The sequence below is a fragment of the Phalacrocorax aristotelis genome, chromosome 10 (assembly GCF_949628215.1).
Source record: "Phalacrocorax aristotelis chromosome 10, bGulAri2.1, whole genome shotgun sequence".
In the NCBI taxonomy this organism is placed as follows: domain Eukaryota; kingdom Metazoa; phylum Chordata; class Aves; order Suliformes; family Phalacrocoracidae; genus Phalacrocorax; species Phalacrocorax aristotelis.
Window position 1 is genome coordinate 25689268 of NC_134285.1, and position 140265 is coordinate 25829532.

Consider the following 140265-nt stretch of genomic DNA (forward strand, 5'->3'; position numbering starts at 1 on the left):
GGTTTGCTATCTCATGGCTTCAAGAGCTATGGCTACTCTGTCCGGTGTTTCTGCAGAGTTTTGTGGTCAGAGCTCCGGTTCCTTTAGGATACCTGAAGCCACCAAGTGTTAGTGGAGAAGATGTCATACCATTCTTACTTGATGCATCAACATGAAAACTGCTGTTGATTATGTCTGTAGGGGCAAACTCAGGACACCAAGAGTCTCTAAGAAGTTTGCTATGAAACTGCTGACAGGATCAGTCAGTGTCTGTTGCGGGTAGGAGCTGAGAGGTGGTCAGGAGCTGTGTTGGCTGGCCCAGGGACACTGGTTTCTGTGGGTGTCTCTGGGGATGGGACAATGAATGCACAGGAGTCCAGCTCTGCTGCCAGGCAGCCATGTGCAGTCTGGGCTGCACCAAAAACCCCTTGCGCATTTCAGCGACTGCTCCACTTACTGCAGTCGCTATCTGCGTGGCTGTGGCACCTGGGATGCCCATCAGAAATGTGTGACCGTAAAGAGGAGGGTGTTCCTTCCTGCTGGTCCTTGAGCTCAGCCATGTGATGCTCGAGCACCCAGGCAGAGCTGCATGCTGGGCTCCTCTGCTTGGAGAGATCAGAGTCTTCCTCTGCAGAGCGAGTGGAAGGTGGATGCACTGACTCCAACAGGACCAAAAGCCAGGGACTCAGCCCCCCAGAATGTGGCAGTGGTGGGTTTGTGTCCACTCAAGAGAGGTGCAGATGTGGGGTTTCATATCCCTGGTGACTGTTGTGCCATCCCTGGGGTGGGGGGAGCATGGCCTCCTCAAACCACAGCAGCCATGGTTTAATGTGGTGCTGACAGAATCGTAGAATCACAGAATGCTTTGAGTTGGAAGGGGCATTTAGAGGTCATCTAGTCCAACCCCCTTGCAGTGAGCAGGGACATCTTCAACTAGATCAGGTTGCTTAGAGCCCCATCCAACCTTACCTTGAATGCTTCCAGGGATGGGGCATCTACCACGTATCTGGGCAAACCATTCCAGTGCTTTATCACCCTCATTGTAAAAAATGTTTTCCTTATATCCAGTCTAAATCTACCCTCCTTTAGTTTAAAACCATTACCCCTTATCCTGTCACAACAGGCTCTGCTAAAAAGCTTGTCCCTGACCCCACCTTTCTTATAAGCCCCCTTTAAGTACTGAAAGGCCACAATAAGGTCTCCCCGCAGCCTTCTCTTCCCCAGGCTGAACAACCCCAACTCTCTCAGCCTGTCCTTACAGGAGAGGTGCTCCAGCCCTTGGATCATTTTTGTGGCCTCCCCTGGACCTGCTCCAACAGTTCCATGTCCTTCTTGTGCTGGAGTCACCAGAGCTGGATGCAGCACTCCAGGTGGGGTCCCACCAGAGTGGAGTAGAGGGGCAGAATCCCCTCCCTCGACCTGCTGGCCACGCTGCTGGTGATGCATCCCAGGATGTGATGGGCTTTCTGGGCTGCAAGTGCACTCTGCTGGGTCATGTCCAGCTTTTCATGCCCCAGTACCCCCAAGTTCTTTTCCACAGAACTGCTCTCAATCCCTTCATCCCCCAGCCTGTGCTGATGCTGGGTGTTGCCCTGACCCAGGCGCAGGACCTTACACTTGGCGTTGTAGAACTCCACGAGGTTCTTGCAGGCCCACCTTTCCAGCCTGTCTAGGTCAAGTATCTGTACCAGTGGGTCTTTGAAAATGCTTGATGATGGCTCTTAGTCTTCCCTCCCTGCTCCCTGAATAACACATTTAACGCAGGCTCTGCAAAGGTGAGGCTGGATGTTGCCTGAGGTAGACTGCTGGTACCTCAGGGTATGCCGGTACCCTCTGGAGCAGCCATCCCACCGGCAGGCCCTGCCACCCCGCAGAGCCAAGGGGAGGCCGGGCGACCGGCGGGGCCGCTCGCTTTCGCCGCCCCGGCTGGTAAGAGGGTGCCCGGGGCCCGGCCTGCCGCCACGGCCCTTTCACTTTCCGCAGGAGTTTGGCCCGGCCGCTGCGCCGTAGGGTGGGGTTGCCGTGGCGACGAGCGGCGCGGCCTAGTGCGGCGGCGGCGGCAGCAGCAGCAGCAGCAGGCGGAGGCCCGCGGGCTACTCTGGGCTTCCCCGGCGATGTCGTTCCGCGACCTCAGGAGTGAGCAGCGTCCATGAGGGCAGCGGGATCGGGACGGGACGGGACGGGACACGGCAGACCCCCGGCCCTCCGAGGCCCTCCGTGCCGCCGCGGCTGGCTGGGGCCTGCCGAGCCGCCCCGGCCCCGTTGGGCGCCTCGGCAGCCGGGCGGGCCCCGCTTTTCCTTTAAATTTTTGCCCCGTAGTTTCACCTGGAGACCCAGGAGGCAGCGCAGGCGGCTGAGGGGATTTGGGGCTGCCTCAGGCCAGGGCTACAGGAAAGCCTGCTGCAGGGTTTGTTTACTTTTCTTCTTTAAATTGACTGGTAGGCTGCGCTTTAACAGGGCATACATAATAAAAGTAGAGAACAGGGACAGGCCCGCCTCTGCCTAGGGGTGATCACCGCAGTCCACAGTTCACTTCATTTAAATGGTGTGTTTTGTACAGAGAAGCTGTTTTAACATTGTTTCTGCCCAGTAAATCTGTTAAAGATTTGCCTTTTTACTCAGGTGTGTTTTCTATTGAAATGATAGTATTATTATTTTAATTAACCCATCCAGGTTTTTTTGAGAGTGCTTTGAACAGGGTATATCTAATGGTAAATGAACAGCATGATGTGGGAACCGGAGTCCTTGATAATGTCCTAGCTGGATATGTAAGAAGGAATCCCTGTTCTTGCTTGTTTTTCAGATTTTACCGAGATGATGAGGGCACTGGGGTATCCCCGACTCATATCTATGGAGAATTTCCATACCCCAAACTTCATGCTTGTTTCCGAAGTACTTCTCTGGCTAGTGAAAAGGTTGGTAATTAGGCTAACAAATATTGGGGCTGATGCTGGGACATGATACGTATCTTTGAAGCTGATGTTTTCATGTGAAACTGTATTAAGAAGTTTGAAGAGGAACATAATGATACTTAGTAATTCTTTGAGGTCTGCCTTTCTAAATATCATATTGAAAATATGGTAGTTACATTTGCAGGCTTTTAGTTTAATGATACAATGAAAAAAACTGAGTTTGTTTTAGTAGTTGAAGTAGAAAATAGAGTGACTCAGTCCTGCAGAGATTGCATCCTGACGGTGGACATACTTATTCAAAAACAGCCATATCTCTTTCACATAATCTACAAATCCCATTACCATTCTGCCTATATCTGACCTTGCACCCCAACAGGGTGGTATATAGTCGGAACTTATCAAAACACAGTTAATTCTTACCTTGTTGCTACAGTTGTTACTGGTTCAACCTGGTATTGTCTAGCACCCATGCCATCTCTTAAAAAAAATAGAATGATACAGTACTAATCTATTACCATACAGTTGTAGTTTTACACCTCTTAACCCATTGACGGACTTTGGTTAAATATATGTGAAACTTGAGGCGCTGATCAAATTACACACAATCTTCTTTCTCCCACGTTAGTGAAAAAATAAACTTAATTTTCTTAAGCTACTCATAAGGTAGAATATTACAATTGAAAATATGACAGTGACCCATTTGCCTGATTGCTATTTTTTGGCCTGGATTCATAATTAGTGTCCATTAAGTTTAATTACTGAGCCATTAGAAATTTGCTGAACGCTGTTGTAATTGTAATAACATAGGGAAATACTTAGAATGATTCAAAATTACTTGGATTAAGTTATCTATATATTCTTTTAAATCCTGCTGTTACACTGAAGGTCTAAATTACTCGTTGTTTTCAACTCATGTTTAAAAACATAAATCAGTGTGCCCCCTAGCATGTAACAGTAAAATAACAGAGCAATTGAAAGAAAACAAAAATGTTGTTTTAAAAATATGTTTCTCTAATGAACCTGAACACTTTTTAAAGCTTAAACTTATGTGTTATAACATTATTGGGAATCTTATGCCTAACACCAAATAGCAACTGAACACTGATATCCTTTTCTATTGTGGTTCAGAAGTACCCTTGATGCAGGCAGACAGCTCTTCCTGCCTTTTAATTACACTTAAAAGCAGAGAGGCAACTTTGCATGTGCCTTGCTCATAATTTCAAATGTGATTTGAAAGCGAAGATGCTTTTTTGCCTGTCTGAATGCTGAAAATCTCAAAGCCTTTTATGAGACTGGGAATTTACCTTTTTTCTTCCCTGGTTCCTGTAGGCTGGTGACTTCTAGAAGTTTCTGCATTTCACTAGTGTATTTTTAAAGCATTTCACAAATCTTTCAATTTGCTTTTTCATAAGTTTTATTTATTTTTGAAAGTAATATGTTTGGAATGATGTCTGAGTGTGAACAGTTCTTGTGTATTTTGAGAGTGTGGAAAAGTGTCGTAACATTTCAAAGGTGGCTGGTTTTGTTGTTACCAACAGCAGAAATCTAGAACAAGTCATTTTAATACCACCGGAAAGACTGCGAGTATTAACTTGGTCATATGCCTGGTGTTTTAAATTGTGAAGTCACACATGATTAACTTTAGTTTGATTTCTATAAGCAGCTTGTGATTTAAGTAGTAAATTATTTCTGAAAATAAGCATTTCACAGGCTTGATTGAGCCAGCTAAGTTTTGCTCCTCTGTGAAACTGACTGAAAAGATGTGTTCAGGACCCCAGAGTAACAATTCCTTCTGGAGAAGTGTCTCAGGTGTTACAGCTTTGTGGTTTGTATGCAAACCCAATGTATGCATTCCAGGGTCTGGATACCCCAGTCTTCAGTAGGAGCTAAAGATTTATTTTCCCATCTCATACACGGTTGTTTTGTTTGATTTTTGCCTCACAAATGAGCCAGTCTCTTTACTATTGCACTTGTAGATTCTGACAAGAAACTCGCGTGCTTCTTTCCACAGGTATGAACCTCAAACTGATATTCCTCCTGACGTGGAGACAGAGCAGGACCGTGTTTTCTTCATTAAGGCGGTGGCTCAGTTCATGGTAAGTCTGCCTAAGGAGTTGCGCTTAAGCACACTGAAATCCTGGTTCTGTATTAGCTTTAACGCTTTTGCTCTTAACCCCTTACAATTTCCTTGCAACAGGTGGCTGAGTATGTATTGTATAGCTTGTGCTGTTATAAACTTGAACAGGCCAGGGTGTTCTGTTACTGAAATCACGTTGAGTTACATACATCTCTTTGCAGAATGGGGCTATAAACATTTACTCTAAAACAATATTCATCCTTATCACTTCGTATTTATAAAAAGGGAATGGTGAAAGATGGAGCTGTAGGTATGAAAATTTTTGAAGCCATTTAAATGGGTGCAGAAGAGATGCCATCATATTTATCGCTAACTTTGGATGCCCGATTCTTTTGTATGCTTGAATAATAATAATTTCTGATGTTTTCATTATGATATAGAGTCATATATTGGTATTCTGTTGTATGAGCCTTCTCACTAGATTGAGCCGTGTTTTTCTTCGATGAAATCTTTTATTGTGTTATGCGTGAGCATACTTGTGTTGGGCTGTCAACTTTTTTTAGTCTCATAGAATAAAATAACATTGTCCTTCATATCATTCTTGTTACTTTGGTGCAGCATGAGCCTTTGCTGTAATGACATGCTTACACAGAGCACTCTTAACCAGATGGAAAAATCTTAGTGGGGCTGCAGGTAGGTCTGGAAGCAGTGGAAGCCTTTATGCTAATACCAAAGATTAATTCCTTTATAATACTTCTTCGAGTTAAAAAAAAAAATAATTAAAATTACTTTAGAACCAAGCCAGCTTTTCCCTTCTGATTTGTGATGATGTCCACCATAAATTTTCTTAATTCTTAATTTTACTGTGTTCAGAGCATGATACACATCCGTACGTACCAGAATGCACTTTTGAGCCCTGGAGCATCATAAGTAGTAGTGAACAGATCTATTTTGTTTGGAGGTATTTTCCCCCTCCAAATCAAACATGTTTTAAAAGGACAGGTATGGAAGCAGAAATAACGCTATGCATATATTTTCCTTTTAATAGCTGATTTCATTTAAGAAATCCCAAGGGTTTTGAAGAATTACATAATATGATTCAGAAAATCAAATTAAAGGAAACTTCTTTAATCATCCTGTACTTAGTTACTATTACAAGATTATACGGGGATTATTTGAGGTTTTCAGCATTTTCAGAATGAGAAAAGCTTGTAGACATTTCCTTAATAATTCACTGTCCATGGAATCCAGTTATCTTCTCCGGTAGCCAATAGCTTCATGCATCCATAGCCAGATGTGAGATTTGATGGAGACAGATTTGTCTGAGAAGAGAATATCAGGATAGATTAATCATCATGAAATATAACTAGAGTATTGTTCTCCTTTACTGAATAAGGAGTAAAGATGTGTTAATTTTTTACACAAATTATGTATTGCTCTGTGTTACTGGTAGTTTGAGAACTTACCAAATGTCTGCTTTTCAGACCCAAAAGTTCCCAAAGTGTCTGCAGGGTTCTCCTACATGGTGTTTTTAATCATTTGCCCACCTAGAACTGCCCTAGTCTGTGTGGCTCAATTCCTGGTTCCTACTCAAGCCCACTTGGATCCAAATTTGAGGCAGGGTGCAGCAAAAGCCTCTGATGAGTTTAGTCTCATGGAAGTGGGTTATTGCAAACATACCAAGCAAATCAAGGTACCAAACATGTTGCAAAAGGCAGGCATATTTGGTTTTTTTAAAAAGTAACAGGAGGAGCAGTTGATGCAATATCTGCTAATAATCTTCCTGAGTGCTTTCCGGGAAGCATCGCATGTTCAGTTCCTATTTCAGCCTGTGGAGATTTAGAGCCACTACCTCAGTACCCAGGAGACTATCCTAAGTATTAAACAAGACAGGGAGATGAGAACAATCCTCGTACTTCCTGTGAAGAATGTGCCATTGTACAAGAAAAAGTGCAAAATGTTTGGGCTAGATGGGCTAAAGACTGTGACTCTGCAACCAAGTGGCTGGAACGCTCAGCTGGGAGTTCTGGTTCTTCCCTGGGCTGTTTTTGCATTTCCATCACACTGTCAAAACTTGACTCTATGATAATAATAAAGCAGATTTTAAAGTAAAGCAAACTTCCTGGCTGTTGATGCAGTGTATGTCTATTTCTCTTTTCTGTTGCATTGTAATAATCTGATCTTCAGAATAGCTGGAGGTGATTTTTACTGATAGTTTAAAACTATTTAGAGTCGTTATAAAATAGGTGACTGTCTCGAGCTTTCCAAACATGAAGTTACCTTCTTGAGTAAGGAGTGTCATTATGCTAATTGGAAAAAATACATGTATTTTTCATCTTTTTTAGTAGCCTTTGAGTGAAAAGAACTTTTTTTTCCCCTTTTACTAGGCATTGATTTTTCTCTCTTGGGGTTGAATGGAACTGAAATTGGAATTTCTGTCTTTAACAACATCCTTTATGATGTGGTGTGTTAATCGTCTTTGTGTAGGGGATGTTTAACAGACTCTGACAATTTAATGACCTGCTTCTCTTAAAATTTAATGCCTATTGCTTCTACGATTCGTTTTTTAGGTTCCTCCTACTGAAAGGGAAGGAAGGAGAACCTATCTGGCTTTCCGCTTTGTGTATTGGCTCATTTGAGGTCATGCTGGTCAAAATTTTCAAGAGCAATGAGGGTTTTTTGTACTGTAAGTCTCGTATTCCCCTAGCTCAGGGTGTGCAACATCAGTCACCTGTTCTGGAAGTTTAGACTTCACTTTTCAGCTGAATTCCTGCTGGCAGGAAGCAGATTTAGAGTCAGTTTCCTCTGATGGGTTTAGATTTTGGGACAAGTCGGTAAGAGGTAAACATTTCTTGGAAACCTGATTGTGAAGTCACAAAGTTTGACAAGATGCATACAAAGGAACATGGGCCAACACTATTTGCTTTGTTTCCTTTGTTCTTTGAAAAGTTGGAGCTAAATCCATGGTTTCCAATGTGGTCCTCTCTCTTGTTAGTTTCACAGAAAATTTTCCTGCAGTCAGTAATTATTCAGTGAAGCTCAGTGCAGAGTGGGCACAACTTGTACCAACTGTTTTAGTGTCTGAGTCTTTTACCCCAGATTGAGGGTCTTGCACTGTCAGAGCCCTAAAGGGGTGTGAATTGCTTACGGTAACTCTGTTATACCAAAGTTGTGTACTACCACAAGAGAATTGAGGATAGATTCTTTCCACCACACAGTATTCCCAAAGGATAAACATTTTAGCAGAAGTTTCACCTCAAAAAGATACTGAAAAGATGATGTTAAGTCACTTAGATGCTTAGTTTTTGTATTCATAACCGGTGATCAATTTTTATTTGCTTGCGGGTTTAGTCATGCCATCAGGAAGACTGCCTCAAAATTTTACCTGAAGTTTGGTGTTGGCTCTTGTGGCTATTCATTTATAATACAATCTTGTATGGAATTTCAAGAACAACATTTGTGTCCTTTCTGTGACAGATGTCATTTCTGTTATGCTCTTTTTCCCCCTTTATTCTTCCGAAGTGTAAAAAGATAATATATTTTTAAATGTTTTTTTTCCTTACTGATCTGTCTGTACTTTTCAGAGATGGAAGACAAGGGAATAAAATCACTAATATCATAGCAGGGGAAAATTTGAGAGAAACAAAGTATTCTGAAGGTACTGCTGGAAGAGAAGACAGTTCAATTAGAATAATTGATCTTATTCTTGTAACTTGTTAAGGGTGAAATTTACCTCTCTGCAGCAGCATCATAAGACCTGGGCAGCACTTACATTCCACTTAAACTTAATTTGAATTTAAGTGGTGCACAGGGTTTTTGCTGATCTTCATGCAGGGAAGAATTAATGGGTAGTTTGAGTTTTTTCATTCTGGCAATTATCTGCAAATGTTCTGACATGCAGAAAGTGCACGGTTTAGAAAAATTTCTTCTAGAAACATCAGTAATATGATGAGGCAACCTTGTGTTTCAAAACAGGAAGATTTATTTCTGTAAAGCAGAGCATGGTGCTCCCAAAAAGGGCTTTTGAGTGAAGTGTGAAGAGGTAAATGAGGATTTTGTTCTTTGTGACACGGTGAATTCATTCTTTCTTCCCAAAGGCTACCAAAGCTCACATAAAGCTCAACACTAAGAAGCTTTACCAGGCAGATGGCTACGCAGTGAAGGAACTGCTAAAGGTCACCTCTGTGCTTTATAGTGCTATGAATACCAAGGGACTGGAACGGGCAGACATGAGTGAGGAAGACAGCAGCAAGTTCAAGTTTGATCTTGGCTCAAAAGTAAGGAAAACTTGTACTCTTGGTTTGGGCAGGGTTTTTGTGTTAACTTATGAAAACCAAATCTGTTTTCTGTCTGAAACTTAGGTAGAGAATGCTCTCGCAAGGAAGTGGGTATGGTTTTAACTCCTACTTTCTGTACCTGAGGTTATATGCTATGATTTCTTTTTAATCTCTGTGAATTCTCAGCTGGAAGTGTAATGCAAGGCAACAGTGGAACAAAATTGGTTATCTTTGGTTTGGACTGCTGTTGAAATCATAGAAATATTGGAGTAGGCCAGAATAAAGACTATTTTCTATCTACTAACCTTGTTGCAACAGGAGAAGTTTGCAAAATACTGTCTAAAAGAAGGTTTTCAGCCCATTTGCATTGAAGGAAAGGGGAATCTTCACGTTACCCTAACAGACATCAAATAAATAAATCAAATAAATGCCATCTCTAGGTATTAAAAAAAACCCCAACACTTTGTTAAATAAGAGGAAATCCTCTTATTGCTTTTTGTTAGTTTTAGCTCCTATTCTGTATTACAATCTTTTTAGTCTTTGATTCTTTTGTAGCTATGCTATGTCATGCCTGCTTGTTAGGCAATAATACCACTGTTCTTGAAAAAAATGACAAAAGCACAGGTGATTTTTCCTCTGTGTAAGTCTGGTGTGTCTCTCTGAAGAAGGCACCTGAAGAAATAAAGAAAAAATGTATGTAGATGATTGATATTCATTACCCGTTCAATGTCCTAGTCACATACCTTTTGTTATAGGTACTTTTTACTTTTGCATATGAAAAAGGTGAGGCTTCCCTGTGCCCTGGGCAGCACATGAACCAACAACTGGCTGAGTCACAGTTTTGAGGAGGGTTTTTTGTTGTTGTTGGCCTAAAGTGGCTGGAGTTTCACCCAGAAGCCTATGTCTAGATGGTGCCTCATCTAGACCATTTAAAGCCAAGAGGCAGGCTTGCTCTGATTTCAGTGGACAACTTCTTCAATGCTATAATGAGTTTTGGCCATTGTGCGGACCTCCCATGCAATTTTAACGTCAAAATGGGACAATTCTGTCATGGGTTTTCTTTGTGATATTGGGTATTATCTTTTGCTATTCAGTGCTGTTGATCTGTTTCCAGATTGCTGACTTGAAGGCAGCTAGACAGCTTGCTTCTGAAATCACCTCCAAAGGAGCAAGTCTGTTCGACTTACTTGGCAAAGAAGTTGAACTAAGGGTGAGTATGCACTGGAGAGTCTGTAAGAACTTCTGTTTGCTGGATCTTGCAAAGAGAAAAGGTGAAAAAAGTATCAGTAGTTCTTCTTAATAGCTGCATCTAAAATGAATATTCTGTGAGTTTGAAGGAGCAGGTCTGAAAGTTTGCATTTCCTTCTCACTCATTGTGCTGGTTTTGGCTGAGAAGGGGTTAATTCTCCTCACCGTGGGGGGTCGGCTACCCTTCCAGCTTCCCACACTCTGCCCGTGATGGGGGGCTGGGAGGGGCAGGGCCATGGTGGGGGCGGCTGACCCCGACTGGCCAACAGCATGTTCACTCCGTACTGCGTTTGTTTCTTGCTACTCTGCTAGAGTCTAGTAGACTTTCTAGTCTCATCACTGGGTTGAATGACTGAATGCACAAGATGGGTCTGATTAATCCTGTATAGGTACAGAGTTTGCCTTTTCCAAAAAGGTTTGACAGATTGAACTTGTTGTCTTGAAGAAATCCTGTTTTAGGAAAGATGATCTTTGCTTCTCATTAGCTCTGGGTTTATATCCTAAAAGTACAAGGTGATGCTGTGACAGCACAGTGAGAACCTCCAGAGAGCAGCAGAATAGACTTTCATCCTCTGTTCCTTATGATTTGTGACTGGTTCGTTCCAGCCTTCTTCAGTGATTTGTTAAACCTGAAGAACCCATTTTTGGCTTGGGTGTTAAATGCCGAGTTTGGTACACAAACGTGTGACAAAGTTGAGACTTCAGCCTGTAGCAAAGCAAATAGGTTTCAAGTTAAAAGCCATGAGGTTGCAGCAACCAGTTGTTTGGTGGAATTTGTCAAGCTTTTTTAATTATATGCACCCAACTCTGCCTTCACTTGAAGTATGAAATTTGCTCGTCACATGAGAGGCTTAGGGATAAATGCTGCCGTTTTCTTCCATTGCTGGTAGGTCTGATAATGCGCACAGAAGTCAGGGGAGCTGCAGTTCTTGCTAAGCAGCCGGTGTTGAGGGCAGTGAGGAGCTGACCCTCATTTCACACAACTTCCTTGGATCCTTCACCAAGGTGGTGAGGTGCTCAGATCATCACAGGAATGACATCCCCTGCCTGCCCTTCCTGCCCAATTCCAGGTGGGCCAAAGTAGAAGTGCAGTTAACTCTGTCTTCATGTGTGGAATTAGAGCTTGGTGTGTAAATATCAAATTAGTTGCCATTAATTTAAGGTTATTTTTACTATTTTTTTTTAATGTGAAGATCATTATTTCAGTTGCATATTTTCTGGTGATGTTGCGTGGCTAAGTCATGAATGCAATAAATTGCACTGGCAGAGGGACTGCGCTACTAAAGGGCCATAGGAAACCGTTATGGTTTGTTTTTTCATTACATTTTATGTCCTGAAACTTGTTGCATGTACTAAAATGCATCAACAGGTATGCTACTGTTTCAATGAATTTGAAAATACGGTAGTTTCATGTTCCCCGAACCTTTTTTTTCTTTTCCTAGTCCATCCATTTCCAAATATTTAAATGAAGGATCTTTCTGCCTGGGCTTAGACAGACTGATGATATATCTTGTTTCTATCCTAAGTGAAGACTGCTTCAGTTTCCAGTAACTGTAAAAGAAATGCCAGCATTTGGCACTAATGGGCTGACTAGGTCTGTTCTCATAGTCTGAGCAGCTTTTGGGGAAAGATCATTAGGAAAAAGTGAAGTAAAACTCATTATTTCCTTTAGAAATGTTGACTTTAATTTGTGTCACAACCTTTACCTTCTTTATTGAAGGGGTTTTTTTTGCACATAATTTATATAGAAACTGTGTAGAAAAGCCTTATACGTTAGATAAATTTTATTGCTCCAAGTCATGGAACACTTTTTTTTAACAAATCACTTTCTGAATGACACAAATTTCAGATAGAGAAGAGTTTATTAAGGGAATGGTTCTGTTAGTTGTATTGCAGATACATAGCGATGTAAATGTATGTGCCTGTTTATTGGGAAGATTTTAAGTCTGTATTTGTTTTCCTGGAAGTGTGGTACCGTGCCTTTCTGATGCTTTTGCAAATACGCTATTTCCTGACTGAATATATAGTTCTTATGTATATGTAAAATGCTTTTAGAGTTGATCTGTAATGTAAAAAAAACTTTAAGAACAGAGGAAGAAACAAAACCTACAGGTAGTAATTTGCTGAATTCAAACTATGACGCTGTTAGGTTCAGATTTTGAAAAAAAAAACCTAAAACAAACAAACCCACAAACACCAAAATACCAAAACCTATACTCTTGGCATCAGGTGAAAATCACAGATGTCATTTTGGTTTAAAAAAGAAATCAGATTTTATATTTGAAAAAGAAGAGGAAGGCACTTCCTGATTAACAGTCCTAAAGCAGCAGAAAGCTTAAATGTAAAGAGAAGCCATTTGGTTCCAGCCCTGCAGATATGTGCAGAGATTTCCTTTCCCGCTGTCAGTGGATCCCAACTCATGCAGCGGGGTGTGGAGGGTGAGTACAGGCGATGTGTGTGTGTTGTTATGCCTGTGTCACCTGTACTGTCAGGTAACTGTTAAATGGGAGCTTGGCCAGGTAACTTGGGTGGACAATTCAGTACTGAGGGGGAAAGGGATGAAGAGCCTGACTTGATCAGAGGTTCTTTGGAGTTAAGTGTTGAACTCCACTGAAGCTCTGTTGTTTCCAGACCAAGTGCATATGAGCACAGTGTAGGTTATTGGTGTCCTGCAGCAGTGCAATGGTGGGGACACAGAATTTTTATTTTAAAACGCACTTAAGCCATACATTTGCAAGATAGTTCACAGTTTCCAGTCTTACTGGTCCAAACCTGAAAGCATAGAATTTGCAAAGTTGGAATTTGTAGAGCATAGTGGAGTTGATGAATGAATTTAGGTACAACACTGTCACGATCCACTGTTGGGTTGAACAGTTTGGCAGAGGTTAAACCCCCTTGCTTTCCATCTGACCTTAGATAATTCTGGGAAGTTGGGGGCGGCTGGGATTAACTTCAGATTAACTCCAATGTGTTATCATGACGAGGTTCCTTTTACGTTCTTGGAAACAGAATTAAGACTCAAAACAGAGTCAAGTGCTAAGTCACTTTATTTGGCCAGAAATAGATATGGGAGAGAAAAGCACATAAAGAGAAGGGAAAAAGGAAAGGTGAAAAGGGGAATGAGAGGGAGAGAGTGAGAGAGTGGAACTGTTGCAATAGCTACCACCACAGATCATGCGGCAATTCATCTGTCTGTCCAGGCAGTCCCTGCAGTCCAAATGGTCTAATGTTTCATCAAGTCCAGTGGAAGGGGAGATTCCAGAACGCTCCCTTTATATGGTTGTTCTTTTGCATAGTCAGTAACTGTTCTGCATACCCCTGCCTCCCACTCGGCGGTGGGGCACATGCCCAGTAGTGTCACTACGGGGTGGTTAAAAAGTTCTAGAGGGTCTGAGTCCATCTGTTCCCCCCCCCGCCCCCATATGTTGCCAGTCATCCTTGGGCCCGGTTGTATGTGTGGAGGACGAGCACTCTGAGATAATGGGGCACACATTCCTGCTGCTTCAGCCTTGGTGATTAAACTGTTCCGTCCAGCTGCCATAGTGATTAGGCTTTAGTTGTGAAACTTGTCTGTCAACAACGTTGAGACAAGTTTTTAGTCCCTGACAAACACATCCCTAGGTGAAAAGTAAAATCTATGCATGGAGACGTATGTCTTCATCTTCATTGTTTCCTTTACTGCCAGGAGGACTTTCTCTGCATTGCATTACTATATAGCCTTAATTTTCAGAATATTTACAGCCAGCTTTGGGAGAGTAACTAGGTACTTTGAGTTCTGGTTTTCTTTAATCTGTTTTCTAGCTTTTTTTTTTTGATGGAGAAGGTGGAGGTTAATTTGGATTTGTTGTGAGGATGGGAGATTTTGTTTGGATTTCCTTCTCCCTCTTCAACCACTATGCAAAAGGTTTAGGATGATTAAAAGAAGTAGAAGTTGCAAGTACCAGTGTTGTGATTATGCATGTCAAACCCAAAATCAAGAAAAACAGCAATAGAATTAATGTCAGTGCTCGGGCAAAATGCAGCACCACTTCACTCTGCATTCGCTTTGGGTTTCATGTGTGGTGGCTGCCTCTGGACCGACACAGCTGACTGCTGCAGTCTTGTGAACAGACGGCCAACAGGCGTTGTACAGTCAGTGGTCCTCTCTACCCTGTAACAGCTGGTGATTGGTCGGTTGTTTGTGGGGAAATAGTAAGATGACTCTTTGGGGGGAGGCAGGGGTGATGAGGTGATCCAAATAATTCTTTAGCACAAAATAAAGCAGTAATGACTTTCAAGGTCAGTTGTGATCAGCTGAGGAAGAACGCTCCTAAATTACCATACATGGAATATCCAAAATCCAAAAGGAAACATTCACGGCTATTTATAAGACCTCAGCAAAGCTGCCTGCCTGCCTGCCACTTTGCATCTGCCAGAGGTCCTGTGGACATATTAGCAGGAGCCTGTCAAGAAGCTGCCTTGCTCAGGCTTGCTGAATTATTAGACACAGTCAGATAATGAAGCAAAAAAAAATTCCAGAATAAAACTGCCTCTGTGCTGGTGGCAGGCATAAAGATTTCAGACCTTCTCAAGGTTGTTTTCATTTTATTTACATTTTAATTAGCTCTAAGCCATGTAAAAGTGAAGAAAAATTAAAATAATTTTTTTTAACGTACTTACCTTGTGCTGAAGACGGGCAGCGCAGTGGCTCTGTTTTCTAATGCTCCTCTTGGCACTTACTCCATCTGTGACGTTGAACAAACTCTTTATTCCCTGTGTATCCTCTTGTGTACGTAAAGTAGTTTCTGTAATTTTGTAGATTAAAGCTTTTAACAGCCAGTTATAGTGTTTCCCAGTCTATGGAGGATAAATTTCTGAGTGAGTACAGGGTACTGCTACGAGTGTTATTATGTATGCGCATAGTATAAGCTTGTTCCAAAACTGATGGAAGTCACTGAGACTCTTTTACTGACTTCAGTTTGTGAAACACTTGAATTAAACTCTTAGGAGAGCCAAAGGCGTTTAGATCCAGCTGTGGAACTGAGATGGTATTAGTTACCATGAAAAGAGTTGCCACTGAAGGCATTTAACTTGGATCTCTTTATTTGCAGCTTTTTGATTAAAGAACACTTCCTCCCTGCCTCCCTCCACTCACGCTGCTGAGGCTTGCTGCCGACTCTTTCTGTGGAGAGGTTGATGTGATCTGAGGGATGGCTGGATTATTCAGTACTATTTGAAAGTTAACTACAAAAAAATATTTTATTTTGTAACACTGAAGACATTTTCCATCTGCCAAATGTTAGTTCTGGGTACAAGATACTGCCTGGAGGAAGCTGATAAATTTATTTCTCTCATTTCCTGTGCTTTCGTTACAGAGTTGCCACACATATGATTTCTAGTGGAAATTTGTAATTTGAAATTGCCAGAACTCTGGAGAATTACCTAGTTTGCTTCAGTTTTTTTTTTTTTAACTGTCCTGCGTCTAACCAAAACCTAACCTATCAGTTTTGAGGAAAAGGCCTTATTGCAAAGTGGGAAGCCAAAATTAAACCTTGCAACTGTAAGATACAGTTGAATCAATACTGTCCTATAATGTCCTATGTCCTATATAATGTCCTATATTTTAGATTGCGCTAGCCATAACCATGGTTATATGGTATGTGAATATAACATTTGTGGGTGTGTTTTATGTAAGAAATAATTCTGTACTGACCAAGAGTTTTTAGCTTGAAGACATAGCATTGGCTATAGATTGATGGGTGACCCATTTCTCCTTGCAATTTGGGGACTAGTTGTGTCAGTGCATTGATAATTTTGTCAGTCAGCTGGAAGATCTGAATTCTTGTAGCTCAGTTCTAGACTGTTTTGAAAAACCGTCCTAGTTTGGCAAGGAAGAAAATCATATTTGAACCATCTTTTGTATGTCACAGCATTTGTCAAAACCTGTATGGCTCTGCAAGAAGTTTCACTTAATTGCACTAAATCAGAAACAGCATCTTCTGAATATCTGGTGAGGTTTCAGTGTCCCTTATTCCTAACCTTCCTTCATGAGACACAAAGTATAGCCATGTCAAAATTTTAATTATTTAAGAGGAAGATGTGCTGGCTTAAACATAAGGACAATGATTTTAGCTATTTAAAATGCCTTTGTTCCTGCCCGAAGAGAGCCACCCAGTATTTCTGTTGCTGGAATACAACAGCCACTCCACTTATTGCTGGTTAAGCTTTGCTGAGAATGGAAACCCAAATTGTATGGCAATGTTTACTGAAGTCAAAGGCTTGATGTGAGTTAAAAATTCGAACTATCTCTTTGGGTGGTGTTGCCGCGTACACGGTGCCTGCTCCTACCTTTTCTGCAACTTTGCATGATGGCCTCATGTATCTTTGAGGTCTGAAAGATGCTGCTGAAAAATATACTCCTTTTTGTTGCCTTTTTTCTATGAAAATCGTAACCCTTCCTGAAGTTTTCTTATATGTTAACTATAAGGAAAGGAAATTCTAATTCTAATTTTGTTACAGAAGCATGTTGACAAAAGGAGAAACTGAAAAGATTTTTGCCTGACTGGGTGTCTTGCCTTTTTGATGACCCTGCTCTTTTTCCCTTTAAAAAACAAAGAGCTCCCACCTGTCCAAGCTGCCCAAGGATGTTTCTATCAGTACAAGAAGGACATTGAGTTGCTGGAGCATGTCCAAAGAAGGGCAACGAAGCTGGGGAAGGGTCTAGAGAGCAAGTCTTATGAGGAGAGGTTGATGGAAATGGGGTTGTTTAGTTTGGAGATGAGGAGGCTGAGGGGAGACCTTCTCACTCTCTACAACTACCTGAAGGGAGGTTGTAGTAAGGTGGGGGTTGGTCTCTTCTCGCAAGTGACGAGTGATAGGATGAGGGGAAATGGCCTCAAGTTGTATCAGGGGAGGTTTAGATTGGATATTAGGAAAAATGTCTTTCCTGAAAGAGTGGTCAGGCATTGGAACAGGCTGTCCAGAGAGGTGGTGGAGTTGCCATCCCTGGAGGTATTTGAAGACATGTAGACATGGCACCTCAGGACATGGCTCAGGAGGCATGGTAGTGCTGGGTTGATGTTGGACTTGATGATCCTAGAGGTCTTTTCCAACCTTAATGATTCCATGATTCTATCTGTTTATATGAGTAAATTCACTCACAAAGCTAGCTTTTGCTCTGCTAGAAGAGATATGTTCTTGTCATCTTGCCAGATGCTGATGGAGCCATCGCAAGCCACCTCCTGGTTAAGGACCCATTAAGTGACACCCTGTAGTCCTGTGGACTAATCCAAGTTTTGCCAATGCAGTGTGCCATGAATCCCTACATGAAGCAAAGTAAAGGTGAGGTGTTTAAGGAGTTAGAAAGATAACAGTAAGCACATGCTGGGGTTTCTGAGCTGAGGGTAATTCAGTGGAATCAGCTCTCGAACCAGAAGACCAGTGGACCTGGAGGTGCGTGTGGGGAGGGAACAGAGCAGTGTAACTGCATGCTTGTCAGAAAGGTTTAAAGTTCCCTTTCTTGCCTCAGCAGCCTGTATGCCAGCATTTGTAAGAGGTTTCTTCTGTCATAAATCATATGTTCAGATTACTTCTTATCTGGCTAGGCAGGCATTCTGATTCTTCTGGCTCTTCAGAAAAAAATATGCTTTCCAGTTGCTTCTCTTTTTACACATCAGGATAGCCAGGGGGTTTCGGGCACTGTCTTCAACTGAGGGCTCTGCATTGCTGAGTAGGGAACTGTCTCTCTGGATTCCCATGGTGGACTGCTGAGATGAGCATACAAGAAAGCAGCATAGCCTGGAAGCAGCAAAATTCTCAATTATCTTGAGCTTTAATCTCTTGAGGAGGAGAATAGACTGTTAGGAAGTGTCAGATTCCTTCAGAAGGTCTGGATTATTTTTAATGTCCCTCCTGTACCTTCCTGTTCTTGTATAATGATGCCTAATGATCCATTCCCTGTACTGGCCAAATGCGATCACAGTGTGTGTTAGTAAACTCCCTGAATAATAAACTCCTCAAAAGGAGAGCTTTATTGCCTGCACAGACAGCAGTAGTTGCAAAACCCCTATTTGCAGGGAGTAGGGGATGTAATCTTTCCTGTACTAAGATTGAAGGCAATGGTGGCAGTGAGGAGGTAACTTTTGTATGTACCAGGCTTACCAACTCCTGAAAAACGAGGAAGGATGTAACCTGTGGTCAAAAAACCTTTGGTGCGAGACCAGTGTGTTAGAAAAGTTTTCATTTCTGATCCTTATCACCAAAAAAAAATGTTTAGAAACCTCTGCTAGCCCTGGAGTGCATCAACATATATGTATATTACACTGCATTTATTGTCAGTGGCTTGTGTGCTGGTCATGCTTAATTACTTGCTTTCATTCTTTACTGCAGTTCAGAAGATATGTGCATCCATTTATCTATATATCAAGCATGCCAGAAGCTGGTTTATCATGTTTTGATGCATAATGATGGAAAACTGTTACCAATTGAAAATGCTTTCCTGGGCATATTTGCAGAATGGTTTTTGCAATAGTGGCTCTTCATCATTAATCAAGTCTATAGCTCCTGGGGGAAAATTCTCAGTGAGGGAAGTGGTGGGGTGCATTTGCAGAGATGGTAGCATCCTCATGCCCCTGCTTTTGGCTTTCTGCATGGTAACATTACTGTGCAGCAAGGGAGTGCGTGAATTTAGGATGGCTTCAGTGTTCCACATTAACACTGCAGCACCCAAGGAGACAGGAGAATCAACAGGGGTGTAATGAAGTTTCAGACTAGATATAAGGAAGAAATTTTTTATGCTGAGGGTGGTTTAACACTGGCCCACGTTGCCCAGAGAGCTGGTAGATGCCCCATTTCTGGAAACATTCAAGATCAGACTGGACAGGGCTCTGAGCAACCTGATCTAGTTGAAGATGTCCCTGCCTATGGCAGGGGGTTGGACTAGATGACTTTTGAAGGTCCCTTCCAACCCAAACCATTCTATGATTCTATGAAGTTGAATGGATTACCTCTTTCACATTAACACATTTGCTCAGCAAGACAATGCAAAGTAGCAAGTGCACTCAGAATTTGCGCCTTAGTTTGCTTTGCAGGAACCTCCACATATAGACAAGTGCTACCATCACTGCTACTGCCTTGACAGTCGACTGACTTCCAGAGGAGTTCTTCAGGTTTCAATAGAAGGCCAAGCGATAGTACAGCTATTTCCCATTCTAGGTTTGACATGTAAACTAAATGAGCCAAGCTACAACTGAGTCCGTGAAAGTGCTTCCAGATTTCAGAATGGACTCACAGCATTATCCTTCACGTAAGGATTCTGAATCAGATTGTCATACTTGGTACACGATGGAAAGGAACAGTGTACCTAGAAAGCGCTGTTTGCCGTTCCCAGTTTTCTGCTAAGGTCAGAAGATGGTAGGAGCTGTATCTTGACCCTCTGCTAGTACTTTGTCTGTGGAGCCCATATGATACTTGACAGCTCTAAGGAAACTTATCTTCACTTTTGATGCAAAAACTGGTGCAATTTGGACAGAGCTGGCTTCAGTGCTAACCTTTCCATGTCCTGTGGGGAACATCCTGTCAGGCTGTGCTTGGCTCTGCTTGATTGGGTAGTCAGCTAGGCTTTTAGAAATCTTATTTTAATGAAATTCTCATTTCTAAAGAAAACAAAGCTTGCAAGTCTAAACCAGCCAATTAATTTGTTAGTATTTCCAAATTGGCTTTGTCCAAAGTGCGATTCGAAACTTGAACAATTAACATCGCAGCCCCTACATGCAGCACCAAATATTAGTCCAACCAGGGAGAAAAAATAATGCCAGCAAATGGTGTCTCTTGTGTGCCTTCATGTGTTTTCTTTAATAATTGTCAGCTTTAGTTCATCAAAAGTAATTTTACACTTGGCCTCCCTAATTTTTAATTAGTATTTATCATGTAAAACTGTAGCCAGGGAGCTCTTGGACATTGAAACAGGAAGCACTGGTAAGTGGTAAACAATCAGCTCATTCACAAATAGCTCTCTGGTTTTACATATGGTTTTCTTCTCAAGTTGTAATTACCAGGCATAGTCCTAAATTGTTCTGCTTCTTACCTTCTCTTGCCTGATAATTTTTTGTATATTCTTCATCTCTCCTGAGAACTCTATTTTTAATGGTTAATTTAAAGGAAACCTCTTGAGTATTATAATGTGTGTTCTAATTAGTACATCTAATTGCAAGGAGTACATTACTTTAAAAGGAAATGAACAAGGCCATATTTTTCAGCTGGGTTTCATTTGCACACTTTTTTTCAGCACAAGGAATTGTGAGTACAGCCACTAGCAATGTAATACCTGACATTTGGACAAATTTAGAAAATTGGTTTTGCCTTCAAGTATACAGCCTATTTCTATCCACAGATTTAAGCACGAACAGAAGAGCCTTTGTGTAAAGCCAGGTTTTAAAAATATCAGTTGTCATGTTACTGCATATTTTATATTGGGTAAGAAATACTAGCGAGGGTGAGTTCGGCTGGAGGAAAAACATGCTCTATTTGCTCATGGGAGGAGTCAGAGTTGGTCAAAGTGGGTTTATTAAATTTATTTTCTTTAATTTGCTAATGGCTTAACAATGTTTAAATTGACCAACTCTGGTATTTTAAAGTAAATGTTTTTCCTAATGTCTTCGTAATCTTTGTGGAGTATTTATTTTTCTAACGTGATCAGTCTTTCTTTTAATCCTCTTCTATATGGTTAGTTGCAGGGTCTTTCCTGAAAAGACACATTAAAAATAGTTTTCTCTTTCAGAGTTTTCACAGGATAACAGAAAATGGCCCAGTGACGGATAGTGAGGGAAGCTGTTACGAACTATTAAAAATTTGTCTACAGCTTTGATACCCTCAACATATATTTATTTTTCAAATATATTTCCATTATGTATTCATATAATGGTCCACTGGACTGAAGCTGTAATGGTCCACTTGGACTCTCTGTTGGGGTGCGAGGCAGTTAATTGTCCTGACTTTCTCCTTTTCCAGCTTAGCCCTGACTCAGCAGCCTGAAAATAAAAATTTCTGCTTTTACACTACTCTCCATTGGCCTGGCACATTTTTCCAAGCAGGTGTGACTGTAAGACAACCTTGTTCTAGAAAATGATGTGGATTTCTGCATGAAGACTCCGGTCTGTACGTGACATTTCCATGGGTAGTAGAGGGAAGGTAGGAGAAGAAAAGACATTAAACTTGTACAAATTATTCCAACTTCAAAGGCTAGATCCACAGAATGATATCTAAAACCCATCAGTTACCCTGACCCAACACACACTGCAGTGACTTGTGCATGTTCTGTGGGTGTTTTACCAGGCTACTGAAAGGAAATTGGTAAAGGAGTTGTTATAATTAAAACTAAGTTCCTTGCTGTTTCTTTTATCTCTTTTGAAAGTGGGAAGGAAAATAATTTCCTTCCCCCTGCTGAGTGATAAACTGTTTTGTTTGAAATATGTTTGCTCTACAGCAGAGATCTCACTGTTGCCATCAGAAGAACTGAGTACAGTTGGCAGGGCAGTGTCTTCACCAGGCTGATCCTGCTGCCATTTCAGTTCAGGCAAAGCCTTCACGAATAAACAGGCATTTGGTTGAGCTTGTTAAATGCTTAATGTTCTCAGAACAGCTACTGAGCTACATTATTCTTGTCCAGTCTTCCTCCAAAAGTATCTACCTGTGGAGTTACTCAGGAATATGTATGGTGCAGACTCGTTGTATCTTATTTTCATTCAAATTAACTTTCTGCTGCTTGGTGTAAGCTATCACTGCCACTAACAGATGTAGCTCCTGTCACTATACCCACATAATATTTCTTCTTTTCTTGTGCCAGAAAAAAAAAAAGCCTTTGTGCAGCATGTGGCAGGTCCTGTCAGAGGAATAAGCTCAGCACAAAAAGCTGATTTTTTGGGTGGATGAGCTCCCTGATTGGGTTCACCATGCAACTCCCTGAACTTGATTTGGTGGGGAGGAAGCTAGGCTGTCTCTGCTAGTAGTTGCCTGTGCACCTGGAGCGTCTGGTATGGTAACTTGACAAAGTAATTGTATCTGCTTCCAGAATTCATCTTGTAGTAGGCTGGGTACAGCCTGTTACAATGTTTATAAAGCACTTCGTGATTCTTCATTAGATGTTCTCTAGAGAGGTGCTATTTCCGTCTTTATCCACCTGTTACCAAATAGTTTGCCAACATAAGATGATTTTAAGGATGTTCAGCTGGAAAAACTCCCTCCTCTCCTCCCAGAAGCAAACAAATAATCCAGAGTTTTCATATAATGATGAGGTCAGTGTTGTAAGACATCATAAAAACAAGTGCACGCTGAATACCCCTAAGCCCATCTGTCTCCAAAACTGCTGAGAGTGGAAGAGACTTCTTCGTCCTTTGGGACCAAAACAAGAGTCACTGGGGTTTTTCTGAGAAGTCTGAACCACTCAGTTATCAGAATTGGAGAAACCCATACATCTGCATCGTCTGATTTTCGTGTGGGCATAGGAGGCACCTGCTGACTATCCCAGCTGCCTGGCAGAATTAGATGGGTTCATAGTGCTTGTTGCTCCACAGGTTTTGTGACACTGTGGTCATCTACCTACACTATTGTTTTCATGGGTCATGTTGTAAAGATGATGAAATCTTCTATGCTATGTTGCATACCTTGCTCAACATGGAATAAACAGTGCAGTTTCCAAACCTGTGTTAAAGAATACTTGCTGTTCAGACAGTAGCACTTACCTTGTTTTGAAAAGATACCTTAATTACTCAGCCTCACTTAACTTTTTCATCACCTCGTGTTCTTTAAATTATCTGAGCCTTGATGAATAAATACTAGGTCCTACTCCGTTTATTATGCAGATGCTCATATTGTTGTTGCTCGACCACCCTCAGTTCCACACACATTAGTTCCTTTGTGCAGTGTTTAAATATATTGGTGTATTTTTATTTCACAGGAAGCAAGAGCAGAATCTATTGCCAGACCTTTGGAGATAAATGAGGCTGAGAAGATGATGAAAATTGCCATTGACTCTGTTCTGGTAAGCAAAATGGTATTTATTTAATTGCAAAATTATCATTCTTCTCCTGCAAGAACAACATAGCTCTTTTTATCAACAGCCCAGGGTTAAGAGTGCCAAAGCACACATCACCGTCAGCGGACTGGACCAAGTAGTGTTGCACCTAGTTAGTTAATAGCTAGTGTTGAACTTCAGTTGATGGCTAATGCAGACTTTGCTCTTTAGGTAACATCAGATCTGTGAACAGAAGTTTATCAAGGCAGAGATCAGTCTGTGATGACTCCTTGTGTCATGGTAATGAATGTGGTCACTGATGATCTTTATGGTTCATTTAGGAAATCTGTCGTGTTCAAAGTGAACAAGCAGATTAATTGAAACTGATGGCTTTCATGGCAGAGTGAATGAGATGTCAGCACAGCGGTGATTGTGAGCCGGAAGTCAGAAATCACAACCTGCAGCAGGAAGGGTAAATTATATTAGCAGCAGCACCTAGGAGAACATGTTAAGACCTGCTCTGCTGTCAGGCTGTATAACTGTGTGGTTCAACATCCAGAAAAATTCCTCCAGTTGATGCATCAAAGAACTGTACTTGCCTTCCCTTGGCTTCTCTTTTGGGAGAAAACACATTGTAACCATATTCCCTGCCTCAGTAATAGCCCCAGAAGTTCTACAGGTGGGATAAAAATTGCCTAAATCAGCACAGAAATCCCCATCCCACCTATGTTGTCTAAGCTGGACATAGACAGGACTTGGGCAGTACTGCAAGGGGTGTACTTGGTATCTCAGAGGTTGTGAAGTTGAGTTCTGGAATCAGGATGGCTGATCTGGCCAAGGGGTGACAAGAACTAGCACTGTGCTAATTAGAGCCATGCCAGTGCATCATTATGGCTCTCATTTCAGAGGGCCTTTTGTCTGTCCCACTCTTGGCAGCACTGTCCTTGCTCCAGTGTTTGGTTCCTGTATTTCTGAGCCGTTAGCTGTGGTCACAGCTAATGTGCAAGCATGGTAGTTAATCAAATCCTAGTGATTGCTATAAGTTATTTAACTGCAAACTGTATCCAATCCAATTGTGTAATTACAGGGAGTGGAGTTCGAGATTTAAACAGCCAAGGAATAGTCAATAGATACTCCAGGCAATCTTTCCTTGTGTTTCTGCTTCTACTCACAGTCTATATAAATTCTGAATGTTGTTAATATGCATTGCTATTCCAGGCAGTAGTGCAAATAAACTAACAGCAGCATAGCAGAGCAGTTGGCTTCTTGGGAAATATAAGTAACACATAGCTCAGCTGGTGTAGTTCTGGACCAGTTAACGAAATCACCTATTACAGCTGAGCAGCACCTAACAGTTATGGGTGGAATTCCAGCGAGTCTGAAGTCGTCTCTTTCTCTCTCTCTCTCTCACTCAAAAGGTGTTCATGGTTTCCTGAACATGAGCATACTGAATGGACTCAACTCATTTTAATAAGCTGGAATATACCCACTTCCCCCTCCTGATTCCTGTAGCGCGTGTTGTAATGTTTGGGATTCTTCCCAGATTTTGAAAAGATGGATAAAGCAAGTCTTAGAAAAGGATGAAGATATTTAGATAGAGTAAGTTCTTTATAAAAGTGACCTTTATCTTGAAGAAAAAAAAAAAGATGGAAGCCTAAAAATTCTCTATAATAGTACCAAGAAATAAATGCATTTCTCACCTGTGTTTATGCAGATACTTACATGTTGAGAGATGTCTTTATGTATCCTGTCAGATTTTTTTTTTGAGAAGGCTTCTTGTCTTCCTATATTTTACTGCTTTTTTCAGTGAGAAGGAAAAATAAAGGTAAAGTCTAGGGCAAGTTGTGGGGTTTTTTTCTTCTTTAAGAATGTCTGGGGAAAAAATCAGGTATTTTAAATCTGTAAATATCTAGTTAGTCCATTATCCTGCCCAGAAAGAACTTTTTAGTTTTCATTGCCTGGCCAGTTTTATGTTCTAGCTCATTATTATAAAGTTATTTGATAACCTGAGATGTGAGATTATATAGAAGGATGGTCAGGATCTGAAAGATAATTCTAATTATTCCAGTGCAAGCAATGGTTCGCATCCTTCTCTTTTAGGAACAAGTCCAAAAGACTAAAGACATGTTGAATAATGTGGCTTTGGATGAAGCCAATTTGGAAGCCAAGATTGAAAAACGAAAATTGGAACTGGAAAGAAGCCAGAAGAGGCTACAGACTCTACAGAGTGTTCGGTAAAGATTATGAACTGATTATCTACTGCATAAATGAGTGTTAGCATAAATGGTGGAACTGTGGTGTTAATGCTTAGAGCAGTGAGGAGTGAAGTCTGTAATGAGACTGAGGTGATGGGCTGTGGGAGAGAGAGATTCTCTTCTCTAGAAATGCCCAGTCTGGATTGTAATTGTTCATTTTTCCTTCACCATGTATTTGAAATCAGAATTTCAGGGCTGTTAAAAGTGGCCAGATTATTTGGTGGGGTTGCTTAATTGCTGCTTGAGCTGTACAAAATGGTCAGGTAGCATGTCTTGTCTTTTCCTTTGTCATTAAACATAGATGGTGTCAGGTAGTTCTGAAAATGGCAACTGGTGCAAACATTCCGTCTGTTCCCAGAGGCTTTCAGCATCCTCAGCCAGCAGTAAAAAAAGTTCATTATGCATTCCTGGTTAGGATAGGTTCCTCTAGACAGTGATACAGTCTGCCATAAAATCAAGATGTTCAGATTGACAGTTTGGATTGATTTCTCACCCGTAATTAAACTGCTGGTCTATACAATCTAGAAGATCATGCTCTATTTTTGACCTCATATGAAAAAAAAAAAGAAAGGAAATAATAAAAAAATGAGCGGTGGAAGGAATGACATTGATTCATTTACATGTTTTGATCAGTAACACTCTGGAAGGAAGTATGTTGGGTAGATGTGAAGCATCAAACAGCAGTAGTGTTCTTTGGGGCGTAACAGTTGGCTCTGTAATCTAAGGACATCATCACCTGTTGGTGTCAAGTCTAGTTAGGCTTGTAACGACGCAGCACAGCTTTGTAGCAAAAAAGTCTCCAGCAAAGCAGGTGATTTACCAGCCATGCTACAAGCTAGGTTTTTGGAGTCATGGAACAGCAGGATGATTAACTTAGATTTGTCTGCCAAAGCGGCCAAAATGCTGCCTGTCTGCCTGTTTGGAAGGGAATGATAGCAGGTACACAAAAACCTGTCCTTTGCTATCTTTAATTTTTGTAGGACAGGTTAGTGGGATTTTTTGTCTATTGCTTTTAGTCTCTGAAGTAGTGTGGAACCTTGAAAAGAAGAGGTCCTTTTAGATTGGTTTAGTAGACATGGAAAGGTAGCTGCAAACCCAAAAACGCTTATTTCAGAATTCTGCATATACAGGTCAGTATTCCACTGAGTAGTTTGTGCTTGTACTCTCCAGTCCTGCTTTTATGGATGAGTATGAGAAGATTGAGGAGCAACTGCAGAAACAATACAGCAGTTACCTAGAAAAATTCCGTAATCTGACCTACATGCAGCAGCTCCTAGATGATCATCGACGGACAGAGCAAGAGATGTTTGAGGTAAGACACCTTAGAAATGCTCAGCAAGACTATATCCTGTAGTTCTTGGCTTTATAACAGAAAATGTTTTAATACCCCTTTGTCAAAGCAGTGCATTACTAGTTGCAGAGCCAGCTCTGAGTGACTGGCAGTTTACTGATAATCCAATAAGTGTGACTGCTCTTGGGCAAGCATGATAATACAGCTTTATTTTTTGAGTTGGTGACGTTAAACCAGTGTAGTGATGCCCCTTTCCAGTTTCTGACTCCCCCTGATTCATTTTCAGTTGATGTTTTTAGTTCATGAAGAATGTTTTCAGCATATCTAATCTTCCTTTTGCTACATACAGTGTAGGTGCTAAGAGTTATTATGTGCTTATTTTTATCATCTGCCAACAACTGATGTATAAGGGTTTCTCAGCACAGGGCTCTGCAATTCCCTCATAGTAGTCCTCATCAATGAAAACAGCAAAGAGTACCGTGAAAAGATCAGATATGCCGGAATCCCCTCTTACATAGGCTTCAGTTTTGTTTGGCAGAAATTCTGTTTTCTGTTGACTTGCTGAATTGTATCAGTTCAGTGCAATTCTCTATTTTGTATTCTGCTGGATGATCTGCATCTGTATCTCTTCTTGCTCCGTACTTTGGGTGCTTGTTGGACTGCAGCACTTTCAGCCGACCTTTCATTCACTTCCTATAGCTTCATGTTTTACTTGTTTGGCGTTTCATCCTTCTCAAAGTGTATCTTCTTCATTGAAAACATGTTTCAGTGAACGGTCTCCCCTTGGATCCTAGTACTGGTGGGTGTGCTATACCTTGAGTTAACCAGTGATTCCTCTTTCTGGATCGTCCTATTTTTCATATGCAGATCATGTTTTATTTTGTCAGCGCAACTTACTCTTGTTCCTGGCAGAAATGCAGGAGAGCTGTGCATAATGTTCCTTCTATCTGGTGATGACTGCATGTTTTGCTTTTGCCTTGTCTGTATGTGTCTGCTGATCTGAAAACATGGTAGTTTGACCCCAAGTTTTTAGTCTTCTCCTTTAACGTATTTATGCCTTTGTTTAGTTACAGTAAAAATTTGTGACCCTTGCTTAGGTTGCAAATAAGGTTCAGTAACTTTAGAGTCCCCTTTCTCCTATAACCTGTCTCTCTTGCATCTGTGAGATATCTTTTTAGAAATCCTTGACATTCTATAGACCTGATTGTGCCGAAAAGCCTCCCCTTTGATGATCACCTGTACTCTGTTCTTGCCTGCCTAAGCCGCACAGCACAATGTGCAGGGTGCTTCATAACCAGGCTTCAGGCTGTTCTACAGTCTGCAGAAAATACAGTAATTTCCATCACCTTTTGGACATAGGAAAAGGCATGCTGTATTCTGGTTAGATGTCTCAAATATTTTGCTTCATTATTTACTTGGAGGGATAAAATAACCTGTCTCTTAAAAAATAACATGGACATTTGACAACTTGTTAATCATTGTGAACCAATTTCCTGTTAACCTCCCTTTCCATGAGCACTGTCTCTGTAGATGTTGTTTCATTTATTTCTAATCTGTAGTCAGCTTGGTATTTTCTTGTGTCATCTTTTATAATGTTCTAGATCTTCCCCATGTCTTCAGCCAAAAAAAACGTCCTCAGTTTAGGCTTCATTTCAAGATCATGTTTTAAGTCTGACTTTTCCCTTCTGTTCATATGCCATTGAGACTTAATACCAAAAGTAGAAATTTTTTGAACTGAGCTGCCTGAAACTGTTTATAAATTCATGCACAGAACTTAGTAATGAGTTGGCAGACAGTTCTTCAGGGGATTTTTATTAAAAGATAATAAGACAAAGAAAAAGCCTATGTCATTCAGGGCTGTGCCCGTGCTTAGAATATAAAGAGCACTTTTTATTTTCATTTTTCTTCTTCTTTCTGTGAGGCACCTGGAAATCTACCCATATGGTTTGGCTTTTCATTTACTAGGATAAGCAGGTAACAATGCTTCAGCATTGTGCAGAATTAAGAGTATAAAAGCTTGTGACAAAAAGATGCAGTTTTCCTCCACACACTTCTGTCACTTGTTATATGCAATATGCATTAGCAGGCATCAGAACTGGAAAGATATGCTATATGTTAAAAGCAAAATGACATCAGGTCTTCTGCATTTGGAATGTGTTCTTGTCACGTCTGGTGGTCTGTATTTGGCTGTCTCTAACCATGACCTCAAGTGATCAAGTTATTTGTACTGAACCCTATAGCTGTTAAATACATTGTGTTAGCTTAAACCAGCATAAAGTTTACCTGTCAAGTCTAGTTCTATAGCTTGAGCTTAACCCTGAAGGTACCCTGAGACCATTTAATTTCACTTCCTGTTTATTACTCTGTTAAATCTTTTCGATAGGGAGTGTTTGGGAAATAAAAAATAAAAAGGGGGGAAAAAATACATTTGACCATTGTTCTTCAGAACTATGGAGAGGAGCATGAGGATCAAGAACAGAAAATTAGAATATGTAAAAATACTTAAAATATTTAAAGGATGAGACTCTAACCACCTCTTTGTGGGCAGCGATAGAGTGACTCAAGTAGCCATGACTGCTTTGTTGTAGAAGCTGTGGCTTTGGTAGAAGAGGAGGCTATTTGTGTGTGTCTCTAACAGCCAGATTTTCAGGAGTGCTGGAGTCCAAACTATTTGAAGTCATTATGAGATGTCAGCGCTCAAAATCAGGCTACAGGACTTGGTGACTAAAAGAGGATGAAGAATCTGGGTCCCAACTAAACAAGAGACTTGCTGGTGCATTCCTACTTCCAAATGTTTTTATTTTTTATTTAAAATTTTAAAAAGGTGGCATACTGTTTAACCCATTTCATGTTAGTCTCTTGCCAATCTGGAACACCAGGATATTTCACTACTTCTGTCAGACTTGGTCTGCTTTTCAGATGGTGCTTCATCGCTTTTGGCTACTTGTTGGTGAAGCAAAACTGGTTCTTTTATTACATGCCTGAAAAAAAATGCAGTTTGCTCCAAAATGATGCTGTGTGTTGTCCTAAAGTTTATCATCTCATGTAATTTTCAGAATCAACAGAGGAAAAATTACATTTGATCCATATTAATATACTCTCTCCAACTGTCAAAAATCACTGAAAATTATGTTGACTCTTTTTTTCAACCCTGATTTGTGTTTTGTTCCACCAAACGAATCTTAATTATCTTCTGTAGTAGAAGCGTGAGTCAATCCTTTTATCATCGCTGTGTATTTGTTAAATAGCAACAGCAATGTAATTAGATTAATCCAGCACTCCGTGTGCTGTTCAGCACTGAGCACTGATTCCTGGACCCCTTTCCTTGACTAGGTCCATGTTTTTAGGAGAAATTTTTGTTCTGATTGGGATACCGTTGCTGAATAATGAGACTAATCTCTAGTGCACTTAGACTCAAAGCTGTTTTGGTACCCTTCTGACGTTGCACAGCTAATGACCTGGGCCAGAGTGCATTTCCTAATTAGAAAAGTGATTTAAAGATTGTACCCAAGCACACAATTTTAATTAAGTGGCACTGAGCAGTTGAAGTGCTTCAGCCTTTCGAGACTGCAGCGCTGGTCATTTGTGTGGATTTTTTTGGTTTGTTCTTCCATGGGGTAGGCGTATAGTTGCATGGAGGGAAGCACTCAGTAGCTCCTGTCGTTGTCTGTTCCTTTTGCCTCCTGGTGTCTGTAATAATACGGAGCAGTGGCTGGAGAGCAATTGGCAGGAGTCTCCTGCCAGGCACTGGACTGAGAAATATCTCTCTGTGTTAAAAGGAACTTAGAGGGTTGGTGTTGAGTCTGAACTGACTGAATTGCCAGAACTGAACAGTTAATGGTTGATGAAATTACCACCTGCAGAGCCCCTGCCCGTTTGATGTGGAAGCCCTTTGAAATGTATGAAAAAAATCTGAAATTCTTTGTCTGTTATTTGCTCTCATTTGTGGAGATGTCAGCAGTCCTCACATGACTCTTCCTTTGAGTGAGTTTCTCACACTTATTGACAAACTGTCATATGCTACTTATTATTGAATCTGAGGAATTTAAATAAGAGTCTGTTGTCTTTGCAGTTTCCTTAGCCTTTTTTAATTTTCAGCCGCCTCTTATTCTGTTTCTGTTCTCTTGTGCTGCTCATGGAATTAATCCATCTTCTTGCGTTTCTGTGCAGAAGCAGGGAATTATGTGCCACATCTCCTCAAAGATTTGTTCTTATTTTTCTACTTTGTAAAAAAATTCAGCACACATTAATTTTTATCCCATTTTTTAAGATGAAATTGTTTCTAATGTTTAGATGTGAAAGCTATTAGAACTTTGGGTGCTCTAAAAAGAAATTTCAGGTGTTTTCAGATTTAGGGGCTGAAATTTTCAATGGACTATAAATCAATGCCTCTTTTTTAAAGGACAACACAGACTAATACAGTTCAAGAAGGTGATTTTGAAACTAGCTTGTGTAATTCAAGAATATCTCGGCAATATCCTTTAGCATTTTCTTTTTCTCTGGACAGAATATGCTTATATTTTCTTGTGCTTCTCAGAGGACACCCCTGAAATACTTTCTTCTTCAGCTACTTACTTCCAAGGTATCTTAAAGCTGCTTTCATGCTGGTGCTGTGAAATCTCAACTAAGGAATACCATTTAGTGGTGGACACATGGGCAAGGATGTTCTAAGCCACTCAGTCATTATCTTTGGTTTGAGATTGCTTAAGCCATTTTTCTTGTCATCATTATGATACTACTATTAGTAAGCAGTCCATCATGATTAAGCAAGGAAAAGCCAAATAGACCGTATTGTGACTTCCCTTTGCAAGCGACCCTCCCCAAATAAAATCCCCTCTTCATTAATCTAATGGTTTTTTTTATCAGAGCTCCATACCTGAAGCAGATGCTTTTTTCTGAATATACACATAATAGGGATATCTGAGTTCTGCTGCACTCTGAGATACTCCTTGGTTCTGCTGCTTTTCCCATCTTTTTGCATTGATCTGTCCTATTTGAAATATTAAATCCAGACATTCCCACTGCGATGTCTGCTTACTGGAATAGGCAGACAGAAGGTTAATATGAAAAGTGATTGGTTAGAGTCTTTAATCTTCTAGCTAATGTACATTTGAATTATGACTGTTTGGTAGCATTTTTATAGGTACCAGGAGAGCACTCCTGGTCCAGTGTTACTGAATTACATTGAATATCAGAAGTAAAAGTAAGCATAGGCATCTTAACTGTTGATTGCTTCTATTCTGGCATTTAGTCCAGTGTACAAGTATGACAGTATTGGTGCACTGAGACATGCAAATCCCATAATGGAGAAATGTGGAAAAAAAAAATAGAGAAGGAAGGGAATACAGAGGGAGAGAGTGGGGGCGATGGAGCATAGGAGGAAAGGATGGAGGAAAATGCTGGCCTGAGAAATGATGGTCACACCAAAGGAGAAGATGGAGATAGAGAAAAGGTGGGAGGGCATGAGAAGAGCACGTTAGAAAAGATGAAAGTGTTGCTGTGTGCATTCATTCCACTGAAACAAAAATCTGCAATCCCCTACCGATACCATGGCAACTAGGTCTAGACTCTCAAAGGTACCTCTAAATGCCCTGAAGTAGTTGTGTGCATACCTGCTCCTGGTGCTGTAACGATTCTGTCTCCCATTAAAAGCTATAGGAAAACTTTTTGGGAAATGAAAACAATTGAGATCAGCTCAATTGACCTCTGTCAGATCCATCAGCTCAGTGCTCAAAGATCCACATATTTGCCAGGATTATCCTGACATACGATGTGCCAGAGGGGTGAGCAAGTTTGCCTTAGGATCCCAAGTCTGGGGTCATTTGACTCACAGGTTCAAGTACTTCATGTCTGACAGAGTCTAGAACTTATTTTTCCACAGTCCTAGAGCTCAAACAAGAAGTGATTAAAACTCTACTGATCACTTCTAAGTTTTTCTGACCAATGGAAGGAAACATTCATATTCTGCCTTCAGCAACCCATGAACTCCTTAGCAGAAGAGGTAAAGGGGTTCCTTGAGCATCAGGGGTTGTAGCTATGCCTAGATATGAACCCCTTGCATAGGCTACTCAGTCTAGTTCTTTCTCGCTGCTCTCATAAAACTCTGCTAATTCTGTTATATGTTTAAATACTCGGCAGTTGGGGAAGGAACACAGGGAGAATATCTACTAGCGTACTAAGTCAGAGTGAGTTTCTCTGTCTTGCCAGCAATTGCTCCTGTGAAGTATGAGATGTAATGGCTCCCACTGATAGTGAATCTTGGAAATCCATGAATGATTTTCATTAATAGAGATCAGAAAGTTTCTGATCCCTCATACTTCAGTTGTCTCACTGAATTTCTTCTGCAGTGACTCCACTCCAGAAGAAACATTGCATAAAAACAGTGTCTACTTAGTGCATTCTGAATGTACTGCCTTCTAGGGTTTAAGTATTCTTTTTATCCAGTTTTATTTAGTTAGAAGATAGAATAAGTGGATTGTTCATATTAGGTCTTTTTGCCTTTCCCGTTGGCTTGCATTATGCTTTTGAACAAGAACTTTAGATGTGTGAATTATGTAACAGAAATCTAGTTTAAAATTCTCTCCAAGTAGGAGATTATCAGAGCACTTGGAGCAACACTGATCAAGCAGATCAGGGTTGGTTGGGTTTTTTGCCCCTCCCAGACATCAACACAAAAAGTCATTATGTGAAACCTTTTACTAGGTGATTAAAAACTAAGGAATTGGTTTAAAGAAAAAAGGTTAAAATAATTCTTTCTTTGGGATTGAAGTTTTGCAAGTGATTTGCGCCAAATGACATAAGTAGGTAATGTTAAAAAGAGGTATGTGAAATTTAGGAGTTTTTTGCTCTGCTGCTGCACAAGGTACTTAGCAGCCGAGAAAAGCAGCTGTGAGACTAGCATTTTGATTTGCACAAGCATGCGTGATCTCATACTGTGAAAAACCGTAAGGTTTGGGTTTTTAAATGTTAAATAGTAAAATAGTTTTCTAGCTGTGTAGAACAGTTTCTAGTTCAATTCTGTGAAACATATGAAAATTAAATACTATGTACATGTGAACAGTAGACCTCTAGGCTAGATGTTCTGGCAGAACCCTGACAAAGTTAAGGTCTAACACCCACCTAACACACGGCCTGGCAGTGTAAGTTATTGCACCTTGCACAGTCATTGCCTTTTCCTCTGACAGCTTCAGGATATTGTTGGGATTCTTTGAAGATGGTTCTGATATCAAGATACCAGTGGGCCAAATTGTGAGCATTACCATTTCAGAAGCATTGCAGCAGGGTCAAACATCAGGACTAAGGAAAGGTAAGAAATCCCAGGGCAAAGAGTGCACCTTTCTGCCCAGGGACTATGGATCATATTTTTTTTGCTGGAGTTCCATTTACATTCTTTTTCAGGCTTATCTTGAGCACAGTGTAGTCTTGGAGGCTCCCATTGCTTTCATTTTAGGCCACTAGACTTTCTGAGAGCCTTCTTTTAAAAAATTTATTGACCTGGAGGGCTATATGCCTGCCTCCTACTCAAGCTTTGTTGCATCTTTGAGAGGACTGATGAGAAACCTGCCCTGATCAGAGCCCAGCCTGTTAAGCAGGGTCTAACTCACTTTGGCACTGCTACATTCCATTTAAATACCTGGTGGTGGCTGTAAGAAACAAGAAGTTCATACAGTGCACCCTCATCTCAGTTCTTCCTCAACCACATGGATTTTTAAACTAACGGCTCCTGGTTCTTAATCTGTAGAGTAGGCTAGAATGAATCTATTCTGTGTCCCTACTGCTTAAGCTGGGTGATTATGTGAAGAACACAGAATTATTGAAACTAGAGAAGAATGAGATGTACTGTGAAACCTGATGTTGTTGCAGATCATTGGTTGCCCAGCAAGCATTGCCTACTCATTTTGTATTAAAGAAACATGTGAACAGTCCTAGAAAAAGTGCTTGACATTCCCTTTTAAGAGATTTGTCTGCATCATTGGTCATCTTTACTTTCTTCTTCTCTAACCCACCACAACGAGATATTTAAAAATAGTTTTATCCCAGTCTTCTAAGCTAGTAGATAGAGCACTGTCCTGGCAAGCAGGAACTAGGTGTACAAATGTTTTCAAGCTGGAGAAATGGTAAAAAACAGTTCTCTAATTCCTGTGCTAGGGCTCTAACAACAGTTAAGAGAGAGGCTTGCTGGTTCTGCCTCTTAATTTGGGACTTGACTGGTGGGAAATAAGAAATAAACTGAAGTGTGTGTCAGCCACCTGTGGAAGAGATTCTCTGCTATAAGACACACGGGCTGTATTGGAGCTAACTGATCACAAGATGGAAGACAGCAGATTCCATTATGAGTTCCTGGAACCATCAAGTTCACCAGAAACAACTAGTCTTTAATATAATAAATGCAGTCCTTGAAAAGAGTGAATAATCCTGCATCCCCTCTGAATACTTAAGGGTTTGTGCTACCTGTGACACAGGCAGAGGACAATTCTGATGTTAGATTCTAGCAATGATGTGACAGTGACTGCTTTGTGATAGTGAACAAGACACAGCTGTGACTACTAACTTCCAATCAATATTAATTTGGAATGATAATTTCTTTGGATACTGCAAATTGACCTCAGGTTTACATTACAGATTGTATATTAATTCAAATAAATCACACATCTGACCAATATTGCTTTTAAGATTGGTGCAATAAAAATGTAATACATGAAGGGAATGCTCAATGAGCTGTTATTGAATCATTATAATTCATCTCTTCCACAAAAGCAAATAAGGAAAATGGAGAGAAGTTGTTGTTATGGTAAACTTGCATTATATCTAGTGATGGATACATTTGATTCACAGGATAAAGTCTATCCTCTGTCACGTTATTTTAGGCAGTAGTGAATTCCTGAGTGTTAGTGCTGGCTTGCGTGAAAGCATTTTAACTGGAAAATTCTGGGCAGAAAATGTTAGTCTGGGTCTTTTTTTTTTTCCTTAGTTCTGGGGATGATTTAAAGGTCTGCAATCTCTATTCATCTGGTGTTGCAATCTGTGCCTTACCAATCATTTTGTCTTCTGTCTTTTCATAATTCTCTTGAGGTATGCCTTGTCATAGGCAGTCACAGCAGCATGCTCAGTCCTGTGTTACCTCTGATGTTCTGCTCCCTTGGCTCCTGTGGTTCCTGGATGGTTCAGGAGTGTTTCTTACATCCTCTTGGGGTCTTTGACTTCAAGCCTCTAGCCAGCTTTATTGAATCTGGATCTTGCTGAATCTGAAAGGAAAACCTAGCGTGAACATGCCAGATGTACATGTAAGCAGGATCCCTATGCTGCTTTCTATGTATGTGTATTCACCTGTGTTGGTGAATCATGGCAGCGCAAAACTCCTCACTCTCAAAATGGCCCGATTTATGTGAATAGTGACATGGCTCAGCGGCACAGCAAAATGTGCTCTGGGAGCAGTGTTGGAAAAGCTGCAGCAGAAGAATTTGGTATACATGTCATCTGTTTTTATGAAGGCTTCTCCATATTTATGGTGCCTCTTTCCCATTATTGTTGGATGAATGGAGATAGTGAAGGGACAAGTTACATCAGTGAAAAGAAGTGATTCATACTGTGCAAAATGCACACATAGGTGTGGGGGAGAACTGGCTGGCCCAGGAAGTAAGGAAAATGGGGTGCACATGTGCGTTCAAGAAGGAAACCTGACCATCAGAGCTTCAGGAGGAGAGGGGAGGGAAGGTCATGGAATAAAGGAAGATTTGAAGCCTCAAGCTCATCAGAGCCAGAGCTGACTCCAGAACTGGCAGAGCTCATAATGAAGGGGATACGGTTGCCCAGAACCAGACTGGTATCCTTTCTGGGAGCTTTCATGTACCTTATGACAAATACCTTGAATTGCCATGCGTCCTAATACATAGCCCAAAACAAGTACAGTACAGCAGTGGAGAGGATTATTTGAGGTGGAAAGTTTTGGTGGTTTTTGTTTTGTTTTGGGGTTTGTTCGTTCACTGTGGGTGTTTGTTTTAAGTGGAAAACCAGCCAAAATAGCTAAGTAACTTTTAAACTTGCTTTTTTGGTCACTGATTCACAGATTAATTCTGTTCAAAGTAAGGCCAGCTGTGGCATCAGACCTCATTACTTAAGACTTTATCCAGTCCAGTCTTGAAAGCCTCCAAGGGCAGAGACTGCACAGCCTTTTTGGGCAAGTTGTTCTAATAGAAAATGTGTAATGTGTGGGCACAGAAAAAAGTGGAGTAACCTGTGCAGAAAAAGCCTTGCATCAAAAGTTGCTCAAGAAACATGCCACTGGGAGAATTACCTATTTACTTTGAGAGGAGAGCTGTAGAGAGAAGCAAAGAGAGTTCATATAAAGCATGAATATGGCACCCTAGTTCAAATTTGTCCCCCTGAGCTGATTTCCTCATTCTGTTTAGTCCCTTCCTTTTGAATTCCTAAAGGGAAGGTATTCATGTCTAGGTGAGACCTTGATGTACAGTCTGCTTATTCAAGAGGAACAGTAACTGATCTGCTTTAAGTATCCAGATGCTACCTCTCAACTTCTGGTTATGAAGTGTGCTGTTCGCTTCCAACTCCAGTTTATTTGTTCCGTGGAAAGTGGTAATTGCAGAGTTTGAGCTGGGCATACTGAAGCCAGAACTTGTGAAGTAATTATGGAAGCTTTAGGAAGAAGTATATGTGAGAATGTTAAACCAATCTAATTTAAAAATACTTGCTGTGGATTGTGTTGCATCCTGTTGCTTTAAGTGTGTTTTTTGAATACACTTCACTGTCTGGCTTTATGTAGCCTAAGCGTGGTATCATCAAGAGCTGCTATGTTAGAATAGCATCAGTGTAGGTATCCTGGGCCATAAATTGCATCTTTTCCTGTCTCTGCTTTCTGCTACTCACATGACCCCATGCAAAAGCTCAGCTGGGCACCCTGTTCCTTGCTCTTCTTCCACAGATCGCTGTTAGCATTTTACCTTCCTAAAGACTTTTCCCCAAACCAAAGTCATGATATGAGCCCATGCTAGACCTTTTAACGATGATAGTTTTCCTTTATGATACGTTTCATTTACATTAGAAGACATTTTAGCTTTTCCCCTAATTTTCATGGTAGCATGAATGAAGTTCAGTTGATTAACATGTATTTCCTTGAAAAGATAAACCTTTCAAGAAACTTTTGGAGTATTTTTGACTTTTGTTGATGAAAGTGCACTTCAGTAGCGGTCTAATTGTTTATTTTGATAAATGTGATCACTGGAAGTGGTGTGTCAGAATTTATTGGGAAAGATGTTACATCCATGAATGCTGTTTGGTCTTCTACTGAGCCTACTAAGTCAGACTTGGTGTTTCACTTGGATAAGTGCTATTCTGTCAGCTTGGATGATCAATACTCTTCTGCCCCATTTACTGAAGTACTTTTACTGTATCTATTTACAGTACTCTCAGTGAACACTTCTCCCACAATAAGCAGCAAAACACAAGGTTAGCAGGGCTTAACACAGGAAAAAAATAACATAGAAAGACAGAGTCATGTTGTAAAATAGCATAAGATTTGCTGGTTTTCAATAGAATTTGACTCTAGACAGATATGTCAATGACAGGTAGTGGCTAGCTGGCACAGAAGAGTTTCAGGATAAAAAAACTTTCTCTGAGAAGGACAATGAATCAAATTAATAATTTGAAATAATGACACTACAGCACAAATGAATCCTTATCCCCTTCCACCAGCACTGGTGGTGCCAGTATTATGGTAACAGTGAATTTCTGGTGAATATCAGTTAATGTATAAAATACTCTCAAGTATGCTTTATATGTGTTTCAGTAGAAATGATTACTGTAAAATGGCGATTAATGATGAGAGATGATGACCATTTCAGCACATAAAAGCAAGGGAGAAGGCAGTAATGAGAATAAGGAGGAGATAGATGTTCTTATAAAAGGGGTTGCAATTTTCAGTTCATCCAATTTGTGCTCATCCACTGAAGGGATGACCTCTAAAAACATTTAAATGGCCAGTGGTGATGGCTTTTTGGTGCTTCTCAAGCCAAAACAGTAAGGATGTGTAAATGTCTGTAAAAGCTAAGTATTTATTAGTATGAACTTTGATGAGGGTTCCACAGAATCTGCTAGAACAAGTTCACGTTTTCTTTTCTGGTGCAGAACTCTGTATATGAAGCAGTGGATTGTTTGTTTGAGACCACATTCTCCAAAGCACTGTACTTGATTTAACGCTAGGAGGTGGGGGAGGTTGCTGCTCCGGTATTCCTCAGAAAGCTCTGTCACAGCGATAGCACTTCGTAATTACTGAGGTGGCATCATCAGTCAAAGGACAACCTCCAGGTGCAAAATCTCTCTCTGTGCCAGAAGGCCAGGGTCCTGCTTTATGGCTGGCTCTAAGCAGCTGTAAGCCAGCTTCACTGTGGTTCTGCACTCTTCACTGAGTGCAATGTTGTGATATGGAAAGGAATTTTTTCTCATTCTCAGTTTTGGTAACTTTTGTAGGAAAACGAAAGTCCCAATCAAATTACTATAGACAAGAGATGGGAAACCAAAGATCCCCCCTGATAATAGTGCCAGCTGTGACTTCTGGTTTTGTTTTTCACTGAAGTTAGATGGTCTGCTAACAATAAGCAGTTAAAAGTTCAAGGCTAAAATTAATATTAATTTATGTGGTATGATCTGTGTTGTTTTGTAGGTCAGCAGTTTGTCCTGTGATCCTTAACCATGGACTCTCAAAGGGCTCATCACCTATTGTCACTGAAATCGGGAATAAACCTCGTAACACCAATGTAGTGTTAAAAGGCAGGCATTCTTTATTCACGGCGCCGGATGCATGGGGATCACTCCTTCTAACTTGCATACCTTACACACCTTTCCCTTGTGATTTATTTAGACCAAAAAATACATATTCATCTTATCCATACATATTTGATATTATTCTCTTTGGTGATTGGAACAAACTTGCTCGCTTCACATGTGAATTATTGTGCAGGCTCAGTTGTCCTTTCCCATTGTTCTCTTTTGAGTAGGTGGTATTACTTGGGTCAGTGGTCGCGATCTCCCCCTGCCGGAATTACCTTTTACCTACTTGGCTCTTAATCTTGGCAGTCCTCGCCAGTTTTCTCAGTCCACTACATGAAACCACATTTTGTCATCCTTTTCTGACAGAAGCACATTGTCTATTGTTTTGTTCACATTAATGATTACCTAGGGACTAAAGTACAGATCAAAGAATACACTGATTGGTGTACTCTGTGTCCCCAGATTTAACGTCCAGTTGGATAGGGCTGTACAGGAGTACAGCAACATCCATGGTTGGTTAATTCCATCACTCTGGTTACACTATCACAAGGCAATGTTCAGCGCATTCAGGCTGCTTCTTTACAGAGGGAGCAGCCCCCCGTCCTCACTTCCCTGCCTGTCCTTTCTCGAGTGCCCGTATCCATCTGGTGCAACCCCTCCTTACATGGAACTGTCTCACCATATTTCTGCAGTCCTGGTGGGATCAAAGCTGTGCAACTATGCACCTTCTAATTCCTCCTGTTTTATTTCTTAGGATGTGCGTACCTGCACACAGGTACTTCAGGTGGGCCCCCGCTTGCGGTAGCCTCACAAGGAACATACCAGAGCCTCCCCTTCACTGTTCACAGTGCCCCCACTTCTCATCGCACTGTCATCATCATCATTCCCTGACACACCAAGTTTGAATCCTTCCTTGTAGGTTAGCAAGCCTGTTGATAAAGATTCCTCTGCCCCACTTTTTCAGATGGGTCTTATCTCTCTCCCATAGTCTTCATTCCTCAACAGAATAAAAAGGTAAAAAACCCCATAGCATTGCAGTCTCTTTTAGTCAAGCATAACTATAACACGTGTTCCAATTCAAATAATAAAACTGGACATGACTTTAGGGTGAGATATTTAATAGTAGTTCAGCATGATACACAGTATCATCTTCAATTTTTAAAGAACAGCTCCCAGTAGATTTGCACCCCATGCTATCATGAACTTTTAACTGTGCAACCTCAATATGTTGTGTTCACTTAGCTTTCTGTTGTACCTAGCAGGCTTCCTCTTATTAAGAGTATTGTTGCATTCTCTCTTCAGGAACAGCAAAATTTATCCTCGTCCTTATACCTCATCCCTGCTGAATGAGTGGCAACAGTCTGTTATGAAAAACAAACCCATTGTGTACATGTAGCAAGACCTAACCTCGGCTACTTTGTTCTATAACAAAGCAAGAAACAGCTGCTGAGATTAATAGGCAAGGTGAAGGTGAGGCGGTTCAATCCTTCATCAAATTGGTTTGCTTTAAGTGTACTACAGAGCGGTAGGATTACCGCTATTCTCTAGCAAATCACTAGTAAATAAAAAATTGAAGGAAGCATTGTTTTCCTTTACTAAGGTGAAAAGATTACACATAGAGAGAGATGTCTAGAGAGATTTTTGGGACTGGGAGGATGTCTGAGAACAGAAGAAATAGCTTAGACAAAAAGTGAAATGTTAGCATCAAAACAAAAAAAAGTCAGAAAGCTCCAGTTGTTGTCCTGTTCTTTCATACTTATCTCCTTTCTATTTTCCCCATTTCTTTTCCTTTTCTTTCTCCTTAGTGGTAACCGTGTTGTCTGCCAGCTGGCTCCAGGGCACAGATTTTTTGTATTCAAAATCCTGCTAGTGTTTTCTCCACAACTTTCCCAACAAAACTTTGAGGTTAACTTAAAAAAAAAAGAAGAGATATTTTATATTATCCAATACTGCATAATTTTTGTTCTTTCTGGTTTTGAGCCTTTTTAGACTTGCTGCTTTGCAGTCTGCAGGGGCATAGAGTTGACTTCAATGTCATGATTTCAGAACTTGATTTTATTGTTTATAACAATACTCGGCAGCATTAGGTATATAATAAAGGACTGGCCATCAGGAAATGATGTGGCTTATTCAAATCCTGGTTCAGTTGCCCTAAGTCAAACACTGAGTCAGTGGCAGAGCTAGTTGTCTGTTGGTCTGCTGCTGGAGGATGTTCCCCAAGGTGGCATATTGGCCTCTGTTTTAAGAACAAAACAAAGAAAAAAACCAACCAATCCCCACCCCAGACCCTGGACACAGTTGTGTGTGGTTTGCATGTAGCTGTTATTGCATGCTGTTTAATAATCTTTCTCTTCAAGAAATTACAATGCTTATTAAATAAAAAACCAATAAATTAAAAAACATTTCTCAGGCTCTGCTTTTGTATAGCTTTCTGTAAAAAGGTTTCAAAGCTGACTCCTGCTCACCCTGCTGTAGGAACTCACAGTTGACATTTTGCTTGTCTGCAGAGCAATAGATTAGATTATATTAACACATGCTGCCAAACAGCCATGTGTTTTGTTTTACTGCTGTTTTCCAAAGACTTTAATAGTCAGATATGAGATGGAAGGCCACCTGCTTTGCCAATTAAAGGTGATTGAGATACAGATCTGCATTGTGCTCATTGAAACTCCATTCTACAAAAAAAATATACATTTGTCTTCAGTGCATTCAGTGCGCTGTAGATGGTTAATGTTCTTGCTGAATTGGGCACAGCTGATTTTAAACATAAGTGAAACTTATTGGTTTTAAAAGCCTTTGTCCTAGTATGTCAACATAAGGATTATTATTTCCTGTTGCTATTAACTGTATGTAGACCATTTGTTTCTCTGTCACAAGATAAGGTGCCTGCTATGGAAAGCTGGTGACATAACTGGTGACTAAGGTGAACTGAACTCATACATGTTAAAAGACATTAACACATTACTAGCAATGAAAAATTCTGGCTTGATGGTATAAGGAAACTTTTTCACTGTTTGGATAGTCAGGTATCAGAACAGGCTGCCCAGGCAGGTTGATCGGTCTCTCTCTTTGGAGGTTTTTAAGACCCAACTAGCCCAAGCCCTGGGTGCTGAGGTCTGATCCTGCTTCCAGCAGGAGGTCAGGCTGGGGACTTTGGCAGGTCCCTTGGAGCTGGGATTGTTCTGCAAGCCTAAGCATTAGCAACAACATTCTGCCTTGCTCCCCGTTTCACTAGGCTGGCTGCTCTGTGTTTGCTGAGTGATTGCTTTGATTACTCGTCAAAGGGCAGATTTACACCTAGGAAAGGCCGCATAATATATGAGACAGAGGAGGAAAAGTTCCTTCTCAGCAGACATCTGTCTGCCTCTAAAGCAGGATTTTCAGCCTCAATAATCTCTGGTGTCCTGAAAGGCCTGGGAGTCCCCTCTGAAGGGGCAGGCTAGCTCTGATTTTGTGTTAATTGGCACTTTAATTGTGTTAATTTGACACTGTGGTTCCACAGCTAATGCTGCCACTTAATTTGGGTAAAGCTCACTTGTAGAGTGCAGTGTTTGCCTGCAGCATTTTGGTCTTGTTTGTTTGCTGGAGAGACTGAACAGTGTGCTTAAATGTTGGCTTCTGCTCATACAGTGTCCCATGGCACCCAGGCTGTTCCCCGTGGGAGCTTTGGAAGCTCAAGGCCACATCTCCTGTTTCATGGAGCTGTCACTGTGCAGAAAACCTGTTGTCCTGTGTGGAGTGCTAGGCTATTAAAGTCTGTTGTACAACATTGCATGTTGAAAAAACATGCTGAAGTTGCCACTGATTCAGCTGCTTAAAAGCTGTCATTGTTTTTAAACCCAAAATCTTATACCAATGAAGGTGCTGTTATTCTTTTGCTAATTTAACCGATCTAAGATTTCTCTGCAGCTTCTTTTCAGTGAATATGTAACTTTAAAAAAATTACAATAATGAAAAAAATAATAAATTTTTTCTACTTTCTAGACACATGATCTGCCATCACTTCTGCCCCCTCCTTTGAAGATCTTACTTGGGAAGGACTGTAAACAGCACTTAACTGATGCTGTCCTGGTTACAACTGGTTTGAGGCTCCCCCTTTTGAAACAGTTCTTGTTGCTGCACTTTTTGATAAGCTTTTGCAGGGTGTAGTCTGGCAGCACAGCTAAACTGATGCAGTGATGGGCTGCTGTTGAAAGGGATGACGTTGTACAGTCTCAGCAGCTCCTGTAGGCTGACAGCAGCATTTTGACTGACCATGCATCAAGCCACTCAGAAATCTAAACCAGTAAAAAATCAACGTTTTTCCTGCCAGTTAACTCTGGGCTGGCTTGGTACGAGGTCAGCTGAGCTGCTGGCAACAGCGCAAGAAAGAGGCTAGAGGAAAGAGGGCAAAGTGGCTCATCTGTATGGTTAAACTATTTTCTTAGACTTAATTTCTCTTTATGTCAGTAAACCAGCACTGAAGCTGAAACAAACAGTACCCCGTCTTCTAACCTCTGCCATTTTTCCCACAACTACAGTATCCCGTTGTCCATTGTGCCAGTCAAGAATTCGCATAGCCCCATGCTGAAGTGCAGTGGAGAATTTGCCTGGCTTAATTTTGTTTTGATGGATTAGTTTTCACCAGGTTTCTTTGTCACAAATGCTTGCACCAGAGCCAGCAAGGTCAGGAAAGGGAAGGAGCCAGTGGCCCAGGGTGCAGGGGAGGGTGACTGCTTATTTGACTGGATTTGGATTGCCAGCTTCAGTTGTCTTAACTTGTGCCTGGAATTACAGTATTAGGCAATGATTATTTCTGTACCCAGTATTTCTCTGGTCTGTGAACGTTTTAAAAATGTTTTCCGGGTTTAAGAGTTTGTCCCCGTGACATTTGGGAAATGTTCTTTCTTTTTTTCTTCCATGTAGGTTTTCTTTGCCATATGCACTGTGTAGGTTGCAACAGCCTGTGGGGTTGAGATTCATGTCACTGACCCATCCCTCACTTACTCCCTTTGTCCCAAAGACAAAGCAATGCAGAGGGACTGTATTTTAAGTGTTTGCTGGGGCAGGGGCAAGACTTGTTTAAATCACTGACTCTCTTTAAATCTTATGACTGACTTGGAGAAACCACAGAATCACAGAATGGTAGGGGTTGGAAGGGACCTCTGGAGATCATCTCATCCAACCCCCCTGCTTGAGCAGGTACACCCAGAGCAGGGGGCACAGGAAAACATCCAGGTGGGTTTTGAACACCTCCAGGGAAGGAGACTCCACAACCTCTCTGGGCAGCCTGTGCCACTGCTCTGTCACCCTCACAGTAAAGACATTTTTTCCTCATATTGAGTGAAACTTCCTGTGTTCCAACTTGTGCCCATTGCCCCTTGTCCTGTCATTGGGCACAAATGAAAAGAGCCTAGTCCCATCGTCCTGACACCCACCCCTTAGATATTTATAGGTATTTATGAAATCCCCCCTCAGTCTTCTCTTCTTCAGGCTAAACAAACCCAAGTCTCTCAGCCTTTCCTCATATGGGAGATGCTCCAGCCCCCTGGTCATCTTGGTAGCTCTCCGCTGGACTTGCTCAAGCAGTTCCCTGTCCTTCTTAAACTGGGGGGCCCAAAACTGGACACAGTACCCCAAATGTGGTCCCACTAGGGCTGAGTAGGGGGGGAGGATAACCTCTCTTGATCTGCTGGCCACACTCCTTTTAATGCACCCCAGGATACCGTTGGCCTTCTCGGCCACAAGGGCACAGTGCTGGCTCATGGTCAGCTTGCTGCCCACCAGCACTCCCAGGCCCTTCTCAACAGAGCTGCTTTCAGCTGTAGTTCAGCCCCCAGCCTGTGCTGGTGTGTGGGGTTGTTCCTCCCCAGGTGCAGGACCTTGCACTTGCTCTTGTTGAATTTCATGAGGTTCCCCTTGGCCCAGCTCTCCAGCCTGTCCAGGTCTCTCTGGATGGCAGCACAGCCTTCTGGTGTATCAGCCACTCCTCCCAGCTTGGTAGATAGGGAGGAAGTGGTAGGGAAAGAAGAGAGCAACTGTGAGGCTCAGTTAGAATATGCTGAGACCCACTGTTGCAGAGGGAGGTCTTGGAATGGGCACATGTTACAGAGACCAAAGGAAACACTGGTAGCTGGAAACCTCTGAAAATGTTACCTCATGTCCACATTCATTTCGACTTTCATCAGTCTTTAAAAAGGCTTTGCTAACACTGAGGGGGTAGGAAAATGGTAATCATTGCAGTAGTTGCGCTTCTCAATGGGACTGAGCTGGGCAGGTTTGCAGGCAGCATGCATATGTGTTGCTGCTATGCAGAGGTCACTTGTATCATGCTCAGCAGCATGGATCAAGAGAAGGCAAGTAACCTTTATTGGCCCACTTACCATAACCGCACCATCCAGTGCATCCTTGCATCTTCCCTTTCCTTTAATCTTCAGTCACACTGTTCTGTCCTCACTGGTCATTTGTTCCTTCCAGAGGAATGAATACAGAAGAGCGGTTTCCTAAATAGAGTATTTAAAATGTTCTGAATCTACATGAAACAAGTTATTAAAATATGCTTCTGTCTTCCTTGGTCTTGCAGATGGAATTTGCTTCTTCCTGCAGAATATATATCTGTTGCTTCAGAGATTTCAGTAGTTTATATTGTTGCAAGTTGCTGTTGGAATGTCTCATTCAGAATGATTTTGTATCATGACCTTTCTGCTTTATAGCCCTGGAAGCTGTCATGCCTGCTGGGTTATTTCTGTTATTTATGTTATTTTCTGTATGTTTTGCAGTGTTATTTCTATAGTCCCAAGCAATCATTAGCAGTCTTCCTAGCTTCTGTGAGGCCATTGTCTTTATTAACACTAGAGAGCTTATACAGCAGACACTTTGCATAGTTGTCAAAAGCAGATTTTTTGGATCAGAATTTATTCCTTCTGTGGCCTATAGGGAGGCACTGACCTGGGTTTCTCACCAGGTACAGGTGATTTACATCAATTCCCCTTACCACCTGTAAGCATCTTCTGTGGAAGCTTTTTCAGCATGACTTCCAACTCCCAAGACACAGACGTTTATGCCAAGTTCCAATCCATCATGCCAGCCAGTCCCCAGGCCTCTGTCTCCAGCCACTTCCTTGTGTGCTGAGTGGGGACTTAGTGGTTTGCTGCTGCCTAGAGGTTGGTGGGAGGAAATTTTCCTTTCTCAGCCAGCACACTGTTGCCATACGTATGGATACACATTGCCACCTGAAAATGAAAAAGGTTGCCCACCATTCAACCATTTTCAGATGCTGCTCTTTCTTACTTTCTTCCCTCTGTCCCATGGATATTCCAACTGAGTCCATGTTTCCTTTCCACAAATTCACCGTAAATGTGCAGATTTGACCATGTCAAAGCAATTAGTGTTTTTAATTATATGCATATTTTGCATAGATAAATCAAAGACTCAGAAAAATCTTAGTTCAATCCACAGTTAATTAGCTTTCCTATCTATTTGTCTTGCTTGAGTGGAATTGAGGAGTCTAAAGTTAGGAAAAGTCATGGCTAAGTCCTTCCATCAGTAGTTTGCCACTGGTTTAGTAGTGTAAGTTTTATCTGTGTGCATTTGTATCTTACCTACTTTATCATGTTTAGTTTGCTATTCACTATTAACCTTACTCAAATTTGAATGAGAGGTCCTTAAAAATATTTTTTCTTGTCTGATGCTGCTATTGGAATAGTGAACCTTAGTTCTTAAAATTCAGTCTCTTGGTATCTTTGCTGGATTTTAGTCCTAACTGGATGGAGAACTTAATGAACTCAGCGAAACACCTCCTACAGTTGCTTTGTGGTGGTCAGCGATCAAATAGTCCCTTTAGTCTACCAGATCTGTGATGTTCTGCAAGCGCATGCATCCTAGAAGATTAAAATTACACTCATCAGTTACTGTCTACAGAGCCAGCCGTGTTTTATTACTAATCCATTATGCTGGAATGAGAATGTCTGTTTTAGCTGCCACTGCCCCACTATCATCAGTCTGCTTCTTCCCTTCTGGGTCATCACATTTCTTACTCGGTTGGCTGTGCAAGACTTAGGTTTTATAAGTACTTGTGGGCCGCCTTGTAACATTTTCTGTTATCGTTGGCCTCCATCTGAATGGCTTGAGACTCGTGATTTGCTTCTCTTCCTCAACACAGCAACCACTGTTCTACCTACCTTTTTCCATTTGCTCTTGACTGCATTTGTCATAGCTTTATCATACTGTGGCTGGCTCATGTTCAGCCACCTGTCAGCCAGCACCCCCAGGTCCTTCTCCGCTGGGGAGCTTCCCAGCCGCTCTTCCCCAAGCCTGTAGCATTGCATGGGGTTGTTGTGACCCAAGCGCAAGACCCAGCACTGAGCCTTGTTGAAACCCATACAACTGGCCTTGGCCCATCAATCCAGCCTGTCCAGGTCCCTCTGCAGAGCCTTCCTGCCCTCAAGCAGATCGACACTCCTGCCCAACGTGGTGTCATCTGCAGACTTACTGAGGGTGTGCTCGATCCCCTCGTCCAGATCATTGATAAAGATATTAAACAAGACTGGCCCTGAAACTGAGCTCTGGGGAACACCGCTTTGTGACCAGCTGCCAACTGGATTTAGCTCTGTTCACCACAACTCTCTGAGCTCAACCATCCAGCCAGATTTTTACCCAATGGTAAAGAGTACACCTGTCTAATCCATGAAATGAGTGAATTTATTCTGGTTTGGTTTGTGCATTATGAAGCTGCAGTTATTTCTCAAACCACTTCTGGTGTTTAACAAAGTATTGGTTCAAAACAACTATGAAAGACAGTTTTTCAAATAAAACCCCTCTTATTCTGTAACAGCAGTAGTTTCCTATGGCATGAAGACAATTGGACTGATTTTCAATGTGATAAGTGAGGTTTCAGCCGCTGGTAATGTATGGTTGATTTTCAGTGCACCATTTTACTTGGTTACATGCTTTATATCCTGACCCACATGGGCAGTAAGTAGGAGCTCCCATGTTTAGATGAAGACCTTCTTTTCATAAAATATTTTCAATACTGAAATTTTCTCGTTCTACTTGTGAGTGCCCTTAACTGTCATTGTAGGACCATCCAGTTAGTGACCTGACTGAGTAATGTGGCAGCTTTTCTAACTCAGTTGTTTTCACCTCTTACAGGAAGCAGCAAACATGCTGCGTCTTATGCAGAACAGGTTGAAGGAAGAGGAGCAGCATCTGCTTAAGAGTGGAAGTAAGTGGGATTTCTGCACCGTTTCTGTAGCAGAAAAATTGTTAAGTGCTGGCTACTTGATTTATAAGTATCCACTTACAAGCAGAGGGTACATGGGATAGATGACATAGTCAACAGGCTATGTTAGAAAAAGTGGAATTATAACAACTTTAAAAGTACAATGGTGAAATAGGGAACTTAACCTCTGTGAAATGCTCCTCTGCCTTGTAAATTTTACCTGCAGTGCTGAGGGATGAAAAAAGTAATCCACTAAACATGCTGTGCAATTACAATGAGCAGCTTTTAGGCTTCATTTTACTATTATCCAAGCCCGTACAGCCTGGCTGTGGACACAGTGCTTGCCCCAGCACGATGGGATTGCTGATGAAAGGTTGGTTTGCGAACAGACTTGGTTAGGTGATTCTACTCAGCAAAATGCTTGTGGGCAGGTGAGCAGTACCATTGGTTTGTGGGAGGCTTGGCTGCCTCATATTACACATGTGCTTGTGTGCCTTGCAGAACTGGAGTATAATTTCTGTCCTCAGCAGTGAGCCTGCCACATTGCATGGCACAGAGTTTGATTATGTTTGGACAAATTCTTTATGATGTGTCTATCAGATCATAACTTTAATAGATTAAAACTCTGAGTTTGAAATCCTCTTTAATGTCGCTAATCTTCAAAGTGGGGTCCATGTTTGCCTCCTTGAATTTGCTTTATTTTAGTGTACCTGCAAAATGTGAATGCAATTAAAATTTGGGGGTTTTCTTCTTTTCTAAACTTACTTTTAATTAATTAGAATTCTAGCTGAGGATCAGAAGGGAATAATAACCTCCTGAGATTTTGTAGAAGGCTAACAAACCAGATTTTGTTCCATTTGAGCCAAGCATCAGCAAGAAATTCCTCATTAATTACCCCTGTGAATTTAATATTGCAATATGTGCATTTTTATACGGTAGTGGGAGAAAATAGAAGAGAAGTCAGTTCTCAGGATCAGAGGGAGAGTTTATGAAAGCTGAAATTGAGAAAGGACATAAACGTTGTGCTTCACTGTTTGTTTGCTGGAAGAGATTTTCAGAGCAAGGTCAAGAAAAAGGAAATTCACTCATTTCTGCCCATCTTTGATCTACTCTTCTTATGTCAATGCAGTAAAAAGAGAAGAAGTTTTAGTTGAAGCATAGGATTTGTGATACAAATTACAAGAATGTGGAATTGTTGCAGGTATTTATACCAGTGAAAAAGTCCAGGTCCTGTTATCTGGCAGTTTACAGGGGAAATAAGTTCAAGAGGAGAACATCTATCATCAGTAATTAGTATATTATTAATTGATATGATTTTGAGTTATGAAGTATAATGTGAAAATTTGCTGAGCTGCTTTCTCCTCATCTGTGGATTTTTCACTTGGAAAACTATTAGTCATTTTGCATCTCTGAAATAATGTGAACCTTGCCTTTTAGTGAGTGATTTAACTGCCATCTAACAACATATGAATATGACTCTTAATGACCTAAAAATATAACCATAATACATCTTTATTCGAGTACTTAATTGTCATAATTAGTAATTATTCTAGTGATAAGAGCACCAGGATCCTGTTTTTTAAGTGCTGGCTCATTTATTGTCTGTCCCATAACGTTGGAAAATCAAGTAATCTTTGTCAGCTCTAGTCTACCTTTATCTGCACACAGTGTGGAAGTCTGCAGAGTTGCAGAGGTATAACTGGGGCAACCAATTTGGCTCTCAGAAGCTGTTTCCCCAGTCACAAGCATGGAGCGCAGCTTTGTTACTGGGTGCTGTAAGGTTAATTTATTGAATGTTGCAGAGCTCTCTGAGACCACAGCTTGTTAACATAAAATGATCAGGTATCCTTAGAAGAGACCCCACTCTCCTCCTCTCACTATTAGTTAATTTAAGCCCTTTATACAATTCACAATCAAGAGATCTTGCTTTGATAAGAGAATGCAGAGGTTGGTCTCTTAAATGGCATAGTGCCCTATTAAGAATATGGTTACAGACAAGTTAGGTTAATCCCAGGATCCTAGCCGCAAGAAAAATCGGTGCAGCATCGCTGAGCAGCTTTGCCTGCCCAAACCTCCCCTGCAAAGGTTAATAGTGAAATTCACGCTAGAAATTGGAAGCACGATAAGGGATGCAGTTTCTACTGTAGAAGATTCCCGAGAGCCCAACAACCTTGGTCTGGCAGTTAGTGATTTTATCAGCTAAGTACAGTGAGCATTGTGTGTCCTGTGGGGAAATGGTGTAAAGTGCTACAGGCATGAGCACTGAAACCTTTTTTCACCTGTGTTTGGAGATTCTGCATGCTACATCCCTCCTTCTAAGATAGGATGTGCCCTGTTAATGAGACAGACACAATGAAGATTAAAGGAAGGCTTTTCTTCACTATCAGAAATGTTTTTCTAAAGTAGATTTTGGGAGGAAAAAATACTTCCTTATTCCACTTGCATTTTGAGTAATGCATCCCACACAAAGCAATGTGTTTTTATCCTAAGTTTTCTTCCATCTTCAGTTTGTCAAAAAATTTAGGACTTTGTTGTCTAGGCCTTCAACCCAACAAATACATTGTGCCTGCTCGCAGGACTGTTAAAGCTCTGACTGGCAGACTCTGCTCTGACTTGGCCTTGCTCATGCAACAGGTTCTAGAGACAAAGGGATTAGCTTCTTCCTCTTGTGGGTCTGCTCAGTGGAAGATGGACAGGCTGGCCTGATGTCTCCTAGTATTCTAAGGCTCTCTGGCTGAATCTGAGCAACCTGATCCAACTGAAGATGTCCCTGCTCACTGCAGGGGGTTTGGACTAGATGACCTCTAAAGGTCTCTTCCAACCCAAAGCATTCTTTGATTCTATGATTCTATGAATCTCGAAGGTCTGGGGTGGTGGGGTGAGCTTCATTTGAACAAATTCATTGCTTTCCTACACAGAGGGGTAGCACCGGGCCAGTGCCTTCTGCAAGGAAAAGGGAAGGTTCTCTAACTCTCATTACACTTTGCCCCTGAGAGCTGCAAAACACTTAATGAGGTTCTTCTAACAGCATAGGCTGGAATCTGGTGATGAATTTGTTACCATTAAGTGATAAAAGGCTGCATTCATTCTGCCCCTCTAGGTACTCTTACTTTTTCCTACCTTTGTAATTGATGCAGTTCTCTTATTGTCTGAATCCTTTGACTTTATCTCCTGCTAATTTGGTAAGAAGTATGCAAATTAACAGTTCATTTCTCTGCAGCAGAAGTTGCAGGAGTTCTGGACAGCTCTCAGTTGTGTTTCAGGCTGAACTAACACCAGAAAAACCTAAATAATATTTCTTGTAAAGAGCTGTGGAATGTAGTTTGAATTGTGCCTGTCTGTGTTAAGAATAGAGAAACCCAATGGATATGTATTGGTACTTGCACAAAATTTTCAGAAATGTTTAGTATAATTCAGGAACAGCCTGGTTCTTCTTTTGCTAGCATACATTGCAAATCATCTTTTATTTCTGACAGAGCATCTCCCATAAAACCACTGCACTAAGAAAAAAAGGAAAGCTAACTCTAAGTTATATGAAAAACCATTCTTAAATTACGTAAAGATGTTGAACCCCAGATACAGATCAGGCTTTGAGTATTATTTGGATGATGAAAACATACGCAATTAAGTATTTTCAGCAGTACAGAAATGTTTTTTGTGATGAGCGGTAAGTAAATTCCTTTTATTTTTGTAGTATGTATTTCACACAAGATGCTCTTAGGGAAACCAATACATAAGGTGGTGTTTTCACACAGCATCCTGCCCTTGTGGCACATCCAAGGTTGGTGCAAAGTGACAAACGCCAATTCACTGAAACTCGGGGCTTGGGTGCCTTGTGGTTAATGGCACAGTGACTCTTAAAACATTACAATAGATGCTGCTCGGATGAAAACCACAAGGGCTGTTGATAGAACTGTTGCCAGGTGTAGGTACATGAAGAGTTGCTCTGATACTGGTTTGGTGTGAGAGGAGAGGGCTAGGAAGGTCACTGACCACTGCAGAAATTCAGGATGTTTTTTCAGGTTCATCCAAGGTTGAAAAACTATGTTTGCTGAGCAAAGAGTAACACATGGAAATGTCTCTAGATTGAAATACATTTTTTCAGGCTAATCAGCTTATTACATTTACAGATCTATCTTTCTCACTTTTTTATACACTTCTTCATGTGCGTTTTCTCACATTCTTTCTTTTTAAGATTTTTTAGTCAATTTAAAAGCAGATTATAGAAACTATAGTTTAAAAAATTAAATATTTTGTTTTGAAAATATAAAAATAAACCCTTTGGGTTTTTACAAATATTTCCTGTATTTCTTTTAGGTAACACTATGCCCAGGATTTTATTTCAGTTTGCAAAAAATATTTGCTGTAAAACTGCATTTTTGCATTGACTGTACCACTTCCTGGCGTGACGCTCCAGTCAGTCCTCCCTGCATACTCTTGCTTGGTCTGTAGAATGAATAAACATCCATGTTACACAGCATTTTGAAATTTGCACTGCTTTGATATTGTTCAGCAATAGCAACAGGATTAACCAATGCTCCTGGGGAGCTTTAATTCTGCTCAATACACAAGCAAAGTGTTTCCTTGGCCGGTTCTACTTGCTGAGCTAACTCTTCTTTTCTGACAGCCAAGTAAAATCTGCTTAGCTCTATCGTCTTGCTCAGTTAAACAGATGTGCTTTGGATAGCAAATCGAATGACGCTGTTGCAGTTTGGCGCTGCACTGAATCTCTTCTACTCTTTCTACTCCAGAATTGATGCTTTAAAATCTGACAGCAGATAAACAAAAATCCCCATTGCAACAATTGCGGCATGTGAAGTGTAGCAGTGAGTTGCTGGGTAATTCCCGTAAGGGCAAGATGCCTGGATGATATTGCTAATGCTCATTACTGTTACCAGCAGGATGCTCAGACCATTCATCTTCTTGTAACAGACAGTTGGAACTTGTCCACAATAGTCATGTGTTTTGCTTGTTAAATAATTGCAAATTCATGTTCTCATTTAATAGTACTTTGATGGATTCTTGGCTTTTAAGATCATTAAAAATAGTTATGGTCACCGAACATGACCTCTCTATAAAATGGGCCAAAAAATAACTTAGTTGCTTGTTCCTATGCCAAGGCTACAAATCCCAGTATAAATGGAGCTTGTCATTGAGAGTTATTTTTAGTTATTCCAAGAGGCAGAGATCTATTGCTTCCCTGGGCAATGCTTAATCATCCTTACTGATAAAAATGGGAGTTCAGGTACTGTATCAATAGACCGTTTTAAAATGACCAAGCAAGGTAAGAAATTGAAATTAGACCTACCTCTGCAAACTGCTGGTTGGTGTTTGTTGGTATGTTATTGCCCAGTTTTAGTATACACAAGTCGGAACAGCCAAGCTTTCTGCTGAAGTTAGTAGGAGCCATGAGTGTCTGGACATTGCTCAGTAGGTCTCAGTACCAGGATGAATTTTTCTTAGAGATCAGACGAAGGATCTGTTTTGTGCCAAGGACAAAGGATGTTCTTAGCTGAAATTCATATATCAAAGCATTTCTTTCTGTTCAAATTGCAGAGCTGCAAATCTTAAAGTGTTCAGGCTGAGGTACACAACTAGTGTTTCTGAGTTTGATGAGACACCAGTATCACCTTGGTAGAACCAAGGTTTTCAAGTGCTAGCTGAACTTCACTTCTGCTTGGTCACATTAGAATCCCAATCCACCCCCTTTTTTTTTTCCTGCTCTAAAATTTCATGCTATTTATTAAATGGATTTTATTTTGGATCAAGTGGCTGTCAGTTGCCCACTTGATTTTCTCATGATGTTTTTTCACCAAAATCAACATCCTGCTGCACCCAGTAATTTCTGTGTGGAGCCAATGCCTGTGTTTTCAAAGCAGAGATTTTTAGTATGAAATTGAACATGCTAAACAACAATTGCATCTAATTCTAAAGCGTATCAATAAATTATGTCCTTTGTGCTCACTGTCTTCACCACAGTACCTTTTTATTTTACAGTTGGATACATATACTTGAATATTTATGCAGACTAACAAATCTGTAATGAAATCACTGGTAAGTTATTAAATCATGCTGGTTTTCCTTCAAGCGTTGCAAATTATCAGAAATTAAATCATTTGAATGTAGTATGATAGGTCCAGATATCTGCTCTGGCTTTTTCTGGAAACAGGAAGTGTACTTCGAAACAAATAACGCATCTTCTGAGAGCAGTGTTTCTCAGTTGTAACCAGGATGTACTTTTTGTGGCTGGACTGCTTTAAATGAAACTAATTCAGTTGACTGAAACTCACCTTTATGAAGTGAAAATGTTGAAATGTAAGGCAACCGGAGTTTACAATCTCCATATATTCTCTCTCACGTGGTCTGATGTTTTGCCAGTATTCTCGGTGCATAGAGTAAATCACAGCAGTGGGGAAATGGGCCAAACGCAGTTTATAGAGTTGTTCTGTTGATTACCTTTTCATAGTAAAAATACAGGAGCTTGTTAAAATACCAGCCTCAAGCTCCAGTAAGCTGCCAGCGTTAGCCTAAATTTGGGCATGTGGATTGCTGAATAGCAGTTTATTGTGAAAAGTCAAATAATCATGTAAACCCATGCAACTCTCATAAGCCAGCTCCATTAGAATGTGTTCTGTACTCTATGTACTAGTACGTGGGAATCTGTAGTGGTATGCTTTATTATCTTTGTTGCTTTATGCTGATACTAATAAAAATCTACATTTCCTACGTAAAGAAAGCTCCTTGTCTCCCCAGAATTGCTGCACTGTAATTTCTGTTATGCAGTGTTACACAGATGTGGTTGTGGCTTCTCCTACGGCAACAAGTAGTATCTTTCTATATATTGTTAAATGAAGCTTTCCAAATTGCCACCTTTTTATGAATACCAAGAATATTTTGTTGAAAACTGGACACACTGAGTGTACAATGAGGGATGTAGGATGGTGGAACTCTGTAGTGCTTTAGCTGGGACGGGTCAAACGCAGCATTAGGGTAGTCTGCCATTTAATCCTGCTATGAAGCCGGTACTCAGCTTGTCTTTATCTTGTGTATTTAAATAAATTTTCAGCAATATACCTCTGTGTCCTTGGGATTTTGGCCCTGCACAATTCTGCTCAGCTGACGATAACTCAGATTTTATACTGGACAGAGCTGGGCTTGGTGATAGCAGCCATTGAGCTGGGTTAGAGCAATAAATTTAGTTTTTTGTAAATGAAAAAGGTGCTCGATGTCTTTCCAAGTGGGGAGCAGGAGGCTTGGACACACAGATTTTACTGTTGCTGAATATGCATTTGCAGCTGCCACTTGCCTGATCCTCCAGCATGCATTCACTGTAGCAGCACAGTGACGCTTCATGTTGGGGTATGTGCATCAGAATTCCAGCTACGCTATTCAAAGAAAATGCAAACTCTTGCCACAGATCTGTAACAAGATGTGCTTAAGTCACAACTTGGTAGGAAAAATTATGCTCTGTGCTTATATGCTAACAATTCACCTCATTAATCTTCCCGTCATTTGTATTTAAAAGTAATCCAGGATTTTTAAAAGTGTAAATGAAAGCTAGGTATTTATTGCTACTGGCCTGGCTTGTCGAGTACACTGTGAAGGATGAGGTAGAGCTGGGGCACAAGGCATGCTTTTCTGGGGCTTGCCATAGGTATTCTGTGGCATCCACGCATGGGCTGAAAAGCAGGAAACTGCGACTTCCATCACTGACAGGCGAGAGTTATAACATCTGAGTTAGTGGGAGAGAAGGATAAAAGAAGTACTGTGTGTGAGAAAGAGAGGACTGAGAATAGCAGAGAACCTGAGGGAAAGAAAACTATTGGATGAGGGGGGAAAAAAAGCTGTTTAAACCATTTCCTTCCATAAAGCAGCAACTTGGGACCCTCCAGCCACTGATGCTCTCTCCACAGTAGCTATCACTTCTATTGCAAGGCACTTATTCACTGTGGGATCTTCCTGCAAGTCCCACTTTTCAACAGAGATATACTGTGGGGAATTATATGATGAAATGAGCTTCCTTTTTTGCAAGTTGAAATGGGTCAGAAATGGCTGGAGTGCTGCAGGGAGCTGGAAGGGTTCACGTGGTTCAGGAGAGCATTAAGCCATCAGAAATGGGTAGTTAGGAAGGGGCACGTCTATGTACAGCAGAAGGAAGATGGCAGATTAATTCCTGTTTATTCTTGTCTTCTTACTGCTGCTTTGTCCCAAGGGAAATATATTTTATATATCTGAAGTCTGTTACCACAGAAGGTTTAAAAAACAGGTTTCCAGAAAAGTGGAATGTAAAATCAAAGCCCTGTGTTGTTACAGCTGTGCCCCCAACCAGAGCAAAATCGCATTGCTGTGCCTCTCTGTAGTAAGTCGTGTCCCCGAAGTGGTGTTAGCTGGGTTTGCCGCTTTGGGTTGTCAGCAGAGAGCACTGGCTCCATTAGTCCCCATCTCAGATGGGAGCTCATGCTCAGGAGATGCCAGGGAGAAGCAGAAAGTGCTAATGGGGATGAAATTGAAATGGTTTGGCAAAGTAATCATGAGAGCTGTCTGCGGCATCCTCTGCTTTGGCCAGTGATGCTGCGTAACAGGGGGAGCACAAATGACAAAACCTGAAAGGAAGGAATTGCTGCTTAAAAAAAAAAGGAGGAAGAAAAAAATAATAAAAAAACCACAAAATAAGAATAAGGGCGTTTTAGTAGTAGCAGTGAGAGCCATTGCAGAAGAGATAGTCTCGCTCTTTAAAAAACAGAGCACGAACATGAGTCCTTTATTTGGTTCCACATGGCCCTTCCCAAGGAGTTTGCCTGGGCAAGGGCTGAAAAAACCTGGCTTCCCTGAACACCAGGTAAACAGAAATAGTGTTCAAATCACACTGCAGCAAGTGATTCCTTCACTTGCCAAAGAAGAAAGTGCAACACAAATAGAAATTGTAGCTAACATTGCTGGGGCCTTGTAATCTTACCAGGGTATCAAATACATCCCTTGCCATTTTATTTTGTTGTTAACTTAATATTGCAGTGAAAAAGGTTATGGAAAAATGTCTAATATTTGTATACTGTCCAATAATTAAATACAGCAAAGGTGTATCAGCTTATTGCTAGTCATAATTAAAGTAGTTTATTTCCATTTTCAGCTCAGACGTGTGTAGTTAAATGTACCTGGGAAAGAATTGCCTGTTTTCTCAAAATAATTAACAGCTATTATTGCTGCACTGACTTCACATGGGGTCCTGTTGGGTTTGTCATAGCACTGCTAATTCCATAACCTTCTGCAGGCAGGCCACCGCACAGCATCGGCTCTGAGCTATAGGATCAGCTGGTGTAGAGGGGCTTACCTCTACACAAGCAAGAATAGTTCATAAGATGATAGGAGCTGCAGATCTGGCTCATTGATTGAAGGTTTGAAGAGGGAAATAAATAATCACAAGTGAGCAGTAGCTGAAAAACAGAGCTTGGTCTTAGTGAGCCAAGGAACTTGCACAAGCAGGCTGGCATGAACAAGGAGAAAGGGAAAAAGCTCACGGATAGGAGGAGACATAAATGGAGTAGAGCCTGCTCCAGACTTCCCAGACATTCTGCGCCAACTTTCCACCCACTGTTTTGCTTCAGAATAGGCTCAGAGGGGAATCAGTTTGGTTGACCGTGCATGTGAACCTCGAGGTGGGACTTGTACAGTTGACACGGAGAACAGTCTGCCCTTTCCTTTGCAGGCACTTTTAAGTATCTGAAGACTTCTGTCATCTTTTCAAACATCTGAAGGACAATTAAATCTAAGTCCTTTAGGTTTGTTCCAGTTTGGTGACTGGGCGATCAGCAGTGAGGGAGTAAGCAGGCTTTAGTTTGGATAGAAAGAAGAAAACAAAGGCAGATAATGAAAATATTGGAATAAGTTCCTGCATCTTGGAAAGCTTTCCTGCCTCTCCAGCCATCCTGGGTTTGGCTGTAACTGCTTCCATTTATGTGGGTATGTCTCACTGTGCTTTTCTAACTGATGATTAAATGGACAGCAGAGAGTCTAAGGGGATGGGGTTTGGTATTGCTTATGTCAGGGTAAAAGACTAGGAGATGTATTAATAAGCCCACACTTTCCAAATGCTTTAAAAAGATTTTTATCTTTGAATCAGTTGCTGAAATAGCACCTTCTGACTATATGTACCCAGAGAGTGTATTTATTCGTGTCTATGGTCAATTCCTCATGGATATAAAGCCTTTCTGGTACAATCTGGGGATTGTCCCAAGACAATTGTTTATATTTTATGCTTCTTTGGCACTTACATGTAGAAGGACGCTTCTTTAGGATGTGGACGCTAGCTATATCCCTGTGCTTGTCAGTAGAGCCAATGCTCTGTCTGTGACCCTATTTTTAATTAATCTTGGACTTGAACAAGGGTAGAAGCTGCTAACATGTCTTGCGTCCAACTGCAATTCTGAGTTGTGGGTTGGATTGAGTGATATTTATCAACTGCTTTTGGTTTAACCAGATAATGATGATTCCGACATAGAGATTCAAGAGGATGAAGGATCTGACAGTGAAGTGGAAGACAGGCAGATCATGAAGCAGCACACCGCCACAGAAACACTACTGCAAGGTATCTTAACCTTTCCTTAGTTGCTTTTATTCAGAAGGATATGCTGGAATTATCTGAATAACCTTAAATGTAAGAAGACACTGTTATCATTCAAGGACATTGGCACTGCTCAGTTCTTGTGAGCTGTAAGAGGATGGTGTCTTGTGGAGAAAACAGTGCTTCAGGGGAGCAAATTAAAGAGTATTTACTGAAATAAAGTACCATGTAAGGAAAATCCTTCCTTGCTATTGTCTTGCAGATTCTGAAGTAGTTTTATTATACAAAACCTTAGAAAAGTAATACTATTTCTCACTGCAAAGCATTTATTTCCCTTCAGCTGTTGACACTTGTTCTAGTAGAGTCATCTTCAAAAGGAGACCTTTAGCAAGTCCATAAAGCCACCTGCACTGACAGAGTCACTGGTGCAATACACCTGAGCTATTTCTTTCAGGGAAGGACATCTGGCTTCTGCCACTGTTTATGTGGAGTGGAACTGCAGCCTCTGGCTGCTGATTCTACTACAGCCCTGGTCAGAAGCAACTCTGAGAAATAATTGTCTGAGGGTCTGTGTTTCACTAGGTGGAATAAGAAATGTTCTTCTTAGTCTACAGTCAAACAAAAAGAAACCAGAAAATCAGGTTAGTTCTCCTTGTCATTCTTGTTAGCAGTGAATGATTCTGACCATCAGCAAAAGCCTCCCTGGGATATGGTTGAAGTGCCTGTGTGGGTAATTTTATGTGCCACTACTTCTGCTGGAACCTGTTACTTAGATAAACAGCAAATACATGTGTTTTCTGAGTTGAATTCTGCTCTCTCTTCTCTGACTGAGACCGGAGCAAGAAGGTGAAGTTCTTAAGTCAATATAATACAAGCATTTTTAACGTCAGTTCTGTTTTTTCATCAAACTTTAAAATTCTTGAAAAGTACTAGAATCACTAATATTTACTAAGGATTTTTACATTGCAGTTTCTCAAGGAAAGGTTTTAATGCAGTTTTTAGAGCTTTGGGGGTGAATATGTCTCATCTCAGAGGGCATCATAACATACTGATATGGGTACAGGCTGCAGCCAGAGTCAGCTTGTAACATCAGTTTTAGGAGCAAAACACTTTGTTATAAAATTTGTAGATTTTGTTGCAAGTGGAATTTTTCTTAGGAAGAGCTTTTTTTTCATGAAATACACTTACTGGAGAACTCAGCATTAGCTTGTCAGACTTAAAGCGAGCAGTTCAAATCCCTGAGATGTTTTCTCTGCCATGCTGTTCAGATTGCTTTCTCTGCTTTTGTCGGTCTCTTCCTAGTGTTTAGTAAACTACTTCTGGTGGATAATTATCCTCAGACTTCTCTATACTCTGAGCACACTGTTTGCTGACTACATGGTCGCCATCCCAATCTTTGCTCTCCTTATCTCTGTGTAAGTTGGAAGCCTCCCTTGGCTCTCTGTCCTCTTTTTGCCTCTCACCTGCTGTGAACTACTGAAGCAGCTCCAGGTATGTTACACGGCTCCTGAGGTGCTTTTCCTACAGGTCCTCCAGAAGGAGTAAGGTTGTCTTCCCCCATCCTAACTCACAACACTTTGGTCCTAGAGTGCTCCAGTGCAATCTCTGCTGGCAGAGATGGATACAAACATTGTTAGACTCTTAAGGGAAGGATCATTGGCTCACTTTTCTGCTTTGCTGAGGTTACTCATCATCATCTTGGGCAAGTTGCCCAGTTGCTCTAGCTGTAGCTACACTGAGATTAAGGTCAAGCACACTGTCCATACTGCTGGCTTTGGTTCAAAATGCCTATGCTTTTTGTTTAGGAAAACTCAACCATGGGATGTCTCTGCTTCCGGTGTTAAGAGTGAGTTTGCTCAGTCCTGCCCATTCTTATCTGTCCAGAATATATGAACAAAAGCTTGGACTGTGTCAAGACGCCAGTCAGGCCAAAGCTTTCCTTCAGGAGCTCCAGCCGGATCCAGAGTGCACACTTTGGTGACAAGCAGTTCTAGCCTTGAGAACAGGCTCAGATCTGCACCTCTCTATCTGTGTAAATGGGCCTCTACTCCAGGACCTTCATCGATAGTGAGGGTGTGTGTTTGACTGCTTGACCCTCACCAACTCAAGTGCTGGAGACTTGTGAAGACTTGAGATTAATGTCAGGTGCTTCAGCTTCTTTAGAAAATCAGGCCTGAACATTCACTGGCTATTTGTCATTAATCACGCTAAGAATCTATATGTGTACTTCAGCACAGATAATTCGCTTCTAAAATGTACTTAATTGTTAAGGCAGCATGACAAGAACATTATTTCTATTAATTACTGCTTTTTTTCCTTGTCTCAATTCAAGAGATTTCAATCACTTTCTTTTGAAGTGTGTGTCTCCTTACATGGTGGTGCTTCTGAGCCAAATTTGCTCTCAAACCAAAGAGAAATGGTCCACTGTGGTCAGTTCCTGAGGATGCTGTGATTCAGTTTTACATCCTTAATTTCCAGGTTATTAGTATTGAGAGAGAAGACTTCCTCCCTCTGTCTGTAATAGGCGGGGAGGTATTCCAGTGTGTTTTGCCATTATAGAGGCAAGAATCTCAGGGGGAGATTAATCTCTCTTATTAGGCTACTTGGCATAATTGAGAAAAATAAACACACTTTCACCCTCAAGAGTCCTTTCAACATGTTTGTCTAGATGCAGCAAAACTCAAACTAAATGCAGCTTTGACAATATTGCTCCTGGTTTTATTTTAGCCAATTAAAAGACCTGAAGCTATAGGATTTAGTCTCCCTTGGAGCAGAAAAGACTATTAGCCGGGGGAGATGTGATAGGCTGCTAGCTCCTGTCATACAAAGAAAAAATTGACCCCTTATTCCCCATGTACAAAGAGGAATAGGCAGTAACAGGTTAAGAAGGAAGTTGTAATGCGCTCTGGAGCTTCTGTCTCCATTGAGGTCAGTGGTTCTGATTCAACAGAAACACAGCTTTAAGAAGCTGGGAAGGCTTCTGGACAAGGAGGGAGCAGGCATGGGGTTCAAAATAAATGGCTAGGAAGATAGTCACCAGACTGACAGATGCTGCCTTACTGGGTTTGTGAAACTACAACCTGTCTTGTTATCATAATATCACAATTATAGGCAAGTCTTCTCTTTGACAGGGCTTAAAATAAATCCACGTATCACTAATAATTTTCTTTTGTAAATAAGAGAATACATTAATTTATTTTATGTAACTTTTAATTTGAACACTGTCAATGTGAATAAAAACTCACATTCACTTTTATTCTGTCTGGCAATAGAAGAGTGAGGCTGTTACACAAATAAAATAGATAATGGGCTTCTCTGAGGTCAAACTGTGAGTTAGTGATGGCGTTTGGACTAAGACTCTTGCTTTGTCAGAGAACCAAAAAAAAAGAAAACCTTGTAATGTTGAAAGTCTTAACCAGCTGCAGTGTAGAGAAGACTCTTGCCTGAAACAGGCCATAAACCAGTAGTTTGTAGCAGGATGGTTGTTCATGTGCAGATGGGGTGAACATCAGGGTGAAGAATGCAAAGCCTTGTCCTAGGAATACAGAAGCTGCCATGCCAGGTCAGGCATAAGGTCCACCTTCTGTCTCCAGCACCGGCTGAAAAAAAGGCCTGGGGAAGAGTGTAGGAACTTCCCTCAGATTCCCTCCTGCTCTCAAACTGTTTTAATCCCCCTCAGGATTTCCTGAGCTGGATGTGGTTTCCATAGATTTAGCATAACCCCTCAGGAGATGTTTTTTTCCTAGGAAACTGGAAAGTGTCCCCTTGAACTAAAGTGGATTTTTTTCACCCGCACTATCAGAAGTGGTGGATTTTGAAGCGATGTTGTGATTACATGTGCAGATCCATCTTTCCAGTCTCATTCGTACCAGAGTTCTGAAATGCATTTTGGAATCATGAGCAAATTCAGGATCTCTCCTCTTCTCAGCTGTAGCACTGGCTAGCTGGGTAGGCCATGGCAGACTGGCACACACTGTGCTTGCAACAAGGTAGGCTGTGGAAATGCTGCTGAATGAAGCAGAAATGATCTGCGCTTGCAGAACTGTGGGACTGTGCCTCTCTGCAGCAAATCACCCTCAATTCCACACTGCCAGAATCTTTCTGCTCCTGTAAACCAACTATCCGAATGCTTTAGCTCTTATATTTCCTTCTGTAATGTTGGTTTTATCCTGTTTGGACCACAGAGGCCATTTCACTGCAGATACAGTAACAACTTCAGCCCCCTTTGGTCTTCATTGTAAGAAGAAAGCTTTATAAAACTCTGAATGTTTTTCAGTAAACAATCAGTCCAAAGTCAAACAGTGAGTGAGCAGCTCTCTTGGAGCCTCTTACCCTTGCAGAACTGACTCAGAGGATCAATGGTAATCATGTGCTGGCTGTCATGTTAGCGAGTGTACTTGCTATTGAATGGATAAAATCTTTGCCTGTGAAAACCTGCACTGTTTAACATAGCAAGAACGAGTCTCTGAATGCAGCAGGTGAGAATAAAGGGTTTTTATTAAGAAAACAAAGTGTACCCCATTGGAGGAAGTGGAACCAAGTATGCAACAATCAAACTGGAGGTGAGTTTGGGGGCAGACAGAGAGCGTGGTCCTGTGTCTCAGTGTACACGGGCTGGCTTGGCAGCGCCAGCAGTTCCCGTGCTGTAGCCAGGCCTGTGGGGATCCCCAGTCCTGTACAGATGCATCTCATAGAGGCAGCGCTGATGATGCTGTTGTGGCAGACACTGTGTTTTGAGATGATGGTGTTTAGCTTCCCTGTCTTGGTTTTCTTAAACTCGAGCTTGTGATTATTAAGTAGGAGCTGGCTAGCAGACATTGGGAAAGGGCCAAAGGTACCCTGCATGCTGGGGGAAGGCTGCGGAGGCTGAATTAGCCCTTGTTTTTTGAGTCCTGCAGGGAGAATGGGAGCTTTGACACAGTAGCAAGAAATCTTCTCAGGTGAGTCTACACAGTCCTGTTTCCAAATCCCTCCATACAGCATGCGAACTGAAAAGTAGGAAAGTCCTGTTCTCAGTGGAAATGGTCAGACTCTGCTTGTGGAAATTCTCTCTCCAGCTTGTGGCCATGTTCAGATTTCTGCTACTGATTTTCTAGAATGTTTTCCTTCCCTCTAACCTCCCCAGGTGTGTTGAAACCACCGGTGTGCCATCAATATGTAGGGAAGTGGAGGGATTCAGTTAGGAATGTGCAACAGCTGCCGGCTCCATGTTGGATGTCTTGTTCACATTGAGTTCCTGTGGCTGTCACCTGCCTGATTTTAAAAAACGCATGTTAAATAACTAGTCTGTTTCTTCCCTTCTCTCTGGTTCCTAAAGGAAATTACACCTCTGAGTCCTAGACCAAGAAACATATGTGAGTGCATTTATCTTTACAAATACAAGATGATAAGAAATCTGCAGGTTTTCTCAAAATGTTACATTCTTCTCTGATGTGGAAATGAGTCTGGATAAAAAAAAACATGCTGAAGCCCACTGCAGTTGTCTAGGCATCAAACTCTTGAATTTACGGCTTCATCTGTAGAGACAGCTGCCTCTTACTGGTAGCTTACTCCAGCTTAGTGCAGGATGTGGTCTCCCTCTTCACTGCTCCCAAGTCATTCCCCTAGTCAGTCTGTTCAGAAACCCTTAAGAAACAGTGATCAGGGTCTCCTCCCTGCTGCAGTCAGAGTACCTGGAGTTTGTGTTTTTGAAAACAAACAATGAAACAGAAGAAAACTTCTTGTTAAGAGTCATGCCACACTTGATAACTAAAATGCCGCTAGGGAGAATTTGCCAAGGGTGTTGCACATGCAAACTTCAGCCGCAGGCTCAAGAAACAGTGTCTTCCTGATGTTGCAGCAGTTCCATCATGACAAGGCCTGAATCTCAAAAATACCATGAAACTGCAGTTCGGATACTCCATGGGGCTTGCAGGTACTCCACATCTCATGCTTTCAGAGGCCAAAATAGATTCTGATGTCTGCATAGAAGGGAGAGCTGTACACCTGATGTGGCATCAAGTGGGCAGAGGTGAGTCAGATATGAACAGCAGCCTTGACACAGGCTCTGCTGGGCACTGAGCTCTTACCTTTTCTTTCCATGTGGGATTTGTGATTCTTGTTTGTAACCCCAGAGCTCCTTTGAAAATCCCTGCCTGATTTCTTGGCAGTTAACAAGAAGTTTAGATCAACAGAAACAAAAATATCCGCTAACCTGGCCAGGCTGCTCTCTTCCTGATGGTTCTTCTTGAGCCCTGGCATTTGCAGGCATCTTGTTGCATGTGTTTGCCTTGATTCAAAGTCTGAAAGCGAGGGGATGTGTGGGTCTGGATTTTGCACGTACCGTGGTGGTGGCAGAGGGAGAAGGCTGAGGCATAAAGAACGGGGCTGGCCAGAAGGTATTCGGCTGTGCATTAACAGTATTCAAGTTCTTCAGCTGGTTGGTAATGTGTGAAGTCAAGGGGAAAAATTTTCACAAATGCACCTGCTCCCAGAGTGCCTCAGAGGACTCTACCAAGCCAGTATTGCTCTCCATGAACTTTTAAAAATAAATTCCTTTCTTGTGACCTTCACAAAGTGCAATTTTATCCTGACTGTGGCTTTGTATGCACAACATACAGTGGGTCCTTGTGGCTGTGCTCCTGGAGTGAATATACTTTTCTAGTAAAGCAAATAGAGTTCTAATTGTAAACCTTATAAAAGAATGTTGGAGTGTCAGATTAGTCTCTTCCTTGCCTCTTCAGGTCAAGTGAGGTGGAAAAACCAGTCAACTCGAAGTGTTTGAGCCACTGGGTCTGACTGCCAGTGCTTGGACGAAACTAATCCAGGGAGGAGAAAGCTGATACAACTGCTCTTCTCATTTTTTGTGTGAATCTCTGCAGATTCCTGTCCCTCAGATAAAAGTCTGCTACATGTTTAGTTTCCTGATATAGCAGCTGCTGGACAGTATTACCAGGCTCATGTAGCTGCAGAAGTGGGGCAATCAAGTGTGTTTGGAAACACTGAAAAGGGGCTGCAGTTCAGAATTCTTAACTTGAATTTGTCTTAACTTGAAATAGAGCTTCCTCCCACCATCTCGGCACCTGCTCCCAACAGAGCTGTCTTTGGCTGTATGTTTTGTGTCAGCAAAGTTACATACTCCCTGGGAGGGAGGAGGTGTTTCTGCATGCCTTTGGCCTGTGTTATGGCCATTGTAACACTGGACCGAGTGGAGAAGGAGAGGTTGTATGTCTGAAACGGCAGGCTTGAGGCAGGTGATCCACGTCTGAGAAAATTTCCTTTTCATGGAGGGTGTAAGAAATAAATAGAAGTATGCTCATCCAGGGCAGCAGCTGTAGCGTGCTTAATTAATCATTGTACTTTGGCAATGCCTAGAAATGCCACTGAGATCAGGGCCTTGTGCTAAGGGCTACACTTACACTTAAGAATGCAGTGCCCAAAGGGCATGCAGATCAGAAAGATCAGGCAAAAGATTTATCCCAATTTTCTTTGTGCGGAGGTGATGCAGAGGAAGGGAGGTGTCTTATCTGAGGTCATGCTGTGAATTTGCATTGAGCTGGAGACAGAACGCAGATCTCCAAACTGAGAGCAAAATGTTTCAGCTGCAAATCTGCCTTCCCCTCATTGTAGGTTGTCCTAACCTCTCAGATTAAGTGTTGCTTTTTGCTGTCACACACAGAGTTAAAGTATAGCCACTGTTGGGTAAGAAGTAAATCATTCTAGTCCCATGGATCCATTGTAGGCAGCTGCATGGGTTAGTACAATGGCAAGCATGAGACGCAGAGGAAAAATGGCAAATGCCCACAGGCTTAAAATTGTGGATGCACATTCACTTCTGATCTTTGATAGCTCAGTGGCTTTAAACCCTGGTGGTGCACAGAGATTAGATTTGGTTCCAAAGGTGCAGTGAATTACAGTCTGTTCATTACTAACATTTTACCTAATTATCACTTTGTCCTGGCTGAATTCACATTATCTGTAAGTAAACATAACAGGCTCTCACCTGCTTAAAAGCTGTGTAAGCTGTGGTCAGAGTGGTGCAGCACTAATCCTGCAGCAAGCTGAACCCAGCTAAACTGAACCCAGGAAATTTCAAGTGACAAACACCACTGTACCGGCCAGCTCTCCCTGTCCTGTGCAGATGACTCCTCTGTTTCCTGCCTCCCCCCAGCACACACGGAAATGCACCACAGCCATCGTGTTGCTCGTCTTGCTCCCACACATGGAAATTTTGGGGTTTACGATCTGAAAGCTAAAACAATGCTTCCACCTTTGTCACAGAAGCTCTTCTACCAATGTGGAAAATCTGCTTTCTCTCCTGTTTAGTCTAGAGCATAGCGTGCAACCTAGAGCTCCAGGGCCCCTGCATCCTGGGGTGTCTCTTGTGAGTGTCCCAGGGTTGTGCTGCAGGACCTAATCCTGCTGATCCCACAGTTGCTAGTTCAAAGAGGTGCTCCTGGCTTAGATGATGTAGGGATCACAGTCTGGGCAGTACCTGATTCTTGTCTTCCTCTAAGGACAGATGTCCTTGCTGTTTCCACTAGTGGAAGAGCAGCATGTTGCAGACCTTCTGTTAGCATTCTCTAAGCTCTTCCCTTGGCATTTTTGAACTGTCCTATTTCATCAGCTCTCCTTATGTGATATCTTGATTCTCCTTTATATTTAGGATCTCTCTCAGCTTTGTCTTACCAGTAGATTTTAGGAGCTCCCTGCTGCTTTCTCCTTTTGAGGTAATAATTCCCTACCTAACACTTCATGTTGAGCCTTCTACGTAGCAAAACTGCAGTTTAACTCTTATAGCCATCTGTAGGCTGAGGAAAAATGTGGTTCCATTGTCATCTAATGATGTCGGTTGTAATCATCTCCAAATTTACATAGTTTAATGTTAATTAGAGCAAAAGCCTCTAAAGCTTCAAAAGAGATCTTCTGTCCAGGAACCTTCTTATAATTTAATCTCCGCTGCCTGTGTTATCAGCAGCCCAATGGATAGAGGACACTGCTTTTTATTTAAAGACACAAAATCCTTTAAATTATCTGCCTTGATGCAAGAAGGGGTTTTTTTTGCTACAACTAACCCAAATCAATCTGCAGAGGGGACGAAAGGGACCTGTTGTCTTTTGTACTTTGGGAGGTACAAAGGAGGTTTGACAGGATATATTTTGAAGTTGCTTTGTTTTCATGCTAAAAAATATAAAATGGATTTTGTCTAAATTGGAAAAATCCATATTTGGCATAGAGAAAACAAGTGATGACAGGAGATAAACAGATGGTGAAATGCGATGGTCCCAGCAGGACTGTTTCATAGGCATCTGGTTAGTGCTGAGTGACTTCTGGTGGCTGCAGGAAGCAGGGCTGAGTCACCCAGTCAGCCCACATGCAGAATTTCCCATCACAACTCTGCTATACCCATTCCCAACACCTTCCAGGCTCCCTTCCTAGCAGAGGAGACCATGCTAGCATCTTCCACATTTCATATGGCCTCTACACAGCCAAAAATAACAAAGCAAGGCACAAGCGTTTTCCCCCTTTCCAGTGAACTCCCTACAACCCTGAGATCTCCACCTCCCTCTTCAGACTTATACATCCAACTCTCAACAAGAAATTCTTGAGGTTTGCCTTGGCACTGCCTAGGATTCCTGTGAGATGACAGTCCCTACTGGAATATCAGAAAGGATCTGAGTATAGTGAGCTCTCTAAAGGACAGAAGGCTTACCCCAAGGAAAAGATGGGCTATTGTTCTCTGTGTACCAAAGCAGAGGAAGGAATATGCCAATTCACAGAATTGTTTGGGTTGGAAGGGACCTCTCGAGATAATCTAGTCCAACCCCTCTGCTCAAACAGAAGGTTTGAGCAGGTTGTCCAGGACCACATGCAGTTGGGTTTTGAATATCTCCATGGATGGAGGCTCCATGACTTCTCTTGGCAACCTTATTCCAGTGTTTGACCACCCTCACAGTAAAAAAAAGTGGTTTCTTCTGTTCAGATAGAATTTCCTGTTTCTTAATGTGTCCGTTGCCTCTTGTCCTGCCAGAACTGTTAAACCAGCATAAGGTAGCTGTGGAAATACCATCCTGGCAGGAATTACTGTCAGCCCTACCCTCTTCTACCTTATCCTGAGCTCTGGGGCTTAACAAGGGGGTGATCTTACATGCACTGGGACCTCATCCTCTCAGTGCCATTTGACTAGTCCTCTAAAACGTGAACTCTGAACTTTCTCGTTCATTCTCCCTCAGTGTTAACCATGAACCAGGCTTTATGGTGATTCTCTTTGCTCTTGCAGGAAGAGCTGGTGCACGGATTGTGGGAACAATGCAAGGTGGAGACACGGAGGAAGATGTAAGTAACCATCCCACGTGCCTGCAGAGCTTCTCTGACAGTGCTTTAGAATGTCAGCACTCTCCTTAGCTAGAGAAACACTTTATTACCTGCTGAATCTTCATGCTTCAGGCCTGCTTTTCCCCTCCTTTGTTCCAGCTGACTGTTCTCTCATCTGCATAGACACATACTTTCCTATTTTTCTTTTGCACTTGGAGTCTGTGCACTGCCCTGTGCTTTAGCCTCAGCCTGCAGTGCATAACTAGTGGCACACAGGCTGCAGGAATGCTGTTTTGTTAAGCTGTTGAGGCAGATTGCTGGGAAGAGGGGATCGGTGCAGTGTAACAGGAGTTAGATGCGTGGATCTAAATCTCCTACATTGCCCTAAAATCACATTCCTTGGAGCCCTCTCAGTGGTCTGTACTAACAGCATCAGTCCTTCAGTCCTCCAGAAGATGGGACAGGGATAAGAGCAGAATTGTGAGCTGTGCCCCTTGGGATCCCTGCCTTGCAGATAAAGCTGTCCCATGGCTACGGGCTTTGCGTCTGATTACGGTTGACCCAGTGAGCGGACAGTGGCTAAACAGGTACACACAGGTTTGTACAGCAGTCACTTATTCTGTCTGCTGTGCTCAGCCTTTGGCATATGTGGGCAATCTTTCCATGCCTCTGGACCCTCTGAAGTGGTTCTAGTATCTGTTCTAGGAAGCTGAAGCCAGCTGCTGTGTTACGGTTTGCATCCATACATCAAGCTCTCCCCACATGCCCAAAAAGGTGCTGGCATCCAACCTGCCAGCAGCAGCAGTGAGGCCGTCCTGTTTCCCAGGTGATGCTGGAATATTGTTTTGGAGAGTGCTAGTTGGCAGAGGCCAAAACTGTCCTAGGAAACAGTACAAACACTTAAAAACTATGAAGACTGTGAATTTATGTTTGATTTCTTAGTGTAGATGGAGTCTTTCTGTCTCTCACTCCAGCAGACACCCCACCCGGTGCTGCCCCTCCAGATGAGAGGGCATGCTAGGAGTTCAGACATCATCTCTGCACTCAGCAAGAAGCCCTGTGCTGCTGGGGGATTATCCATCTCTCTCAGTACTGCCCTGTCTTTCACTGCCTTCCTGGCATAGAAATTAAGCCTCCCTGAAACAAAGCATTTGCTTTTCAGAAATGCCTTCACAAAAGCCCATTACAGACACCAGACGCTGGGGGAGCAGCAAATCTCTGGCTCGGATCAGGAAGCAAAGGTTCCTGGAGCTAGCATGACTGCAGGGTCCCCAGGAGAAGGTTTAAAATGAGAGGGGAGCAGATGGGGGAATCCTCCTCTAGAGGATATAAGAATAGTGGGAAGCTCCCCATGTTTGCCACCACATACAAAAGCCATTTGCCGGGGCTGCCCAGAAGATACCACTGCTATTAAGTGTTCATTGCAGAGACCTGGGGGCACTATATAGTGATAAGAGAGTTAAGTCTCTTGCTGGAAGGGATGAGCTGCCCTTCTTTCTGCCCATCCTTTTTCTCTAGAAAGAAACTTGCAGACCATGCTCTGCTGTTTGCTTCAGCCAGATTGGATGAGGTTAGGACTGTTTGTTGCCTCCTGGGGAATGATTTATGCCATTGGCATTTGGAAACACTTCTGGGTAGGGTCAGGAGTGCCAATGCTGTAGGTGAAGACATTGTGACCTTAGTCACAGTGCTGCCTGATTGTCCTTGATCGTGTTCTTGCCAGCTTTGGATAGTCATCCTCTGCAGTTTCTCCTCCCTTTGTACTTTCTTGTTCACAGCCTTCTCCCGTGTCACCCTGTTGGCACAGCCCCAGGGTATCCAGTTGTGGAAAGCCAAGGCCTTCAGCCTCTTGCTGCCCCCAGCAGCAGCCACTTTGCTTGTCTCATGGCTCTCCCCTCTTAGTACAGCATCTGAGCAGGGCTGAGAGGCATGCTTTGGGACCCTTGCAGACATCTATATATCTGAGATCAGGGAGAGGTACTAGTGAGGCCAGTTTGAACCCCTCAAAGAGTTAATTGGGTTATGGAGTTGAGAAGAGAGCAGGCTTCATATAATCCTAGAATGTCCTGTGTTGGAAGGGACCCACAAGGATCATCGAGTCCAACTCCTGTCCCTGCACAGGACAACCCCAAATTCACACCGTGTCTCTGAGGGTGTTGTCCAAGCGCTTCTTGAATATCGCCAGGGTGGTGCCGTGATGCCTCCCTGGGGAGCCTCTTCCAGTGTTCCACCACCCTCTGGGTGAAGAGCCTTTTCCTAATATCCAACCTAAACCTCCCCTGGCACATCTTCCTGCCATTCATTTGGGTCTTATCACTGGTCACCAGAGAGCAGAGATCAGCTCCTGCCCCTCCTTCTCCCCTTGTGAGGAAGCTGCAGACTACAATAAGGTCTCCCCTCAGTCTCCTCTTCTCTAGGCTGAACAAATCAAGTTAATTCAGCTGCTCCTTGTACAGTTTCTCCTCTAAACCCTTCACCAAGTTTGTGGCCCTTTTCTGGACACTCTCTAGTAGCTTTGTATCCTTAATGTACTGTGATGCCAAAACCTGCACACAGTACTCGAGGTGAGGCCGCACCAGTGCAGAGCAGAGCGGGACAATCCCCTCCCTTGACCAGCTGCAATGCAGTGCTTGATGCTCCCCAGCCACAAGGGACTGTTGTGGTTCAGCCCCAGTCAGCAACTAAACACCACGCAGCTGCTCACTCACTCCCCCCACCCCTGTGGGATGGGGAAGAGAATTCGAAGAGCAAAAGCAAAAAAAAAATTAGGGAGTTGAGATAAGAACAGTTTAATACTTAAAATAAATTAATTATTATAATAATAATGATTATGATAATAATAACAATAATGATAATATACTAAAAAGGAAAAGGGAAAAAGGAAAAAAAAAACAAACACAAACAATACAACCGCTCACCACCTGCCGACTGACGCTGCCCATCCCTGAGCTGCAATTGCTGCCTCCCTCCCCCAACCAGCCCCTCCCAGGTAACACACTGGGCGTGACGTTACATGATATGGAATATCCCTTTGGCCAGTTTGAATCCGCTCTCTCAGCTGTGCCTCCTCCCCTCCCGTCTTCTTGTGCACATGGCAGAGCATGGGAAGCTAGAAAAGTCCTTGACTAGTACAAGCGCTACCCAGAACAGCCAAAACATCTGTGTGTTATCAACGTTATTTTCATACTAAGTCCAAAGCACAGCACTGGGCCAGCTGCAGTGAAGAAAATTAACTCTATCCCAGCTAAAACCATGACAGTATCCATCCCTTATTCCATACCATTTATGTCATGCTCAGGTCCCATACTATCCAATACAACTTCAATAACCCCTACCCACCTTTCTCATCCTTTAATAGAATATACAGATTTCATTTATCATTCCCCTAGTCTATAGACCACCCCTGTAAAATGTCTGTGAAATGTCCTTTGAGTACATTTAGTCCATGACTTTGGGCTCCATCTATTTTACGAGTCTTTCAGGGCCAGAGAGATGGTGTGTGTGCTGTTGGATTGCTGCATGCTGAAGTCAGTCCTTGTTCCATCACCACTGCACTGTTAGTGCTTGTTCTATCACTGCTGCACTTTGCTTGGTTCAATTAAAGTTCATTTTTTTATTAATTTGGGAGATTCCCACCATGATACCATTGATATGGCATATAGCAACCATAGTAGTGATGACATACAACATTATATAGCTATTAACAGCATACAATTCAGTTCATTGGCTGTTTTCACCCAAAATCAAATCCCCTTGAGGCACACACTGGACTCCTCCATCCTCCCGCATCACCCACCAAGTGCACCCAGGTCCTTGAGCAAGGTTGGCCCTCTTGACTGCCAGGGCATGCTGTTGGGTCATGTCCAGCCTGCCATCGACCAGAACCCCCAGGTGCCTCTCTGCTGAGCTGCTCTCCAGCCTCTCGTTCCCCAGTCTGTGCACACATCCAGGGTTGCCATGCCCCAGGTGCAAAATCTGGCACTTGCCCTTGTTAAACTTCATACAGCTGGTGATTGCCCAGCTCTCCGGTCTGTCCAGATCCCTCTGCAGGGCCTCTCTGCCCTCAAGAGCACCAACACCACCTCCCAGTTTTGTGTCATCAGCAAACTTAATTAGTATTCCTTCCAGTCCTGCATCCAAGTCATTTATGAAGAGATTAGAGAGTACTAGCCCCAAGATGGATCCCTGTGGAACCCCACTAGTGACTGGCCCCTAGCCCAATATAACCCCATTTACTATAACCCTTTGGGCCCGACCCATCAGCCAATTGCTCACCCACTGCATTATGTGTCTGTCCAGCTGTATGCTGGACACTTTGTCCAGGAGACTAGTGTGAGAGACAGTATTGAAAGCTTTACTGAAATACAAAAAGATCACATTGACTGGCTTCCCTTGGTCAACTAGGTGGGTAAAACCTACCTACCTTGGGGAGGCTGAAGCCTGCCCAAGGGCCAGCAGATGTATGTCTGTCGCTTGCTGGTGTGGCACGTGATGCCTGAGCTGTGCCTGGCTTTGCTGCCTTCACCCCTGCTCCCATTCTGGTTACCTTCTGTTTTCTTTTATGTTCTTGTACTTTTTGTTTTTTCCTGCTCTGCCTCTCCTGTTCTTTCTGCCCTCGTTCTCCAAGGGGAGATCTGCCCCAGCACGGCCAGGCACGCGAAAGATCGTCACCAAGGCACAGGTGGGTTTCTTTCCTGCAGTTGGTTTTCTTCCGCTATGCCTTGATTCTTTGGTCTCACAGTAGGTATCACTTCAAAGTTAAATACCTTGCAAGGTTTTTAATACCACAGATTCAGCAGAAGTCAGGGAGTAGGTTTTTGTCAGCCCCATGAAGTGGGGAAGAAGGTTTGCAATAAATGGAATGGAGCAGCCACTCTCTGGCAAAGTTGCTGGTGAAAGCCATGTGGGCCGTTAGCTCCCAGAGGCGGCTGAGCTCTGGCTTTTCATTATTTTGGAAGGCCAGTAGCACAGCAGCCTGAGCTGGTACAAAACCTCTTGCAGAATCTGCTGCTGCTCACTGGAGCAAGTCCAAATCTGGATCCGTACCAGCCCAGACACACAGCCTTCCCCACAGGTGTGTGACTGCACAGAGCACGGGGGAGGAAGCGACTGAACGTCAGCCAGCAGTGCCATCCTTTACTTCTGAGCTGGCCTGCCCTGCCATCTGGGAACTGCACTGGTCATGAGTTCTGTTTGATTTCCTGCAGGAGGACTCGGGGGATAGTGAGATTGACCTGGATGAAGATGAAGATGAGGAAGAGGAGGATATGGAAGATGACAGCATGGAAATCTGCCCAAGCAAATCCAGTCACCGAGCAAGGAAGCCAGAGCCACTGGAGGAAAGTGATAATGACTTCTGACCCTTCAGTAGCAGGACCAGGAGGCATCTGGAAATATAAACTTTGGAGAGTGTGCAAGCCAGGAGCTAATACCCTGCCATTTGAAAAGCGCTTGTCAGCATGAATGCAGGAGTCAGTAAATAATGTTCATTAAACTTGAAAATTAGACTCGGATTACTAGTCTTGTGACTCTCAAAGCATGAGCAGTTTATCCATAATGAGAATCACAGTAACATGGAGTGCAGTTATTTCCATAATTGCATTACAACTGGCCCTCATGCACTGCATGCCAAAAGTCGCACTCCAGTGAGCATCGTGTGCTTGATTTCCCTGCATTTTATTTGTCCAAACAGATTTTTTTGGCTTAATAAAACTGGATTAAAAGCTGCTCTGGGAACACACTTAAATTGATTTTAAATCTGGCTTAAATCTATTTATCCTAAACACATCCTTTACGTAATCAAGGGCTTGCCTCCAGAAAGAGCAGCACCAGTTGCACTAAGGGAGTGGGAAACCAGTGAAAGGGTCCTCAGATACCACCTTCAGTGCAGCATCTTTCAGTTGGTGTCAGCAGGAATTATTCTCAAACTTCAATGGGCTGTGCCTGAGTGTTCTGAGAGCAGCTGTGTGAGACAGCACTGTAACTAAATCTGTATGAAATTAACCCTTTAATTATACTGGTACTTCTGGCACGGACTGAGATGGGCCAAAAGTTGGGCTTTTGTTCGGCAAGTTATATTGATGCCATCAGTGAAAGTGTGTTCAGGTGAACACAAAAGCTGGAGTTTGTCTAGCATGTTGCCTCTTTTCCTTTAGCTCTGCTTTAGCATCACAATTTGTCCTCATGGGAGCAGAAATCAGTGTTTGATTAGAAGAGTTCATTTTGGTGTGTGTTCATCAGGGCAGAATAGAGCCCAGACTGTTTTCCTGCCCTTCCCTTCTTTTACATCAGCAAGGTACTTTGCTTCCCTGCCCATCCAAAGCCTAGAGTCAAGTCCAACCCCTCCGTTACTGTGCTGAAGGAAGGAATACACACGAGTTACTTGAAAAACCAAGACCTTTTTCATGTCTCTGTGTCTCTGACCCCAAGGGTGGAACCTTCACACCCAAGGCAGTTCCCCATCAGCAGAGCTCAGAGCTTGAAATGTCACGTCAAGGTGGGACAAAAGCTTACAGGTAAATACAGCGCAGTGTATGTGTAATGACGGGACAATCCCTCTCTCAGGGGATGAGAATGTCCTGGTTTTAGGACCTGTTCTGAAAACGTTTTCCCATGTTACACAGGGAACCTGTCTGGTCCTCCGGGTGTGCTGGAATACATCTGATGTGTGAGAGAGATTTCCCACGAGATTGGGCCTGGCCTCCAAGTCTGAGCTGCAGTTTCAGAGCTACAGTTTCCTACGTTATTTCCTATATTGTAGGCCGAAATGGAAAGCTGACTTAAAACTTTGCGTGCACAGAACCAGAGCCTCTTCAGGCAGCACTGCCACCTAGCCTTTAGGCGCAACCAGGCAGGTTTTAGGGTAGCCATGCTTTGCATTGCAGCTTCTCGTACCTGGCTTGAACAGCAGTGCTGTTAGCAGCCACCCCTGGTGCCAGTGGAAATGCACCCTCTGAGCACTTGACCCTTTCAGCTGAGAAGCGTTTGTGCATAGCTAGGTATGTGCATGTGCGGATAGATCAATTAAATATGTTTCAAATTGTTGTTAACCCCGTTTCCTGGAGCTCCTGGGCATGGGATCTGTCTCGGAGTTGTTGATTGCTCCTCATTGGTGTTTCAGGTAACATTTCAGCTCAGGGTTAGGCGCAGGCTTTGGGCAGAGCTGGACCTGAGCCTCAGTCTGTGCGGAAATAATGGTGAAAGAGGTAGTACTTAAATCATTCAGCATCACTGTGTGCTGTAGGAGAGTGTGCGCCAGCCTGGCACCTCATGGAAAAGCTGTTAGACCTCTTGTCATGCCAGTACAGGGTGGAGGGGTCTCCAGCTGGGGCAGCAGGGCACAGTGCACCCCAAATGTCACATGTAATGATCCACAACCAAGAGAGGAAGGCAGCACAAGGCATCTTCTCAGCTGGGAACCAATTTATTTCCAAGTATGTACATATCACACAGCTGGGCCCAGCATTTCTCCAGGATCAGCCCACAGAGGTCCCTGAAGCAGTCGCTCACTGCCTTGACTGCAGCAGCAGCATGGCTCACGGTGGGCTCTGGCTGGGGTGGAGTGGGGAGAGGGGACAGTGACTGGAGGCGGGACTCTGGGGGGTTGCCTAGTTCAGCTACTGGTCCATCTCCAAACCTGGCGCCCTCTGGAGAGTCACTGAGTCTCTGCCACGCACACGAGGGCATCACCTGGTACCTCTGCTTTCAGCAGCTGCCTGCCCCAAAGGTAGCCTGCTAGGGGAGGACCCTGCCTGCAGCTGGGACATTGGGAAGGCACACCCCAAGGTCTCACAGCTTGCCACCCATGACAACAGCAGGACTCCCAAGAAATCCAGTCTAAACTCAAGAGGCAGGACTTCATGATAAGACAGTCCCGGAGCAGGATCGAGACACATGTGCCAAAGACGGCCCATCCTCATGCAGTGCTAGTCCTCCTACGTTCGCCCTCCCACTCCTCCTCCTGTTATCCTGAGGGCTCTTTATTTCCCAAGGTGTTTCTAGATGGTTCCACTCCTATGCCTTGGGATGCCTGTCTCTTCTGAGTGGCTTTGATAGAGAACAGCACTAACAAACGCTTCAGTCATGCTCAGCCAGCACCAGTCTTTTACTGAGGGCACGGCCCACACACAGGTTGCACTCACTGCCTGGGACCCTGCTCTGAAGTGCCCAGGTCCAAAGCACCATGCTCATCTGAGCAAGGAGACAGCAAACCTCTCATCTCTCTCGGGGATTTCAAGGGGAGCCTGCAGGACTGAGCTCTATGTAGCCAAATGAGATGGGGCTGCTGTGAATCCTGCCCATGTTTCACCCGCTTCTCCTGGGGTCCCTGCCAGAACTAGAGGGAGAAGAGCTGGCTGTGGGTGTAGAGCCCTGGAGCCCCGGCTGGGGTGCTGCAACATTTGCCGGCAGCAACTCAGGCTGGGACGAGAGCCGAGCTCACGGGCAGTCAGGATGGGCCCGGTCCAGGGCAGGGTCTGAGCACAGTGCTGTAACCCTACGGAGATCACAGAAGGGGGTCGCCTCCACCAGTGGTGGCAGGTAAGGCACCCACGAAAACAAGAAGGGCTGGCGTGTGGGATCTGCCCCCTCCTCCCTCATGTTTGTGGTTCACCCATTCCTTGAAGCTCCCCCAAGGCCTGGATGAACAGGATCATGGTCACACATCCCTCAGCTTTCAACGCTAGTGAGTCTTGACTGTCCTGCACTGCTGGTCCGGAGGCCCCGAGTTCTCCTGGGCTGTGCTGGGGAGCTCAGGGGCTCTCCTTGCCCCAGTTCTCCTTCCCTGAGATGGGTGGGCAGAGAGCCAAGCAGCTCCCTGTGGAAGTACGTTGGCCAAAGGGACCCACCAGGCCTCCTTGCTGTGGGCAGATACCCTCACACGTCCACAATACAGTCGGGTGAGTTTGTCCGGATAGCATCAGAGATCATCTTGGCTCCTGACTGGCCAATGCGGTTCCCCTGCAGGCTGGGAGCAAAGAGAAGAGTACTTCAGGCTTGGACACAAGGCAGAGCAGGATCCTTGGTGGGTACAAGAGATGCTCCCCAGTTTTGCATCAGCACCCGGCATCATCTGCACCCTCCCTACACCATCCAGGAGCTCTTACTATGACCCCAGTCACAGGGGACTCTGGGTTTGAGAGCCCAGAGGCAGCCAGGTGAGAAGCTGGAGAAAGCCCCTGGGAGCCAGAAAGGCTGAGCCAGCCCATCCCTGTGATCTTATGGAGACTATTTGGCTTTTGGGGTGGTTCTTTGCCCTGGAGATATCCCCAGAGAGGAGCTGTGGGGTCTGGAGCTTCACAGGGATGGTGGCTGTCGCACCGGGAGGAGCATAGGGTGCCCTTGCTCCCTGCCCCATTGGGACGTCCCTGGAGGACAGCTGGGAATGGGCAGTGCCAGTGGCGTGGAAGGTCCCTTGGTGATTCCTGTGGTATCCCCAGTCCCCTGCCTTACCATCCAGCTCAGCAGCCACTTACTTCACATAGGTGAGGCCATGGTTGCCCTTCAGAGCGGTGGCGATGCAGATGGCTCCATCCATGCCCAGGGAGTTTTCCTGCAGACTGCAGGAGGCAGGAGGGTCAGAAAGCACCAGCGAGGGAGATGTGGCCACCGGGAGAGAATGCATGCCATGTGCATGGGCATTGGGAAAAGCCACCAGCTCAGGGATTTGCCCCACTGAGAGCTGCTGGCCTGGCTGTCCCCTTGCTGTTCCCGCCAGGAAGGTCTAGAAAGGCTCTTTTTAGTTCCCACCCCAAGCAGCGCAGTACTTACTTGAGCCGACGGAGGCTGCGGTTCACCTTCAATGCATTAGCCATCGCCTTGGCCCCTGTCACACCAATGGAGTTTCCCCGCAAGCTGCAGAGGAAGGCAGGTGGTGAGGAAGGACAACCTGGGACAGCCCCATGCTGTCTGTGGGTGAGAGGAGGAGGTGGGAGAGGTGGCCCCACACCAGCGAGTCAAAAGACAGGCAATCCAAGTCTGGTAGGGCATGATGCAAGGATGGGAGTGGCGCTGAGCTAAGGTCCAGGGTCTCAGACACCCCCAGGGAGTCGTGTTGCAGCCATGGGGTCTTGGTGGCCCCACCATGCACTTACTCCAGGATCTGCAGGCTCTTGTTGACCATCAAGGCTTCGGCCAGGGCTTGGGCACCAGCTGCACCAACTGAAGCCACCTGCAGGCTGCAAGAGAACAAGGACCCTTCAGCGCATGTTGTGAGGCAGCCGTGGTGCGCTAATTAGAGAAGCTAATTAGACAGGCTGCATTGCCAAGGCCCCACTGCAGCCTGGATACTCACTGGAGATCTGCCAGGGTTGTGTTGACCTTCAGCGCGGCCGAGAGGGCGGCCATCCCCTCATCTCCAATGGCGTTCTCCTGCAAGCTGAGACATGCAAGTGCTGCATCTGCCCATGGCCCGGGCACCCAGGAGCAGGGAGTCAGGCAGTGAGGGGCAGCGAGCACAGGGCACAGTGTGCCGGGCTTTCCCAAATGGCTTGGGGGTGCCCTCGGGCCACCATGCGCTTACAGCATCCCCTGCCAGAGACATGCGATGGGGACACGGGATGAACTGGCAGGCAAAGCAGCAGGCAAAGCCACCTCCCCTGGAGCAGCGTGAGGGCAGAGTCTTTGGGCAGATCCCAGTAGGAAGATGCTGCCCAGGACCTTCCTGCCCATGTCCCCACTTACTCGAGGCTGGCCAGGCTGCTGTTGGACTGTAGTGCTTGTGCCAGCGCCGTGGCAGCTTTTGCCTGGATGAAGTTCCACTGCAGGCTGCAAACAGGAGAGAATGGGAGGTGAAGTCCAGGACTGCGAGGACACCCTGATCCCAGCAGGCTCAGCACCCGTCCACTCCCATCCAGCGTGGTGGAGGCTGGGAGATGACCCATGTGCAAGACCCCGTGGGTCCGTCCAGGATGGGACAGCACACTTTTCCGTGGAAGGGTGATCTGCTGTCACAGCCTGGAGGGGCTGAGGCCAAGGAGCCATGTCCCTGCCCCACATCCACACAAGGGTCTTCAAAACCAGCCAGGTCAAGGGGAAACTCACTGGAGGGATGTGAGTGCCCGGTTCTCCTTCATTGCTAAAGCAATGGCCTTGCCGCCTTCGTCACACAGCAGGTTCGCTGCTAAGCTAGAGGCAGGGGACAGAGGACACAAGTAACGCACACAGTTTGGGACAACTCCAGTGACACCACCACGCAGCAGTGTGGGTGCCCTCCTGGGACCCATGGGACTTACTCCAGCTTCCTGAGGGTGCTGTTGGTCCGCAGAGCACAGGCGATGGCGGGGCCCCCATCCTTGCTGATGGAGTTCTCCCGCAGGCTGGGGAAAGACACGGGGCTGGGGAGGAGCAGCAGAGGCAGGGCATCAGCTGCTCCCCCATAGCCCCCCATTCTAGGGCTGAGACCACCTATTGCAACGGGCAGTCTGTCTGACTTGCATCCCCATCAGCATCTGCACCTCCATTCCCTGTGCATCCTACAGCTGCGAGCATTGATGCCATCAGGGATTTTTCCCAGCTTCCCATCCCTGCTGCCATTGTTTCGTTGCCAGGCACAGCTGAACCAATACTGTCCTGAGGGGAGAAAGCTAATGATGGAGAGAGAAGATGCTTGCAGCCAGAGGAGGGACAGAGGCTGCTTTCAGCATCCCAGAGCACCTGTGGAAACAACCATGCACACGGAAAAGTTCTCGCATCCCATGTCCCAGCAGCAGCTTTTGGGACCAGAGGGTGGCCGGAGGGACTGTCACTTACTTGAGGTTGATGAGTCCCTTGTTGGAGCACAGAGCCTCTGTCAGCGCAGTGACCCCAGGGCTGCTGATGGAGTTGCTCTGGAGACTGAGACAAACAGGGGAAGGCATGAGAACAGGCCAGTCTTGGCATTGCAGGTAGGCTGCAGCATCGTGGTTGGGGTGAAAAGTGCCTGTTTGCCCATTTCACTGAGAAACAGGCATCTATCAGCCACAGGAGCCAGGGTGGAGCCAGGGCTAAAGGACCAACTTCAGGAACAGCCAGGCCAGGATCAGCATCTCCTGCTCACCATGGCAGCACCGGCCCCACCATGCAGAGGTGACAAGGTTTGCTGGCACTTCGGGGCAGACGTGTCCCTGCCAGCTGTCACCATGGCTGCCAGCTCAGCTGGGGATGCGGTTCCTGCAGTCCTTGGGTCCTTGTCACACTGTGGGAAGCCAGTGACAGACTCAGGGCTTAGCAGCTTGTCCCCAGGAGGCATCAGCCCTCTGCTCTGGCCGGGCGGGAGGAACAGTCCTCTCTGGCTGCCATTCCCAAGGGGGATGAACGTTACACCATCCCATCCTGACTCTGCCAGGCCTCAGCCTGTTATCTTCCTCGTTAGCCAAGTCCCATCACATTTGAGAGAGAGAGAAAGAAAGCCCAAAGCTGCTAGTATCTTTGAAAAGCAGAAAAAAAATCATCATCTGTGTTGAAGATGAACCCCTTCACCTTGGTGAAGGCAGGACCAGCCCAGCTGCTACCCGTGTTGCCTGGGGATGCTGCATGGTGCTCCAGCCTGCACAGAGCACGCACGGCCTCATGCTGCTCCAGGGGACATGGAATGGGAGAGATCTGGGGTGGTACAAAGGGCTCTGGGGGCAGGGGCCTGGGGAGGGTGTGAGGTACTGCTGGAGTGAAGCTGCACTGGGCTCTGTTGGGCAAGCAGGAGACAAGGCATGGACTGGGGACTTACTCAAGGCTTTGCAGACTGCGGTTCACCTTCAGAGCTTCAGCCAAGGCAACCGAGCCATTGTCTCCTACCGAGTTGCTGGAGAGTCTAAGACACAAGGGGAGGAGCAGGTGTTACTGGCAGCCACGCTGCAACCAGCTTAGATCTGCCAGAAAAGGGTTCATCCCCCCCAGGCTCTTTCTGCTCCAGCAAAAAGCATGAACTTGCTGTGGTCTCATTTCCAAACTGCATACAGGTCTGTTTTTGTATGCTGGTTTTGAGCTGAAATAGCTTTTAATGTATCCACAGGGCCTGGAGACCTGCCACTGGTTCTGCTGGTGGGAAGGCTTGGCCCCTTGGTTCTTTACATGGCTCCCTGCATCCCCGGAGATTCGGAGAGAATCTCCTCATCTCGCTCTGAAAGCAGCACTGCAGTCCTTGTCCCCCTTCCACCCACTCCAACACACTTGGGCAAAGCTAGCAGAGTCCATCCTGCCTGCGTCACATGGCACAGTCCCCTGCCCATCACTCCTGCCCACATATCCTGGGAGATGAGGCACTGGCATCGCCATCCCTCTGTCTCATGCTGCTCTTACATCAGCTCCTTCAGGCTGCAGTTCTGCTTCAGCGCCTCTGCTATTTTCCTGGCACCGTGGGCTCCGATGGCATTTTTCTGCAGGCTACAAAGGTAAGGAAGACACCCATGAATATCAGGTGCCATGTCCCCATCAGTGGCACCTCGGCCTGCTGGGTGGCTGGGAGAGGGGACAGCAGGTCCCGGTCACTCACTGCAGGGTTGTCAGCCTGTGGTTGGTCAACAGGGCCTCAGCCAGGAAGGTGGCACCATCCTCCTTGATGATGTTGTGCTGCAGGCTGCAACGAGAGAGGAGCAAAGCCATGCACGGCAGCCACCACAGAGGGGCGAAGGGCCATGCAGGGGTGCAAGGTGGTGGTCGCCTGCCCTGGCATTTCCTTGCCCCTGTCCCAGGGGCCAGGGTCTCCCCACCAGCTGGCCCTCAAGGTGGGGAAAACCTCGATGGGAGAGGAGAGGGCTGGAGGGGGCTTGTCGTGGGGATCTGCTCCCAGAGGTACTGCAGAAGTTGAGACTTACTTCAGGGAGAGCAGGACTTGATTTTTTTTAAGTGCATCAGCCAGTGCTTTTGCTCCAGTGGGGCCAATGGAGTTGCTCCGCAGGCTGGGGTAAGATGGGCAGAAAAGCCAAAGTTAGCAAAGTTAGAGTGGCATGTGCCCAGTTTAAGCCAAATGCCTCCATGTGGCACAATCTCAGGCACTGCTGAGGTGGGATATCAGGCCGGCAGCTCGCAAGAATTACATTCACCTCTTGAGCCGTGGTGGCTTTGGGGGCTGGAGACCCTCCCCAGCTTGGCCAGGCTGGGTGGGATCCAGCCCCACTGCGGCCATGGGAATGGTTCCCAGTGGGGAACACGTGTGGCAGGAGCTGGTCAAGGGGGAACACTTACTCCAGCACCGTCAGGCTCCTGTTCACCATCAGTGACCTGGCCAGCGCTTTGGCTCCCTTATTGCTGATCTGATTTTCTGCCAAGCTGCCCGGAAAAAGAAAAATCTGGTGTTTTTCAGGAGGAGAAAGAGGCTTTCACAGCCCCTGGCATGTCCCAGGATGCAGCTGGGATGGGTGAGCAGAGGAAAGCCACGAGGAGCGTTTGGTTCATGGTACAACCATGCAAAGTGGTGGGTGCTCTGAGGTCTGCTCGCCTGGGGTAGACACCAGGCAGGGTATTGCAAGGATAGGGTGTAAGGGGAGTTTCAAGACTTAAAATTAATTTGTGTCATGGAAAGGGAGTTCACATCGCAGCATGGGGGACTCTATGTGCCGCCACAAAGAAAGGCAGGGAAGTGGGGAAAGTTGGGATCCGTCTGGGGCGAGGCATCTCCCTGCGCGGGGGTCAGGAGCCTGTCCCCTCCATACATCAGATGCCCTATGCGGAGCCTCAGGTGTCCAGCAACAGTTGTGACCTTGGGAAGTAGTTTATTGGGATAACCCATGGCTTTCTACACAAATTTTTAGCAACAGCAAGGAGGCGGTGGTCCCAGGAAGGCCCGGTGAGACAGCCTGCCCAGCCACTTCAAGGACACAGGGGGTAAGGTCACCGTCCCTGGGTGCAGGAAATCATGTGGGGCTGCCCTTGTCACTAGGCAACCTGGGGAGCCAGTGGGAGAGATGTTCCTGGAGGACCCTCACCCTGGTTTTGAGGTGTCCTCAGCTCCACACTGTATCCACAGGAATAGCCTGTCTGCCCTGGGCCAAGTCCTACCTGAGCTTCTGGATCTGGCAGTCCTTCACACTCAGCATGCTGCCCAGCAGCTCCATCACATTGTCCTTAAACTGGTTATTGTCCAGCCTGGAGAAGATATAAGGAAAGAGGAAAAGCAGGCATTTGAAGAACAAAGTGGAGAAAGGACTACCCTCCCGTGACATCTGCCCATCACAGGTGGAAAAACGCAAGCACAGAAGCAGAACTGACCCAGTGCCATCCCCAGGGCAGCTCTCTGCTTATGGACAATGTTGGTAGGCCCATGTCTCCCATTGAGACCAGGGATTTTGAGTCACAGCCCAGTGTCTCTGCTTGCTTCTCACGGTGCAATCCGACCAGGACTCACCTGAGGTTGTGGCAGAAGAGGAGCTGGGAGAGCAGACTTTCACAGACATTGTAGGTGAGGCAGTTGGAGAGGTTTGTCTCCTCCATGCAGACATCAGAGACCTGCAGGAGATAAGCCAGGGCAGAGCAGTTCATGGGGGTGAGCATCCCTGCCAAGCTCTCATTCTTCATTGCTTCTTCCACAGTCTTAGCAGTCTCTGTGTGCTGAATTTCGTACAGGCAGTGCATGGTGTTCACAGTTCGTGAAGAGATGACATAGTTGGTGTTCAGACAGCCCTGGAGGAAGCTGATCGCTTGGCTCCTGAAGCTATCGTGCTCGTCCTTCACCAGCAGCCACCCAGCGAGCAGCTTGTTCACCTGCGGGGAGAGGAGCCCGGAGAGAAAGCGCACAAAGATGTCCAGCTGCCTGTCCTCTGCCTGCAGTGACCTCTGAACAGCACTCTTGAAGTGGTTGAGGAAACCCAACTTGGGCCAAGACATCCCACTCTCTGTGAAGAGGTCAAATATTGCCCGCTTCGCAGCCGTGTAATAATAAATAGCTGCTAGAAACTCCTGTATGGTTAAGTGAAAGAAGTAGTAGGCTGTGAAGGACTGCATCTCTTCTTTGAGTAGGAGTCGACTGCATAAGCTGCTCTGCAGCAAGGAAAGGTCAATGCCATACGCCTTCATGTCCTGCTCGTAAAACACGTATTTCTTTTTGAGCAGCCCATAGAAGGCTAGTCTGCCCAGGCTGCTCACTATCTTCTTGCTGTTGTTCACAACCTGCTCAATCCTGGGTGTTTCTCTTGGCTTTTCCAGCCAGTTGCTGCTCAGAGCCATTTTAAAATAATAGGAGTAGATTTCTGACAGGGTCTTGGGGGCAACGATTGTTTCTTGGGATTGATCAGTGCTGTTTTTTAGGTAATAGCCGATTGAGGAACCAGAAATCCAGCAAAAGCCAGGAACAGTGCACATGACGTGTAATGACCTGTTAGCCCTGATGTGATGCAGGACTTGGCTGGATAGGTCTCGGTTGTCAAGGAACATCTGGTCCAAGAAGTCCTTCATCTCTGCAGCTCTGAATCCTCGTATTTCTGTCATCCGGTCAACAAGCCCGCCGGGGATTTGGCTGGCTGCTGTTGGCCGGGACGTGACCCAGACAGAAGCCTCCTGCAGCAGGTTGCCACGTATAATGTTAGTGATCAGGTTGTCCACTTGGATCTCCTTTTTGGGATCAGTGCATACTACTGTGTTGGAAAAATCCAAAGGAGTCTTGAATTCATCCAAGCCATCGAGGATCAGCAGGGTCCTGGCGGCTCCTGCCGAGATGCAGTTCGGCTCAGTGATGTGAGGGAACGCCGAGCAGATGAGCCTCTCGGCAGAGAGCTTCTCGTAGGTGTTGAGCTCCCGAAAGGTGAGGGGCAACACAAAGATGATGTCCCTGTTGATCTCCCCCTTTGCCCAGGTGTAGACAAAAAGCTTCACCAGTGTGCTTTTGCCAATGCCAGCCACACCGATGGTGACAGAGATCCGAGGTGGGATGCTGACCTTGGAGAGAGGCAGGAAGAGCTTCTCCAGGGGGATGCTCTTGGATCCATTTTGTAGGCCTTTGGTGGCTTCAATCTGCAGAATGTCATGCTCTTTCTGCTGGATATCGGTCAAACCTTCCACCAGCAGCAGGTTTGTGAGCCGCTGGAGGGGACCTGTCTCCAAGCCATTCCCATAGTAGCTTTGGAGGCTCTCTAGGTGCCTCTGCACCATGGGTTCTGCATAGAGAGAAATGAAACGGTGGGGTGAGGAGGTGGAAGATGGTAACCACAAATGCAAATGAGAGATGCTGATTCACTTTTCTGCCATGCCCATGCAGAAGGGAAACCACACAGAGCCTTACGTCTGGGCAGGAAGGTATGTGCCAGGGCCCAGAGGGCACTAATAGGCTTAAATGGCCCTGACCAGCCTCACCCATCAGTCCAGGAGCCCACTTAAGCTCAGTCCTGGGCCTTCAGCCCTTGCCTAAGCTATGTTGTAGGAACACTTGTCTATAGCACCACTGCACCTATGCCTGCTATGGACCTTGTTGATCTGGACCTTCATCTTAGACCTTATCACTCTGCACTTGCCTGATGACCACTGGACTGTGTCTAAACCTGGCTGCCCTTGCTGGACCTAATCCTGACCTCTGGATTGACTTCCAGGCTTGATCTCAGCCCTGTCTCATCACCATGGACTTGTCTGATGAGTAGGACTCTTGGCTGAACCTGGTGACCCTGCTCACCTGGCTTAGGTACCACAGCCCATGGTACAGCATATTTAAACACTCCATCTAAGGCTGGACAAGCAGGGAAGGTGCTGTGAGAGCTTCAGAGCAGACACCAGACAAGGTTGGAGCTTTCCAACCAGGAGAGAACCCAGGAAAACCTCTACTGCCAAGAGTGTTGCAAGGAGAGCCTGAAATTGGGGCAGCCATGAATGGATGAGGTCAGGGATGCCAGCTGTCCTCCTCCTGCCCGTCCCCCTGTTCCCAGCCCAGCTGCCGGGAGTGACTGGTGTGACCTGGATGTTGAGGACATTCAGTACTCCTCAGGCTGCCCAGAGAGGTATGCTAAGGGCAGTGAGGGGCCTGGAGAAAGGTCCCTCAGACCTGGCAGAGAGCCCCTGTCACCCCCTGGCCATGTCCTTCCCCAAAGAAGACCCTGAGATGACACCATCACACGCATGGACACTCCCATAAGAGCTTCCAATGCTGCCTAGCTCTGTGCACATCTTGGGGTGATCGAGCAAGCACCCACAGCCAGGACATGTGTGCAGACACTCCTCATGGGGTCCAAAGTGGACTGCCTACCATAGACAGTGATGTGAAGGTAGAGCTGGGAATTGGTGGTCTCAATGAAGGTCTGCAGGGACTGGGATGCGTAGCTGCCCTTGCCAGCCAGGATGTCCACCACCGCCCTCACCTGCTCGGGCAGGGAGCTTGCCTCCTGTGCCCGGCCAGCCTCCTCCGCTGTGAGGAGGTCCAGCCTCCGCAGGTAGCAGATGATCTCCTCCAGGAACTGCGGCGAGATGGACCTCACCAGCTGCTTGCGGTAGCGATTGATCCAAGCCTCTGCAGGACAGGAGAGCAGGAAAGTTGGGTCTTGTGCAAGCCCTGGGCACATTGCTCAGGGGTGATGGGGAAAGGCAGCAGTGGAACACCCCATCTGACTCTGAAGGTAGCAGGGGGTAAACCAGAGCCCTCCAGAGTGACCTGTCAAATTCCTCCTTGAGATGATGCCACCCCAAAGTCGTGGCAGGCTGTTTTGTTAGGATCTGCTTCATCAAGGCAGCAGCTATCGAAATTGGAGTCAAAGAAGGCAAAGAACATGATCATGAAATGACATTTCCTACTGGAAACCAAGTCCATGCAGAGATAAAAGTCTGAGCAAGATCATTTATCTTCAGACAGAGCCATTCCCCCTGTGTCAGCACAGTGGTCCCCAAACCCTTGGACCAGGAACCAGTCAATCCTCACAACGTGGTGCCCCACCTCATCCCATTTTTGAATCCAAAACTCCACCGAGGTGATGAATCTCTGGCCACCACTCACCTTCCATCGGAGGCCTCCTGTGACATGAGCAATGCCTGGGCAACGAGTGCTGTGTTGGCAGCAGCACAGCTGTCCCATGGACTGCTCCACGTTCCCCCAGCCAGCTCACAGCATGAGTTGAGGCTCCTCAGCCTTTATCCATGTTCCTGGTGGAAGAGGAGAAGCATGAGGAGCAGCCTGGGAGGGAGCCCACCTTGAGCTAATGTGGTGCTGACTGTGGTCAAGCTAAGGATCTATTCATCAGCTTTTGGCTAAGACAGAGCTCCCACCACTGTGGGTCTGACAGAGGCAGAGCTGGGACCATCATGCTGCAGCATCTTTGCCCAGACCTTTTGTGCCACAGGCTTGGTGCCTTTACCACCACCCCTTATGCTGGAGCCTTTCTCGGGCAGACAGCAGTTGCATTAATTGTCCAGATGATGCCCCCGTGCCATCCATGGGCTGCCTGGCAAGTGCCTGAGTGCCACTGCTGTCACCAGAGGGACAGCAGGGCTGTGAGCCGCTCGTGTTTTCCCTCACCATTTGTGAAGGAAGTTGTGGGGCAGCAGGCAGAGCAATGAAGAGCCCGTTTCAGTTTCGAACCCACCTCGCTGCCGTGCAGAGCCTCTGTCAGGGCTTGCCGAGCATGGCCAACACCACATCCTGTGGCAGATCTCTGTAGATGCTCTACTTTCAGCACCACTGGTGAATCGTTGCTCTGAGAAGGAGCGTCTACCTGCTCCCCCCCCTTGGCTGCTTACAAACCACGATGAGGGTTTAGTGTTTTATTTTTAAGAAGTGTATCTGCTCACTGAGTCCAATTGCTTTTGGAGCAGAGGTAGCGAGGGGAATACTCCACACCTGAGAGTGCTCCCAGCTTCACCCATGTTAGCAGACAGCACTGTGCTATGGCCTCTGCACCTGCCCCAAAGTGATCTCCAGGAGCTGGCCAGTGCCCAGGTGGGAATTTTTCAGCCCTGGGGCTGTCTGATCACAGCAGTGATGCAAATGCAGTGTCCCAGTGCCCTGGTCTGTGTCCTGGCCCAGCACCCTTTCCTCACCTCCACCTGGCCTACAGGGTGCAATCACCCATCATGTGTGCCAGTCCAAGGCACTGCAAGGAGCTCCCTGCCCACAGGCAGCATTGCCTTTGCCCAAACCCACTCCTGAGGGGGATGTGGGCACTGTGGGGGCTTCTGTGCAGCCTTGCCAATAGGTACAGGTAATGCTCGCTTTCTTTGGTCAAACCCAACCTTTTCCAGAGAGAAAGCACAAATGTAGCTTGACCAAGGAAGCTCGGAAGAGCCTCCGGTCCATGGTTGGGTCCATGGTGCAAGGTTAAGGTGATTGGTACATCTCTTTTGCAGACTCTTCCCTTCATCCTCCTGCCAGGAGATCTATGCTGAGGTTTATTTCTCCCACCAGAAAACACAAGGGCTCAGCCACCACCAGCAGCCCAGGCATGCAGATGGTGGCTGGGCTGCAGGAGGGAGGACCAGGCACAGCATCTCCCAGACCCAAGTCCCTCACAGCCCCCATGGCTGGATCTCTCATTAAGACTCCTTCACAGAACATCCTACAGAGTGGGGTAAGTCTCCTAGAGGCACTGGGTGACAAAGCACCAGCCCATCCCCACCTGCCCAGATGGTTTGACACATGGCTTGGACAAGCCCTCATAGGGGTAGGGGCTGAGGTTGTAGCTGGGTCTGAACCCACAACCTTTCCCTCCAGGAGGGAAACCTGGGTCCTTCCACTCTTCCTCAGCTGCCCAGCTCTGACCCCCTGGTTTCAGAGGTAGGAGAAGTCCACAGTCCCCATTGCCAGTGATGGTGGCCCCACAGCAAAGCCTTTTTGTCCACACAGGGAGCAGCAAGGCTGCAGCAGCAGCTCACCTTGCTCTTCACTGCCCAGGCAGTGGCTTGGTCAATTAAGATACCATAAATTAAAGGAGCTCCGTGAGCAATTCACAGTGAAATTTTCACCTTTTGATGTCTTCTTGTCTCTAACTGGTCTGCAAAGTTAAATTAAGTCTTTGCATGCAGCAGTCCCCAGGTGTCTCATCTTTGCCGTGCAACCAAGAACACGGCCAAAATGCGAGGGGGTTTTGCTGCTTGAAACACTGTTCCCCACAGCCCTTTCTCTGAAACACAGCTGCCAAGAAAAAGCTCTTTTATGGGGGGAAGGCTGCACTAAAGCCAGAGATTATTTGATGGTGTCCTCCAGTGCTACTTCAAAATGTGATCCCACTGCTGGAAAGTGGCAGCCATGAGTCAGCTCATGCAAAGACATCTGACTGCAGGAATAAAGCAGCAGAAGACCTAAAGCAGCAGAAGAAATAATGCAATGGCTGCAGGTTTTTTCTGCTTCCAGTAGAAAAGTTTCAGGTGCAGCTCTAGGACCACACTGTGATGCTGGAGGCTGCATCCTAGGAGGGTGAAGGCTGTTATCTACTCTTACATGAGCTGTCTGAAAGTCAAAGCCAATCTTTATAACCCCTACAGAGATCCAAGGTGTTTTCGGGACGCAATCCTGCCCATCCCAAGGCTGCTGGGATGAGTCATCTTCTGGAAGTGCCGCACTCCCCCTTGCCTGAGACTGGAAAGCAGCACCTGCATCCACCCTGCGTGCAGAGACCTCAGCCCCAGGTTTGCAGCTATTGCTCAGCCAGGATCAAGCAGGGACAAGTGCATGTCCCTGCCCCGCTGGCAGTCAGAGAAGCAGTGATCCAGCGATGGTTTTTGTCTGCCCTGTGTTGCTTCCTGCATCCCCAGGGGCACCAGGATGAGAAGCTGGAGGGGTGGAGGCTGCCCAGCCAAACCGATGAATGGTGTCTGTAAGCCCCAGGGAGGGAAACAAGGGATTTTGTTGGCAAGAACTTTGCATTAATGCTTTTTTTTTTCCTGGTGTGGTCCAAGAGCCCAGCCCAGGGGAAAATCCTCCCATATGAGCATGTCCAGTCAACACTGATGTGTCCTTCCAGCCACTGTAGTCTGATATTCCACCACCCCCATGTCCCACCATGGCTGTTAGCAGAGGGTCTGAGCCCAAAACCCATCAGTGCCTGGGAGCCGCAACCACTGTGCTGTAAGGTCCCTGACCATGCACACAGACTGCTGTCTACCAAGCAGCCACTGCATTTTTCATCACCATGTGTCCTGCTCCAAAATCCAAACTGCCTGGCATTGACACTGGAAAACACACCCCTAGACATAGATGCTTCTGCTCATCTCTGGCTCTAATTACGTACATGCACTTTTGCTCCTGGAAGTCCAACATGAACCAAAAGCAGCTTGCCAAAAGAAGGGGATCCAAGATGAAGAGACAGTCCTGGGATGGCCACCACATGAAGGTGGCTGGAGAGAACAGATATTTACTCAGCTCTACCTGGCCTCTCAGAAATTCCTCCTGCCAGGAGGTGGCTTTGGTTTTCATACGGCAGCCATCCTCCCCAAGCCAGATCCATCATCCATCTGCTGAGGACTCAGGATTGTCCCGCGCCAGGAGCTGTCACAGCAGCCACCAGCAGCATTACTGCCATATTGCGCTGCAACACCCAGCAGTCTGAAATCTGTGATTGTCACTACATGTGGTCTCGTGGGCCAATTCACCTGCAGCGTCAGGGGACACCGGTTGGCACCTCGAGCAGGGTGCTCCAGCCAGCAGAGCCCTGGGGACCTGACCTGCTGCAGTGGGCTGGGGACAGGGCTGAAGGGTGCCTAGTATAGATGGGCACCAAAGTGCTGGGCAAGAGCTCCTGGATGGCTGCAGGGACCCACATATTTAAAACACCAGAAAAGGGGCTGATCTGCAGTATTTAGGTACATTATAAAGCTTTTTATATGAACTAATAATTGCACCATTAACCAGGTGCCTGAAGGAGCAGAGAAATGCCTGCTCCAGCATGACTCTATGGCCCCAAACACACAGAAACCCTCAGCCCAGCCGTTGCCTTCTCTCCGTCCCATCACCACAGGGTTTGCCTGTGCAGCCGGTTCCTCAAAGGTCTCCAGACTGGGGCAACGTGTCTTGGTGCAGCTCGAACCCCAGCAGCACAGCACCCATCTCACCACTGCTCTCCCTCCCCCAGACATGGGAACAGAGATAAACCAGCCCCACGAGACCTCCCCACCACTTCCTGGCGCACTGGGTTTCCTCCAGCGAATCTCAGGCTCCTTCACCAACACGCCGTCGGAGCTTTTATTTATTTCTCTTGCCATTTATCCAGTCTGAACTGATCCTGTTTCAAAGGTCAATTTGCTGCACACCAAAACATTTGCCAAGCCAACATCTGCAGCCATTCCCCTGAACTGAGCGGATCCTGAAGCAAGGATGCAGGCTACCACCTTTTGGCATAACCAAAAAGATTTCACATTATTCATTTATGTTAATTAAGCAAAGCGATAAGGTTTCTTCTGCATTAGACCCAATTATCAAACTTACAGATTTGCAGATAATTCACTTATCTAAGCTTTCATATGACTTTCAGATGTAGTCTTCTTTTTGGTTTTGGTCTGGATTTAATGCTAGCAAAATTTATTGCAATTACAGAGTGATTAACAAACCTACCAGGTTTGGGTTGTTTTTCTTCCAAAACCCCAACCAGAATAAGAGGGCCCAGACACAGACGGAGTTAAATAGCCACTCATGAATGTGAGGAGCTGTGAAGGACCCCCAGGCTGAATACAGCAGTCGCAACACCAGATCTCACCAGGGAAAAGCAAAGATCCATCTACAGGTAATTCCAAACAGAAAAAAACGAAGCTAATTTCAAAGGGAAGGTCTCTTGCAGGGTACTGCTATACCTCGCAAGCTGCAAGATGAAGAATGATGCACTTACTGAGCTGTTCGCACTCCCAGGATACTTCACCACAGACATGCACACGGCTGACTGAAAAGACGATCCTCTCCCTGCAAACAGCTTCTGGCCCTTCTCACCTATGGGATCTCAAGACATTATTGTGGAAACTGGGAACGAGCTGCTGCCAGCCTGCCTCTGTCATTGATGCCAGCCCCATCCACTGGCCTCAGAGGGTATGCAGGGTTCAGGGATGCTGAGTGGTACCCACCCCAGCATCCCACCGGGGCTCGACGCTCGGGGTCAGCCCCAGCATTCCAGGGTTGCAGAGCATTGCTCTGAAGCCACAGCTTCAGACTGCCAAAGGTGGCCATTAGTTCTCCAGAAAGATACTTTCGTACAACATCCTTTGTGCCAAGCTTTGCCTAGGCTGCCCCAAATCTCTGGCTTTGGGTAACCCTTCCACGTGGTCACCAGAGTCCAAACCCTGGGTGCTGGTGACATCTCAGTACGTGACAGCACCCAGCTGTGGCTCCAGCTGGTCCTCTCTCCAGCAGTCCCATACCTATAGAATACGTAGTGCCCCATATGACCTTAGAGTGCTTAAATATCAGCAGGATTAAGCCTAATGCACTGATGCAGTCCAGCATGCCTCAGGCTCCGTGCCCACACAGGCATCTGGGCGCATAGCCACATGTCCCCTGCTGAGCTCCATCACCTCAACCTACTTCCTGTGCCCCTGGGTCCTCCACAGTGTTGGGGGATTCCCTGCAGTGAAAAGGGCCAAAGAAGGTACCAGCTGCACCTTTGGAGACCTTGGTGATGGTGTTCTCTTGGGCTGAGCTCTAGGAAGGTGTGCTGAGCCTGTTTCCCAAAGCAGAACATGGGGCTGAAGTGCTGGGCCTCAAGGTCCATCGGTCTCAGACTGCCGACACACCCAGGACCTTGCCTCACTGGTGCATTTTTGCACCCTGCCATGGGCGAGTATATCACTAAACTCATCCTTTTCCATTTGCAGTACGTATTGGGGATTGATTTAGCTGGTTTTGAAGTAGAATGAATTCAGTAAATGACTAACATGGAGGCAAAAGCTGAAGCTGTACAAGGCAGAGAGGCTTTGCATGGGCAGGGCAGCCTGGCTGCGGCTGCCTTCATGTCTGGGCAGGCAGTAGCAGGCAAGGAGACAAGCACCAAGTCCCCCACGAGGTCCCAAGCTCCTCTCCATCACTCAGGGCCCAGGGCTGTGCACCACTGCACCCGCTCTTGCCAGCAACGGTGGCTATGCCCCGCCAGGCTGCTCTGCCAGGTGCTGCTGGCACTTGGTCGCATCTTGCCCATCCCAGGGACCTCTTACCCTGCAGCTCCTGGCCCTGCCAATGTTGGCCCAGACACTCCATTTCACATGGCTGTGGCAGCAAAAGGTCTGCAGCAGCTTATCCCAGTGCAGGAGAGATGAGCGATGCCTCCCTTTCTCCCCGCACCCCTCCAAAGCAAAAGCAGCCCCACCAAAATCTTACCTTGGCCTTGTGTTGCCTTCCCCAGGTCTGCGTGGGAGCAGGAAAGCAGAGAGGGCATCCTTGTTGAGGCGGGAGGATGCAGTCTCCCCAGGCCCCCGCTCAGCCTTTTATCCCCAGAGCTTTGCTTCCTCCTCCCTTGGATGCTGAAGTTCAAGGTAGAAAATGGAAGCCCCTCCAGCTGGCGGCCCGTGCCCCTGGGGGACCTGCAGAGACGATAGGACCCAGCGGCCGGGGTGATGCTCAGGGCAGCACCTGGGGAAGGTGGATCCAGCTTCCCCAGCTGCCCGCTGCCACTGCTTCCAGCCTAGTGGCTTTTTCTCTCAGTTTGCTCCTCGCCCCTTCCTGCGCCGCAGGTCTCGCTCAATCTTCCTTCCTGTTACTGCAGGGCTGCTGCCTATGCAAATCAATGTGACTTATCTGCTGAAAACAGCAGTGCATGGTAACCACCCGTAGCCTGTATGACGCCCTGACAGTGGGCTCTGTCCTGGGGGGATGCTCGGTGCACGGCTGTTTCCCCAGCCACGGCTGCTTTCTCCCAGGAGAGCCACAAAACCAGGCAGACCAACATCCAAATTACACCAAATTCCCTCAAAGCAAAACACACACTCGCCCCAGCCTGGGAGAGACGAGAGGTTTTACTGCATATCCCCCTCACTAGCCAGGAATGGGGGCGATCCCATGGAACAGGCTGGTGTTGCAACAGCTCTGCCCATTGCTGGGCCATGCATGGAAACATTTCCATGAGTAAATACAAGTTGTATCTTGAAAGAGCAGAATAAAGGGGCAGGAATAAACACCCTTTCCTCCAAAACCATTTTTCTGCCAGTGCTGAATGCTTTCTTGATTATGAGTTTATCTCGAAAAAGGTGGTTCGCATCACACCAAGGAGCACTGCATCTGCACATGAGGAGCCAGAGCCACCGGGCAGCAGTGGGACTAGAGGGATCCCCCCTCCCCAGTGACTGCTCTGGGCAGTGCGTCTGCCCGGGTTTGCTCTCTCCCGGTCCTACGGCTGCGCCTGGTAAAGGATTACAACCTTTCCTCTCCCAAGTGTAAGGTGTCTGTTGGTGATTTCCTACCCTGTCAGGATGCTGGTTTCAAGAGGAGATGGCATCTGGGAAGTCCCATCAGCTGTCACCTTCCCAATAAGCTGTAGCTAAAGGTCCCTCACATCAGAAATGACGGTGCAGAAGTCTCAGTCGGGGCTGTACCTCCTGCTTTCACAATTATTCATTTATGTTAATGAATGCGACTGAATTATTTCTTTGCAAATGTTTATAACATGTCCCTCATGTATTTTCCAGGCTGTTTACTTGATTCAAACCCAAATTTCCCAACATACTTACAGAGTTCAGCCTACGGAGTTCCCAGCAGGATGAGTTTAGCCCATCCCTTAGCGAACACAGCCCCTAACCAGCCCAGTGAAGGCATCTCTAACCAGCCTGGTGAAGCTCGTGGGGTGACACAGAACTCACGGGGGTGGCTTGAAAAGCCCCAGAGACAACTTTGCTCGCTTTGACTCACCTGGGTTCCCGGCAAGGGGGTGATGAGGGACCCTTCCCCATGCTCAGCCCAGCGCAGAAGTAATTCGCCTGGGGATAACAAACAGTCCCAATGCCAGATAAAGCAGGGGGATATTCCTTGGGAACAGCTGGGTTTCCACACCAAGGGAACGTGCAAAGCATGTTACTGGAGGACCCGCAACCCTCCTGCTATTGCAGCACCTGGGTCTACAAGCCTCGGGGTGCCCCCGGGTTCCCGGGGTGGAAGGGGTACAACCCTTGACGACCTCCTGGGAGGTTATGCGGCTGCTCCTGGGCTTTAAGTGGAGCTTTCGGGCTTTAAGCAGGCAGCGGCCGAGGAGGAAGCAGGCGGCCCAGCCACAGACACTCGACGGGGTGCCCCGAGGCCCGCGGCTTCCCCGGCTGCGGGTGGGCGGGGACGGGCGGGCGTAGGCGGGGACGGGGAGTGGGACGGGCAAATGAGGCCCCACCGGGGAAAGGGAGAGGGGGTCGTTCCCCGCTGAGACCGGCGATGGGTCCCCGAGGCCGCCCCGTTCCTTCGCCGCCCCCATCCCGTGCCCGGGGAAGCCCGCCGAGTGGGGCCGGCCCGGGGGCCGAGCCGCGGCCTCGCCGAGCCCTCGCGACGGTACGACCTCTTTTGCTCCTCTAGCGGAGCCCCGGGCCCGCCCGCGTCCCACCGTGGCTGGGAAGAAACTGGCTGTGGTGCTCGGGGCGGCGGGTGAGTACTCGGGGGAGGGCCCGGCCCCGCCTGGGGGATGCTGCCGCACCCCCGAGAACCCCCGGGCTGCCGGGCTCGGGCCCAGGCCGGTGGGAAGGGCGAGGGTTGGGCCGTGCCCAGCCGCTGCTATGGGGGCATGGGAAGGGGTACAGAAGGCAGGGGTATGGGCAGCTTCCAGAACATCCGGGCTCTGGGGCCCTGTGGAGGGTCGGGGGGGTCTGGGAAGCACCTGCTTGGCTGGAGCAGTAGCACGGGGAGCAGGCAGTGGGGGCTGGTGGGAGGATGGGTTGAAGGGACTTGGTCCTTGTGTCACTGGGAGAGCACGGGGTCAGATGGCTCCGTCTTGCAGTCCCAGCTAGTTGCAGCTCTGAACAGGTCTGCACCCACAGGGGCTCAGGGGGGCCACGTGGCCTGGGCTCTGCTAGAAGATGGGACCCTCAAGGTCCGTGTGGTGATGCAAAGCCCCATGAAGAAGGCTGAGGAGCTGAAGCAGAGGGGAACCGAGGTCATGAAGGCAATCAGTACAGTGAGCCGTCGCTGGAGCTGACCTTGGTGGGTGCTTACAGAGCCTTTGCTGTAACTGCAGCAAAGAGAAGGAAATCACACAGGTACCGGGGCTTGCTTTAACTGAAACCACAAGCGGAATGGCCTCCGAGGGGGGATTGAGGGACAGCCTTGTGGCATCGGGGTGGTGGTCATGGGACAGCTTCGTGCAGCCCTGCCAGTTTGAGTGACCAGTCCAGAAAAGTCCTGAGGCCTCGCAAACAAACCAGGTCCTGATTATTGGAAAGCCAGAAATTGTTCCTTTTTCCCTTGCAGTCAAGTGGCTCCAGGATGCGGTGCCTTCAGGGAGCAGTTAAATGCCTCCAGACTTGGCCTGGTGGAGAGCACTGCCTGGGAGTCAGGGTGGCAGGAGTGGGAAGACTCAGCTCTGCAGAGCCTTCTGGGGGCTGAGCCAGGACTGTTGCTGCCTGCAGTCTTGTAGTTCTCTGCACTTGCAGCTTTGGGGCCAAAATGTGCCACGGTATCAGAAACCCCAGGGCCTTCCCCAAGGGCAGTGTTCACTCCAGGATAGATTTTGCAAGGTGGCATAATTGCCATGCCGGGATGGCAGCAAACAAAAGATAAGAGGCGTTAGGGCAGGTGTGTTGGCCCTGGTGGATGTTTAGGGCTGATGTTTCTGTGCTTGGTGGAAGAGCTGGCACCAAGGCTTGAGGGTGTGTGGCCTTTCTAATATAGGAGGGTATAAGCAGAGGACTTGGCTCCACCTGGGCAGCTCACAGGACTCCCTGGGTCTGCTCAGCCCTGGTGCCTGCTGAGGGCTCGGGGTGCCAGATGCTGAAGAGCTTGCTCAGCTGGTGTGTGTTGGATCCTGCCAAGTGCAACGAAGGGGAAGTGGGGTGTGTGGGGATGATGAGAGTCCCTAGTGTGTCCCAAGGGAGCCATTCCCCTCTTCATGGCTGGCTTCACCCTTCACCCAGGGAAAGCAGCTTGCTGACCTGTCGAAGCACCTTAGTCTGCATCACCTCATGTACAGCGGCCTGGAGAACAAGAAGCAGCTGACGGGGGGCCAGCTGGAGGTGCTCCACTTGAACAGCAAAGCCATGGTGGAGGAGTACTTCCAGAAAGCCGGTGTTCCTGCCATGACCATCTGATGGCCATTGTACTTTGAGAATTTCCTCTCCATTTTCAAGCCACAGAAGGTTCTGCATGGAGATACCTTTGTCCTGGGTAAGACAGGAACTCTTGCTCGCCAGGTCACTGTCCTGCAGCTCTCATCTCCTCCCACTGAGCAGAGGCTCACCGAGGGGTGGTGAAATCACCAGGGCTGCAGACTGATGGGGAAAAGAGGCCTGTGCCAGCTTGACCACAGCAAATTTTACCTACATTATGGTCCTTCAGACCTGTTGGGTGGCCTGTGAGAAATAAGTGAGATCCCAGTACTGTTTCTGGTGCTGAGGGATGCTCTGCAGACCCCAGAGTGTCTCTGGACACCCCAATTCCCTGCAGTTGGGATGTTGGAGGTCAGAGGTGGGGCTGCAGATCCAGGTGAGTCATGGTGCTGCCCTGGCCACTCATACTCTCTTAGCTCAGCCCTGCAGGTGCTCTTGTGGCTTACCACGCTGATGCAGTGCTCTCAGCTCTTCCTCACCTCGTGTCCAGAGGCTGGGTGCCAAAAACTCCAGCTGTACCTCCTTGGAGCTGGGCTGCGCTCCGACCAGGAGCAATTCTGTACAGCACTGGCCACAGGGGACACACACACGGATGGGATGGCAGTGGAGGACAGCGGGCCTATTGTGCCTTGCCTGCTGGAGAAATACATAGCCGAGCGATCAGGCTCAGCACAGGCAAGCTCACTGAGGCGGAGTACGCCACTGTCCTCTCCTAGCAGATGGGCAAGACCATGGAAGCCAGAAAGGTAGGAAGCATCCCTTGGTCTATGTGATGTTCTCGAGGTGGGAGAAGCTCTCTCAGGGCCCTGCAGCCTGACTTGATGTGGTGGGGGGATGATTCTGGCACCTTCCCAACAGCTGGGTGCTCCACAGGTCCCTGCCCAGGCCGGGCCACGGCTGGCTGCGGGTGGGCATCCCTGCCTGGCAGCAGCAGAGGAGCAGCTTGCCTGGCCTTTCCTGTTCGTCTGCAATAGTGGGGTGGGGTTCTGTACAGGGGCAGCAAGGTCAGGAGCTGCCAGGGCAGAGGACCCTCGTAGCGTGGCGTACAGGTTTGGTACAACCTAGCCCTGGTGCCCATGATTAGTCCCGGCACCCCTGCGAGCAGCTGGAGTGCACATTGGCATCGAAACTGCCTTGTCGGTATTGTCACTGAGATGAGTCACGCTGATGGAGCACATGGATGTGCTGTGCAGGTGTGTGCCTGTCTCTGAGGGATAACAGTGGTGGGAGATCTCCAGAAGAGCCAGGGGCTGGGCAGGCGCTCATGGGGCTGGGCACCTACAGAACGGGTCTTTCCTGCCTGGTCTTCCCCGAGGGCTTTGCTGTGTCACTGTTACAACGCTCCCACCTCTCTCTGTGCCCCAGGGCTTTTTATTTTGTTCGTGCATTAGCTGTGCTGCTTCCCTCGGGCAGCCAGTACAAAGGATGAGGGGTGCAGTGGCGCTCTGCTTTGAGAACAAAGCACATTTCAACAGAAATGAAGCACCTCTGCTGCTCTTTGCAGGTTCTGCTCCACCAGGGACAAATAAGCAGCTTTCTTCTTGCCAGGGCCCCAGCACAGTGCAGAAGCACAGTGGGCCACTTGTTGATTGAGGCTGGCAGGGAGGGTGGGTGCAGGGGTACTGGGGCAGCCCAGGCTGCTCAGGCTCTCCAGAGCTCTCCTGTGTCCCCCAAGCTCATGTTTCTAGATGAAACCTGCCCCCAGCCATGGCTTGTACCCCGGTGCAGGGAAGGAGTCCCTTATAGCTGCATTGGACCTCGGCTGCTGAGGAGAGCAGGTTGTGTGCCTGAGCACTGAGCAGTCCCCCTGGTCCCTGAGCAGGGTGCTCGGTGGCACTGCCTGCCTGGTGGCTGCAGTTTCAGGGGCAGCTGGCTCAGGACAGATCCAGAACAAGCTCCTGAGCATCTATGGGGCATGATTTCTCCACCACCACCCTTTCTCATGCTGCACCTGGAGGAAGGGTAGACTGGGGGAAACTCCTGGTCAGCACCAAGACAGCTTCATCCTACCTTCCACCAGCATGCTCTGGTGAAGGCTTCCCTCTGCCTTCCCCTCATGCTGCAGGGCTGCTGCTTCCTACTGCAGCCCTCTTCAGATTCTCTGTAGGGTCTGAGGGGGAAAGGCCCCAGCAGCCTCTGCCCTGTGACAACATTGTGTTTGGGTTTTTTTTTTTCCCCTAGTTCTTTTCACAGATCTTGCCAGAATACAAGAAACATGGCTCCCCCAGGGCCAAGGAAACAGCTGATATGTTCCATTTCTATGCCCTGAAGCCAGACTGCAACATGGCCCTGACCATGCAACTCAACCCATCAGTGGGTAGCAGACACTAAGGCCACCTTCTGACCCTTCCCTCCTTCCTCTTCCACCTGTTTCTGCTGCAGGCAGCAGGAACTGGCCAAGGAGGTGAGCTGTGCTGAGCCATGCTGCCTTTCTGCTAGCACACTGGTGAAAGGCTGACCCTGCCAGAGCTGGGAGGAGCTCTGGTCCACATGTGTACCCTAGGGCTCTCCTGCAACCTGGTTGAGACTGTTCAGACCAGTGCAGGGGCTGTACAGCTGCAGGCAGACAAGTGGGAGAAGTGCTACCTTTGCACACCATCTTCAGGGCAGCATTTAGGGATTCTGAGTGTTTTCACATCTGTAGGGTGGTGGCAGCTTGTTTTCCGAGGATCACTCTCTTCCCTAGGCAGCTCTGAGCGCACAGCACCACTTGCTGGGCTGAACGTTTTCCTCTTACTGGGGGAGGGAAAGGGCATGATAGACAAGGTCAGAAGAGTAGACAAGGCAACAAAGGCACAGCACATGTTAAATATTTTTATGAAGTCCATATTATTTACATGGATACAGAATCACTTTACAGACAGTTCAATCAGGCAGCAACACGTGCTTTATTTCAGCAAATTAAGAAGGGCAAGACTACACCCTGTCCTTGTTTAACTGGTTGATTAGTACAGGGGCTGATGGTACCTGCATGGTATAACAGCAGGCAACAGTAACCATGAAAATATGCACTGCAAGAGCTCAACTCCATGTGGAAGGAGTGATCCACTTCACTTGTATTCTTGCACATGTAGAGAACAATGACTGTTTGACCAATCACTTATGCTACAGGTATTACACTAATGTAATAAAAGACTTTGCCAGTTTAGGACAAAGGGCTTGGTGATAAACTCTTACCCATTCACGAGCGACAGCGTTGGTGTTGTAACTTTAGTTATTGGTGGGGGGAGGGAAACCTGAGGCAAAGTGCAGATTCCATCACTGCTCTTTGTGCAGGAAACCCCATGGCTGCCCAGGAAGGCAGGACAGCTGAGCTCTAACAAGCCCCAGCCCCAGGGAGGCTTCCCACTCTAAGCTGTGCAGGACAGCCAGGAGGGCTGGCATGAAGACAGGGTTAAAACTCACTGACCCACACACTCCTAGGAGAAAATAAGCAGTGCTGAGTTCACCAAGCATATCTAGCATTTAGAAGGGCACCTGAGTGAGCAGCAGCCATCTTGGACTTCATACAGCAAACTGCTCCACTCTCTGCTGAAGGGGCAATTTTTATTTCACATTTCCACTGTTTTAGGTTCTAAATAACGTTTCAACTTTAATTTTTACCAAAGAAGCTTCCAGCAGCAGTAGGGACTGTGGAGCAACCTTAAGAGAGCCACATTTCTGCAAAGCTGGCATTTTCCTTCATTACCATTTCCTAGGACGGTTGGTGGTTTTGTACGATGACGACTGTTGGTGTCTCAGTGGTTTGTAGCCTCTCCAGCTGGGGTTCTCACTGTGCTGCTGACTGACATCCTTCGCTCTCCAGAGCCTGCTGCCAGAAAGATTCATCCCCAACTGCAAAGATGGTCTGCTGCTGCTGGCTCTTAGTTTCCAGCAGAACGCTTCCCTGTGGTTGAAGCAAGAGAAAAGTTGAGCATTTCCTGACTGAATCGGCCTGAGGCATGCAGCATCCCCTGCGGCCCGCTGTGTGAGCGCACCTCCCCACCTGACTTGCTGTCAGTGAGCTGCGCAGAACAGACAAGTTTGAAGCCTGCAGTGACAGGAAGCTGAGCCCTAGATCCAAGACACAGGTGTCTGCCATAGATGATTTCAAGCCTACCATGCTCCCTCACAGCAGGCAGATGCCAACTCAGTGGCACCCTCAGTTATAACACTATTCATCTGTGTGGCGGGAGCTTTGCTGTGCTTTACAACAGACTGATTCCTTCCTGGTGCTGTGAGCCCATGGTAGGGGCAAGTCCAGCCTGAGTATACTGGCAACAGAGGCTCCACAGGCCCACCTGTGCCTCCCAGCAAGCCCAGGCTTTACAGTGGCAGCAGGACTGCCCCATCCCAGCTTTACCAGCTAATGGGAACAGCCTCAGTGCTTTGAATTGGGTACAGCCACTGAGTGGACAAGGCAGCAGAACTGTAGGGGAAGCCAGCAATCTCCCTGAAGATGTACCCAACATTTTTCAATCATTTTTGCTGCAGCAACAATATAAGTTAGTCCCTGGCTTTTTGCTCCAGGTCACAGGGGACAGCTAGGACTTTTCACACCAGTGGCTGGAAGGCCTGAGGCTAAGTGAGAAGCAATGCTGTGCTTTTGCTGCTTCTACCTCCCAAGAGGCACAAACTTTGCTTAGTGTGGGGGAAAGACGACAATAAAAGACGAGAGGCCTCCTACCTCGGATGGGGTGTCAGGAGCTAAATATTTTCTTAAGTTTGGAAAGGAATCCCTCCTTGTTCTCCTCAGCCTCAGGCCTATCCCCGCCTGCGTCAGTGCTAGCCGTGGCCCTGCCACCTGGATACAAACAGCAAAGGGCTGCAGTCAGATACATCTCCCACCAGTAGCCAGCACGCCTGATAAAGTGAGAGGGTTATTTTAGATGGGGAATGGTCAAGTCAAGGCAGCTGGTTTTGCCTGCATCCTCACGTACAGGGCTGTACCTGGCAGCAAGCCACAGTACTGGACCACTTGCAGTGAAAGCACTGGAGAGCCCCGACCCCAGAAGTGGAAGAGACAACCATGAGCCCTGGTAACACTGTTCCCTTCCCCTCTCCCCAGCCCTCCAACTGGCAAGGTGATTCTCATGCCATACAATCAAGTCAGGGACCCCACAGGCTTTGGAAACAAGCACTTGGAATTGAAAGCCTGCCACTAAAACCAAGTTGTCAATCTGACCACAGCCAGTTGTGACTCTACAGAGAAAACAAAGCTATACTGGCAGTCCCTGCGACAATCTGTCTTCCTGTTTCATGGTCATGTTGTGACCTTTTAGAGCAAAGCAGCGTGAAACAATGCCTCAGGTCACCCTCCATGCAATGCTCAGACAAACAGTATCAAGGAGAAAGTGAACTCAGGCTAGGATGAAAAGGCTACGAGTATTTCAGAACAAGTGTCCAGATAAGGATGCTTTCTGGCAGCAACAAGCATAACTTTCCTATATGAACAGGTTCTGAGAAGTTGCTTGGCTCTCTGAGAAGTGGCTACTGCAAGAACAAATCCAATCTGCTTTTCCTGCAGTAAAATCATCAGTAACAAAACCCCCGAATCTTCTTCGAGCTTTCTTTGCACGCAGAGAACACAAAGTCCAGCCCTCACCATCCACCCCCAGCTGACTGCCAAGGCCAAGCTCAGACTGATGCAATGGTACGAAATTACGAGGCCTGTGGCAGAACATGCCTCCATCCACTCAGTGTATTTCTGCTTCCCAGAGCAAGGACACACTTTCAGCAACAGCCTGTCTACACTGCAAACTGCTGGTATTGGTTTTAATCCACCTTGCTGCTTAATTGTGGTAAAAAACGGTAGATTTGCTTTTCAAAAATTAAGTTTGGAGAGCATTTTTTTCCCTTTGGCACATAAGCATCTTGAAAAAGCTGTAATGAAAGTTTTGTGCTTAGAGATCTCTTCCCTTCCCCCCGCCCTGGGCTGACCTTTAATGTTTACCCTCAGCAGAAAAGACTTAACTTCTGTGTTATGAAAGCATTGTAAAACATAACATCAGTAAGTATTTGGCAGATGCTGCCTTCCAATATCCAGAACTTCAGCCTGTATTTCTCAGGCTTTGGCACATGTGGCAGAGAGGACCCGAGTTCTGGTATCATTTAGCAGCTTTGAAAGGCTCTCACCTTTGCCTAGCTGTATGCAGTCACAAATGCCCTTTTTTGTTTCAAACATAGAAAGAAATCACAATCCAACCACAGTAAGTTCATTGTTCCAATACATGCAAAGAAAAAATTGTTTCCCAACAGCACAAGACAAAGCTCTTGCTTTACTGTTCTACCATGTGTTTTTTTTCTTTAGCTGCTATTGCTGCCAGGTACCTCACCGCTGAAACTTAAAACACGTTATCGCTGGATCAAAATTTTTAATCTGGAGGAAAAAGAGCAGCTCTACAAAGCTCCCAGCTGGCTTCACTCCCTCCATCACACTGGACGCTGTCTGGATCCACCACTCAGCACCAATGAACATTTCTATCCGTGATTCTCCCTTATGCACAGAATGCGGCTTAGAGCTACCATGACAGCAGTACCCCCCTTCAGCTTTCAAGGAGAAACGTCCCCACTGTGGTCAGAACAACGGATCAGCTCACACAGAAAACTGGCCTGAAACATGTTCTTTTTCTAACTCTGCTCCTAAAATAAGTTACCTCTGGCACAGGGGCAGAAACAGGGAGTGGAAGGCTTTCAGCACCACAGCAAGACTCACCACAACTTGTCAGGACCCCAGAGTATCTCAATCCTGCTCTCAGTTCACACACAGATTTGTCCAGTAAGCAATAAAGTTTTATGGGAAGAGGCTACCTCTTTGCTTTGGTCTACAGGCTATGAACATCACGCTAAAACTACGTCCAATATAACATGCTTGGCAGGTTGTGCTGACACGCCGTCTCAAGGTGACCTGGGCTCACCTTCCTCCCCAGAAACCCTGAGGAAGTCCTCTGCACTCCCACGCCAGCTCCACGGGGAAGAAGCACTAATTCCCACCGCTCACCTGATGCTGTATTTGTGACTCCGTTCACCGTGCCGTCCACGTCTGTCTCATCCTCGGCATAGCTCATCATTAAGGCTCTCTGGCGATCCGTCAGTCTCCTGCAGGTCCAAGACAGAGGTGTTGGTTACGGCTGTCTTTAGGGATGGGCGTATCTACATACGTCCTTAACCACCTCCAGCAGCACACACAAGAGGCAGCTATTGGAAGTACAAGATTAATACACCTGACACACACTGCAAATCCCTATGGCGCTCTTAAAATGAGCAATCTATAAAGAATAAGCCTTGGTGGAAGAGATACGGTCCACTGCATTTCACCAAACTGCAGTGAAAAAACAAAGTGCTAAGAACCAAGTGGAGCTTGAACAGAACACACATCTGGTGGGGAGACCTCAGGAAATAAGCCCCCTTGCCGAGTGCAGCAATACAAGCTAATGAGTTTCCTTCACCACAGGAGCAGAGGGTGGCCAAGCAGTCTGAAAAGCAACTGCCATGGACTTCAGTTCCTTTACACTGTAGGTGTGAGAGCACAGACGCATTGTAAGCCAGAACACTGAATTTACATAACCGGGATCCAGACAGAATTGCAGATAGCCGGGCAAATCCGTAGGTGAAAAACTACTTACGTATTTCCAGGGTTTAGGATTTTTAGAGCTGGGTTGCCAAACAGTATTATTGAAAAAAAAGTTTACCGCACATCAGAATTAAAAGCAGAGCAAGAAATTAGTAGTCTTGACAAAGCAGTAAGGAATTTTCACAAAACCTTTCTGAACAACATTTTTTTTTGCAAAAAGATCAAGTTTTCACAACATCTTGCATTAGCTCTACTTACTGAGGAACTTTTATCTTTATATGAATGTAGTGGTCTCCGTAGCCATAGCTGTTTACTTTGGGAATGCCCTTCCCACTCATTCGAATTCTCTGGTCTGGCTGAATACCGGGAGGTATCTATGAACACAGAGGGGTCACATTTATTACTCTAGTTTAACTGTATATATAGTCATTACATTACATGTTCACAATAATTAACTACTTCTCCAGCAAGCTTCAAAGGAGGATGAGAGCGATCCGCTAAGTTCAAGCATCTGGGCACATTCAGAAGCTAAGTCAGCAATGACAGAAAAGCTTTTGAAGGAACGAGTAAAGAACCTCACAGAGTCTGTAGACCTTGGATGGGATTTGTCTGGCAATCTACCTGGCCCCTCCTTTCCCTGTCCCTACATGGCAATCAGAAAGGAGGTGAGACCAAGCAGGTCACGAACTAACTCACACTCAATCCTGCAGAAGTCTGAAACACAGTACTGGCAGTTTTTGGAGATTTGCACCACCTCTGCAGCAAAGGAGAAGCCTCTGCTGTCCCACACCGATTTATGCCCAAGCTCTTCCACAAAACGGTACTTACTGCGATATTGATTGTCTCATACAAGCCTTGACATCTGGCTGTGCCTCCCAGAACAGCCTGTGCTATTGAAATAAGGAGATCCGAATGGATATCTGCTCCATTTCTTCTGAACACAGAACTTTTTTGAACCTAAAAGGCAGGCAGTTCCAAAGAGAAGTGAGCACAACACCATGAGGTTCTCACGGCAAACCGCTTTGAGAGTTCTCACAAGAAAACATACCAGAATGCTGTAGTGAGACCCTTCACCATCCACAAACTGCGCAGCTAAGAAGCCTAAGTTAATGTTCAGTCTTTTAGAAAAACACAGATCTTGAAATAACTGCAATTAGCCAGAGGCTTAGGAAAATGCCTGCTTCCTATTTCAGCAACTCCCTCCCCTAATCCTGTTATTAATTTATCAGTGTCAATACAATTCTGCAGAGACAGAGAGGACACTGCCTTGGCCAGTAACCTGAACAGGGGAAAGCCAGAAAAGAAGAGGGAGGCAAGCACCTTTGCAGTGGCCTCGCAAGCTGGAAGAGAATGAAATCCTCCTGCACCACAAAAAAAAAGGTGCTAAAAAAAAAAAAAGCTTTCTCCTTGACAGAGATGCATACGACAGGATACCTACAGGAGAAGAGAGCCCCAGCTGCAAAACACATCCAAAGCAGCACTTCATGCATATCTGGAAAAGGAGATGTAACCTGCCAAGCTCTCACAGGCATTCCCACAGCCCTCCTCAGCGTGCTCACCCCTGCAAGCACACAGCTTCTTCACATTTCCAAGTCAAAAGACTTGAGGCATCAGGAACCTAACTCTGCATTTTGATGCATGCTACTGTGGAGGGCTTCTTCATGGAACAAGCAGCGCCAATTCTTCACAAGCAGACTTAACATTACACCACTTGTTACAATGCAGATATTCTGCTATCTTAGAAAGTTCACTCAGATCATGTTACCTCAGCTGTTTCAAAGGATCACTCACTCTTCCTCCTCCATCCCCCACTCAGTCAGGCAGACTTCCCAGGCAGTTGCAAAGGGAACAAGCAACCAACTTAAACAATGAAAACAATAACAATGTAACAGCACATACCCTGAACGTAATGAAAATTTCTTTCTTCCCCACAGGCATCCGAACCGTCTGCCCATCCTCAACGCCTGAAATCAGAAAAAAAGAGGGAACGTTACCTTGTGTTACAAGCCACATGTTACTTGAATACCCACAGCTTTTCTCTTCAGATCTCATGCCATCCCCAAAAGCCACCACAGCAGCACCTACCCATCTAGGAGCATGAGACACAAGACCCACCAGCACACAGCACAGTATCAGTCTCCACAGGAGCTGTGGCCAAAGGAAGGAGGTGTCAGCACACGGTTATACCTCTGAGGCGATTGCTACAGGCCAAGCAGGCTCATTACTTCAATCCCTTAGAGAATTCTTTAGGGAAATGCATCAGACTAAGGAACACCAGGCAGCCTCCAGAAGCTACAGGAAAATTACAGGCTGCTCACCCAGGGCGATCTCAAAGCAGCCCCACCACTTATTTTGTCCTCTAAGGTGAGGAAGGCCATCAGCACACTGTTTCCGAGCCAAGCTTTCAGGATTCCCACCCTCCCCGCAAGCTGTATCAAGCACAAAGAAAAGACCCAAAGCAACAAAACCATTTTGAGTTTCACTCTTCAAAAGCTGCCTGGAAGGATCCATGCAAGAACAAAAACCTCAGCTCAAGAAGGGCAAAGCAAACATTTATATCCATGGCCACAAAGATCATCTCATTACTAACCCTTCCAATTGCTAAGCTATCAACCTGCTTTGCTCTTACTAACGTCTCTGCAGCAAAACTTCCTGTGTTGCTCTCACATTTGTACTTGGCAGGGACCAGCCATGCTGCGGAAGCAAGCCCCTTGCTGTTGGCCAAGTGGAAGCAAATAACTGTAGTTACTTAACAGAGCACAACACACAAGTACAACACTAACCAGCTGGCACAGGAACCATCACTGTCTTCTTCTGTTTGGTTTGCCCCGTTCCTCGACATACTACACACGGCGTTGTTATGATGGAACCCCGACCGCCACATCGTCGGCATGTAGATCGCATTACAAAAGGGCCGGTATTTATCGTCTCCTAGTGAAGAAAACACAGATCATACAAATATTTGGTACCGAGATGGTACTTTTAATTTCCACAAAACACTGCCAGTGTCCAGCCCGGCACATCCGAGTCCCGCTAACTGCACCTGCAACCTGTGAGGAGAGCAATAGCCTTTAGCAAGCAGCGGAGCAGAAGACTGGCTCAGAACTCCAAAGAGAATGCAGCTTGTGAGAAGCTGGATCAGATTCCATTGCCATCGCATTCTAATTTCCACTGAAAACCATCGCTGTGAGCAAGTGTCTCATGGCAAGGGGAAGGGAAACACAACACTTTCTATCTCTAGGCTTTAGTGTGCAAGGAGGAACAAAGCTCCTTACAGTGCTATTTCACAAAGAACCACAAACATCTGTATTTTGATGAATCCAAGGGGAATCCACTTGCATGAATGATTGCCAGTCTCCAGGAAAATGTCACAGAGACTAAGCTACGGACTGAATTGAGAAAGCCACCCATCAGATTGAAGCACATGAGGAAATGGTGGGAAGAGCTTGCAGTCGCATCTGGCCAGCTACACCTGTTCTGCACAGAAAGGTACTCTCATCGCAGACTGATTGCTGGTACCCGTTTTGATGTATGGAAATTGAAAGCCTGAAGCTTGATCATCGAATCATTGAATGGTTTGGGTTGGAAGGGACCTTCAAAAGTCATCTAGTCCAACGCCCCTGCAATGAGCAGGGACATCTTCAACTAGACAAGGTTGCTCAGAGCCCCATCCAACCTGACCCTGAACGTTTCCAGGGATGTGGCATCTATCACCTCTCTGGGCAACCTGGGCCAGTGTTTCACCACCCTCAGAATAAAAAATTTCTTCCCTATAAGGAAGTATAAATCTGCCCTCTTTTAGTTTAAAACCATCACCCCTTGTCCTATCACTACGGGCCCTGCTAAAAAGTCTGTCCCATCTTTCTTATAACACCCCTTTAAGTACTGGAAGGCTGCAATAAGGTCTCCCCGCAGCCTTCTCTTCCCCAGGCCGAACAACCCCAACTCTCTCAGCCTGCCCTCAGGGGAGAGGTGTTCATTTCCTTACTCACTCTAAGGACCACGCATCTTCTTATTTCATTATTACCCTCAGTCTATCATCACCTTCCTCCTCCCCCCTCCACCCTTAAATTCAAATGATCCCATTTAATGCCCAAGTAATCTCAGAACTGTGACATTATATAAATATGATTTGCTGGATGTACAATATCAGATAACCTGGCCCCGAGGGCTAGTGCTTTTAGCTGGGCAGAGCACTTCTTTAATACAAAAAAACCCATCGAGTCCACACTAACTTGTCTTCACCCAAGATAAGCTGATGATTGTAGTGAGACTTTTTCACCATGAAGGGACTGACTTGTCCTAACAAGGAAATGCACAGCAGAACCTGTGTCTTAAAAAGCACTCACCATGCCAGTGCCGCTGCAGTAGTGACAGCGCTGCACTTTGGTACCAGGTTCGTGTCCTTTACCACTGCATCGCTCGCAGGAGTCGTTGATATTCACCACAATCTCCTTGTTAACCCCTTTTGCAGCTTGGTTGAATGTCAGTTCCATGATATACTGTAAGGGAAACACGGACATCAATCTACAGCTGACGAATGACAGGGTCTTAAGCAGACTGAAATTGGTTTAGGCCAATTATCAAACAACACTTAAAATACATCCAGGTAACAGAGGAGGGGAAGAAACAGATGGATGCACAACTCTCAGAAGGGTTCTGCCACATCTGAGGAAGCGAAAATCTGTCTCATATAAATAAAAAGGGGTACAAAAGGATCACAAACATTACAGAATGATGATTACACCACTCTGACGAGTAGCTGTGTAGCAGAAATGAGATTTAAATATAGAAAAGTCAGAAGTAAAAATAGAAGTCAAGCATTTTTCTGCTCTCAGGAAAACCCGGAATATTTTTAAAGGTTTTGTTTAATGGGAATGCAGCAACAGGCCAACAGTATTGGCTCTTCCTCCATAAACTCTTCACTTACCAAGGGAAGTCATCAGCAAAGATGACTGCACAAAATAGGAAATTCTGCTTATGATAAAAAGGTCATTTTTAGTAAAGCCAGAAATACCAAATACCAAGCATTTCTGAAGGCAGCACATGAACCAGCACTGTCGGTACTTAAAAGAACATTTAGCTGCAGCACAAAGAACAAGAAATAGGTCTTGTTTTATTATGGGCTCCACTGCAAAGTTACGCCAATTAAGTTGCAAAATTAAGACAATTGAGCAGTAAAACCTAATGCTGGAAGGCTTGTTTTATAGTTAAAAGGTATTTTGTGGTTTTTAGCACTACAGATCAAAGCAGACATATGTAAATCAACGTACAGTGGAAAAGATGCCTCTACAATGACGGAATTGTCTGGCAGCACCAATTGGTGTCAGTAAACACCAGATGAAGCAGCTGAAGTCCAGAAAAAAAAGACCGTGTCTGAAGGTGTGGAGAACGTATCCACATGGCTTACCAAAACTACATGACTCTCCCACCCATACAACAGGACACTCAGGTGCTGACATTCCCAGAGCAAATTCTTTGCTTACACTTGTTCCCGGAACAATCTGTGACAGGCCAGTGTCCCTCTCCAGCTTTTGTGCTTTTCATCCCTCATTTTCATTTCATTAGTCAGAAAATAAACACACTTCATACCTCCTGTGGCTGGTCAAAGGCATTCTGAAAATCGCCAAAAGGGGATCCCGAAAACTCTCCGAAGATTTTTCTGAAAAGCTCTTCCGGATCAATTGATGGACCACTGCTCCAGTACTGCCGCCCAGCACCGGCACCTGCCGCGCCAGGATCAAAACTAGCTGTGCCATATGCATCATATTGTTTCCGCTTCACTTCATCACTTAATACCTTTGAGGCAAAAGAAGGATGCTATCAGGACACTGTACAGATCCTGAGCAACCAGACAGCCAGCATGTGCAGGGCAAATTCTCTTGGGAGGGTTCAAGGCTGGGGGCATTACCGCCACAAGCCCACGTTCTCAAGCCCTCTTGTCATCAGGGGGGCCATCCCAGCTCTGGGCAGCCTATGAATTCCTGACCAGCCATTTCTTCCCCGATATCTCCCTGCTTGTCATCAGGAAAATGACAAAATCTTACTAAGTCACCGTAACCAAGAATAACTTATGTTATATATTCCATCATTTGTATATTGTGTGAAAGCTGGTGATAAAGAGTGCTGGGGTAAATCTGAAAACCCACAACAGCAAAAATCAGCACAAAAAAAATCTGAACAAGCTGAAGAGCAGGAAGAAACAGGGCTGGGATGCTGCACAGCAGAAAGCACCATTATCTCAAAAAGCTAGTGACTGCTGACAGGGTTTTTTCGTGTATTTATTTAAGCTGACCAATAATTCTACTGCAGCAACCACAACATCCTTGCCAGCCACTCACTGCTAAGAAAGAGTGCAATTCAAACAGCCCAAAACATATCCTGCTAAATCAGATGTTTGGACTAAGTATTTCCTGGAGACACCACTGGGACAAAGGCACTCGTGCTTGAAGCAGAAGACATGAAAAATTAGCCATGGTTTTACAGGACACACATACAAGAAATGTTTTGCCCCAATACCCTCCAATCTTTCCTCCTTCTCATGTCAATAAAACCCCACATATTACCTCATAGGCTTCTGCCAACTGAGAGAACTTCTCTTTAGCTTTAGGGTCATCCTTATTTGTATCAGGGTGGTATTTCTTTGCCAGCTAAACAACAAAAATTCAAGTATTAGAGACAGACAAAAAGTAATTTGCTTTAGTGTGGCTCACAAGTTTGGAAAAACATGTTAGGCAAAGCTTGACAATCACTCCCTACATCTTAGGCAACTGTTATCATCCCAGTAGAAGGCCCTACAAAAGCTGTTCCTGGATCTCTCGGCAATCCCAGGACCTTCTGGAAAATGACCCAAGACGACAGCACAGGAGGACCACGCTTTTTAGGGACTCCCTAACCTCCGTGCTGTGCTTTCCCTCCACGACGTCCCCTTGTCTCCAGCAACCCCAGACGCCGGGACCCCAAAAGCTTTTTTGGTCTTCGCCGTACAGAGGGGCTGCGGGTGGCCACGGGCCCTCGGCCCCGCTCCGGCGGGGTCCCCCCGCGGTAGGACTTGCCTGGTAGTAGGCTTTCTTGATCTCCTTCTGGGTGGCGGTGCGGGGCACCCCCAGCACCTGGTAATAGTCCTCCTTGGCGCGGGCCGCGGCGCTGCTGTGGAAGGAAGCGGCGGCGGCGCGGTGGGTCCCTGTGGAGAGGAGGGCAAAGAGGACCCGGGGTGAGGGCCGGGCCCCTTCTCCTCCCGCCCTTGGCGGCGCCGGCCCAGCCCCGACACCACAGCCGCCCTCGGTCCCCCGCTCACCCGCGGCGCACAGCGGCAGGAGGAGGAGGCGGCGGCGGCGGGCAGCGGCGGCGGCGGCGGCGGGAGGCAGCGGGCCGCCGAGCCCTCGGACGAGCCAGAGGAACGGCAACCGCCCGTTCCCCGGCCCGCAGCTCCTGCCGGCGGCAGCTGCGGCCCTAAACCAGCGTGAGGAGCTGCCGGCCGCCATCTTGGCCCCGAGAGCGGCGCTGCGCCTGCGCGGGCGGGGGAGGAGGTGGAGGCAGCGCGCCTGCGCGGTAGCCTCGCGCCGGGAGCAGGCGCAGGGTACTGCGGAAGCGGGGTGTTGCGCGTGCGTGGTGCGGCTGGTGGGCGCCGCGACTGCGGGCTAGGGTGTAATGGCGGCGTGTGTGTCTGTCATGGCGGGGCTCGGGGGGGGTGGCTGTGGTGCTTCATCTGCCATAGAGGGCAGCCCCCGCAACCCGCATTCGTCCGGCGTGGCGGTCCTAGGCGGCAAGCAGGGCGAGACCCCCTGCGAGCGGTGCCCCTGGTAAAGGTGCCAGGCGAGGGACGGCACCGTGCAGAGGAGAGCCAGGGGAAAGGGGGACTGACAGGCCCCTCCTCACGAAGAGCTTGTCCCCGCGGGGCGGTTCGGGGGAGCCAGGCCCAGCCAGATCCAAGATGCCGCGAGGCCCTCCTTGAGAGGCTGAGGCTGCCCGGTGGCAGGACTGTCTGCTCCATGCTCTGGGCCTTCCCCAGGGCTCCCCTCCCACCTCGGTGGGTGACAATGGCAGAACTGAAATAAAAGCTGCTCTGAACCGAGGATGCCTGCACAGAGGGCTGGAGCTTTTCTGTAGAGAGATGGCTCATGGCTTATACAGGTGTACTCCTTGCTGGGTAAAAATCTGGCTGGATGGCTGAGCTCAGAGAGTTGTGGTGAACAGAGCTAAATCCAGTTGGCAGCTGGTCACAAGTGGTGTTCCCCAGAGCTCAGTTTCAGGGCCAGTCTTGTTTAATATCTTTATCAATGATCTGGACGAGGGGATTGAGCACACCCTCAGTAAGTTTGCAGATGACACCACGTTGGGCAGGAGTGTCGATCTGCTTGAGGGCAGGAAGGATCTGCAGAGGGACCTGGACAGGCTGGATAAATGGGCCGAGGCCAGCTGTATGGGTTTCAACAAGGCTCAGTGCTGGGTCTTGCGCTTGGGTCACAACAACCCCATGCAATGCTACAGGCTTGGGGAAGAGTGGCTGGGAAGCTCCCCAGCGGAGAAGGACCTGTGGGTGCTGGCTGACAGCTGGCTGAACATGAGCCAGCAGTGTGCCCAGGTGGCCAAGGAGACCAACAGCATCCTGGCTTGTGTCAAGAACAGTGTGGCCAGCAGGAGCAGGGCAGTGATTGTGCCCCTGTACTCAGCACTGGTCATGCCACACCTGTGTTCAGTTTTGGGCCTCTCAGTACCAGAAGGACATTGAGTTGCTGGAGCATGTCCAGAGAAGGGCAACGAAGATGGGGCAGGGTCTGGAGAACAAGTTTGATGAGGAGCAGCTGAGGGAGCTGGGGGTGTTTAGCCTGGAGAAGAGGAGGCTGAGGGGAGACCTTATTGCTCTCTACAACCACCTGAAAGGAGGTTGTAGTGAGGTGGGGTTTGGTCCCTTATACCAAGTAACAAGTGTTAGGACGAGAGGAAATGGCCTCAAGCTGTGTCAGGGGACTTTTAGATGGGAGATTAGGAACAATGTCTTTCCTGAAAGAGTGGTCAGGCACTGGAACTGGCTGCCCAGAGAGGTGGTGGAGTCGCCATCCCTGGAGGTGTTCAAAAAACGTGTAGATGTGGCACCTGGGGACATGGTTTAGGAGGCACGGTGGTATTGGGTTGACAGCTGGACTTGATCCTAGAGGTCTTTTCCAACCTAAACAATTCCATGATTCTATGATAATTCATGCCAAGCGTATTTCTCTCCTGCCTTTGTTACCAGAGCTGGCGCTTTGAAACCCTCGTCAGCAGAGAGGTTCACCTCAGCAGTGCATGGGAGGATGTGGCAGCAAGGCTGAGTGGCGAGGGGGATGTGTCAGATCCCGCACACGCTAGCGTCATGGCCCTGGTCAGTGGGAAAGGGGACCTGGGCCACACCAGGCATGGGTGATGCCGCAGCTGGGCTTGGTGGGCTTGGATCCGGCCCTCTCTGTTCTCCCCTTACCCAGCAGCGCTCTGTGCACAAAGGTTTCTGTTCACAGGGACAGGATGAGGATGCTGAGCCCATGGGACTAGAAAACTCCTACTCTCCCCATCCTCTCTGCCTGGAGCCTGAAGGAACAGCCGCCCTTATCTCTGGCAGAGAATGTGGGCGGCATCGAGGCATTGCAGGATTTGACCCCGAATCTCTGCGGGAGGCAGGGAAAGGTGCTGCGCCCCCCCGGGACCCGCGGGACGGTCACCCCCGGGGTGTCTCAGCCCCGAGGGCGGGAGGCTCTGCGGAGGGTCCCGGGGGGCCGGGCCGAGGGCCTCTGCCCCACTCATGGTGCCCCGCACACGTCCCTACGCCGGGGACAGCCAGGGTTGGGACACGCGTGGGGCGAGGCTAAAGAACAAGGGCAAGTCCCGGGGGCGTGGCCGAGGGGATGGGCGTGGCCGGCGGCGGCCCCGGCGCGGCGCGGCTCGGTGGGACCGGGAGTACCATGAACCGCTTCAAGGCGTCCAAATTGCGGCATACCGAGGCCCGGGTGCCCCGCAGGGAGGTGAGCGCCGCGGGACGCTCCCCGCCGTCCGGTACCGGGGGAGCGCGGGTTCGCCGGGGCCGGGGTGGCCCCGGTAGGGTGCGGGGCCGGGTCCCGCTGCTGCGGCACCGCTGGTATGGCGGGGCCGTGAGCGGGGCACCCGCACGGTGCCCCGTCACGATGCGGGAGGGTCACCCGGGCAGCCCCTCCTTGGCACCCGCCGCTTCCTGCCCCCTGCCCCCGTGCCTGTGCCCATGCCCTGCCGCAGGGCCCTCCGCAGCCGGGTGCCAGTGGGGAACCCCAGCCCTCTCCCGGGGCGGTGCCGCCCTCCTCGGCCGGGAGCCAGTGCACCCGGGGCCACTGGCTTGGGGTACCCATCCCACAGCGGCAGGGAGCCAGGCTGTGCCCCTCCTGCTGCCAGGCCCCAGCACAGGCGGTTAGCCCCTGGATCGTGCCACTTGCCATCCTCAGCTCGGTACCTCACCTGTGCTCGGCCCTACCTGGGCAGTGCTGGCTCGCCCATGCTGGCTGGGGAAGCAGGCACCCAGAGCATGAAATACTGGGCCCTGCTCCTGCCACCCCACTTCCGCAGGCAAAGAGGAAGCACTGGGGCCCTGTGGGATGATGCTGAGCTGCGGAGCTTGGCACCGGCGAGGCCGGGCAGGTCTGGTGGATCTCACTGGGCAGCAAGGAGCCAGGTGGTACCCAGCTCCGGCCTCTGCCCCACGAATAACCAGCCCCAACCACGCCGAGCATCATGATCCATCTCAGCACATGGTGTCTGCAGCACCCTCCTTCCCTGTAACTTCCCAGCCAAGCTGTCCTTGCACCAGGCTGGCAGGTCCTGTGCTCACATGCCTCTGCAGACCCAGTGAGCACCCGAAACATCCCCCTGAGCTTCCAGTGTAGGAAGGGACACGGTGGCCCCTGCCATTGTGCCTGGCCTCGAGCATCCCACCATCGCCACGGTGTGCCAACCTCAGCGCATGTGCAGAGCAGGTGGCAGGTTGTCAAAATCTCAGCCAGCCGAGTGTTTGGCTACAAACCTCAGGGTGCAGAGGAAATGCTGCCAACAGTCAACCCAGGGAGTGTGTGCATCTGTGCGGTGTGGGGGCTGGGACATTTGGCCATGGGGGTGTCATGGCACCCTCTAGGCAGGGACGTCCCTGTCACCACTACCCTGGTGTTGGTTTCTATGGGGGGACGGGGGAGCTGTATGGGACGCCGAGGGACAGCATGCTCTCGCCCTGGTGTGCGGGGAGGCATTTGATTTGCCTCCAGCAGCCCGCACCAGGCTTGGCACACAGGAGGTGGCCTTTCCAATAGGCATTTCCCATCCAGGCATAAAACATGTCCCTGGGAAGCGAGGCCACGTCACCCAGCTCTGGAGGTGGGAGGTGGACATCTCATCTCTGAATCCATCTCAGGTGTCACAGTGGGAAACACTGTTCCTGTCCCCAGTGAGCAAAGCAGCTTGTTTACAGAGGCGAAGGCAGACACTTGACCTGGCCGGATCAGGAAGCACAGTGTAAACACGAAGGATCTAATCTGAGTTGCTTCTCCCCTTCAGGCAGTGCCTGCAGGACACTTCTGGCAGAGGCGCCCTGAAAGCTTGCGGTTTGTTTTAGGGTCGTAGCCAGGATGGTACCATATGCTTTTCCAGCTGCCCTGGCACACTGCAGGGAGGATCACTTCCCCAGGGGCTCCCACCTGTGTGTGAGGATGTTGCGGAGCCAGGATGCACCAGCTCAGTGATCCCTCTGTGAAACCTGCGTGGGAGCCCTGTGTGGTGCCTCCAGATGCTGGGGGCCACATGTGGCTACTGACCCCCCTCACCAAGGGACCCATGCAGGGTGACGGGGTGCAGACTGTGGGACCCTTCCTCCTGGGTCTTAGTCATGCTCCAGATCATCCCCCATCCCCGCTGCAGCCCCCAGCCTCTCTGCTGGGTAACAGGGAGAGGAACCTCCTTTCAGCAGGAGAAGGGTTAACAGGTCTGCCACTGAGCCAGCTGCTGTGACAAGGACCAGAGGAAGTGCTGCAGGAGCTGTTGCTCTCTGTCAGGCCTCAAAAGGAAGCTGTGCAAGGAGGGGAAACCCAGGGCTCAGTCCTTTTGGGGCTGCACACACAGGTCCCTTCCCTGCAAAGGGTTCTGCCCTGCTTGCGGGGTATCCACTGTTCTGGCCACCTGTGGCAGCTCTCAATGGCCGCCATAAAATACCCACCTTTGCTCAAGGGTTGGATTTGGCCCGAGATGTTGCAGGGAGCTTTTAGTCCTGGTGGCCATGTGAGGCTGAGTGTCTGTGTCACCTGGAGTGCATCCAGCTGACACAGGATGTCCCAGTGCTCCACAGGTGCAGGGCTTGGCCGTGGAGTAGTAGTGAGAAACACTGCAAAGCAGGATTTTGGTTTTAGAGCTGTAATGAAGTTCCTTGTCCATGTGGGAAGCATGCTGCCTGAGGCATTTATCTGCCTCAGTTGACCGTGGCCCAGCCTTGTGGTGCTTTGCAGCCCAAGAGCCTTTGTCCCATATCAGTTTATTGCAAAGTCCTCTGAGCCCTTCCCGTTGTGGGAGAGCCCAGGGTTGGGACAGTTTCGGGGAGAGGCAGCGCTGGGAGCTGGGATGCTCCTGTCTCCCATTCCTGGCAAAGCTGGGCCCAAAGCCCCCAGCCCTGGCAAGGGGCTGCACTCTTACGCAGGGAGCGTGAGCAGCTACATTGCCCCAGCCATCCCATAGGATGGTGCCCTACAAAGTGCCTCCGGAACGATTCCATTGGTTTCAGCAGCCTCTGGGTAGTGCCAGGTCCATCGGTGTGGGAGCTCCATTGGGGCTGAGGGTGTCTAGCGATGCTGTGCCAATGCTTCATTGTCACCCCTCCAGCCATGATCTGGCCATGGCGTCGGACTCCTCCAAAACAGAGACATCTCTTGACATGGGTTTTCCCTCTACATCCCAGGCCTGGATTGGGGGTTTCCGGGCTGGCTCCATCACATCCTGCGGGAACCACGTGAAGGCCAGCTGCCGCTGGATCGCATTCAATGCTGAGGCAGCAGGTGAGGCACAAGGGAAGGTGTGCCAAGCGCAGCTCGGAGTGGCGGGATGTATTTGCCCCTGTGATCCCTGCAGGGCTCATTGCTGGGTCAGCCCCACAGACCCCAAGAGGCATGAGGGCAAGTGGAGGAGGCTTTTCCAAGTTCTCCCAAAGGTGCTGACAGTCCCGCACCTCTTTGCTTGCATTGCAAAGCTGGGTGGTCCCCCTTTGTCCCAGGCTGGGGGGAGGTTCTTGGGAGCAATGTGTGGGCGATGGGCAGGCTAGTGACCTGCTCCTGCATCCTGTCCTGCAGGTGTGCTGGGCATTGTGCCACTGGAGTGTGAGGATGGAGGCAAGAGGACCATGTCTCAGCTCTGCTGCCACACAGGTGAGCTGGGTGTCTGCTGGCCCTGGTCCAGTTTGTTCCGTGCCTCCGCCACACTCTGCACCAGGGCACCAGGGAGTTGGGTACCACCTTCCACCTCCACAGGAGGCGTTTGGCCCAGCATGGTCTGTGCAGAGGGGCACAGGTGCTGAGTTCCAGCCTGGGGTGCCGTGTTGCACTGTCTGTTTCCCAGGCGAGGAGCTGGGGGAGCTGCTCAAGCCTTCAGGGACCATCACCCATGGGCAGGGTGACCCCTACAAGTCTCACTTGTGTGCGAGGCGCAAGCTGACTGAGCCGTGCTGACCACACAGGGCTTTGCCAGGCTGGGCTTTTGCTAAGGAGGCAAATTGATCCATGTCCCTTCATCTCTTGAGCTGCAGCAAGGCCTGGACAAGTAGCTCACACTCTTCCTCTAGCACACCCTTCCCATGTTACTTATTGCATGCCCTGAAGTTCCCAGTACACCCAGTGCCACCTTGGCAGAGGAGCTGGGGATGGCACCACCACGGGTGTACCCGGCTCCAGTGACGGGGGGGAACAGGCCAGACCAGTGGCTACGTGGCCCAGAGCAGCTCTGATGTGGGCAGAGTGAGTGCTGCAGGGGCAGAGGTGTCTGGCAGTGTTACCACTGGCAGAGGAGCGTGCGCCACAGAGGCAGAGGGCTTTGCCTCCTGCCCGGGCACAGGGGAGGAGTGGTGGAGAGCTCAGGGTATCCCTCTCCTGGTGTCAGAGCAGCAGTGCCTGCCTGGGGAGCACTGACCACCCCTTTCACAAAAATTGCACAAGAGCAGCAAGACAGGAGCCAGTCCCAGCACCAACTTCCTGCATGAAGTGCCTTGGCATCACTGCAGTATGGCACAAGTGTGCCCAGCCTGTCCTGCCTCCACCTGGCTTGGTCCTTGCCCCAGTGGCACAGGGCTGGGCACAGAGAGCTGCACCACGCTCTCAAGCAGGTGAGCGAGCTCTGCTGTGCCCAGGGGAGCGCTGGAGGGGTGCACAGGGAGTCAGCGCAACATTAATGGCTTCTTAATGAGATTTAGCATGAGCTCTTTGAAGCCAGCCTTGCCAGAGCAACGCCTCCAAAGCGAGGAAGGGATTTTTCTTTTCTGTCAGGGCAAATACAGCAGTGAGCTGCTCGCTTTTCACGTCTCCTGGGCCTGTCTCTCTGCAGCCTCCTGGAAGCGGAAAAGTACATAGTGACCTACTTTCCTGAGTGTGCCAAATGCATGCGAGGGGCTGCTGCTGGCAGTGCCAGCCTTTCTGCCACGGGGCCCTGCTGCTGGAGCTATGAGGAGCGTCCCTGCCACTGGCGTGCTGAGCTGGGGTGTTACAAAGGGAGCCTTGTCACCAACACGGCCCCAGCTGGCCGTGGCCTTGCTCGCTGGCATCCAGGCTGGCACAGACACCGTTGCGCTGTTTGTGCATCTCCCTGTGCCTCCTGGGGATCTCCGCCCTGAAATGAGAGCCAAACTTTGGTGGCGGTGTTAGATGGGGAGGTGCAATTGCATAGTGCTGCCTTTCAGGGCTCCCTTTCCTCAGGAAGGGGTGCAAGACCCTGATGGACAACATGGAGGGGCTTAGGCTCTCGCAGCAAAGCTGAGCTCCTCCAAAATGCCTCGGTGAGGCTGGATCTGACCCCAGCTGCCCGCGCCTGCCTGCACATATGTGTGTATGAAAAGGGTCTGAGGCAAAGGGGAAGAGCAAAGGTGGGCAGACACACTGACTGCAGGGGTAAAGTGAGGACAAACCTCTGCCCTTCTCCTTCCAGATGTGGTGACAGACTTTGACTTCTCGCCCTTTGATCAGCTCCTGCTGGCTACAGGCTCTGCTGATGAGATGGTGAGTGCTCGGTGCCAGGGTTCCCAAGAGGGCACCCTGTGTCCCCAGGTGTGTCTCTGGGATTCACTGTAGAGGCTGGAGGAGGTGAAGCCAGAGTGATGGGAATAAAAGGAACCTGGGGTGGAGGGTGCCAGCCTTGGGGAACGGTGTGGGATGTCCCTAGATTGTGGGGGACAGGGCAGATGGTGTCAGCCAGCGATCAGCCTTCTCCCACCTGGGATGTCTGCAGCTCTGATCCCACCGAGCCATGATGATGGGTGGCCTGCTGTTCTCAGGGACCAAAGCCTGGAAAAGCAGCAAACACAGGTCAAGCGCTGCTGGCACCCAGGAGGGTCTGGCTCGCCTGCCTGGGGACTGACCCACCTCTCCCTGGGGCTGCAGGTGAAGGTGTGGCGCCTGCCTGAGAGCGGCCAGGACATGCCCAGTGGCGCGGGGCTGACCCTGAGGTCCGGGGGGTGCCCGGTGGATGTGCTGCAGTTCCACCCCACAGCGGATGGCGTCCTGGCCAGCGGTGCAGGGAAGCGAGTCACCATCTGGGACGTGGGGCAGCAGCAACCGCTGACAGGTAGGCATGGCCGAGCCTGCCAGCTCCTGCCCACGACATGTATCACACCTTGCTGGTGCCTGGGCTCAAGCAACAGGCTCAAGCCTGGACCTCGATGTCACTGAACAGGTAGCATGGGTGGCTTTTTGGGCAGGGAGCACTGCAGCCCCTCGTGTGTGCATGGGCTCCCCTGCGCTCTGCTGTAGCAGTGTAAAAGGCTCCTCGACTGCCCAGGGTGTCTGTAGCAGCTTTGCTGGCGAGCCCCTGGGGTGACAGGTCCTTCTCCCTGCATGTCCCAGTGTGTGGGTAGACGTGGGTGTGCTGTGGGCTGTTGCTGACCAGCCTTGCCCATACTTAAGGTAACCCGATGGGGAGAGGAGGCTGGGTGGCAGCGTGGGGTGTTAAGTGCCCTGTGGCTTTCCCAGGGTTCCTCCCCTTCGGATTGAGATGCCAGCAGCATGGGGATGTTCCCTGCACAGACACAGCAGCATCCCGGTGCATCCTGACCCATGCTCTGGCTGCCACCGGCCCTTTGGAAAGACCAGATATTTTCCCCTGGCAAGTGCTCTGGTGCTCACGGGTAGGAGAGCGATGGCTCCTGCCGGTGTGCCTGCTTCATCTGCGGGGGGAGCCCTGCTTGATCGCGGTGCTGAGCCTGCTTTCCTCCCACAGCCCTGGACTCCCATGGGGACCAGCTGCAAAGCCTGACCTGGAAGCGAGATGGTCGCCTCCTCAGCACCTCCTGCAAGGTGAGCGGCTCACATGGGCGACCTCACGCAGCACGGCACGGTCAGGCCGGCTGCTGTCTGCACCCTGGTCGTAGGGGGCACACGGTGGTCCTGTTCTGGGGAGAAAAGGGCAGAAATGGGGTCGGTGAGCAGTGCTGGAGCCGAGGAGGATGGGAGCACTAGATGGCGCCTGCTGCTCGCGGCCCGCACGCTGCCAGACATGCTTGCAAACGGCTTGTGCGCAGGCCTTGCATGGAGGGCAGGCGTGCAGGCCGAGCGCGCAGGCTGAGCCCGCAGGCCCAGCGCGGAGGTTAAGCGCTCAGGCCCAGCGTGGAGGCTGAGCGCGCAGGCCCAGCGTGGAGGCTGAGCCCGCAGGCCCAGCATGGAGGCTGAGTGCTCAGGCCCAGCATGGAGGCTGAGCCCGCAGGCCCAGCATGGAGGCTAAGCGTGCAGGCCGAGCACGCAGGCTGAGCGTGCAGGCCCAGCATGGAGGCTGAGCCCGCAGGCCGAGCGCGCAGGCTGAGCCTGCAGGCCCAGCATGGAGGCTGAGCGCGCAGGCCCAGCAGGGAGGCTAAGGGTGCAGGCCAAGCACGCTGCCAAGCCCCCAGGCCATGCACAGAGGCCAGGTGAGCAGGACTGAGTGTGCAAGCCCAGCTGAGCGCACAGACCAAGCCTGCAGGCTGAGCGAGCTGCCAGCCCGCCTCGTGCTGAGGGCGGAGGCTAAGCATGGGGGCTGAGCAAGCAGGTGGGCCCGAGATGGAGCATCAAGGCTGGTCAAGGATGCAGACTAAGTGTGCAGGCTAAGCGAGCAGTGGAGCCCCATACCAAGTGTGCAGGCTGAGCACAGAGGCTAAAACCCCAAGCCATGCCATCTGGGTTGTGGGTCAGCCCCCAAGCTGTGCCGTGTGGCCCCTGAGGCCCGCAGCACTGCTGTGCTGTGCCGTGCCATGTGGGTCTAGCCAGCGAAGCGTGCACTTCCCAAACAGCACCCTGGCAGCAAGGCTGGCACAGGGTCACCTCCCTGCTGCCTCTGCACCCCAGCCAGCCCTTTCCAAAGGGTGTCCCATGCCCTGTTTGGTGCTGGGCAGGAAAGGGCTTGCTCCCCTGCCTGTGGGGATGCTGTGGAGCCCTGGCAGGATGGCATCTGAGGGTTGGGCTTCAGCACTGGCTCTACATTGGAGGTTCCCCCCTTGTCTGGGAGCAGTTTTGAGGGTGTTGGGGTCCTGGTGAGACTGTGGGGGTCCAGGGGGTGTGCCCCTGCCTATGATGTGGTGCAGGACCTGGAGGACACTGTGCAAGCCGTCCATAGGGGCAGGCACTGCAGGCAGGAAAATCCTGGGCAGGAAGGAGGAGTGCTGCTTGCTCCAGCCTTCTGCCTAATATGGCCTGACATCCCCCTGGCCCCAGGGTCCTTAACCCTCCTCTGTTTTCTTTTTATCTCAACAGGACAAGAAACTGCGGATCTTTGACCCCCGAGCCAGCCCAGCTGCCTCCCAGGTACTGTCCTTCCCGGGTGTCCTGGGCAACATGGTGCAGGCAGCCCTGCCTGACCGGGGTGCCCACTGCCTGCCCTAGCTTGGGGTTGGTGCCCCAAACTGTTCCAGCCCTGGCACAGCTTGGGAGAGGCAATGTGACAGCATGGGCTGAGGGCAGGGGGAATAGGCACCCTCCTCCTCTGCTCCAGTGGGGTTCAGCACAGGGGATCCCTGCCCTCCTGCTGGGGCCAGCAAGCTCCCCTGGTGCACTGGCATGCTGCTGCTGGGTCTGTCTGTCTGCAGGCAGCAATCCCGAGCCCTGTGGGCATGAGGGCTGCAGCAGGGCTGTGAGCTCCCAGGCTCTGCGCTGCTGTGCAGGAGCTGAGCGAAAGGCTCTTGGGGACGAGGACCTGCCAAGGGTAAGGGCTGGGCGGCTGGATCCGCACAGCTCAGCAAATAACAGCGATTAGGAAATAAGTAGAGGACTTAAGCCTTGATGTCAAGTTTAAACAGCCTCTTATTAGAGGTTTCCTGCGGCTTGGGGACTTTGGCTGCCGGCGGTCGCCATCCCTCACTGTAGAAGGGGCTGGAAGCCTTTGGGAGGGAAGGGATGCAGTGGAGAGCAGGGCAAGAGGGCCACAGCAGGCTGTGCTGTTCGTTCCTTGCGCCTCTCCTGCTGCTGGCCCATGGGCGCAGGAAGCCAACAGCCCCCAGTGCCTGTGCTTGGGCACTGGCCGGAGGGAGCTGGTGCTCTGGCACTGCGCTGCACCAGCACTCTCCTGCTGCTGGCTGCTTCTGTGTAGAGCTTGGGTGCTGAGCTCCTGTAAGGCCCCTGGATGCTTTCTGCGGGTACAAGCAGCATGCTGACCCTTCAGGCAGCCTTATAAACATAACAAACACAATATATAAATATAAACCCAGCAGTTACACGTGCAAGTGAGCCAGGGCAAAGTGCTCCCAGCCCTCAAGTGGCCCACCCCCACGATGCTCCCCTGCACCGGGTGCCACTCAGCATGGCTGGAAGGTACCAGTCTCTGCTCCCAAATTCATCCTGTGCCTATCCACCGACTGCCCCAGGCGCTGCTCCCCTCCCTGCCTGCCCCTGCTTCTCCCCCTGCCAGACCTGTCGGCTTGTATAACGGCATTTCGGCAAAGCTGCGAGCGCAATGGGCTTGAGCCAAGTCTCCTGGGGAGGGTGGACTCTGTCTCGCTGAGCTATTAAAAATAACGCGTGAATGATGGTGGCTGTTCAAAGCAGGCAGCTCACTTCCCTCTGCTGCCATCTGATCCAGCTCGGGGCCAGCGCTCAGGGTTTGCCAAGAGAAATATGCACCTTCGCTGCTGCAGCCGAGCACTGCCGCACCGCAGCCCTAACCCCAGCCGGCTGAGAATTGATGAAGATGTTTAGTCTTGGAGAAGTACTGTGCTGAAGGGGAAAACTTTAAAATGCCATAAATCCTCTGGAAGTTTGCACAGGTCTTGCTTAGCCAAAAGGAATAACACTCCTGTGTTTTGTTTTCTCTTTTTTGCCCGGTTGATGAAGGGCTGGGTTATTTGGAAAGGCTCCTTCTCCCCTGGGCCAGCACAGTTACGAAACCGGGTGATGCCGGGGCCGCCGTGCGGTGCCAGCACCTTGTGAGCTCCCGGCTTTGAAGTCGCCCAGTTATTCACAGTGGTGAGTGAGGTGAGCAGTGTGATGGGTTTTCCAGCTGGGCTGGCCCCTGCAGCACTGCGGGCTGGGTTTCCTCCACAGCAGGCGAAGGGCTGAGGCTCAGCACCGCTGCCGACTCACCCTAGTCCCTTTGCGGTGCACAGTGCCGAGGCCAGCCTTGGCAGAGGTCTCCTTCTCTTGCTGGTTTTCTTAATTTGCCAAGGATGCCTCATTAAACCATTCTTTTTTTTAGAGGAGGGGAAAAGGATGAGAAGGAGCTAAAATAAGAGCCTCGGGAGCAGGGAGGAGGGGTCACCGTCGCGGTGCCTTGATGCCTGACAGTGCTCTCGGGTCTCGTGGATGCAGCACGCACGGGGCTGGGGACTGAGGATGGGTGGGAGGAGAGAGACTCCAGGGTCAGGCTGGCAGGCTGCCCGCACCCTGTGGCTGTGCCCTTGATGGGGGCCTGACCCCCCCATTCCTGGCTACATCTGTCGCAGCTATTTTGAGCAAGTCCCAGCAGCGGGCAGAAGCCTGTGACGCCACAAGAGCAGCATCACTGGGGTCTAGCTGACCCCACAGGGTGCCCAGTATGTACACATGGCCATGATTTCCCTTGGGACAGCAGTGACCTCATCCTGCTGGACCCCCAGCCCCTCGTTACTGTGTCTGGGCTAGAGCAGGGAGCTGCAACTGCAGCAGCCCCTTTGCAAGCACTGGGGCTGTGCTTGCACCCTTGTTGCTGCTCAGCGTGCCTCCTCGGGGCACCTAAACTGGCAGTGGAGATGCCAGGACCACCCCTTTGCTGCAGCAGGTCCTGCTGTGCCTCCCCGTGCAGCCCTGTTCTGCCTGCCTGGCTGGGTCTGGGTCCAAGTGCCGCCGTCCTTCTGGAGTGGTCCCAAGGTTCCCGTCCTCTGCCTCATCTCCTGCCAAGGCCACGTTGCCCCGGCCACAGCCTGCCCTCGCCTCCCACGGGCGTTGGTGGTCACCCATCTCACCTTCACCCCATCACATCCCCTCCCTCTCAGCTTCAGCTCTGCTGTGGCTTGGCACTTCTCTGCTCCCACCCTTGCCCACCCCACAATGCCTGGGAAAACCCTGCAAAACAGCGTTCCTACGTTCCCTTGGGCCATGCCCTTGGGGTGCTTTGTGCACCAGCCACGACTTTTCAGGCACAGGGGCCCAGGGCTCAGGGACAGGGTGATGAACGGGGGGTCGGAGCACCGGGAGGGTGCCCATACGCCAGCTGATGCCCTGGGTGGGTCACCAGGACCAGTGTAGGGCAGCGATTTGGGTATGGCGTGGGGTGCTAAGGTGGCATCTCTGCTTGCCTGCTCCCCCGGCCACCCTCTCCTCTGATTCCTGGCAGGCCCTGGGTCCCTGGGCTTCCTCTCCCCAGGGCTGGTGGGGGCAAGCTGGGCACACAGTGCCCTGCCTGCACAGTGGACTGGGGTCTTGCCTGTCCTCTAAAGCAGCGCTCTCCAAAGCACGGTGCACAGGGCTATCCGTGGTGGCACAGGGAGAAAATATTAGACCTTCAGCTGTACCCACGTATCATTTATACATCAATCAATGTATATCTGCTGGGGGTGCATCCTCAAAAATATTTACTGACAGGGGTGTGCAATCAAAAACACTTGGAGACGCTGCTGGAAAGAAGGGAGGTGGCTCCCGGGGCAGAAATCTGCTACATGGCAGGGACCATCCCACGCCATGTGGGCTGCGTGGCCACACATGAGCCGGTGCCCCGGTTTGGTGCAGCACAGCCATGTCCAGTGGACATAGCATCTCCCCAGGCCAGCGGTGTGCAAAGCTGATGGGCCACATCCCGCCCCCGCACGCTGTGCGCTCGCGCGAGGGACTGTGTGCATCTGGCCAGCACCTGGCTCCCATTATGGGGCCGGGGTGGGCGCCGCCGGTGCCGGGCTGCGGGGCCGCCGCCGAGTGCAGCTAGTGTGGGATGCAGAGGAGCCGGCTTCGTTCTCACGAGAAACTTCCCCCGCCAGAATTTCAGCAGGACCGGGGGCGAGGGAACGGCCGTGCGTACTGGGTGAGCACACACTCCTGCTCACGTTTTAATGAGCTCTGTTTTAACAAGCGGGTCTGGGAGCTGAGGGAGGCTGGGGACAGATCAGAGGGTGTCCCTGTGGGTTTTTACCCCCACCTTGTGGGCCACGTTGGGGAAAGAGCTCACTGCCTGGGAGCACCCAGGGCTTGCAGCCCTCCACACGTGCCTGATGTGGGGCAGGACCATGCTGTCCCACCAAGGCCAGTGGTGCCCCGCCTTTGCCTATGGCCCCAGGGGTGGGAGAGGGACTCCAGCCCCTCTTCCAGACCATGGCCACCATCCCATGGGCTGCATCAGCCCCCGCCACGATGGGAGAGCACATCAAGGAGAGGGTTTCTATGGGCATCAGGGTGATGCTGTGGTGAGGCAGAGACCAGGCTGGGGTAACCTGGCTGTGCCCACAGCCAGGACCCCACAGACCCTGATGTGTCACCTCTGCCCAGGATCCGGCTGTCAGCCCAGGGCCGGTTGGGGACCACTCGCCGGGGGAAGACGCATCAAGACATAGAGAGACTTTTAGCCTTCCTCCCCCCACCCCATCAGAATGGTATCCTATGCTGGGGTCACCCCGGGGGTACCTGACTCCCAGCCTCAGCAGCGGCTTCCTCCAGGCTGGGGGAAGGTCCACAGCATCCCACATTCCCAAGGAGACCGTGGGAAGTTTTGAAAAAGTTGGCCTGGCTCTGGGCTGCCTATTTATAGCACTGTGAGCCCAGCGCTCTCATGCTTCTGTTCCCCAGCGTAGCTGCACGGGACTGTTTATATTTCCTCTGCTCTGCTTCCCCCTCGTCTGTCCTTCCCAGGAATGCCGCTTGGTATGGCAGACATGGGGAAGTCGAGGAGGATTTGGGATGAGCCAACAGCATCATGAAGGATACAGGGGCGCAGGGACACCTGCTCGCCCTCGCCAGGGTGCCCTTCTCTCCTGCTGGGGACAGCCTCAACTACTCCACAGGGTGCGGGCATGAGGGCACAGGTCGGCGCCTTGCTTACTTAGGGCAGGGTCTCTGGCATGGTATTTTGGGAACCCCCCCAGCTTGCTGCCTGAGCTGGGGCTCCTGGCAGGCTCATACTCAAGAGGGCAAAGGTGTTTTGGGGATTTGATAAGAGCCTTGTAGCAGGCCTTGTGGGGCTGGTGGCTGCAAGAAGCGATGCGATGCAGGAGAGGAGAGATGGGTGTGGATGGGTGCTGCAGTCTGCCCAGCCCACATGGACCTGCTCCTGTCTCAGCCCCACACCTGGGCATCTGTGCCAAGGTGGGATGTGGTGGGGGCTGTCCCTGTGGAAGCCCGCTTGCCTCCCTGCCCTTGCTGGGCCAGCAGCATCCTTGGGGACATTGTGTTGGCCTCGCCAAGGGCAGGAGGGGCTGGACAGAGACAGGGGGCTGTGCTGGCAGTGGGGTGGGATAGGCAGATCCTGCTTGGTGCTGAGGGCGCCCAGCTCCCCCTGGCACACGGGGGCACCGCAGCGATGCTGCCCTGGCTGATGGGATTAGGGGGGTTGCATGGGCAGGAGGGGGCTCACCCCAGTCCATCCTCACCATGTCTCAGTCACCCCACACCTGGCAGCGGTCAGGGGCCAGTGCCGGCAGTGTGATGGTTGCACTGTGTGCGGTGGCTGGGATCTCTGCACTCCCTCTGGGGGCAGGTGTCAGCTCAGGGTTTCCCCAGGCTCTGGGCAGAGCCCAGGAGTGGGGATGAACTGGGAGAGGTTGCTCTGCTCTCCTGGCCACCTCTGGCATAACTGGGATTTGGCAGTGGAGGGAGATCGCTCACATTCTTGTGCTGGGAGGAGGATGTGGGCTGTGGTTAACCCCCTCAGCTCCCCAGGAAGCCATTCTTCCTTCCCCCCACTGCCTCGGGTCCTTGGGTTTTGGAGGAAGTAGCAGCTTTCCACATGAGTGGACCCATCCTTTCGGTACGGACAGGAGGTGTCTGTCCCTGGAGCCTACCATGGTACCCCGGCCTGTGGGGACCCCTCCTGCCCTGGGATCTACTGGCAAAGGGGCAGCTCAGCCCAGCTCTGGTGCTTCCTGCACCCACTCAGATCCCTCCACTGGGGTTGCTTCCCACAGGAGTCAGATGCCTGCATTCTGCTAGCCATGCCCACACTTTGCCAGCCATGGGCACGGGCGGGGATGAGCTGTCCTGGCCCCTGCCAGCCACAGGATCTCTGCCAAGGGCAGAGCTGTGAGCCCCTGCAGCTACCTCCCCCTATCCAACCCCACGGCTCTGCCCTGGGCTCCCCATTCCCAGCTCTCCCTGCCCTGCATCCTGGCTGAGAGTAACTGCTCCCACAGAGGCAAGGATCGCCCCAGGGATCACCCCGGAGCAGCATTTGCTTTGTGTCTGGCTCTCCCAGGCAGCCCAGGAGCCGAAGGCAGTTGCTCCCTGTGGGCAGCTGTTACCAGCTCACCCAGCCCCACTGCGGCATCGCTGCCAACAGCTGCATCCGACACAGCGGCCCTGCTCCCCAGCGCTGGCCCCCCCCAGCCCACAGCGGAGTGCTCCAGGGCTGTGCAAGGAGCAGGGCTGGGGACCCTCATGGGTAGTGGCATCATACCCCAGCCTGTGCTGGGAGGGATGGGTTCAGATGGGGAGAGGGATGGCACTGGGAAACCCTCCCAAGCTTCCCCCAGCCTGGGCTGCCTAAAACCATCTGAGCTGGACCCACACGATGGGTAGGAGGAGGCTGGGCTGCCTCGGCACTGGCATCGGCTCCCTGTGTGCCAGCCTGGAGCTGGTGGGCTCCTCTCAGCCTGCCGGGGGGATGAGCAGCTTGGGAAGGATGCTGTCCCTTGGGCTGTGGCTGGTCCACCATTGGTGCCGCCCCATCCCTGCCAAGACCCTCAAGCACCAGGGGAGAGGACACAGGGCGGGAGGGTCCCCAGTGTCCCCCCAGGGACTCACTGCCGTCTGGCCCCGTACGCTCACCTCTGGCAACAGACTGGTGTCTGAGCCACTACTGAAAGCAGAACGCCCTGGCCCCAGCCTCCTCGCATACTTGCTGCCATACGTGCTGCTCAGCCGGGATGGAACTAATGCGGAAAACATGGCCCCGTGCCGCAGCCGGCACAACACAGGCTGGGATCAGCAACAGCATTGCCTCTGCGACCCATGCCACCTGCCCTGGGGGGCTGCCACCCGCCACCATCTCTCAGGTGCTGTGCTGGATGGTCTGGGGGGCCAGCAGTGCCCGAGAGCCGGTGGAGATGGCGTGGTCAGCTATCAAATCTCCAGCTGTTGAGTTTTGGCTGCCACATCCACACGGCTCAGGTGCAGAAATGCTCTCCCAGCTGATGAGCAGGCTGGCCCCAGCTCCGGGGTTTCTGTCCCGCTCAGCACCAATCGTGCATGGTACATGTTCCCTTCTCCAGGCCCTTCTCCCCGCCCTGGGGGCTGGCTCCAGTGCCAGCATGTTGGAGATGGGGGATGGGCCCCTCCTGCCCCACATCCTGCCCCCCTGGCTGGGAGCGCTGGACTTGGCTTGGCCAGCACTGTCTCTTCCAAGTGAGCTGCACTGGCTGGTGACTGCCGTGTTTGTGCTGGCAAGGAGGCTCGCATGCCAGAGCCAGGGGGAGGATGAGTTTGGCACCGTGTGCCTTCTCCCACCCTGGCTGCAGGTCTCTCCAGAGAGTGGGCGTCCCTCTGGGGCTGGTGGCTGGGACTGGAGGAGGCTGCTCCCAGCAGGGCTTCTCTAGTGTGGGGGTGGGAGATACAGCACCTCTGTGCACCCTCGCTGGCCTGCCACAGTGGCAGAGCCTCGCTGGCAGTCACAGCGCAGTCACAGCTGGTGGTGCATGGTGCTCACACCGAGGGGGACGGAGCTCACGGGACACAGCTCCTCTGGCACTGGGGTCAGCCTGTACATACCAGTCTGAGGCTGTGGATGCGTGGGCACCCTCCTGTGTCCACCCCACCCCTCTTGCACCTATGCTGGGTCTCCCCTGCCCTGCATGGAGGTGCCAGAAGCACCACTCCGGGTTTAGTTCTGGCAGAGCCCTCTGCTTTTCCATGCCGGCTCTGAAATCATTAGCAGTCTCTTACTGGTGCTTCACAAACAAGAGCAAGGGGGCTGTGAGCGCTGCCTGTGCCACGGGGCAAGTGCTGGCTGCCGGCTCCTGCTTGGGACTCAGGGAACCGCAGGACCCATCTGGGGGCCACATGGGAGCCAGCAAGAAGCCACCACCAGCCCCACAGCAACTCTTCCCATCTGGGCCTTGGCAGAGCAGCACTGGGGCCAGGAAGGGGGACAACTGGACTGGGGACGGTGGACAGGATGAGGCGGTGGTGTGGGCTTGGGGGGTCCTGACCCTGCAGGGAGCCCGGGGGAGAGGCAGAGTGGGGCTGCAGGGGGTTAGGATGGTGTCGGGAGCGCAGCCAGGCTCAGTTTGCCATGTGTTTTGGTAGCATCCAGTCACACACAGCGCACCCAGCTCCTGCATCCAGGATTTGGCATGGACCAAGAACCCCGGGATGCAGCCGGGGAAGTATGTCCCTTTGTCACCATGGCCATGGCCATGGCCAAGCCTCTTTTGTGCCTGCCAGCATGGAGCAGCTTCCTCGTGGCACACTGGCTCCTGAGGCCCCTGGCTGGGTGTGGGGAGAGCCCCGGGGAGCCAGAGAGTTGTCCTGTAACCCCTCATGCTCATGTTACCTGCTGCCACCCTCTGCTCCTCGCCAGGAGCCAGGTCAGCCGTTCCACAAAGCAATCACGCTGGCACCGGCACATGGTGGGGGTCTGGACTGTCACCACTTGCAGGCTGTCCCCACTGTGCTGTCACCATGCACATCTCAGCAGAGTCGGGACCCAGCACTCAGCTCCGTATGCCCAGCCCCAGCATGGTTCATGGCCACCGCTGGTGAAGCATGTGTCCCACACGGCATGCCAAGCATAGCTGGCAGCGATACTGATGGCCGTGTCTCCTGTGCCTTGCAGAGCGTCCCAGGACACGAGAACAACAAGGACTCACGGCTGCTCTGGATGGGCTCCAGCGATTATCTCATCTCCATCGGGTTCAGCCAGGTACGGTCCTCGCCAGCAAGGTGGCCCTGGCGCTACCAGGACGTCCAGCCCTGCCCCCCTGGTAGCTGTGCTGGGAGCCAGGTGCTTTTTCTTGGCCTGTCCCACATGAAAGCAGGAGGTTGCCTCGCCAGGTGACCTGACCCTCACTGGGGATGGAGGGAGGCTGGCTGGCGAAGGTGGTGGTGCTGCGGGGCCAGGCAGGCAGCCCACCAACACCGTGTCTGTGCCCTTGCAGATGTGGGAGCGAGAGGTGAAGCTGTGGGACACGCGGCGGTTCACTGTGGCGATGCTCACCATGGTGCTGGACACCTCGCCTGGGTAGGGACGGGGACTCGCCGCGGGGCAGGAGGGTGGGCAGTAGGGACGTGGTGTGGTGGGGACACAGCGGTCAGAGAGCCATGGGGAGCGCAATGGTGGAGCAGGAGGTGACAGAGCCCTCCTGGCACCAGCAGCGCTTGTCCACAAAGGTGGGGATAAGGCTGTGTCCCTGGCACCATTTGGGTGGGATGGGAGGGTGGTGGCAGTGCTGGGGATGGCATGGAGAATGTCCCCAGCAGTGCTGGGGTGGGATGGGTGCTCCGTGGTGCTGTGGTGGGTGGTGGCACTGCTGGGAACAGCACTGGCAGTGTCTGAGGTGGCTGCTAGCCTGGTGGGCATATGCACTGGGGCGGCACAACAAGATGCTGCAGGCAAGCGAATGCCTTTGGCACTGCCCATGTGCTGGAGTGGCTCGGCCCCAGCCCCCTGCTCATGGTGGGGCCTCAGGGCTTTGTGCCATGGCAGTTGCCCAGCTAGCCACAGCGTGGCCAGCAGCAGAGCTGTGCTCACAGGGCATCCCTTGGGGAAGTAGAAGAGGAGCTTTCATGGTTGTAAGGGGTCAGCGCTCCTTGTCAAGGCATGGCAGAGCCATGTCCTGTCTGCGGGGCACCGCCAATGCAAGGAACACTCTGGTTAGACCTGGTCTGGCCTCTCCCACACCACCCAGCAAGCTGGCCTGGTGTCATGGTGTAGGCAAGGAAATGGGAGAAGGAGGCAGTGCCTTCATCCCACCAGGGCGATGGGGATTTGGGGCAAGGTCCTTGCCAGGCTGTGCTGGAGGCTGCCAGCTCTCCCCAGAGCATCCTGCAAAGCACCAGGACACCAGGACCCTCACTGCATGCTACGCTGGCTCTGTGGTGGACTGTGATGCCAGAGGAGGCTGGGTGACCAGCGGGCACCAAGTGCCAATAAGGGGCCTCTGGCAAAGAGCTGAGTGATCTGTGACAGTGGGGCCAGCCTTGGCCACCCTGCTGGCATCCTCCACGCTGAGGTGTCAGCTCTGACCTGGTGCTGGCAGCAGCTGGGACCTACAGGAGGGGAGAGGATCAGCCATGGGCATGGTGGGGAGGTGCTGGCACAGTCACCAGGGGAGCAGCTCTAGGTGGGAGCAGGCAGGGAGGCTGATGGAGCACCCTTTGCTCTCCTGCTCCCCAGCTCTGCCAGCACAATGGGCAAAGGCAGCATGGGGTTGCCACATCCAGCCTCAGTGACCAGCCATCACTAGTGTCCAGAGTGAACACTTCTGAGGGAGGCCAGGGTGCACAGTGTGCTGCAAGGGGACGCTTTGGGGCCCCTTATTGCTGCCAGTGGGGAATCCAGTGGGAATTACCCCAAATTCCACTGCTTCTTGCACCCTGCACATGTGGACCTCCCTGCCGGCGCTGGACCGGGGCAAGCCAGCCCGGCTAAATTGGATGCAGACGCCGGGCTGTGCTCAGCCCCCTTTGCGCAGGCTGGAGTTATTTTGGCTGCCGGGTTTATCGGCCGCCAGGAATGCGGCTGGCGGGCGCTGCCTGCGCGTCACGCCAGGGTTCTGATGGGTTGCGGCTGCGTGGCAGGGTGATACGGCGAGGGGCTGGGGGTGGTGGGGGAGAGCAGGGACCCCCCCCATGCTGGGGAGCCTCCAAGGAGCGGGAGGTGCTATTTTTAGGCAGCCGTGCCGGGGCCGGCCACACTTCCAGCCCCAACTGCTCCCTGCCTGTAAATCTCATGGAGATGACAAATGGCGGAGGGGGATTTGGGCTGGCTCCCAGCAGAGGTGCTGAATGGGGGCTGTGCTCTCCCTCCACAGAGCCATCCTGATCGGGGCCTGGCAGGGTGCAATGCTCAGGAGCCCCACAGCCATGGCAAGGGCAGGGGGTGGGGGATTTGGGGGTCACCGGGTCCCCCACGGCGGCAGTGCCCAAACAGGGGAGCTGCGGGCTCCGGTCAGGCTCAGTGGAGTGGGGTGCTGGATGCTGCTGCTCCAGGGATGGTGATTCAGCACTCCGGGGATGGTGGAGCAGCCGTGGGGTTGGGGTGCCCATTGTGGATCTCCAGTATGGCTGTGGGTGCCTGGCATGGGGCATCGAGACTGTCTGGCAGCACGGCAGAGCAGGCCGTGGCGTGAGCAGTGTGCGGGGAGCTGGGCACAGCAGCAGCAGCAGCTCGTTGAGGCTCTTTGAGGAAGCAATCAGTGGGCGGGCAGGAAACTCATACCATTCATTACTGACGCCTGGCCGGCAGGAAGGGGAGCCCACATCCCCACTGTGCCCTGCTGCAGGGGCCCATGCCCACCAAGGCGGCATCACATGTCCCACTACCCTCTGGCACCCCAAAGCAGGCTGTGGTGTGCCCCAAGGTGGGGGACACCTCCAGCGTGCCCACCCCAATGCCCACAGCTGTACCAAACTCTGTGGGGTGGCTGTGCCCCTGCCCAGCATCTACAGGGAAAGAGGGGAGAGAGTGGTGGGCACTGGGCCCATTTACCCCCCATCAGCAAGTGTGTTTTGGGGATCCCCAAGCCCAAATCCTGAGCAGATGAGATCTTTGCAATTGCATGAACTTCATTTTCAGAGCAGCCTGGCTGTGCAGGGGCAGTGCTCAGGAGCTGACCCCTCCCTGCCACCGCCTGATCCCCCCGAGAGGGAGCTGGTGGTGGGGGGCACAGTGGCCCCAACTCCTGTCTGTGACGTGGTCCTCAACATGCCACCTTAGGGTACCCACTGGCCCCTTCAACTCAGGTTTTGTCTTCCCGGCACCGGTCCCCTTTAATTAGATCAAGGAGCAGCAGGGCAGAAGCCAGGAAGGGGCCTCAATAGGTTATTGTTGCCCTAAATTGTAACCAGCACCAGCGGGGTTGGGTTACCTGCTCTAACTTGGGGTCAGCGACCAGACCCCGCTGTTGCTTGCCCAGCGGCTGGCGCAGCACTGCCCAGGGCCAGCGCTGTCACTGCGCTGGGGCTGGTGAGAACACAAGCTCCCTGTGTCACCACATCTTTCAGTGTCCCAGAAATCTTCCCAGGGCGGCTGGGGTGCCCACTTGCCGAGCAGGGGAGTGTGCAGCCTCCTGCTCACACCACGGCTGGCTCAGGGCTGTGGCTGGGTCTGTAGGGCTGAGGTGACCAGGTCTGCAAAGGTCCTGGGGAGCCGTGTCCCCTTGGCATGTGCCGGCGCTGGGCAGATCCCCACAGGGCAGGACAGTGGTGGGGGGATGAGGGATGGGGACGGCTGGATCCCCACTGCCCTTCATGGTGCAAAGTCCACCAGAGCTGGGAGGTGCTGGAGCTGGGACCTGCACGTGGTGGGGAGCTGGCATGGCAGGATGTTTGCGGAGGGATTTGGGCTGTTTGGAGCCCCCAGCACTGGAGCAGGACATGGAGGGGCCTGGGCAGTTCCCTGGGGATGCTCAGCCCCCAGCACCCACCCACTGCCCCTGCCCCAGCCAAAGCCTACGGCTGAGCCAGCTCACGGCAGCCAGGCTAGCAGTCCCAGCATCTCCCGGCTCCAGCCCTCATGTGCACCAAGGCACAGGACCCCAGCAAGGCATGTGTCCCCACTGTCACCCTGCCACCTCTCCCTGGTCATCAGCTGTAATGGGAGCTTGATGGCCAGTCCTGCTCCTGTCCTGCCTGGCCCCAACACCCAGTGCTCTGCTTTTTCCTGGAACTTAGAAGCCCTTTTGGGTCATGCTGGGCATTTGGGCATCTCTGACAACACCCACCCCAGTCATCAAGTCTTGGCAGAGCTCTGAGCAGGATGAGCCCATCCCTGTCCCCATCCCTGTCCCCCCGCAGACTCCTGCCCTCGCCCCCTCCTCCCACAGGTGCTTGAACTGGCAGCTGCTGCCATCAGCGGGGAAGGCACTTTTCCTGCTGCTTCCATTTGGCTGCCAACTTCAGACATGAGGAGTGGGGAGAGGCCACCCCATCAGGTGCCACCCCAGTGGGACCCATCCCCGGAGGGCAAGATGCCACATGAAGGGGTTAACGCTGGGGCAGCTGCCTGCACCGGTAATTATGACGTGTAAAAATAGCCCTGTGCCGCTGGCGGGGTGCTCAGGCGGGAAGGCAGCAAGTGACAGCAGCACCAAAATTACTCCCAGATGGGCCACAGCCTCAGCCCACCACCGCCTCCACAGCCGTCCGGTGCTCCCCAGCCCCGGCCTCCCGAGCTTTCCAGGAAGCTGGTGGGATTTCTGCCTCTCCACAAGCTCTTCCTGGCAGCCGATGCTTTGCGGCAGCCTTTGCAGCCTGCCCTCTCCTCATGGGAGTGGGGATGGGGCCCTCCTGGCATTCTGCACTGAGGTAGCATGCCCCCTCCTGGGGGTCTTCTCCAGCCATGGGGACCTGGGGGACCCAGCAGACCAGGCTTTGGTTTACACATGGCCATTCCAGGGGCTAGGGGTGTTTCTCTGGAGGACAGAGACTTCCAGGCTTGCAGCTGTCAGGGTGCAGGCAGGATGCTGCCTGCGCTGGGTAGGGCTGGGCCAGCACTGGGGCAGCAGAACTTGCCCCAGTGAAGCTGGCAGCTCCTCCCGTTGTGGCTCCCCGCTGAGCCCCACCACCCGGCTGGCGGCTTCTGGCCAGGGCTCTCGGTTACTGGACCCGCTAGAGCGCATAGTGAGAGGGATGGTTTTTCTTTGGGTCCATTTCAGGGAGTTTTGCAATCCTTCCCCAGCACTGATTCAGCTCGGAGGAATTAGCAGCACCGCACGATGTGCTGCTCAGAGCCACTCCTGGCGCACGCTGGGGCTGGCAGCAGCCAGGGGGACTTTTGTGCTTGGGTTTGGGAAGCCACAGGGGCTCAGGGGGTTCATTCTGGGGGCTGCCAACCTCCCGCAGAGCCACCTGGGTGCAGATGTGGGTGTCAGGTTGGGTCTGAGCCCCACAGGGCACCGACCCCTGCCCCAGCCACAGCATCCCTGTACCCCACTGTGCCAGGGCCAAGCCCCACTATCTCCTTGTGCTGTTCTAGCCCCTTCCCCATGTAGCTGCGGTCAGCTGCAGCCCGGCCCCTTCCCCGCACCTCCCAGCTGGCACCAAACACCTTGGCTCGGGGCTTCCTGGCTGTAGTACACCTGCCAAAGCCTAGCCCCCACTTTGCTCCTGCCATGTTGTGGCAGCCAGAGAGGCATCTCCCAACACAGATGAGGTGCTTTGGAGCTGCTGGAAGACCCCCAGGAGAGAAGGGACCTGTTGGGGGGGGAGGGGGAGGGGCGTGTCCCTGGCACCCACCTGGCACATGGGGGTCTCCTGCACACCTCCAGCAAATGGGGAAAATAGCTTTGTTAGGGGAAGGGCACACCATGAAGTCAAGCAGCAGGAGGGAAAGCGAGGGGCCAGGACGGAAGGGGCTCAAGGGCCCCTGCGAGGTCCCTGTTGCCAGTCCCTCACAGCCCAGGGGCGAGGGGGCACACTGGGACCGACACTGCGCCTGGTCAGGCTGGGGGGCTGTGGCAGCGGCCAGCCAGAGGCACCCGGCACGAGGCCACAGCTCCACTGGGGACTTTTCTTCGCTCCTCCTTACGGGGCTGGAAAATATACAAAGCTCGCAGTGAAAATATTTACACAGCAGCAATTTTCAGAGGAATTTGGGATGTTAATTTGAAAAATCTGTGGGGAGAGGACCACAATGGTCCCTTTGAGCGGGCGAGTGTGGCCATCGCACCGGCCCGCCTGCACCAGCAAGGGGCCCCTCCTGCTGCTGCGCCAGCCCTAATGGGAGCCAGCCCTGCCGGAAGCCCACCTGGGAGCTGGGGGAGCCACAGCAGACGGCCCCCGCCACCACCCTGCACCCCTAATTGCATCCAGAGCCTCTCCCTCCTGCCACCAGCCCCGGGCAAGTGGAACCAGGGTGCTTGCGGGGTCAGGGCCATATCCTGCAGCAGAGCGGTGCCTCCTGAACAGTCGCCGGCCCCACTGTGGCAGGCAGCTCACATGGCACAGCAGTGACCCTCAGCTCCGCTGGCGGCAGCCGCGGCGCTTCAGCCCGCTTTTGCTCATTGTCTCCAAATCAAACACACCTCGACGGGCAGGGCCCCAACCTGGAAAATTCCAGCCCGAAAGATAAAGGATTGGAAAACGATTAAAACCAGAGGGTTGGAGCAGAAATCACTTGGCAGCAGGAACCTGCCGAGCGCCGGCTTCCAGCCCACCCCGCCAGGGCCAGCGCAAAAAACCGGCTGTTCCTGGGGCCGGGCAGCAGGGGCTCACAGCCCTGAGCCTTGGCTCTGGCTGCAGCTCCCATTTTGGGGGAAACCAAGCAGGCTGACACTTGTCACAGGCACTTTGGGGGTCCTGGTACCACCAGGGGTGACATCAGGAGGTTTCAGAGGCTGGGCTGGGCTGTTTGTCCCATAGGCGGCCCCGGAGCCATCTGGCAGGCAGGGAGGAATGAAGTAAGGCTGGATGATGTGCAGGGCAGGGGTTGATTTGAAACCCGTGGCCTTGGCTTTGGGAACACCTCCTCAACGCCTGCAGTGGGGGGCAGCGCCGTGGGGGGGAAGACGCCCCAGCACCGCTGCCCAGAGTTGGGAAAACTCCCCCCTCCATTGCCCTGACTCATCCCGGTGCTCGCCAACAACAACGGGAGATCGCAGCTGACCTTCCCGCTCCTCCGCAGGGGACACACCGCCCTGCCCACACCACTGCCCACACCCCTGCCCGTACACCAGGCTGAGACAGTGCCTGCAAAAGCGCTTAGGGCTGCACAGAGGTTTTCATTGTTATTTTAATTTTTTTCTTTTTCTTA

The 140265-nt window shown here is 48.7% G+C and overlaps 6 protein-coding genes across 18 annotated transcripts in view; 3 read left to right on the plus strand and 3 right to left on the minus strand.

Moving 5' to 3' along the window:
* The first annotated feature begins 1816 nt into the window (after positions 1-1816).
* On the plus strand, positions 1817-75586 carry CLUAP1 (clusterin associated protein 1). Of its 7 annotated transcripts, none has more exons than XM_075106011.1 (13): positions 1817-1908; positions 2783-2894; positions 4903-4987; positions 9066-9245; positions 10360-10455; positions 23425-23508; positions 25582-25715; positions 26907-27048; positions 48940-49012; positions 59484-59591; positions 69826-69881; positions 74488-74541; positions 75068-75586. In XM_075106011.1, the coding sequence occupies exons 2-13, from the start codon at positions 2794-2796 to the stop codon at positions 75218-75220; spliced, it is 1266 nt and encodes a 421-aa protein (XP_074962112.1). In that variant the 5' UTR covers positions 1817-1908; positions 2783-2793; the 3' UTR covers positions 75221-75586. The 7 variants fall into 7 exon arrangements, with proteins under 7 accessions (XP_074962112.1, XP_074962107.1, XP_074962111.1 ...); XM_075106010.1 differs by lacking the exon at positions 1817-1908 and adding an exon at positions 1979-2115; XM_075106004.1 differs by lacking the exon at positions 1817-1908 and adding an exon at positions 2252-2386.
* Positions 75587-77266: 1680 nt separating this feature from the next.
* On the minus strand, positions 77267-88869 carry NLRC3 (NLR family CARD domain containing 3). Of its 2 annotated transcripts, none has more exons than XM_075106013.1 (18): positions 88738-88869; positions 88109-88257; positions 85177-86920; positions 84831-84917; positions 84018-84101; positions 83648-83731; positions 83326-83409; positions 83133-83216; positions 82561-82644; positions 81609-81692; positions 81092-81175; positions 80901-80984; positions 80541-80624; positions 80152-80235; positions 79952-80035; positions 79629-79712; positions 79334-79417; positions 77267-78825 (listed from the first exon to the last, which is right to left on the minus strand). In XM_075106013.1, exons 1-18 carry the CDS (start codon positions 88761-88763, stop codon positions 78735-78737), a joined length of 3189 nt encoding a protein of 1062 aa, XP_074962114.1. In that variant the 5' UTR covers positions 88764-88869; the 3' UTR covers positions 77267-78734. The 2 variants fall into 2 exon arrangements, with proteins under 2 accessions (XP_074962114.1, XP_074962113.1); XM_075106012.1 differs by having other exon boundaries at positions 87997-88257.
* Positions 88870-97432: 8563 nt separating this feature from the next.
* Positions 97433-113064, plus strand: NMRAL1 (NmrA like redox sensor 1). Its single transcript, XM_075106211.1, is given in 8 exon segments — positions 97433-97784; positions 97787-97846; positions 97849-97877; positions 98751-99000; positions 99508-99597; positions 99600-99688; positions 101136-104687; positions 108429-113064. Coding segments are annotated over 7 exon segments (1008 nt in total). The 3' UTR covers positions 101274-104687; positions 108429-113064.
* DNAJA3 (DnaJ heat shock protein family (Hsp40) member A3) lies at positions 101743-114008 on the minus strand. Of its 2 annotated transcripts, XM_075106014.1 has the most exons (12): positions 113792-114007; positions 113550-113677; positions 113061-113144; positions 112087-112293; positions 110844-110996; positions 109278-109425; positions 108394-108458; positions 107323-107451; positions 106753-106868; positions 105922-106019; positions 103609-103725; positions 101743-102828 (listed from the first exon to the last, which is right to left on the minus strand). In XM_075106014.1, the coding sequence occupies exons 1-11, from the start codon at positions 113976-113978 to the stop codon at positions 103622-103624; spliced, it is 1419 nt and encodes a 472-aa protein (XP_074962115.1). In that variant the 5' UTR covers positions 113979-114007; the 3' UTR covers positions 101743-102828; positions 103609-103621. The 2 variants fall into 2 exon arrangements, with proteins under 2 accessions (XP_074962115.1, XP_074962116.1); XM_075106015.1 differs by lacking the exon at positions 103609-103725 and having other exon boundaries at positions 113792-114008.
* Positions 114009-116351: 2343 nt separating this feature from the next.
* CORO7 (coronin 7) overlaps positions 116352-140265 on the plus strand; it is a 38208-nt gene continuing 14294 nt past the window's right edge. For 3 of the 5 annotated variants that reach the window (XM_075106016.1, XM_075106019.1, XM_075106018.1), the window contains exons 1-9: positions 116352-116489; positions 119426-119522; positions 119814-119888; positions 121654-121724; positions 122106-122289; positions 122941-123017; positions 124443-124493; positions 133129-133215; positions 133451-133533. In XM_075106016.1, the coding sequence (XP_074962117.1) occupies positions 116373-116489; positions 119426-119522; positions 119814-119888; positions 121654-121724; positions 122106-122289; positions 122941-123017; positions 124443-124493; positions 133129-133215; positions 133451-133533 (842 nt within the window). In that variant the 5' untranslated portion in view covers positions 116352-116372. Of the gene's footprint in view, positions 116490-119349; positions 119523-119813; positions 119889-121653; positions 121725-122105; positions 122290-122940; positions 123018-124442; positions 124494-128067; positions 128173-133128; positions 133216-133450; positions 133534-140265 lie in introns of those variants that run through there. The other 2 variants (XM_075106017.1, XM_075106021.1) reach the window with 2 other exon arrangements.
* The window catches only part of VASN (vasorin), a 7523-nt gene continuing 7484 nt past the window's right edge, over positions 140227-140265 (minus strand). The window contains exon 2 of the mRNA XM_075106025.1: positions 140227-140265. This exon is cut by the window's right edge and continues 2653 nt beyond it. The gene's annotated coding sequence lies outside the window, so the exon portion shown is untranslated.

Coding starts and splice junctions, on each gene's coding strand:
- DNAJA3 (XM_075106014.1), bottom strand. CDS start 113,978: ATGGCGGCCGGCAGCTCCTCACGCTGGTTTAGGGCCGCAGCTGCCGCC. Junction 112,294..113,060: donor AGTTGGCAGAAGCCTATGAG/GTAATATGTGGG, acceptor TTTGCCTCAAAG/GTATTAAGTGATGAAGTGAA. Junction 106,020..106,752: donor ATAAAGATAAAAGTTCCTCA/GTAAGTAGAGCT, acceptor TTGGACCTGCAG/GAGACTGACGGATCGCCAGA.
- NLRC3 (XM_075106012.1), bottom strand. Junction 79,713..79,951: donor AAGAGCCTGCAGATCCTGGA/GTAAGTGCATGG, acceptor CTTCCTCTGCAG/CTTGCGGGGAAACTCCATTG. Junction 78,826..79,333: donor CATGGCCTCACCTATGTGAA/GTAAGTGGCTGC, acceptor CTTTGCTCCCAG/CCTGCAGGGGAACCGCATTG.
- CLUAP1 (XM_075106010.1), top strand. CDS start 2,094: ATGTCGTTCCGCGACCTCAGGA. Junction 10,456..23,424: donor GCAAAGAAGTTGAACTAAGG/GTGAGTATGCAC, acceptor TTTATTTCACAG/GAAGCAAGAGCAGAATCTAT. Junction 49,013..59,483: donor GCATCTGCTTAAGAGTGGAA/GTAAGTGGGATT, acceptor TGGTTTAACCAG/ATAATGATGATTCCGACATA.